Source organism: Sander lucioperca, chromosome 1, assembly GCF_008315115.2.
Source record: "Sander lucioperca isolate FBNREF2018 chromosome 1, SLUC_FBN_1.2, whole genome shotgun sequence".
Taxonomy (NCBI): domain Eukaryota; kingdom Metazoa; phylum Chordata; class Actinopteri; order Perciformes; family Percidae; genus Sander; species Sander lucioperca.
Genome location: NC_050173.1, coordinates 12312341 through 12456519, shown reverse-complemented (window position 1 = coordinate 12456519; position 144179 = coordinate 12312341). Strand labels below are relative to the sequence as shown.

Below are 144179 nucleotides of genomic sequence, written 5' to 3'. Positions count from 1 at the left end.
TACAAATACTTTGTTACTGTACTCAAGTAGATTTTTCAGATATTTTTACTTCACTATTTATTTTTGTGCCAACTTTTTACTTTTACTCCTTACATTTTACAAAATTGGCTCGTTACTTTAGTTTAAAATAATTTCAGTGGAGTTACCATTATCATTTTTCCCGTCATCAATACCGAATTCAGTCTAATTGGAGGTGAATATACGTTGCATTTGACGCACCACTACAAGACGACTCGACAGATTCGACGGCATTCATTCGCGGCAAATCATTGCGGCTTGATGGCGGAAACGTTAGGACATAGTAGTATGGACGGCGACATGATTGAAAATGAAGAAAACGGAGATCCCAGAGATTCGGCAGACAAGCTGCAAGACATTCCCAATTATCATTGGCCTTATCTGAGAGATGTTTGAGATAGTAGGCATCAAGAATGACTCCTGGCGAATGTGCTGTGTAACTCTAAAAGTATGGGCAACTTCTTAATTAATGTCTGTTTAGTAATTCATATTTTATCCTTTATTTTCTTTCCAGAAGCCATATTTGAGCACACATACATACATGTAGATTCCTTTAAATGTCAAGGGGAAGATTAAAAAAGAGACACTGGATCTCTGAATTCTCACAGAATCACAATTGAATTCATATCTTGCTACTCAGTCAGAATCTTATTAACCTGGAGTCCCAGTCTCTGTCACAATAATCATATATGTGATGTTTTAGGCCTATTGGCAGACATCCATGTGGATGGCAATGGCATATAAAAAGCCTTTTTTCCATGTCCACTGAAGTTTCTCAGCTTGCACTCTATTAACGTTTGTGTGGTCCAGGTAGCTTTGCATAAAAAATGGTTGTCATTCGCAAGGCTACTTTTCCTTTTATACTTTAAGTAAATTTCCAAGCCTGTACTTTATTACTTTTACTTGAGTAAATAAGTTAAATCAGTACTTCTACTTTTACCAGAGTATTTTTTAACACAAGTATCTGTAATTCTACTTGAGTACGGGAAGGGAGTACTTTTGCCATTTCTGCTATTTTTGGACATACTATACTATGACTTTTTTTATCTCTTTTTTCGACATACTATATACAATTACTTTTTTATCACTTTTTTTGACATACTATACTATCACTTTTTATCACCTGAGTCGACATACTATACTATGACTTTTTTATCAGCTTTTTTCAAAAAAGTATACTATGAACTTTTTATCACTTTTGTCAACATACTATACTATGACTTTTTATCACTTTTTTTTCGAATTACCATATGACTTTTTTTTATCACTTTTTTCTTACATACTATACTATAACTTTTTCATCACTTTTTTCGACATATTATACTATGACTTTTTTCGACATGTTATACTTTGACGTTTCTCGACATTATATACAATGACTTTTTTTTATCCCTTTTTTCAAGATGCTATACTATTACTTTTTTTATCACTTTTTACGACATACTATACTATGACTTTTTAATCACTTTTTTCAACATGCTATACCATGAAATTTTTATCACTTTATTCGACATATTATACTAGGACTTTTACATCACTTTTTTCAACATACTATACTATGAGTGTTTTGACTTACTATACTATGACTTTTTTATCACTTTTTTCAACAGTTCAGTTCAGTTCAGTTCAATTTTATTTATACAGCACGTTTAAAAACCATAGTTGACCAAAGTGCTTAACAACGTAAGCTGTTCTTACATGAATAGGTTGACTATTCCAGAGGTTTGGAGCAGCCACTGAAAAGGCTCGGTCACCTTTATTTTTTAACCTGGATCTGGGCACATCGAGGAGCATCTGATTGGAAGACCTCAGTGCTTTGACAGGTGTGTGGACATGTAAGAGCTCCGATAAATAAGAAGGCGACAACCCATTTAAGATCTTGAAGACAATTAATTCAATTTTAAATTCAATCCTGAAACAAACAGGAAGCCAGTGGAGCGTGGCTAAAACCGGTGTAATGTGATTGCGCTTTTTGGTCCCGGTTAAAAGTCGAGCTGTTGCGTTCTGAACCAACTGTAACCGACGAAGGGATGACTGATCCAATCCAACATACAAAGAGTTATAGTAGTCTAATCGAGACGTAATAAATGCATGTATGACTCTTTTGAAGTCTTTGCGTAGCAGGTATGGCTTGACCTTAGCCAAGAGTCTCAGCTGGAAGAAGCTGGTTTTAACAACAGAACTAATCTGTTTGTCAAATTTAAAAGCACTGTCAAAAATCACACCCAGTTTCTTGGTAAAAGGACGAATATGGGAACCTAAAGTACCAAGAGCATCTACACAGGTACTAAAATGTACAGCACGACCAAACACAACAATTTCAGTCTTATTATCATTGAGACAGAAAATTCTGATACAACTAAATTTTGAGATCACTCCATTTTTTGACATACTATACTATGGAGTTAGAATCATGCCAAAACCTCACACACAAACAAAACGTGTTTTACTCACGCCCAACGATTCACAAACAAACTCAGTGTGGTTTGCAAATACAAAACATCATTCACAAACTAATGCATTTTGTTCTGCAAATAAGAAACCTACCTATCAAACAAATACAGTATGTTTTACACATACAAAGAAACGTATTTCTTCAATGACAAAAAAATCCTCCAAGTACAAACTAAAATCTTTCAAGTACAAAAAAAAATCCTTCAAGTACAAACTAAAATCTTTCAAGTACAAAAAAAAATCCTTCAAGTACAAAAAAAATTCCTACAAGTACAAAAAAAAAATCCTTCAAGTACAAAAAAAAATTCTACAAGTACGAAAAACTGTCACGTGACTTTTGGCATTAATTTTCCGCCTTGCTGATCCACACACAAATGCACAAATGCCAGTAAACTTTCTAACAAATGTCCTATAATTCGCACTCCACAACAGCAGGTGGCACTGTTAAGTCAATTTGAGCCTGCCAGGACCATAGATATGTACACGCAGATTTTTTAAAACGTTATTACGGTGCATAACTTACTGGAACAAAGCTGAGCAACGTGTTGTTGGTGGTGACAAAACCACTGATTATATATATGTACTTTAAGCGATACTGGCGTTAAAGACCCGCTGATCGTTGTTTGATTCTCTGAAATGAATGCTGGCATTGCATTGTGGGAAATCGGCTTTGCATGCACCCAGCTCTGATCATATCGTGTTCTGTCTTACAGCATACTGTAATATTTCACCGGTAATAAGACCAAAATAATATTATTAAAATAAATAAATGCATACTATGATAATATCTACATATATGTAGCATTATAGTTTAAAAAATATCAATAAACAACAAAGCAATCCAGCTTCCCTGGCCGAAATAGACCGAAATAATAACATTAAAAGAAATACAATTAAACCATGATAAGATCTGGTGAATAAATGTTGATTAAAACAGCGGTTATTGGGCTAAAAATACCAATAATAGCAAAGCTGTATACAGCTTCTCTGTACAGAAAGAAACGTGCTGTGATCAGGGAATATGTGCATAGACCACGGATGATTCCTGTCATTGACCTACAATGGCAGCCTGTACTACGAAGCAAGATCAACATGGCCTGGATTTCTTTCAGTTACCTGGCTTCACCTAACCTAACAACTCCGGTCCCGCATAACCTGTGTCACGACGAAAGAAGAAAGAAATCCAGGACATGTTGATCTTGCTTCGTAGTGAGCTTTCAGTCTCACAGAATTCCGTGAAATGAACACGGCCCCTTAACTCAAAATATGTGGCAGTTTCACAGATTCGCCGAAAATTCCGTGACGGCCCACGGATGCGATGCCTTACAACTTCTCTACTCTATGAACTTTCCAAAAAGCAGAGAAATTGGAGTGGAGGGTAGGTAGTGTCACATAAGGCGAAAACTGGTTTTAAGGACACAACGTTAGTGGCATCAAACCACACAAGGTGCCATGAATTTTAAGGTCTAACAGTGAACATGAAGATGTCAAATACGCCAGGAGAACCGCCCTACGGGTAGAGAAGTTGTGGTGGAGGGTAGTTACTGGCACGTAAGGCAAAAGCAGGTTTTAAGAACAAAACGGTCATGGGTTCAAACCTCATAAGCCATGATAGATTTTAAGGTCTAACAGTGAACATGAAGATGTCAAATATGCCATGAGAACACTCCTGAGAGCGCAATAGTTGGGTTGGAGGGTAGTTAGTGGCACATAAGGGAAAGGCTGGTTTTAAGAACGAAAGGTTGTGGGTTCAAACCTCACAACGTGTGTAATGTCAAATAAACCAGGAGAACTGACTTAAGAAGAGATCAGTTGGGGTAGAGGATAGTTCATGGCACATAATGCTATAGCTGGTTCAGGATTCAGTACCATGGTAGTTAGACGATAGGAGAAATAGAGGGGAGAGGTTACACTTTTCGACATGCTATACTATGACTTTTTTTATCACGTTTTTTCGACATGCTATACTATGACTTTTTTATCACTTTTTTTGACATACTATACTATGACTTTTTCGACATGCTATACTATGACTTTTATCGACATGCTATACTATGACTTTTTTAATCACTTTTTTCGACATACTATACTATGACTTTTTTGACATACTATACTATGACTTTTTTATCACTTTTTTCAACATACTATACTATGACTTGTTTGACATACTATACTATGACTTTTATATTACTTTTTACGGACATACTATACTATGATTTTTTCGACATGCTATACTATCACTTTTTTATCACTTTTTTTGGACATAATATACTATGACTTTTTTGGACACGCTATACTATGACTTTTTTATCACTTTTTTTGGACATACTATACTATGACTTCTTCGACATGCTACACTATGACTTTTTTATAACATTTATTCGACATACTATACTGTGACCTTTTTTATCACTGTTTTCGACATACATACTGACTTTTATATTACTTTTTACGGACATACTATACTATGACTTCTTCGACATGCTACACTATGACTTTTTTATAACATTTATTCGACATACTATACTGTGACCTTTTTTATCACTGTTTTCGACATACTATACTATAACTTTTTAATCACTTATCAACATACTATATTATGACTTTTCTGACATACTATACTATGACTTTTTTATCACTTTTTTTGGACATACTATACTATGACTTTTTGGACATGCTATACTATGACTTTTTTAGACATGCAGTACTATGACTTTTTTATCACTTTTTTTGGACATAATATACTATGACTTTTTTGGACACGCTATACTATGACTTTTTTATCACTTTTTTTGGACATACTATACTATGACTTCTTCAACATGCTACACTTTGACTTTTTTTGACATGCTATACTATCACTTTTTTATCACTTTTTTCAACATACTATATTATAACTTTTTCAACATGCTATACTATCACTTTTTTCAACATACTATATTATAACTTTTTCAACATGCTATACTATGGCTTTTTTATAACATTTATTCGACATACTATACTGTGACCTTTTTTATCACTGTTTTCGACATACTATACTGTGACCTTTTTTATCACTGTTTTCGACATACTATACTATAACTTTTTTGACATTGTATGCAATACTTTTTTCGACATGCTATATATACTATGGCTTTTTTCGACATACTATACTATTACTTTTTTTGACATGCTATACCATCACTTTTTTATCACTTTTTTTCGACATACTATACTATGACTTCTTCGACATGCTACACTATGACTTTTTTATAACATTTATTCGACATACTATACTGTGACCTTTTTTATCACTGTTTTCGACATACTATACTATAACTTTTTAATCACTTATCAACATACTATATTATGACTTTTCTGACATACTATACTATGACTTTTTTATCACTTTTTTTGGACATACTATACTATGACTTTTTGGACATGCTATACTATGACTTTTTTAGACATGCAGTACTATGACTTTTTTATCACTTTTTTTGGACATAATATACTATGACTTTTTTGGACACGCTATACTATGACTTTTTTATCACTTTTTTTGGACATACTATACTATGACTTCTTCAACATGCTACACTTTGACTTTTTTTGACATGCTATACTATCACTTTTTTATCACTTTTTTCAACATACTATATTATAACTTTTTCAACATGCTATACTATCACTTTTTTCAACATACTATATTATAACTTTTTCAACATGCTATACTATGGCTTTTTTATAACATTTATTCGACATACTATACTGTGACCTTTTTTATCACTGTTTTCGACATACTATACTGTGACCTTTTTTATCACTGTTTTCGACATACTATACTATAACTTTTTTGACATTGTATGCAATACTTTTTTCGACATGCTATATATACTATGGCTTTTTTCGACATACTATACTATTACTTTTTTTGACATGCTATACCATCACTTTTTTATCACTTTTTTTCGACATACTATACTATGACTTTTTCGACATGCTATACTATGACTTTTTTTAGACATACTATACTACTACATACTACTACTGGAACAAAAGGCGGAAGCTAGTTTTAAGAGCACAATGGTAGTGTGTTCAAACCTCACCAGGCCCCATGAATTTTAAGGTCTAACAGTGAACATGAAGATGTCAAATATGCCAGGAGAACATCCCTAAGACTAGAGAAGTTGCGGTGGATCATAGTAGGTGGCACATAAGGCAAAAGCCGGTTTTAAGAACACAAAGGTCGTGGGTTCAAACCTCAGAAGGTGTGATGAATTTTAAGGTCTAGCAGTTAACATGAAGACGTCAAATACACCAGGAGAACTGACTTAAGAGTAGAGCAGTTGGGGTAGTTCATAGTACACAATGCAATAGTTGGTTCAGGGTTCAATACCACGCTAGATGGACGATAGGGGGGAGAGATTAAAAATTCTTTTTTTGAAGTGCTATACTATGACTTTTTTATTACTTTTTTCGACATACTATACTATGACTTTCGACATGCTATACTATGACTTTTTTCACGTTTTTTCAACATGCTATACTATGATTTTTTTATCACTGTTTTCGACATACTATACTATGGCTTTCGACATGCTATACTATGACTTTTTTCGACATGCTATACTATGACTTTTTTATCACTTTTTTTAACATGCTATAATATGACTTTTTGGACATACTATATTATGACTTTTTGGACATAATATACTTTGACATTTTTATCACTTTTTTTACATGCTATACTATGACTTTTTCGACATACTATATTATGACTTTTTCGACATAATGTACTTTGACTTTTTTATCAGTTTTTTCGACATACTATACTGTGACTTTTTTATCACTTTTTTCAACATACTATACTGTGACTTTTTCGACATGCTACACTATCACTTTTTCATCACTTTTTTCTACATACTATACTATACTCAGACTTTTTCTACATACTATACTCAGACTTTTTTGACAAGCTATACTGTAACTTTTGTATCACTTTTTTTCGACATACTATACTATGACTTTTTCGACATGCTATAGTATGACTTTTTCGACATACTATAGTAAGACTTTTTCAACATGCTATACTATGACTTTTTATCACTTTTTTCGACATACTATACTATGACTTTCGACATGCTATACTATGACTTTTTTATCACTTTTTTCGGCATACTATACTATGACTTTTTAATCACTTGTTGTCAACATGCTATATTATGACTTTTCTGACATACTATACTATGACTTTTTTATCACTTTTTTTGGACATACTATACTATGACTTTTTGGACATGCTATACTATGACTTTTTTAGACATGCAGTACTATGACTTTTTTATCACTTTTTTTGGACATACTATACTATGACTTCTTCGACATGCTATACTTTGACTTTTGTTGGCATGCTATACTATCACTTTTTTATCACTTTTTTTGACATACTACAGTATAAGTCTTTCGACATACTATACTATGACTTCTTCGACATGCTATACTTTGACTTTTGTTGGCATGCTATACTATCACTTTTTTATCACTTTTTTTGACATACTATACTATAACTCTTTCGACATACTACACTATGACTTTTTTATGACATTTTAACGACATGCTATACTATGACTTTTTCGACATACTATACTGTGACCTTTTTATCACTTTTTTTAACATACTATACTCAGACTTTTTCGACATACTATACTCAGACTTTTTCGACAAGCTGTACTATGACTTTTTTATCACTTTTTTTAAACATGCTATACTATGACTTTCTCGACAAGCTATACTATAACTTTTTTATCACTGTTTTTGACATACTATACTATGACTTTTTTATCACTTTTTTCAACATAGTATACTGTGACTTTTTCGACATGCTACACTATCACTTTTTCATCACTTTTTTCTACATACTATACTATACTCAGACTTTTTCTACATACTATACTCAGACTTTTTTGACAAGCTATACTGTAACTTTTGTATCACTTTTTTTCGACATACTATACTATGACTTTTTCGACATGCTATAGTATGACTTTTTCTACATACTATACTCAGAATTTTTCGACAAGCTATACTATGACTTTTTATCACTTTTTTTCGACATACTATACTATGACTTTCGACATGCTATAATATGACTTTTTTATAACTTTTTTCGGCATACTATACTATGACTTTTATCACTTTTTCCAATATACTATATTATGACTTTTCTGACATACTATACTATGACTTTTTTATCACTTTTTTTGGACATACTATACTATGACTTTTTGGACATGCTATACTATGACTTTTTTTGGACATGCTGTATTAGGACTTTTTTATCACTTTTTTTGGACATACTATACTATGACTTCTTCGACATGCTATACTTTGACTTTTGTTGACATGCTATACTATCACTTTTTTATCACTTTTTTCGACATACTACAGTATAAGTCTTTCGACATACTATACTATGACTTCTTCGACATGCTATACTTTGACTTTTGTTGGCATGCTATACTATCACTTTTTTATCACTTTTTTTGACATACTATACTATAACTCTTTCGACATACTACACTATGACTTTTTTATGACATTTTAACGACATGCTATACTATGACTTTTTCGACATACTATACTGTGACCTTTTTATCACTTTTTTTAACATACTATACTCAGACTTTTTCGACATACTATACTCAGACTTTTTCGACAAGCTGTACTATGACTTTTTTATCACTTTTTTTAAACATGCTATACTATGACTTTCTCGACAAGCTATACTATAACTTTTTTATCACTGTTTTTGACATACTATACTATGACTTTTTTATCACTTTTTTCAACATAGTATACTGTGACTTTTTCGACATGCTACACTATCACTTGTTCATCACTTTTTTCTACATACTATACTCAGACTTTTTCTACATACTATACTCAGAATTTTTCGACAAGCTATACTATGACTTTTTATCACTTTTTTTCGAAAAGCTATACTATGACTTTTTATCACTTTTTTTTCGACATGCTATACTATGACTTTTTTATCACTTTCTTCAACACACTATATCATGACTTTTTTGACATACTATACTATTACTTTTTTATCACTTTTTTTGGACATACTATACTATGACTTCTTCGACATGCTATACTTTGACTTTTGTTGGCATGCTATACTATCACTTTTTTATCACTTTTTTTGACATACTACAGTATAAGTCTTTCGACATACTATACTATGACTTCTTCGACATGCTATACTTTGACTTTTGTTGGCATGCTATACTATCACTTTTTTATCACTTTTTTTGACATACTATACTATAACTCTTTCGACATACTACACTATGACTTTTTTATGACATTTTAACAACATGCTATACTATGACTTTTTCGACATACTATACTGTGACCTTTTTATCACTTTTTTTTAACATACTATACTCAGACTTTTCGACATACTATACTCAGACTTTTTCGACAAGCTGTACTATGACTTTTTTATCACTTTTTTTAAACATGCTATACTATGACTTTCTCGACGAGCTATACTATAACTTTTTTATCACTGTTTTTGACATACTATACTATGACTTTTTTATCACTTTTTTCAACATAGTATACTGTGACTTTTTCGACATGCTACACTATCACTTGTTCATCACTTTTTTCTAGATACTATACTCAGACTTTTTCTACATACTATACTCAGAATTTTTCGACAAGCTATACTATGACTTTTTATCACTTTTTTCGACATACTATACTATGACTTTCAACATGCTATACTATGACTTTTTTCGACATGCTATACTATGACTTTTTTATCACTTTTTTTGGACATACTATACTGTGACTTTTTGGACATGCAGTACTATGACTTTTTTATCACTTTTTTTGGACATACTATACTATGACTTCATCGACATGCTATACTTTGACTTTTGTTGACATGCTATACTATCACTTTTTTATCACTTTTTTCGACATACTATACTATAACTCTTTCGACATGCTATACTATGACTTTTTATATGACATTTCTTCGACATACTATACTATGACCTTTTTATCACTTTTTTTGACATACTATACTCAGACCTTTTCGACATACTATAATATGACTTTTTTTATCACTTTTTTTGACATACTATACTATGGCTTTCGACATGCTATACTATGACTTTTTCATCAATTTTTTCGACATACTATACTCAGACTTTTTTGACATGCTATACTCAGACTTTTTCGACGAGCTATACTATGACTTTTTATCACTTTTTTTACACATACTATACTATGACTTTTTCGACAAGCTATACTATAACTTTTTTATCACTTTTTTTACACATGCTATTCTATGACTTTTTTGACAAGCTATACTATAACTTTTTATCACTTTTTTTAAACATACTATACTATGACTTTTTCGACAAGCTATAATATAACTTTTTTATCACTTTTTTTACACATACTATACTATGACTTTGTCGACATACTATACTAAAATTTTTCGACATGCTATACTATGACTTTCTTATCACTATATTCGACATTCTATACTATGACTTTTGACATGCTCTACTATGACTTTTTTCGACATGCTATACTATCACTTTTTTATCACTTTTTTCGACATGCTATACTGTGACTTTTTCGAAATGCTACACTATCACTTGTTCATCAATTTTTTCGACATACTATACTCAGACTTTTTCGACATACTATACTCAGACTTTTTCGACAAGCTATACTATGACTTTGTATCACTTTTTTTAAACATACTATACTATGACTTTTTCGACATACCATACTAAGACTTTTTCGACATGCTATACTATAACTTTTTCATCACTTTTTTCGACATTCTATACTATGGCTATCGACATGCTATACTATGACTGTTTTTGACAGGCTATACTATGACTTTTTTATCACTTTTTTCGACATTCTATACTATGACTTTCAACATGCTATACTATGACATTTTTAATCACTTTTTTCAACAAACTATATCATGACTTTTTTGAGATACTATACTATGACTTTTTTATCACTTTTTTTGGACATACTATACTATGACTTTTTCGACATACTATACTATGACTTTTTTGACGATTTATACTATAACTTTTTTATCACTGTTTTCGACATGCTACACTATCACTTGTTCATCAATTTTTTCGACATACTATAATCAGACTTTGTTGACATGCTATAGTATGACTTTTTTATGACATTATTTCGACATGCTACACTATGACTTTTTCGACATACTATACTATGACCTTTTTATCACTTTTTTTGACATACTATACTATGGCTTTCGACATGCTATACTATGAATTTTTTCGCCAGGCTATACTATGACTTTTTTATCACTTTTTTCGACATACTATACTATGACTTTTTTAATCCTTTTTTTCAACATAATATATATCATGACTTTTTTGACATACTATACTATGACTTTTTATCACTTTTTTTGGACATACTATACTATGACTTTTTGGACATACTATACTATGATTTTTTCGACGAGCTTTAATATAACTTTTTTTATCACTGTTTTCGACATACTATTCTATGACTTTTTATTCACTTTTTTCGACATGCTATACTGTGACTTTTTCGACATGCTACACTATCACTTGTTCATCAATTTTTTCAACATACTATACTATGACTTTTTTGTCAAGCTATACTATAACTTTTTTATCACTTTTTTCGACATACTATACTATGACTTTTTATCACATTTTTTGGACATACTATACTATGACTTTTTCGAAATGCTATACTATGACTTTTTTTGACATACTATACTATGACTTTTTTGACGATTTATACTATAACTTTTTTATCACTGTTTTCGACATGCTACACTATCACTTGTTCATCAATTTTTTCGACATACTATAATCAGACTTTGTTGACATGCTATAGTATGACTTTTTTATGACATTATTTCGACATGCTACACTATGACTTTTTCGACATACTATACTATGACCTTTTTATCACTTTTTTTGACATACTATACTATGGCTTTCGACATGCTATACTATGAATTTTTTCGCCAGGCTATACTATGACTTTTTTATCACTTTTTTCGACATACTATACTATGACTTTTTTAATCCTTTTTTTCAACATAATATATATCATGACTTTTTTGACATACTATACTATGACTTTTTATCACTTTTTTTGGACATACTATACTATGACTTTTTGGACATACTATACTATGATTTTTTCGACGAGCTATAATATAACTTTTTTTATCACTGTTTTCGACATACTATTCTATGACTTTTTATTCACTTTTTTCGACATGCTATACTGTGACTTTTTCGACATGCTACACTATCACTTGTTCATCAATTTTTTCAACATACTATACTATGACTTTTTTGTCAAGCTATACTATAACTTTTTTATCACTTTTTTCGACATACTATACTATGACTTTTTATCACATTTTTTGGACATACTATACTATGACTTTTTCGAAATGCTATACTATGACTTTTTTTGACATGCTATACTATCACTTTTTTATCACTTTTTTCAACATACTATACTATCACTTATTCATCAATTTTTTCGACATACTAAACTCAGACTTTTTCGACAAGCTATACTTTGACTTTTTTATCACTTTTTTTAAACATGCTATACTATGACTTTTTTGACAAACTATACTATGACTTTTTTATCACTTTTTTCGACATACTGTACTGTGACTTTTTCGACATACTATACTATGACTCTTTCGACATACTATACTATGACCTTTTTAATCCTTTTTTTCAACATAATATATATCATGCCTTTTTTGACATACTATACTATGACTTTTTTTATCACTTTTTTTGGACATACTATACTATGACTTTTTCGACATACTATACTATGACTTTTTCGACAAGCTATACTATGACTTTTTTATCACTTTTTTCGACTTGCTATACTGTGACTTTTTCAACATGCTACACTATCACTTGTTCATCAATTTTTTTGACATACTATACTCAGACTTTTTCGACAAGCTATACTCAGACTTTTTATCACTTTTTTTAAACATATTATACTATGACTTTTTTGACATGCTATAGTATGACTTTTTTATGAAATTATTTCGACATGCTACACTATGACTTTTTCGACATACTATACTATGACCTTTTTATCACTTTTTTTGACATACTATACTATGACTTTCTCGACGAGCTATACTATAACTTTTTTATCACTGTTTTCGACATAATATTCTATGACTTTTTTATCACTTTTTTCGACATGCTATACTGTGACTTTTTCGACATGCTACACTATCATGTTCATCAATTTTTTCGACATACTATACTCAGACTTTTTTGACATACTATACTCAGAGTTTTTCAACGAGCTATACTATGACTTTTTATCACTTTTTTTAAACATACTATACTATGACCTTTTTTGACAAGCTATACTATAACTTTTTTATCACTTTTTTTCGACATTCTATACTATGACTTTCGGCATGCTATTCTATGACTTTTTTATCACTTTTTTCGACATACTATACTATGACTTTCAACATGCTATACTATGACTTTTTTCGACATGCTATACTATCACTTTTTTTATCGCTTTTTTCGACATACTATACTATAACTCTTTCGACATACTATACTATGACTTTTTTAATCCTTTTTTTCAACATAATATATATCATGACTTTTTTGTCATACTATACTATGTCTGTTTTATCACTTTTTTTGGACATACTATGCTATGACTTTTTGGACATACTATACTATGACTTTTTCGACAAGCTATACTATGACTTTTTTATCACTTTTTTCGACATGCTATACTGTGACTTTTTCGACATGCTACACTATCACTTGTTCATCAAATTTTTCGACATACTATACTCAGACTTTTTTGACATACTATACTCAGACTTTTTCGACAAGCTATACTATGACTTTGTATCACTTTTTTAAAACATACTATACTATGACTTTTTCGACATACCATACTAAGACTTTTTCGACATGCTATACTATAACTTTTTTATCACGTTTTTAAACATTCTATACTATGACTTTCGACATACTATACTATGACATTTTTAATCACTTTTTTCAACAAACTATATCATGACTTTTTTGACATACTATACTATGACTTTTTTATCACTTTTTTTGGACATACTATACTATGACTTTTTCGACATACTATACTATGACTTTTTTGACGAGTTATACTATAACTTTTTTATCACTGTTTTCGACATGCTATACTATGACTTTTTTATCACTTTTTTCGACATGCTATACTGTGACTTTTTCGACATGCTACACTATCACTTGTTCATCAATTTTTTCGACATACGATACTCAGACTTTTTTGACATGCTATAGTATGACTTTTTTATGACATTATTTCGACATGCTACACTATGGCTTTTTTGACATACTATACTATGACCTTTTTATCACCTTTTTTGACATACTATACTATGGCTTTCGACATGCTATACTATGAATTTTTTCGCCAGGCTATACTATGACTTTTTATCACTTTTTTCGACATACTATACTATGACTTTTTTAATCCTTTTTTTCAACATAATATATATCATGACTTTTTTGACATACTATACTATGACTTTTTTATCACTTTTTTTGGACATACTATACTATGACTTTTTCGACAAACTATACTATGATTTTTTCGACGAGCTATACTATAACTTTTTTATCACTGTTTTCGACATACTATTCTATGACTTTTTATTCACTTTTTTTGACATGCTATACTGTGACTTTTTCGACATGCTACACTATCACTTGTTCATCAATTTTTTCGACTTACTATACTCAGACTTTTTTGACATACTATACTCACTTTTTCGACAAGCTATACTATGACTTTTTATCACTTTTTTTAAACATACTATACTATGACTTTTTTGACAAGCTATACTATAACTTTTTTATCACTTTTTTCGACATACTATACTATGACTTTTTTATCACTTTTTTTGGACATACTATACTATGACTTTTTCGAAATGCTATACTATGACTTTTTTTGACATGCTATACTATCACTTTTTTATCACTTTTTTCAACATACTATACTATCACTTATTTATTAATTTTTTCGACATACTATACTCAGACTTTTTCGACAAGCTATACTTTGACTTTTTTATCACTTTTTTTAAACATGCTATACTATGACTTTTTTATCACTTTTTTCGACATACTGTACTATGACTTTCAACATGCTATACTATGACTTTTTTGGACATGCTATACTATAACTTTTTTATCACTTTTTTTTGACATTCTATACTATGACTTTCGGCATGCTATTCTATGACTTTTTTATCACTTTTTTCGACATACTATACTATGACTTTCGACATGCTATACTATGACTTTTTTGACCTACTATACTATGACTTTTTTATCACTTTTGTTGGACATACTATAATATGACTTTTTCGAAATGCAATACTATGACTTTTTCGACAAGCTATAGTTTGACTTTTTTATCACTTTTTTTAAACATGCTATACTATGACTTTTTTGACGAGCTATACTATAACTTTTTGATCACTGTTTTTGACATACTATACTGTGACTTTTTTCACTTTTTTTGACATACTATACTGTGACTTTTTCGACATAACCCTAACCCTAACCCTAACCCTACCCCCCCTAACCCTAACCCTTAAACAAGGAATCCCTGTAAGTACAAGAGATGAAGCAGGGCATAAAACTGTCATTAACCTTTGTGAGTCCTTCCAGTAAAAAACAAGGAATCCCTGTAAGTACAAGAGTTGAAGCAGGGCATAAAACTGTCATTAACCTTTGTGAGTCCTTCCAGTTGACAGCAGCACAGACCTCATTATTGAATAAAGGGTTAACTTTCATTCCTTCCCTTCACAGGACTGGTCATAAGTGTCTTATAGATCAAACCAGATTAGATTTACAGAACTACGACAGGAAATTGAAACTGTCTGTCTACTATGCTAACAAGCCTGATTCCATTCACTTACCTTTCATCCCTAAGTCCACCTGGGTTCCCTCTGCTGCACAGCTTCCACCTGAGGTTATAAGATTAACACAATTAGATACTGAATATTTCCAGAAACATTATAAAACAGGTTGGAATAAACCTAACCTTAACAAATTTGAGACTGAGGCACTCCGGCAATTGAGTGAAAATAATGAAATTGTCATCAAACCGGCAGATAAAGGGAGCTCAGTTGTCCTTATGGACAGAAAGGACTATTTATGGGAGGGGTATAGACAGTTGAATGATAAGAAATATTATACTAAATTAAATAAACCTATATATAAAGATACCATACCCCTAGTAGAGAAAATTCTTGTATCATTATATAATAAAAAATTCATAAATCAAAAAAAAAGACTTACCTCCAGGGGAATAAAGAACCCAGAATGAGACATTTTTACTTACTGCCAAAAATCCACGAAAAAAGAGAATCATGGAGCCTCCCTTACTGCATCCCCCCGGGACGTCCCATTGTCTCTGATTGCGAAAGTGAAACATATTACACGGCAGAGTTTATAGATTATTATTTAAATCCCCTTTCAACATTACATCCGAGTTACATAAAAGATACATATGATTTTGTGGAAAAAGTTAAAAATATTGAAGTGCCACCATCAGCCTTCCTCTTCTCCCTGGACGTGGATTCTCTTTACACCAACATTCAGGCGACGGAGGGTCTTTTAGCGGTCAAAAACGCATTCCAGAAATATCCAGACAGCAAAAGACCGGATAAAGAAATCCTCCAGTTACTCGAAATCAATTTGACCAAAAATGATTTTGAATTTGATGGCCAATATTTCCTACAAATTTCCAGAACAGCCATGGGGAAACGATTCGCCCCCTCATACGCAAAAGTCCACATGGCAGCCTGGGAGGAGAGCGCTCTAGCATCCTGCCACAAAAAAACGCTACATTACTTTCGTTATCTGGACGATATTTGGGGCATTTGGCAACACTCCAAAGAGGATTTTGAACAATTTATACTTTTTAGAGCAGCCGGAAAAAGAGTCCCAACATGGCTTGAATTCCCAGCCCAAATACAGCCAAAGCATAGCTTTTTAATTGGACGTTTAAGCCTTGAACTTTTAAAATCCTGGATCGGAAGGGTCCGATATTGTCCAGTGACAAACCGGGATGTGTATGGAATCACCCTGAGGTGAAATGAGTCTGACTTACCAGGACGTTTGGTTTTTAGAGCAGCCGGAAAAAGAGTCTCAACATGGCTTGAATTCACAGCCCAAATACAGCAAAAGCATAGCTTTTTAATCGGACGTTTAAGCCTTGAATTTTTAAAATCCTGGATCGGAAGGGTCTGATATTGTCCTGTGACAAACCCGGATGTGTATGGAATCACCCTGAGGTGAAATGAGTATGACTTAACAGGACGTTTGGTTTTTAGAGCAGCCGGAAAAAGAGTCCCAACATGGCTTGAATGCCCAGCCCAAATACAGCCAAACCATAGCTTTTTAATCGGACGTTTAAGCCTTGAACTTTTAAAATCCTGGATCGGAAGTGTCCGATATTGTCCAGTGACAAACCGGCATGTGTATGGAATCACCCTGAGGTGAAATGAGTATGACTTAACAGGACGTTTGGTTTTTAGAGCAGCCGGAAAAAGAGTCCCAACATGGCTTGAATTCCCAGCCCAAATATAGCCAAAGCATAGCTTTTTAATCGACGTTTAAGCCTTGAATTTTTAAAATCCTGGATCGGAAGGGTCCGATATTGTACAGTGACAAACCGGGATGTGTATGGAATCAACCTGAGGTGAAATGAGTCTGACTTAACAGGACGTTTGGTTTTTAGAGCAGCCGGAAAAAGAGTCCCAACATGGCTTGAATTCCCAGCCCAAATATAGCCAAAACATAGCTTTTTAATCGGACGTTTAAGCCTTGAATTTTTAAAATCCTGGATCGGAAGGGTCCAATATTGGCCAGTGACAGACCGGGATGTGTATGGTATCACCCTGAGGTAAAATGAGTCTAACTTAACAGGACGTTTGGTTTTTAGAGCAGCCGGAAAAAGAGTCCCAACATGGCTTGAATTCCCAGCCCAAATATAGCCAAAGCATAGCTTTTTAATCGGACGTTTAAGCCTTGAATTTTTAAAATCCTGGATCGGAAGGGTCCGATATTGTACAGTGACAAACCGGGATGTGTATGGAATCAACCTGAGGTGAAATGAGTATGACTTAACAGGACGTTTGGTTTTTAGAGCAGCCGGAAAAAGAGACCCAACATGGCTTGAATTCCCAGCCCAAATACAGCCAAAGCATAGCCTTGAATTTTTAAAATCCTGGATCGTAAGGGTCCGATATTGTCCAGTGACAAACCAGAATGTGTATGTAATCACCCTGAGGTGAAATGAGTCTGACTTAACAGGACGTTTGGTTTTTAGAGCAGCCGGAAAAAGAGTCCCAAAATGGCTTGAATTTCCAGCCAAAATACAGCCAAAGCATAGCCTTGAATTTTTAAAATCCTGGATCAGAAGGGTCCGATATTGGCTAGTGACAGACCGGGATGTGTATGGTATCACCCTGAGGTAAAATGAGTCTAACTTAACAGGACGTTTGGTTTTTAGAGCAGCCGGAAAAAGAGTCCCAACATGGCTTGAATTCCCAGCCCAAATACAGCCAAAGCATAGCTTTTTAATCGATGTTTAAGCCTTGAATTTTTAAAATCCTGGATCGGAAGGGTCCGATATTGTCCAGTGACAAACCGGAATGTGTATGGAATCACCCTGAGGTGAAATGAGTCTGACTTAACAGGACGTTTGGTTTTTAGAGCAGCCGGAAAAAGAGTCCCAACATGGCTTGAATTCCCAGCCCAAATACAGCCAAAGCATAGCCTTGAATTTTGAAAATCCTGGATCGGAAGGGTCCAATATTGGCCAGTGACAGACCGGGATGTGTATGGTATCACCCTGAGGTAAAATGAGTCTAACTTAACAGGACGTTTGGTTTTTAGAGCAGCCGGAAAAAGAGTCCCAACATGGCTTGAATTCCCAGCCCAAATACAGCCAAAGCATAGCTTTTTAATCGGACGTTTAAGCCTTGAATTTTTAAAATCCTGGATCGGAAGTGTCCGATATTGTCCAGTGACAAACCGAGATGTGTATGGAATCACCCTGAGGTGAAATTAGTCTGACTTAACAGGACGTTTGGTTTTTAGAGCAGCCGGAAAAAGAGTCCCAACATGGCTTGAATTCCCAGCCCAAATACAGCCAAAGCATAGCTTTTAATCGATTTAAGCCTGAATTTTAAAATCCTGGATCGGAAGGGTCCGATATTGTCCAGTGACAGACCGGGATGTGTATGGTATCACCCTGAGGTGAAATGAGTCTGACTTAACAGGACGTTTGGTTTTTAGAGCAGCCGGAAAAAGAGTCCCAACATGGCTTGAATTCCCAGCCCAAATACAGCCAAAGCATAGCTTTTTAATCGGACGTTTAAGCCTTGAATTTTTAAAATCCTGGATCGGAAGGGTCCGATATTGTCCAGTGACAAACCGGATGTGTATGTATCACCCTGAGGTGAAATGAGTCTGACTTAACAGGACGTTTGGTTTTTAGAGCAGCCGGAAAAAGAGTCCCAACATGGCTTGAATTCCCAGCCCAAATACAGCCAAACCATAGCTTTTTAATCGGACGTTTAAGCCTTGAATTTTTAAAATCCTGGATCGGAAGGGTCCGATATTGTCCAGTGACAAACCGGATGTGTATGGAATCACCCTGAGGTGAAATGAGTCTGACTTAACAGGACGTTTGGTTTTTAGAGCAGCCGGAAAAAGAGTCCCAACATGGCTTGAATTCCCAGCCCAAATACAGCCAAAGCATAGCTTTTTAATCGAGTTTAAGCCTTGAATTTTTAAAATCCTGGATCGGAAGGGTCCGATATTGTACAGTGACAAACCGGGATGTGTATGGAATCAACCTGAGGTGAAATGAGTCTGACTTAACAGGACGTTTGGTTTTTAGAGCAGCCGGAAAAAGAGTCCCAACATGGCTTGAATTCCCAGCCCAAATACAGCCAAAGCATAGCTTTTTAATCGGACGTTTAAGCCTTGAATTTTTAAAATCCTGGATCGGAAGGGTCCGATATTGGCCAGTGACAGACCGGGATGTGTATGGTATCACCCTGAGGTGAAATGAGTCTGACTTAACAGGACGTTTGGTTTTTAGAGCAGCCGGAAAAAGAGTCCCAACATGGCTTGAATTCCCAGCCCAAATACAGCCAAAGCATAGCTTTTTAATCGGACGTTTAAGCCTTGAACTTTTAAAATCCTGGATCGGAAGTGTCCGATATTGTCCAGTGACAACCCGGCATGTGTATGGAATCACCCTGAGGTGAAATGAGTCTGACTTAACAGGACGTTTGGTTTTTAGAGCAGCCGGAAAAAGAGTCCCAACATGGCTTGAATTCCCAGCCCAAATACAGCCAAAGCATAGCTTTTAATCGGACTTTAAGCCTTGAATTTTAAAATCCTGGATCGGAAGGGTCCGATATTGGCCAGTGACAAACCGGGATGTGTATGGAATCACCCTGAGGTGAAATGAGTCTGACTTAACAGGACGTTTGGTTTTTAGAGCAGCCGGAAAAAGAGTCCCAACATGGCTTGAATTCCCAGCCCAAATACAGCCAAAGCATAGCTTTTTAATCGGATGTTTAAGCCTTGAATTTTTAAAATCCTGGATCGGAAGGGTCCGATATTGGCCAGTGACAGACCGGATGTGTATGGTATCACCCTGAGGTGAAATGAGTCTGACTTAACAGGACGTTTGGTTTTTAGAGCAGCCGGAAAAAGAGTCCCAACATGGCTTGAATTCCCAGCCCAAATACAGCCAAAGCATAGCCTTGAATTTTTAAAATCCTGGATCGGAAGGGTCCGATATTGGCCAGTGACAGACCGGGATGTGTATGGTATCACCCTGAGGTGAAATGAGTCTGACTTAACAGGACGTTTGGTTTTTAGAGCAGCCGGAAAAAGAGTCCCAACATGGCTTGAATTCCCAGCCCAAATACAGCCAAAGCATAGCTTTTTAATCGGACGTTTAAGCCTTGAATTTTTAAAATCCTGGATCGGAAGGGTCCGATATTGTCCAGTGACAAACCGGGATGTGTATGGAATCACCCTGAGGTGAAATGAGTCTGACTTAACAGGACGTTTGGTTTTTAGAGCAGCCGGAAAAAGAGTCCCAACATGGCTTGAATTCCCAGCCCAAATACAGCCAAAGCATAGCTTTTTATCGACGTTTAGCCTGAATTTTAAAATCCTGGATCGGAAGGGTCCGATATTGGCCAGTGACAGACCGGATGTGTATGGTATCACCCTGAGGTGAAATGAGTCTAACTTAACAGGACGTTTGGTTTTTAGAGCAGCCGGAAAAAGAGTCCCAACATGGCTTGAATTCCCAGCCCAAATACAGCCAAAGCATAGCTTTTTAATCGGACGTTTAAGCCTTGAATTTTTAAAATCCTGGATCGGAAGGGTCCGATATTGGCCAGTGACAGACCGGGATGTGTATGGTATCACCCTGAGGTGAAATGAGTCTGACTTAACAGGACGTTTGGTTTTTAGAGCAGCCGGAAAAAGAGTCCCAACATGGCTTGAATTCCCAGCCCAAATACAGCCAAAGCATAGCTTTTTAATCGGACGTTTAAGCCTTGAATTTTAAAATCCTGGATCGGAAGGGTCCGATATTGTCCAGTGACAAACCGGGATGTGTATGGAATCACCCTGAGGTGAAATGAGTCTGACTTAACAGGACGTTTGGTTTTTAGAGCAGCCGGAAAAAGAGTCCCAACATGGCTTGAATTCACAGCCCAAATACAGCCAAAGCATAGCCTTGAATTTTTAAAATCCTGGATCGGAAGGGTCCGATATTGGCTAGTGACAGACCGGGATGTGTATGGTATCACCCTGAGGTAAAATGAGTCTAACTTAACAGGACGTTTGGTTTTTAGAGCAGCCGGAAAAAGAGTCCCAACATGGCTTGAATTCCCAGCCCAAATACAGCCAAAGCATAGCTTTTTAATCGGACGTTTAAGCCTAGAATTTTTAAAATCCTGGATCGGAAGGGTCCGATATTGTCCAGTGACAAACCGGGATGTGTATGGAATCACCCTGAGGTGAAATGAGTCTGACTTAACAGGACGTTTGGTTTTTAGAGCAGCCGGAAAAAGAGTCCCAACATGGCTTGAATTCCCAGCCCAAATACAGCCAAAGCATAGCTTTTTAATCGGACGTTTAAGCCTTGAATTTTTAAAATCCTGGATCGGAAGGGTCCGATATTGTCCAGTGACAAACCGGGATGTGTATGGAATCACCCTGAGGTGAAATGAGTCTGACTTAACAGGACGTTTGGTTTTTAGAGCAGCCGGAAAAAGAGTACCAACATGGCTTGAATTCCCAGCCCAAATACTGCCAAAACATAGCGTTGAATTTTTAAAATCCTGGATCGGAAGGGTCCGATATTGGCCAGTGACAGACCGGGATGTGTATGGTATCACCCTGAGGTGAAATGAGTCTGACTTAACAGGATGTTTGGTTTTTAGAGCAGCCGGAAAAAGAGTCCCAACATGGCTTGAATTCCCAGCCCAAATACAGCCAAAGCATAGCTTTTTAATCGGACGTTTAAGCCTAGAATTTTTAAAATCCTGGATCGGAAGGGTCCGATATTGGCCAGTGACAGACCGGGATGTGTCTGGTATCACCCTGAGGTAAAATGAGTCTAACTTAACAGGACGTTTGGTTTTTAGAGCAGCCGGAAAAAGAGTCCCAACATGGCTTGAATTCCCAGCCCAAATACAGCCAAACCATAGCTTTTTAATCGGATGTTTAAGCCTTGAATTTTTAAAATCCTGGATCGTAAGGGTCCGATATTGTCCAGTGACAAACCAGAATGTGTATGTAATCACCCTGAGATGAAATGAGTCTGACTTAACAGGACGTTTGGTTTTAAGAGCAGCCGGAAAAAGAGTCCCAACATGGCTTGAATTCACAGCCCAAATACAGCCAAAGCATAGCCTTGAATTTTTAAAATCCTGGATCGGAAGGGTCCGATATTGGCTAGTGACAGACCGGGATGTGTATGGTATCACCCTGAGGTAAAATGAGTCTAACTTAACAGGACGTTTGGTTTTTAGAGCAGCCGGAAAAAGAGTCCCAACATGGCTTGAATTCCCAGCCCAAATATAGCCAAAGCATAGCTTTTGAATCGAATGTTTAAGCCTTGAATTTTTAAAATCCTGGATCGGAAGGGTCCGATATTGTACAGTGACAATCCGGGATGTGTATGGAATCAACCTGAGGTGAAATGAGTCTGACTTAACAGGACGTTTGGTTTTTAGAGCAGCCGGAAAAAGAGTCCCAACATGGCTTGAATTCCCAGCCCAAATACAGCCAAAGCATAGCTTTTTAATCGGACGTTTAAGCCTAGAATTTTTAAAATCCTGGATCGGAAGGGTCCGATATTCTCCACTGTCAAACCGGGATGTGTATGGAATCACCCTGAGGTGAAATGAGTCTGACTTAACAGGACGTTTGGTTTTTAGAGCAGCCGGAAAAAGAGTCCCAACATGGCTTGAATTCCCAGCCCAAATACAGCCAAAGCATAGCTTTTTAATCGGACGTTTAAGCCTTGAACTTTTAAAATCCTGGATCGGAAGGGTCCGATATTGTCCAGTGACAAACCGGGATGTGTATGGAATCACCCTGAGGTGAATTGAGTCTGACTTAACAGGACGTTTGGTTTTTAGAGCAGCCGGAAAAAGAGTACCAACATGGCTTGAATTCCCAGCCCAAATACTGCCAAAGCATAGCGTTGAATTTTTAAAATCCTGGATCGGAAGGGTCCGATATTGGCCAGTGACAGACCGGGATGTGTATGGTATCACCCTGAGGTGAAATGAGTCTGACTTAACAGGACGTTTGGTTTTTAGAGCAGCCGGAAAAAGAGTCCCAACATGGCTTGAATTCCCAGCCCAAATACAGCCAAAGCATAGCTTTTAATCGGACGTTTAAGCCTAGAATTTTTAAAATCCTGGATCGGAAGGGTCCGATATTGGCCAGTGACAGACCGGGATGTGTATGGTATCACCCTGAGGTGAAATGAGTCTGACTTAACAGGATGTTTGGTTTTTAGAGCAGCCGGAAAAAGAGTCCCAACATGGCTTGAATTCCCAGCCCAAATACAGCCAAAGCATAGCTTTTAATCGGATTTTAAGCCTTGAATTTTTAAAATCCTGGATCGGAAGGGTCCGATATTGTCCAGTGACAAACCGGGATGTGTATGTATCACCCTGAGGTGAAATGAGTCTGACTTAACAGGACGTTTGGTTTTTAGAGCAGCCGGAAAAAGAGTCCCAACATGGCTTGAATTCCCAGCCCAAATACAGCCAAAGCATAGCCTTGAATTTTTAAAATCCTGGATCGGAAGGGTCCAATATTGGCCAGTGACAGACCGGGATGTGTATGGTATCACCCTGAGGTGAAATGAGTCTGACTTAACAGGACGTTTGGTTTTTAGAGCAGCCGGAAAAAGAGTCCCAACATGGCTTGAATTCCCAGCCCAAATACAGCCAAAGCATAGCTTTAATCGGATGTTTAAGCCTTGAATTTTTAAAATCCTGGATCGGAAGGGTCCGATATTGTCCAGTGACAGACCGGGATGTGTATGGAATCACCCTGAGGTGAAATGAGTCTGACTTAACAGGACGTTTGGTTTTTAGAGCAGCCAGAAAAAGAGTCCCAACATGGCTTGAATTCCCAGCCCAAATACAGCCAAAGCATAGCCTTGAATTTTTAAAATCCTGGATTGGAAGGGTCCGATATTGGCCAGTGACAGAACGGGATGTGTATGGTATCACCCTGAGGTGAAATGAGTCTGACTTAACAGGACGTTTGGTTTTTAGAGCAGCCGGAAAAAGAATCCCAACATGGCTTGAATTCCCAGCCCAAATACAGCCAAAGCATAGCTTTAATTGGACGTTTAAGCCTTGAATTTTTAAAATCCTGGATCGGAAGGGTCGGATATTGTCCAGTTACAAACCGGGATGTGTATGGTATCACCCTGAGGTGAAATGAGTCTGACTTAACAGGACGTTTGGTTTTTAGAGCAGCCGGAAAAAGAGTCTCAACATGGCTTGAATTCACAGCCCAAATACAGCCAAAGCATAAATTTTATCGGACATTTAAGCCTTGAATTTTAAAATCCTGGATCGGAAGTGTCCGATATTGGCCAGTGACAGAACCGGGATGTGTATGGTATCACCCTGAGGTGAAATGAGTCTGACTTAACAGGACGTTTGGTTTTTAGAGCAGCCGGAAAAAGAGTCCCAACATGGCTTGAATTCCCAGCCCAAATACAGCCAAAGCATAGCCTTGAATTTTTAAATCCTGGATCGGAAGGGTCCGATATTGGCCAGTGACAGACCGGGATGTGTATGGTATCACCCTGAGGTGAAATGAGTCTGACATAACAGGTCGTTTGGTTTTTAGAGCAGCCGGAAAAAGAGTCCCAACATGGCTTGAATTCCCAGCCCAAATACAGCCAAAGCATAGCTTTTAATCGGATGTTTAAGCCTTGAATTTTTAAAATCCTGGATCGGAAGGGTCCGATATTGTCCAGTTTCAAACCGGGATGTGTATGGTATCACCCTGAGGTGAAATGAGTCTGACATAACAGGACGTTTGGTTTTTAGAGCAGCAGGAAAAAGTGTCCCAACATGGTTTGAATTCCCAGCCCAAATACAGCCAAAGCATAGCCTTGAATTTTTAATATCCTGGATCGGAAGGGTCCGATATTGGCCAGTGACAGACTGGGATGTGTATGGTATCACCCTGACGTGAAATGAGTCTGACTTAACAGGACGTTTGGTTTTTAGAGCAGCCGGAAAAAGAGTCCCAACATGGCTTGAATTCCCAGCCCAAATACAGCCAAAGCATAGCTTTTAATCGGACGTTTAAGCCTTGAATTTTTAAATCCTGGATCGGAAGGGTCCGATATTGGCCAGTGACAAACCGGGATGTGTATGGTATCACCCTGAGGTGAAATGAGTCTGACATAACAGGACGTTTGGTTTTTAGAGCAGCAGGAAAAAGTGTCCCAACATGGTTTGAATTCCCAGCCCAAATACAGCCAAAGCATAGCCTTGAATTTTTAAAATCCTGGATCGGAAGGGCCCGATATTGTCAATTTACAAACCGGGATGTGTATGGTATCACCCTGAGGTGAAATGAGTCTGACTTAACAGGACGTTTGGTTTTTAGAGCAGCCGGAAAAAGAGTCCCAACATGGCTTGAATTCCCAGCCCAAATACAGCCAAAGCATAGCTTTAAATCGAGTTTAAGCCTTGAATTTTTAAAATCCTGGATCGGAAGGGTCCGATATTGGCCAGTGACAGACCGGGATGTGTATGGTATCACCCTGAGGTGAAATGAGTCTGACTTAACAGGACGTTTGGTTTTTAGAGCAGCCGGAAAAAGAATCCCAACATGGCATGAAATTCCAGCCCAAAAACAGCCAAAGCATAGCTTTAATCGAAAGTTTAAGCCTTGAATTTTTAAAATCCTGGATCGGAAGGGTCCGATATTGTAAATTTACAAACCGGGATGTGTATGGTATCACCCTGAGGTGAAATGAGTCTGACTTAACAGGACGTTTGGTTTTTAGAGCAGCCGGAAAAAGAGTCCCAACATGGCTTGAATTCCCAGCCCAAATACAGCCAAAGCATAGCTTTAATCGGACGTTTAAGCCTTGAATTTTTAAAATCCTGGATCGGAAGGGTCCGATATTGGCCAGTGACAGACCGGGATGTGTATGGTATCACCCTGAGGTGAAATGAGTCTGACTTAACAGGACGTTTGGTTTTTAGAGCAGCCGGAAAAAGAGTCCCAACATGGCTTGAATTCCCAGCCCAAATACAGCCAAAGCATAGCCTTGAATTTTTAATATCCTGGATCGGAAGGGTCCGATATTGGCCAGTGACAGACCGGGATGTGTATGGTATCACCCTGAGGTGAAATGAGTCTGACTTAACAGGACGTTTTATTTTTAGAGCAGCCGGAAAAAGAGTCCCAACATGGCTTAAATTCCCAGCCCAAATATAGCCAAAGCATAGCTTTAATCGGACGTTTAATTTTTAAAATCCTGGATCGGAATGCTCCGATATTGGCCAGTGACAGACCGGGATGTGTATGGTATCACCCTGAGGTGAAATGAGTCTGACTTAACAGGACGTTTCGTTTTTAGAGCAGCCGGAAAAAGAGTCCCAAAATGGCTTGAATTCCCAGCCCAAATACAGCCAAAGCATAGCTTTAATCGGATGTTTAAGCCTTGAATTTTTAAAATCCTGGATCGGAAGGGTCCGATATTGGCCAGTGACAGACCGGGATGTGTATGGTATCACCCTGAGGTGAAATGAGTCTGACTTAACAGGACGTTTGGTTTTTAGAGCAGCCGGAAAAAGAGTCCCAACATGGCTTGAATTCCCAGCCCAAATACAGCCAAAGCATAGCCTTGAATTTTTAATATCCTGGATCGGAAGGGTCCGATATTGGCCAGTGACAGACCGGGATGTGTATGGTATCACCCTGAGGTGAAATGAGTCTGACTTAACAGGACGTTTGGTTTTTAGAGCAGCCGGAAAAAGAGTCCCAACATGGCTTGAATTCCCAGCCCAAATACAGCCAAAGCATAGCTTTAATCGATGTTTAAGCCTTGAATTTTTAAAATCCTGGATCGGAAGGGTCCGATATTGGCCAGTGACAGACCGGGATGTGTATGGTATCACCCTGAGGTGAAATGAGTCTGACTTAACAGGACGTTTGGTTTTTAGAGCAGCCGGAAAAAGTGTCCCAACATGGCTTGAATTCCCAGCCCAAATACAGCCAAAGCATAGCCTTGAATTTTTAATATCCTGGATCGGAAGGGTCCGATATTGGCCAGTGACAGACCGGGATGTGTATGGTATCACCCTGAGGTGAAATGAGTCTGACTTAACAGGACGTTTGGTTTTTAGAGCAGCCGGAAAAAGAGTCCCAACATGGCTTGAATTCCCAGCCCAAATACAGCCAAAGCATAGCTTTAATGGACGTTTAAGCCTTGAATTTTTAAAATCCTGGATCGGAAGGGTCCGATATTGGCCAGTGACAAACCGGGATGTGTATGGTATCACCCTGAGGTGAAATGAGTCTGACTTAACAGGACGTTTGGTTTTTAGAGCAGCCGGAAAAAGAGTCTCAACATGGCTTGAATTCACAGCCCAAATACAGCCAAAGCATAAATTTTATCGGACATTTAAGCCTTGAATTTTAAAATCCTGGATCGGAAGTGTCCGATATTGGCCAGTGACAGACCAGGATGTGTATGGTATCACCCTGAGGTGAAATGAGTCTGACTTAACAGGACGTTTGGTTTTTAGAGCAGCCGGAAAAAGAGTCCCAACATGGCTTGAATTCCCAGCCCAAATACAGCCAAAGCATAGCCTTGAATTTTTAATATCCTGGATCGGAAGGGTCCGATATTGGCCAGTGACAGAACGGGATGTGTATGGTATCACCCTGAGGTGAAATGAGTCTGACTTAACAGGACGTTTGGTTTTTAGAGCAGCCGGAAAAAGAGTCCCAACATGGCTTGAATTCCCAGCCCAAATACAGCCAAAGCATAGCTTTTAATCGAGTTTAAGCCTTGAATTTTTAAAATCCTGGATCGGAAGGGTCCGATATTGTCCAGTTACAAACCGGGATGTGTATGGTATCACCCTGACGTGAAATGAGTCTGACTTAACAGGACGTTTGGTTTTTAGAGCAGCCGGAAAAAGAGTCCCAACATGGCTTGAATTCCCAGCCCAAATACAGCCAAAGCATAGCCTTGAATTTTTAATATCCTCGATCGGAAGGGTCCGATATTGGCCAGTGACAGAACGGGATGTGTATGGTATCACCCTGAGGTGAAATGAGTCTGACATAACAGGACGTTTGGTTTTTAGAGCAGCAGGAAAAAGAGTCCCAACATGGCTTGAATTCCCAGCCCAAATACAGCCAAAGCATAGCCTTGAATTTTTAATATCCTGGATCGGAAGGGTCCGATATTGGCCAGTGACAGACCGGGATGTGTATGGTATCACCCTGAGGTGAAATGAGTCTGACTTAACAGGACGTTTGGTTTTTAGAGCAGCCGGAAAAAGAGTCCCAACATGGCTTGAATTCCCAGCCCAAATACAGCCAAAGCATAGCTTTAATCGGATGTAAGCCTGATTTTTTAAATCCTGGATCGGAAGGGTCCGATAATGGCCAGTGACAGACCGGGATGTGTATGGTATCACCCTGAGGTGAAATGAGTCTGACTTAACAGGACGTTTGGTTTTTAGAGCAGCCGGAAAAAGAGTCCCAACATGGCTTGAATTCCCAGCCCAAATACAGCCAAAGCATAGCTTTAATCGGACGTTTAAGCCTTGAATTTTTAAAATCCTGGATCGGAAGGGTCCGATATTGGCCAGTGACAGACCGGGATGTGTATGGTATCACCCTGAGGTGAAATGAGTCTGACTTAACAGGACGTTTGGTTTTTAGAGCAGCCGGAAAAAGAGTCCCAACATGGCTTGAATTCCCAGCCCAAATACAGCCAAAGCATAGCCTTGAATTTTTTATATCCTGGATCGGAAGGGTCCGATATTGGCCAGTGACAGACCGGGATGTGTATGGTATCACCCTGAGGTGAAATGAGTCTGACTTAACAGGACGTTTGGTTTTTAGAGCAGCTGGAAAAAGTGTCCCAACATGGTTTGAATTCCCAGCCCAAATACAGCCAAAGCATAGCTTTAATCGAGTTTAGCCTTGAATTTTTAAAATCCTGGATCGGAAGGGTCCGATATTGGCCAGTGACAGAACGGGATGTGTATGGTATCACCCTGAGGTGAAATGAGTCTGACTTAACAGGACGTTTGGTTTTTAGAGCAGCCGGAAAAAGAGTCCCAACATGGCTTGAATTCCCAGCCCAAATACAGCCAAAGCATAGCCTTGAATTTTTAATATCCTGGATCGGAAGGGTCCGATATTGGCCAGTGACAGACCGGGATGTGTATGGTATCACCCTGAGGTGAAATGAGTCTGACTTAACAGGACGTTTGGTTTTTAGAGCAGCCGGAAAAAGAGTCCCAACATGGCTTGAATTCCCAGCCCAAATACAGCCAAAGCATAGCTTTAATCGGATGTTTAAGCCTTGAATTTTTAAAATCCTGGATCGGAAGGGTCCGATAATGGCCAGTGACAGACCGGGATGTGTATGGAATCACCCTGAGGTGAAATGAGTCTGACTTAACAGGACGTTTGGTTTTTAGAGCAGCCAGAAAAAGAGTCCCAACATGGCTTGAATTCCCAGCCCAAATACAGCCAAAGCATAACTTTAATCGGACGTTTAAGCCTTGAATTTTTAAAATCCTGGATCGGAAGGGTCCGATATTGGCCAGTGACAAACCGGGATGTGTATGGTATCACCCTGAGGTGAAATGAGTCTGACTTAACAGGACGTTTGGTTTTTAGAGCAGCCGGAAAAAGAGTCCAAACATGGCTTGAATTCCCAGCCCAAATACAGCCAAAGCATAGCCTTGAATTTTTAATATCCTGGATCGGAAGGGTCCGATATTGGCCAGTGACAGACTGGGATGTGTATGGTATCACCCTGAGGTGAAATGAGTCTGACTTAACAGGACGTTTGGTTTTTAGAGCAGCCGGAAAAAGAGTCCCAACATGGCTTGAATTCCCAGCCCAAATACAGCCAAAGCATAGCTTTTAATCGAGTTTAAGCTGAATTTTTAAAATCCTGGATCGGAAGGGTCCGATATTGGCCAGTGACAGACCGGGATGTGTATGGTATCACCCTGAGGTGAAATGAGTCTGACTTAACAGGACGTTTGGTTTTTAGAGCAGCCGGAAAAAGAGTCCCAACATGGCTTGAATTCCCAGCCCAAATACAGCCAAAGCATAGCTTTAATCGGACGTTTAAGCCTTGAATTTTTAAAATCCTGGATCGGAAGGGTCCGATATTGGCCAGTGACAGACCGGGATGTGTATGGTATCACCCTGAGGTGAAATGAGTCTGACATAACAGGACGTTTGGTTTTTAGAGCAGCCGGAAAAAGAGTCCCAACATGGCTTGAATTCCCAGCCCAAATACAGCCAAAGCATAGCCTTGAATTTTTAAAATCCTGGATCGGAAGGGTCCGATATTGGCCAGTGACAGACCGGGATGTGTATGGTATCACCCTGAGGTGAAATGAGTCTGACTTAACAGGACGTTTGGTTTTTAGAGCAGCCGGAAAAAGAGTCCCAACATGGCTTGAATTCCCAGCCCAAATACAGCCAAAGCATAGCCTTGAATTTTTAAAATCCTGGATCGGAAGGGCCCGATATTGGCCAGTGACAGACCGGGATGTGTATGGTATCACCCTGAGGTGAAATGAGTCTGACTTAACAGGACGTTTGGTTTTTAGAGCAGCCGGAAAAAGAGTCCCAACATGGCTTGAATTCCCAGCCCAAATACAGCCAAAGCATAGCTTTAATCGGAGTTTAGCCTGAATTTTTAAAATCCTGGATCGGAAGGGTCCGATATTGGCCAGTGACAGACCGGGATGTGTATGGTATCACCCTGAGGTGAAATGAGTCTGACTTAACAGGACGTTTGGTTTTTAGAGCAGCCGGAAAAAGAGTCCCAACATGGCTTGAATTCCCAGCCCAAATACAGCCAAAGCATAGCTTTAATCGGAGTTTAAGCCTTGAATTTTTAAAATCCTGGATCGGAAGGGTCCGATATTGGCCAGTGACAGACCGGGATGTGTATGGTATCACCCTGAGGTGAAATGAGTCTGACTAACAGGACGTTTGGTTTTTAGAGCAGCCGGAAAAAGAGTCCCAACATGGCTTGAATTCCCAGCCCAAATACAGCCAAAGCATAGCCTTGAATTTTTAAAATCCTGGATCGGAAGGGTCCGATATTGTCCAGTTACAAACCGGGATGTGTATGGTATCACCCTGAGGTGAAATGAGTCTGACTTAACAGGACGTTTGGTTTTTAGAGCAGCCGGAAAAAGAGTCCCAACATGGCTTGAATTCCCAGCCCAAATACAGCCAAAGCATAGCTTTAATCGGAGTTTAAGCCTTGAATTTTTAAAATCCTGGATCGGAAGGGTCCGATATTGGCCAGTGACAGAACCGGGATGTGTATGGTATCACCCTGAGGTGAAATGAGTCTGACTTAACAGGACGTTTGGTTTTTAGAGCAGCCGGAAAAAGAGTCCCAACATGGCTTGAATTCCCAGCCCAAATACAGCCAAAGCATAGCTTTAATCGGACGTTTAAGCCTTAATTTTTAAAATCCTGGATCGGAAGGGTCCGATATTGGCCAGTGACAAACCGGGATGTGTATGGTATCACCCTGAGGTGAAATGAGTCTGACTTAACAGGACGTTTGGTTTTTAGAGCAGCCGGAAAAAGAGTCCCAACATGGCTTGAATTCCCAGCCCAAATACAGCCAAAGCATAGCCTTGAATTTTTAATATCCTGGATCGGAAGGGTCAGATATTGGCCAGTGACAGACCGGGATGTGTATGGTATCACCCTGAGGTGAAATGAGTCTGACTTAACAGGACGTTTGGTTTTTAGAGCAGCCGGAAAAAGAGTCCCAACATGGCTTGAATTCCCAGCCCAAATACAGCCAAAGCATAGCTTTAATCGGACGTTTAAGCCTGAATTTTTAAAATCCTGGATCGGAAGGGTCCGATATTGGCCAGTGACAGACCGGGATGTGTATGGTATCACCCTGAGGTGAAATGAGTCTGACTTAACAGGACGTTTGGTTTTTAGAGCAGCCGGAAAAAGAGTCCCAACATGGCTTGAATTCCCAGCCCAAATACAGCCAAAGCATAGCTTTAATCGGAGTTTAAGCCTTGAATTTTTAAAATCCTGGATCGGAAGGGTCCAATATTGGCCAGTGACAGACCGGGATGTGTATGGTATCACCCTGAGGTGAAATGAGTCTGACTTAACAGGACGTTTGGTTTTTAGAGCAGCCGGAAAAAGAGTCCCAACATGGCTTGAATTCCCAGCCCAAATACAGCCAAAGCATAGCCTTGAATTTTTAAAATCCTGGATCGGAAGGGTCCGATATTGGCCAGTGACAGACCGGGATGTGTATGGTATCACCCTGAGGTGAAATGAGTCTGACTTAACAGGACGTTTGGTTTTTAGAGCAGCCGGAAAAAGAGTCCCAACATGGCTTGAATTCCCAGCCCAAATACAGCCAAAGCATAGCTTTAATCGGAGTTTAAGCCTTGAATTTTTAAAATCCTGGATCGGAAGGGTCGGATATTGTCCAGTGACAAACCGGGATGTGTTTGGTATCACCCTGAGGTGAAATGAGTCTGACTTAACAGGACGTTTGGTTTTTAGAGCAGCCGGAAAAAGAGTCCAAACATGGCTTGAATTCCCAGCCCAAATACAGCCAAAGCATAGCTTGAATTTTTAAAATCCTGGATCGGAAGGGTCCGAAATTGGCCAGTGACAGACCGGGATGTGTATGGTATCACCCTGAGGTGAAATGAGTCTGACTTAACAGGACGTTTGGTTTTTAGAGCAGCCAGAAAAAGAGTCCCAACATGGCTTGAATTCCCAGCCCAAATACAGCCAAAGCATAGCTTTAAATGGACGTTTAAGCCTTGAATTTTTAAAATCCTGGATCGGAAGGGTCCGATATTGTCCAGTGACAAACCGGGATGTGTATGGTATCACCCTGAGGTGAAATGAGTCTGACTTAACAGGACGTTTGGTTTTTAGAGCAGCCGGAAAAAGAGTCCCAACATGGCTTGAATTCCCAGCCCAAATACAGCCAAAGCATAGCTTTAATCGGACGTTTAAGCCTTGAATTTTTAATGTCCTGGATCGGAAGGGTCCGATATTGGCCAGTGACAGACCGGGATGTGTATGGATCACCCTAAGGTGAAATGAGTCTGACTTAACAGGACGTTTGGTTTTTAGAGCAGCCGGAAAAAGAGTCCCAACATGGCTTGAATTCCCAGCCCAAATACAGCCAAAGCATAGCCTTGAATTTTTAATATCCTGGATCGGAAGGGTCCGATATTGGCCAGTGACAGACAGGCATGTGTATGGTATCACCCTGAGGTGAAATGAGTCTGACTTAACAGGACGTTTGGTTTTTAGAGCAGCCGGAAAAAGAGTCCCAACATGGCTTGAATTCCCAGCCCAAATACAGCCAAAGCATAGCTTTAATCAGACGTTTAAGCCTTGAATTTTTAAAATCCTGGATCGGAAGGGTCGGATATTGTCCAGTGACAAACCGGGATGTGTATGATATCACCCTGAGGTGAAATGAGTCTGACATAACAGTACGTTTGGTTTTTAGAGCAGCCGGAAAAAGAGTCCCAACATGGCTTGAATTCCCAGCCCAAATACAGCCAAAGCATAGCCTTGAATTTTTAAAATCCTGGATCGGAAGGGTCCGATATTGGCCAGTGACAGACCGGGATGTGTATGGTATCACCCTGAGGTGAAATGAGTCTGACTTAACAGGACGTTTGGTTTTTAGAGCAGCCGGAAAAAGAGTCCCAACATGGCTTGAATTCCCAGCCCAAATACAGCCAAAGCATAGCTTTAATCGGAGTTTAAGCCTTGAATTTTTAAAATCCTGGATCGGAAGGGTCCGATATTGTCCAGTTTCAAACCGGGATGTGTATGGTATCACCCTGACGTGAAATGAGTCTGACATAACAGGTCGTTAGGTTTTTAGAGCAGCCGGAAAAAGAGTCCCAACATGGCTTGAATTCCCAGCCCAAATACAGCCAAAGCATAGCTTTAATCGGAGTTTAAGCCTTGAATTTTAAAATCCTGGATCGGAAGGGTCCGATATTGTCCAGTTACAAACCGGGATGTGTATGGTATCACCCTGAGGTGAAATGAGTCTGACATAACAGGACGTTTGGTTTTTAGAGCAGCCGGAAAAAGAGTCCCAACATGGCTTGAATTCCCAGCCCAAATACAGCCAAAGCATAGCCTTGAATCTTTAATATCCTGGATCGGAAGGGTAAGATATTGGCCAGTGACAGACCGGGATGTGTATGGTATCACCCTGAGGTGAAATGAGTCTGACTTAACAGGACGTTTGGTTTTTAGAGCAGCCGGAAAAAGAGTCCCAACATGGCTTGAATTCCCAGCCCAAATACAGCCAAAGCATAGCTTTAATCGGATGTTTAAGCCTTGAATTTTTAAAATCCTGGATCGGAAGGGTCCGATATTGTCCAGTTTCAAACCGGGATGTGTATGGTATCACCCTGAGGTGAAATGAGTCTGACTTAACAGGACGTTTGGTTTTTAGAGCAGCCGGAAAAAGAGTCCCAACATGGCTTGAATTCCCAGCCCAAATACAGCCAAAGCATAGCCTTGAATTTTTAAAATCCTGGATTGGAAGGGTCCGATATTGGCCAGTGACAGACCTTGATGTGTATGGTATCACCCTGAGGTGAAATGAGTCTGACTTAACAGGACGTTTGGTTTTTAGAGCAGCCGGAAAAAGAGTCCCAACATGGCTTGAATTCCCAGCCCAAATACAGCCAAAGCATAGCTTTTAATCGACGTTTAAGCCTGAATTTTTAAAATCCTGGATCGGAAGGGTCCGATATTGTCCAGTGACAAACCGGGATGTGTATGGTATCACCCTGAGGTGAAATGAGTCTGACTTAACAGGACGTTTGGTTTTTAGAGCAGCCGGAAAAAGAGTCCCAACATGGCTTGAATTCCCAGCCCAAATACAGCCAAAGCATAGCTTTTAATCGGAGTTTAAGCCTGAATTTTTAAAATCCTGGATCGGAAGGGTCCGATATTGTCCAGTGACAAACCGGGATGTGTATGGAATCACCCTGAGGTGAAATGAGTCTGACTTAACAGGACGTTTGGTTTTTAGAGCAGCCGGAAAAAGAGTCCCAACATGGCTTGAATTCCCAGCCCAAATACAGCCAAAGCATAGCCTGAATTTTTAAAATCCTGGATCGGAAGGGTCCGATATTGGCCAGTGACAGACCGGGATGTGTATGGTATCACCCTGAGGTGAAATGAGTCTGACTTAACAGGACGTTTGGTTTTTAGAGCAGCCGGAAAAAGAGTCCCAACATGGCTTGAATTCCCAGCCCAAATACAGCCAAAGCATAGCTTTTAATCGGACGTTTAAGCCTGAATTTTTAAAATCCTGGATCGGAAGGGTCCGATATTGGCCAGTGACAGACCGGGATGTGTATGGTATCACCCTGAGGTGAAATGAGTCTAACTTAGCAGGACGTTTGGTTTTTAGAGCAGCCGGAAAAAGAGTCCCAACATGGCTTGAATTCCCAGCCCAAATACAGCCAAAGCATAGCTTTTAATCGGAGTTTAAGCCTTGAATTTTTAAAATCCTGGATCGGAAGGGTCCGATATTGGCCAGTGACAGACCAGGGATGTGTATGGTATCACCCTGAGGTGAAATGAGTCTGACTTAACAGGACGTTTGGTTTTTAGAGCAGCCGGAAAAAGAGTCCCAACATGGCTTGAATTCACAGCCCAAATACAGCCAAAGCATAGCCTTGAATTTTTAAAATCCTGGATCGGAAGGGTCCGATATTGGCCAGTGACAGACCGGGATGTGTATGGTATCACCCTGAGGTGAAATGAGTCTGACTAACAGGACGTTTGGTTTTTAGAGCAGCCGGAAAAAGAGTCCCAACATGGCTTGAATTCCCAGCCCAAATACAGCCAAAGCATAGCTTTTAATCGATGTTTAAGCCTTGAATTTTTAAAATCCTGGATCGGAAGGGTCCGATATTGTCCAGTGACAAACCGGGATGTGTATGGAATCAACCTGAGGTGAAATGAGTCTGACTTAACAGGACGTTTGGTTTTTAGAGCAGCCGGAAAAAGAGTCCCAACATGGCTTGAATTCCCAGCCCAAATACAGCCAAAGCATAGCCTTGAATTTTTAAAATCCTGGATCGGAAGGGTCCGATATTGGCCAGTGACAGACCGGGATGTGTATGGTATCACCCTGAGGTGAAAATGAGTCTAACTTAACAGGACGTTTGGTTTTTAGAGCAGCCGGAAAAAGAGTCCCAACATGGCTTGAATTCCCAGCCCAAATACAGCCAAAGCATAGCTTTTAATGGACGTTTAAGCCTTGAATTTTTAAAATCCTGGATCGGAAGGGTCCGATATTGTCCAGTGACAAACCGGGATGTGTATGGAATCACCCTGAGGTGAAATTAGTCTGACTTAACAGGACGTTTGGTTTTTAGAGCAGCCGGAAAAAGAGTCCCAACATGGCTTGAATTCCCAGCCCAAATACAGCCAAAGCATAGCTTTTAATCGGACGTTTAAGCCTTGAATTTTAAAATCCTGGATCGGAAGTGTCCGATATTGTCCAGTGACAAACCGGCATGTGTATGGAATCACCCTGAGGTGAAATGAGTATGACTTAACAGGACGTTTGGTTTTTAGAGCAGCCGGAAAAAGAGTCCCAACATGGCTTGAATTCACAGCCCAAATACAGCCAAAGCATAGCCTTGAATTTTTAAAATCCTGGATCGGAAGGGTCCGATATTGGCCAGTGACAGACAGGGATGTGTATGGTATCACCCTGAGGTGAAATGAGTCTAACTTAACAGGACGTTTGGTTTTTAGAGCAGCCGGAAAAAGAGTCCCAACTGGCTTGAATTCCCAGCCCAAATACAGCCAAAGCATAGCTTTTAATCGAATGTTTAAGCCTTGAATTTTTAAAATCCTGGATCGGAAGGGTCCGATATTGTCCAGTGACAAACCGGGATGTGTATGGAATCAACCCTGAGGTGAAATGAGTCTGACTTAACAGGACGTTTGGTTTTTAGAGCAGCCGGAAAAAGAGTCCCAACATGGCTTGAATTCCCTGCCCAAATACAGCCAAAGCATAGCCTTGAATTTTTAAAATCCTGGATCGGAAGGGTCCAATATTGGCCAGTGACAGACCGGGATGTGTATGGTATCACCCTGAGGTAAAATGAGTCTAACTTAACAGGACGTTTGGTTTTTAGAGCAGCCGGAAAAAGAGTCCCAACATGGCTTGAATTCCCAGCCCAAATACAGCCAAAGCATAGCTTTTTAATCGGACGTTTAAGCCTAGAATTTTTTAAATCCTGGATCGGAAGGGTCCGATATTCTCCACTGTCAAACCGGGATGTGTATGGAATCACCCTGAGGTGAAATGAGTCTGACTTAACAGGACGTTTGGTTTTTAGAGCAGCCGGAAAAAGAGTCCCAACATGGCTTGAATTCCCAGCCCAAATACAGCCAAAGCATAGCTTTTTAATCGGACGTTTAAGCCTTGAACTTTTAAAATCCTGGATCGGAAGTGTCCGATATTGTCCAGTGACAAACCGGGATGTGTATGGAATCACCCTGAGGTGAATTGAGTCTGACTTAACAGGACGTTTGGTTTTTAGAGCAGCCGGAAAAAGAGTACCAACATGGCTTGAATTCCCAGCCCAAATACAGCCAAAACATAGCGTTGAATTTTTAAAATCCTGGATCGGAAGGGTCCGATATTGGCCAGTGACAGACCGGGATGTGTATGGTATCACCCTGAGGTGAAATGAGTCTGACTTAACAGGACGTTTGGTTTTTAGAGCAGCCGGAAAAAGAGTCCCAACATGGCTTGAATTCCCAGCCCAAATACAGCCAAAGCATAGCTTTTAATCGGAGTTTAAGCCTTGAATTTTTAAAATCCTGGATCGGAAGGGTCCGATATTGTCCAGTGACAAACCGGATGTGTATGTATCACCCTGAGGTGAAATGAGTCTGACTTAACAGGACGTTTGGTTTTTAGAGCAGCCGGAAAAAGAGTCCCAACATGGCTTGAATTCACAGCCCAAATACAGCCAAAGCATAGCCTTGAATTTTTAAAATCCTGGATCGGAATGTCCGATATTGGCTAGTGACAGACCGGGATGTGTATGGTATCACCCTGAGGTAAAATGAGTCTAACTTAACAGGACGTTTGGTTTTTAGAGCAGCCGGAAAAAGAGTCCCAACATGGCTTGAATTCCCAGCCCAAATACAGCCAAAGCATAGCTTTTAATCGATGTTTAAGCCTTGAATTTTTAAAATCCTGGATCGGAAGGGTCCGATATTGTACAGTGACAAACCGGGATGTGTATGGAATCAACCTGAGGTGAAATGAGTCTGACTTAACAGGACGTTTGGTTTTTAGAGCAGCCGGAAAAAGAGTCCCAACATGGCTTGAATTCCCAGCCCAAATACAGCCAAAGCATAGCTTTTTAATCGGACGTTTAAGCCTAGAATTTTTAAAATCCTGGATCGGAAGGGTCCGATATTCTCCACTGTCAAACCGGGATGTGTATGGAATCACCCTGAGGTGAAATGAGTCTGACTTAACAGGACGTTTGGTTTTTAGAGCAGCCGGAAAAAGAGTCCCAACATGGCTTGAATTCCCAGCCCAAATACAGCCAAAGCATAGCCTGAATTTTTAAAATCCTGGATCGGAAGGGTCCAATATTGGCCAGTGACAGACCGGGATGTGTATGGTATCACCCTGAGGTGAAATGAGTCTAACTTAACAGGACGTTTGGTTTTTAGAGCAGCCGGAAAAAGAGTCCCAACATGGCTTGAATTCCCAGCCCAAATACAGCCAAAGCATAGCTTTTTAATCGGACGTTTAAGCCTTGAACTTTTAAAATCCTGGATCGGAAGTGTCCGATATTGTCCAGTGACAAACCAGAATGTGTATGTAATCACCCTGAGGTGAAATGAGTCTGACTTAACAGGACATTTGGTTTTAAGAGCAGCCGGAAAAAGAGTCCCAACATGGCTTGAATTCACAGCCCAAATACAGCCAAAGCATAGCCTTGAATTTTTAAAATCCTGGATCGGAAGGGTCCGATATTGGCTAGTGACAGACCGGGATGTGTATGGTATCACCCTGAGGTAAAATGAGTCTAACTTAACAGGACGTTTGGTTTTTAGAGCAGCCGGAAAAAGAGTCCCAACATGGCTTGAATTCCCAGCCCAAATATAGCCAAAGCATAGCTTTTTAATCGAATGTTTAAGCCTTGAATTTTTTAAATCCTGGATCGGAAGGGTCCGATATTGTACAGTGACAAACCGGGATGTGTATGGAATCAACCTGAGGTGAAATGAGTCTGACTTAACAGGACGTTTGGTTTTTAGAGCAGCCGGAAAAAGAGTCCCAACATGGCTTGAATTCCCTGCCCAAATACAGCCAAAGCATAGCCTGAATTTTTAAAATCCTGGATCGGAAGGGTCCAATATTGGCCAGTGACAGACCGGGATGTGTATGGTATCACCCTGAGGTAAAATGAGTCTAACTTAACAGGACGTTTGGTTTTTAGAGCAGCCGGAAAAAGAGTCCCAACATGGCTTGAATTCCCAGCCCAAATATAGCCAAAGCATAGCTTTTTAATCGGACGTTTAAGCCTTGAATTTTTAAAATCCTGGATCGGAAGGGTCCGATATTGTCCAGTGACAAACCGGCATGTTTATGGCATCAAACTGACGTAAAATGAGTATGACTTATCAGGACGTTTGGTTTTTAGAGCAGCCGGAAAAAGAGTCCCAACATGGCTTGAATTCCCAGCCCAAATACAGCCAAAGCATAGCTTTTTAATCGGACGTTTAAGCCTTGAACTTTTAAAATCCTGGATCGGAAGTGTCCGATATTGTCCAGTGACAAACCGGCATGTGTATGGCATCAAACTGACGTAAAATAAGTATGACTTATCAGGACGTTTGGTTTTTAGAGCAGCCGGAAAAAGAGTCCGAACATGGCTTGAATTCCCAGCCCAAATACAGCCAAACCATAGCTTTTTAATCGGATGTTTAAGCCTTGAATTTTTAAAATCCTGGATCGTAAGGGTCCGATATTGTCCAGTGACAAACCAGAATGTGTATGTAATCACCCTGAGGTGAAATGAGTCTGACTTAACAGGACGTTTGGTTTTTAGAGCAGCCGGAAAAAGAGTCCCAACATGGCTTGAATTCCCAGCCCAAATACAGCCAAAGCATAGCTTTTTAATCGGACGTTTAAGCCTTGAACTTTTAAAATCCTGGATCGGAAGTGTCCGATATTGTCCAGTGACAAACCGGGATGTGTATGGAATCACCCTGAGGTGAATTGAGTCTGACTTAACAGGACGTTTGGTTTTTAGAGCAGCCGGAAAAAGAGTCCCAACATGGCTTGAATTCCCAGCCCAAATACTGCCAAAACATAGCGTTGAATTTTTAAAATCCTGGATCGGAAGGGTCCGATATTGGCCAGTGACAGACCGGGATGTGTATGGTATCACCCTGAGGTGAAATGAGTCTGACTTAACAGGATGTTTGGTTTTTAGAGCAGCCGGAAAAAGAGTCCCAACATGGCTTGAATTCCCAGCCCAAATACAGCCAAAGCATAGCTTTTTAATCGGACGTTTAAGCCTTGAATTTTTAAAATCCTGGATCGGAAGGGTCCGATATTGGCCAGTGACAGACCGGGATGTGTATGGTATCACCCTGAGGTAAAATGAGTCTAACTTAACAGGACGTTTGGTTTTTAGAGCAGCCGGAAAAAGAGTCCCAACATGGCTTGAATTCCCAGCCCAAATACAGCCAAACCATAGCTTTTTAATCGGATGTTTAAGCCTTGAATTTTTAAAATCCTGGATCGTAAGGGTCCGATATTGTCCAGTGACAAACCAGAATGTGTATGTAATCACCCTGAGGTGAAATGAGTCTGACTTAACAGGACATTTGGTTTTAAGAGCAGCCGGAAAAAGAGTCCCAACATGGCTTGAATTCACAGCCCGAATACAGCCAAAGCATAGCCTTGAATTTTTAAAATCCTGGATCGGAAGGGTCCGATATTGGCTAGTGACGGACCGGGATGTGTATGGTATCACCCTGAGGTAAAATGAGTCTAACTTAACAGGACGTTTGGTTTTTAGAGCAGCCGGAAAAAGAGTCCCAACATGGCTTGAATTCCCAGCCCAAATATAGCCAAAGCATAGCTTTTTAATCGAATGTTTAAGCCTTGAATTTTTAAAATCCTGGATCGGAAGGGTCCGATATTGTACAGTGACAAACCGGGATGTGTATGGAATCAACCTGAGGTGAAATGAGTCTGACTTAACAGGACGTTTGGTTTTTAGAGCAGCCGGAAAAAGAGTCCCAACATGGCATGAATTCCCTGCCCAAATACAGCCAAAGCATAGCCTGAATTTTTAAAATCCTGGATCGGAAGGGTCCAATATTGGCCAGTGACAGACCGGGATGTGTATGGTATCACCCTGAGGTAAAATGAGTCTAAATTAATAGGACGTTTGGTTTTTAGAGCAGCCGGAAAAAGAGTCCCAACATGGCTTGAATTCCCAGCCCAAATATAGCCAAAGCATAGCTTTTTAATCGGACGTTTAAGCCTTGAATTTTTAAAATCCTGGATCGGAAGGGTCCGATATTGTCCAGTGACAAACCGAGATGTGTATGGAATCACCCTGAGGTGAAATTAGTCTGACTTAACAGGACGTTTGGTTTTTAGAGCAGCCGGAAAAAGAGTCCCAACATGGCTTGAATTCCCAGCCCAAATACAGCCAAAGCATAGCTTTTTAATCGGACGTTTAAGCCTTGAACTTTTAAGATCCTGGATCGGAAGTGTCCGATATTGTCCAGTGACAAACCGGCATGTGTATGGCATCAAACTGACGTAAAATGAGTATGACTTATCAGGACGTTTGGTTTTTAGAGCAGCCGGAAAAAGAGTCCCAACATGGCTTGAATTCCCAGCCCAAATACAGCCAAAGCATAGCTTTTTAATCGGACGTTTAAGCCTTGAACTTTTAAAATCCTGGATCGGAAGTGTCCGATATTGTCCAGTGACAAACCGGCATGTGTATGGCATCAAACTGACGTAAAATGAGTATGACTTATCAGGACGTTTGGTTTTTAGAGCAGCCGGAAAAAGAGTCCGAACATGGCTTGAATTCCCAGCCCAAATACAGCCAAACCATAGCTTTTTAATCGGATGTTTAAGCCTTGAATTTTTAAAATCCTGCATCGTAAGGTTCCGATATTGTCCAGTGACAAACCAGAATGTGTATGTAATCACCCTGAGGTGAAATGAGTCTGACTTAACAGGACGTTTGGTTTTTAGAGCAGCCGGAAAAAGAGTCCCAACATGGCTTGAATTCCCAGCCCAAATACAGCCAAAGCATAGCTTTTTAATCGGACGTTTAAGCCTTGAACTTTTAAAATCCTGGATCGGAAGTGTCCGATATTGTCCAGTGACAAACCGGGATGTGTATGGAATCACCCTGAGGTGAATTGAGTCTGACTTAACAGGACGTTTGGTTTTTAGAGCAGCCGGAAAAAGAGTCCCAACATGGCTTGAATTCCCAGCCCAAATACTGCCAAAACATAGCGTTGAATTTTTAAAATCCTGGATCGGAAGGGTCCGATATTGGCCAGTGACAGACCGGGATGTGTATGGTATCACCCTGAGGTGAAATGAGTCTGACTTAACAGGATGTTTGGTTTTTAGAGCAGCCGGAAAAAGAGTCCCAACATGGCTTGAATTCCCAGCCCAAATACAGCCAAAGCATAGCTTTTTAATCGGACGTTTAAGCCTTGAATTTTTAAAATCCTGGATCGGAAGGGTCCGATATTGGCCAGTGACAGACCGGGATGTGTATGGTATCACCCTGAGGTAAAATGAGTCTAACTTAACAGGACGTTTGGTTTTTAGAGCAGCCGGAAAAAGAGTCCCAACATGGCTTGAATTCCCAGCCCAAATATAGCCAAAGCATAGCTTTTTAATCGGACGTTTAAGCCTTGAATTTTTAAAATCCTGGATCGGAAGGGTCCGATATTGTCCAGTGACAAACCGGGATGTGTATGGAATCACCCTGAGGTGAAATGAGTCTAACTTAACAGGACGTTTGGTTTTTAGAGCAGCCGGAAAAAGAGTCCCAACATGGCTTGAATTCCCAGCCCAAATACAGCCAAAGCATAGCTTTTTAATCGGATGTTTAAGCCTAGAACTTTTAAAATCCTGGATCGGAAGTGTCCGATATTGTCCAGTGACAAACCGGGATGTGTATGGAATCACCCTGAGGTGAATTGAGTCTGACTTAACAGGACGTTTGGTTTTTAGAGCAGCCGGAAAAAGAGTCCCAACATGGCTTGAATTCCCAGCCCAAATACTGCCAAAACATAGCGTTGAATTTTTAAAATCCTGGATCGGAAGGGTCCGATATTGGCCAGTGACAGACCGGGATGTGTATGGTATCACCCTGAGGTGAAATGAGTCTGACTTAACAGGATGTTTGGTTTTTAGAGCAGCCGGAAAAAGAGTCCCAACATGGCTTGAATTCCCAGCCCAAATACAGCCAAAGCATAGCTTTTTAATCGGACGTTTAAGCCTTGAATTTTTAAAATCCTGGATCGGAAGGGTCCGATATTGGCCAGTGACAGACCGGGATGTGTATGGTATCACCCTGAGGTAAAATGAGTCTAACTTAACAGGACGTTTGGTTTTTAGAGCAGCCGGAAAAAGAGTCCCAACATGGCTTGAATTCCCAGCCCAAATATAGCCAAAGCATAGCTTTTTAATCGGACGTTTAAGCCTTGAATTTTTAAAATCCTGGATCGGAAGGGTCCGATATTGTCCAGTGACAAACCGGGATGTGTATGGAATCACCCTGAGGTGAAATGAGTCTAACTTAACAGGACGTTTGGTTTTTAGAGCAGCCGGAAAAAGAGTCCCAACATGGCTTGAATTCCCAGCCCAAATACAGCCAAAGCATAGCTTTTTAATCGGATGTTTAAGCCTAGAACTTTTAAAATCCTGGATCGGAAGTGTCCGATATTGTCCAGTGACAAACCGAGATGTGTATGCAATCACTCTGAGGTGAAATTAGTCTGACTTAACAGGACGTTTGGTTTTTAGAGCAGCCGGAAAAAGAGTCCCAACATGGCTTGAATTCCCAGCCCAAATACAGCCAAAGCATAGCTTTTTAATCGGACGTTTAAGCCTTGAACTTTTAAAATCCTGGATCGGAAGTGTCCGATATTGTCCAGTGACAAACCGGCATGTGTATGGAATCACCCTGCGGTGAAATGAGTATGACTTAACAGGACGTTTGGTTTTAAGACCAGCCGGAAAAAGAGTCCCAACATGGCTTGAATTCACAGCCCAAATACAGCCCAAGCATAGCCTTGAATTTTTAAAATCCTGGATCTGAAGGGTCCGATATTGGCCAGTGACAGACCGGGATGTGTATGGTATCACCCTGAGGTAAAATGAGTCTAACTTAACAGGACGTTTGGTTTTTAGAGCAGCCGGAAAAAGAGTCCCAACATGGCTTGAATTCCCAGCCCAAATACACCCAAAGCATAGCTTTTTAATCGGATGTTTAAGCCTTGAATTTTTAAAATCCTGGATCGGAAGGGTCCGATATTCTCCAGTGACAAACCGGGATGTGTATGGAATCACCCTGAGGTGAATTGAGTCTGACTTAACAGGACGTTTGGTTTTTAGAGCAGCCGGAAAAAGAGTCCCAACATGGCTTGAATTCCCAGCCCAAATACTGCCAAAACATAGCGTTGAATTTTTAAAATCCTGGATCTGAAGGGTCCGATATTTGCCAGTGACAGACCGGGATGTGTATGGTATCACCCTGAGGTAAAATGAGTCTAACTTAACAGGACGTTTGGTTTTTCGAGCAGCCGGAAAAAGAGTCCCAACATGGCTTGAATTCCCAGCCCAAATATAGCCAAAGCATAGCTTTTTAATCGGATGTTTAAGCCTTTAATTTTTAAAATCCTGGATCGGAAAGGTCCGATATTGTCCATTGACAAACCGGGATGTGTATGGAATCACCCTGAGGTGAAATGATTCTGACTTAACAGGATGTTTTGTTTTTAGAGCAGCCGGAAAAAGAGTCCCAACATGGCTTGAATTCCCAGCCCAAATACAGCCTAAGCATAGCTTTTTAATCGGACGTTTAAGCCTAGAATTTTTAAAATCCTGGATCGGAAGGGTCCAATATTTGCCAGTGACAGACCGGGATGTGTATGGTATCACCCTGAGGTAAAATGAGTCTAACTTAACCGGACGTTTGGTTTTTAGAGCAGCCGGAAAAAGAGTCCCAACATGGCTTGAATTCCCAGCCCAAATAAAGCCAAAGCATAGCTTTTTAATCGGACGTTTAAGCCTTGAATTTTTAAAATCCTGGATCGGAAGGGTCCGATATTGTCCAGTGACAAACCGGGATGTGTATGGAATCACCCTGAGGTGAAATGAGTCTGACTTAACAGGACGTTTGGTTTTTAGAGCAGCCGGAAAAAGAGTCCCAACATGGCTTGAATTCCCAGCCCAAATACAGCCTAAGCATAGCTTTTTAATCGGATGTTTAAGCCTAGAACTTTTAAAATCCTGGATCGGAAGTGTCCGATATTGTCCAGTGACAAACCGAGATGTGTATGGAATCACCCTGAGGTGAAATGAGTCTGACTTAACAGGACGTTTGGTTTTTAGAGCAGCCGGAAAAAGAGTCCCAACATGGCTTGAATTCCCAGCCCAAATACAGCCAAAGCATAGCTTTTTAATCGGACGTTTAAGCCTTGAACTGTTAAAATCCTGGATGGGAAGTGTCCGATATTGTCCATTGACAAACCGGCATGTGTATGGAATCACCCTGAGGTGAAATGAGTATGACTTAACAGGACGTTTGGTTTTAAGACCAGCCGGAAAAAGAGTCCCAACATGGCTTGAATTCACAGCCCAAATACAGCCAAAGCATAGCCTTGAATTTTTAAAATCCTGGATCGGAAGGGTCCGATATTGGCTAGTGACAGACCGGGATGTGTATGGTATCACCCTGAGGTAAAATGAGTCTAACTTAACAGGACGTTTGGTTTTTAGAGCAGCCGGAAAAAGAGTCCCAACATGGCTTGAATTCCCAGCCCAAATATAGCCAAAGCATAGCTTTTTAATCGGACGTTTAAGCCTTGAATTTTTAAAATCCTGGATCGGAAGGGTCCGATATTGTACAGTGACAAACTGGGATGTGTATGGAATCACCCTGAGGTGAAATGAGTCTGACTTAACAGGACGTTTGGTTTTTAGAGCAGCCGGAAAAAGAGTCCCAACATGGCTTGAATTCCCAGCCCAAATACAGCCTAAGCATAGCTTTTTAATCGGATGTTTAAGCCTAGAACTTTTAAAATCCTGGATCGGAAGGGTCCGATATTCTCCAGTGACAGACCGGGATGTGTATGGTATCACCCTGAGGTAAAATGAGTCTAACTTAACCGGACGTTTGGTTTTTAGAGCAGCCGGAAAAAGAGTCCCAACATGGCTTGAATTCCCAGCCCAAATAAAGCCAAAGCATAGCTTTTTAATCGGACGTTCAAGCCTTGAATTTTTAAAATCCTGGATCGGAAGGGTCCGATATTGTCCAGTGACAAACCGGGATGTGTATGGAATCACCCTGAGGTGAAATGAGTCTGACTTAACAGGACGTTTGGTTTTTAGAGCAGCCGGAAAAAGAGTCCCAACATGGCTTGAATTCCCAGCCCAAATACAGCCTAAGCATAGCTTTTTAATCGGATGTTTAAGCCTAGAACTTTTAAAATCCTGGATCGGAAGTGTCCGATATTGTCCAGTGACAAACCGAGATGTGTATGGAATCACCCTGAGGTGAAATGAGTCTGACTTAACAGGACGTTTGGTTTTTAGAGCAGCCGGAAAAAGAGTCCCAACATGGCTTGAATTCCCAGCCCAAATACAGCCAAAGCATAGCTTTTTAATCGGACGTTTAAGCCTTGAACTGTTAAAATCCTGGATGGGAAGTGTCCGATATTGTCCATTGACAAACCGGCATGTGTATGGAATCACCCTGAGGTGAAATGAGTATGACTTAACAGGACGTTTGGTTTTAAGACCAGCCGGAAAAAGAGTCCCAACATGGCTTGAATTCACAGCCCAAATACAGCCAAAGCATAGCCTTGAATTTTTAAAATCCTGGATCGGAAGGGTCCGATATTGGCTAGTGACAGACCGGGATGTGTATGGTATCACCCTGAGGTAAAATGAGTCTAACTTAACAGGACGTTTGGTTTTTAGAGCAGCCGGAAAAAGAGTCCCAACATGGCTTGAATTCCCAGCCCAAATATAGCCAAAGCATAGCTTTTTAATCGGACGTTTAAGCCTTGAATTTTTAAAATCCTGGATCGGAAGGGTCCGATATTGTACAGTGACAAACTGGGATGTGTATGGAATCACCCTGAGGTGAAATGAGTCTGACTTAACAGGACGTTTGGTTTTTAGAGCAGCCGGAAAAAGAGTCCCAACATGGCTTGAATTCCCAGCCCAAATACAGCCTAAGCATAGCTTTTTAATCGGATGTTTAAGCCTAGAACTTTTAAAATCCTGGATCGGAAGGGTCCGATATTCTCCAGTGACAAACCGGGATGTGTATGGAATCACCCTGAGGTGAATTGAGTCTGACTTAACAGGACGTTTGGTTTTTAGAGCAGCCAGAAAAAGAGTCCCAACATGGCTTGAATTCCCAGCCCAAATACTGCCAAAACATAGCGTTGAATTTTTAAAATCCTGGATCTGAAGGGTCCGATATTGGCCAGTGACAGACCGGGATGTGTATGGTATCACCCTGAGGTAAAATGAGTCTAACTTAACAGGACGTTTGGTTTTTAGAGCAGCCGGAAAAAGAGTCCCAACATGGCTTGAATTCCCAGCCCAAATATAGCCAAAGCATAGCTTTTTAATCGGATGTTTAAGCCTTGAATTTTTAAAATCCTGGATCGGAAAGGTCCGATATTGTCCAGTGACAAACCGGGATGTGTATGGAATCACCCTGAGGTGAAATGAGTCTGACTTAACAGGATGTTTTGTTTTTAGAGCAGCCGGAAAAAGAGTCCCAACATGGCTTGAATTCCCAGCCCAAATACAGCCAAAGCATAGCTTTTTAATCGGACGTTTAAGCCTTGAATTTTTAAAATCCTGGATCGGAAGGGTCCAATATTGGCCAGTGACAGACCGGGATGTGTATGGTATCACCCTGAGGTAAAATGAGTCTAACTTAACAGGACGTTTGGTTTTTAGAGCAGCCGGAAAAAGAGTCCCAACATGGCTTGAATTCCCAGCCCAAATATAGCCAAAGCATAGCTTTTTAATCGGACGTTTAAGCCTTGAATTTTTAAAATCCTGGATCGGAAGGGTCCGATATTGTCCAGTGACAAACCGGGATGTGTATGGAAACACCCTGAGGTGAAATGAGTCTGACTTAACAGGACGTTTGGTTTTTAGAGCAGCCGGAAAAAGAGTCCCAACATGGCTTGAATTCCCAGCCCAAATACAGCCTAAGCATAGCTTTTTAATCGGATGTTTAAGCCTAGAACTTTTAAAATCCTGGATCGGAAGTGTCCGATATTGTCCAGTGACAAACCGAGATGTGTATGGAATCACCCTGAGGTGAAATGAGTCTGACTTAACAGGACGTTTGGTTTTTAGAGCAGCCGGAAAAAGAGTCCCAACATGGCTTGAATTCCCAGCCCAAATACAGCCAAAGCATAGCTTTTTAATCGGACGTTTAAGCCTTGAACTTTTAAAATCCTGGATCGGAAGTGTCCGATATTGTCCAGTGACAAACCGGCATGGGTATGGAATCACCCTGAGGTGAAATGAGTATGACTTAACAGGACGTTTTGGTTTTTAGAGCAGCCGGAAAAAGAGTCCCAACATGGCTTGAATTCCCAGCCCAAATACAGCCAAACCATAGCTTTTTAATCGGATGTTTAAGCCTTGAATTTTTAAAATCCTGGATCGTAAGGGTCCGATATTGTCCAGTGACAAACCAGAATGTGTCTGTAATCACCCTGAGGTGAAATGAGTCTGACTTAACAGGACGTTTGGTTTTAAGAGCAGCCGGAAAAAGAGTCCCAACATGGCTTGAATTCACAGCCCAAATACAGCCAAAGCATAGCCTTGAATTTTTAAAATCCTGGATCGGAAGGGTCCGATATTGGCTAGTGACAGACCGGGATGTGTATGGTATCACCCTGAGGTAAAATGAGTCTAACTTAACAGGACGTTTGGTTTTTAGAGCAGCCGGAAAAAGAGTCCCAACATGGCTTGAATTCCCAGCCCAAATATAGCCAAAGCATAGCTTTTTAATCGGACGTTTAAGCCTTGAATTTTTAAAATCCTGGATCGGAAGGGTCCGATATTGTACAGTGACAAACCGGGATGTGTATGGAATCAACCTGAGGTGAAATGAGTCTGACTTAACAGGACGTTTGGTTTTTAGAGCAGCCGGAAAAAGAGTCCCAACATGGCTTGAATTCCCAGCCCAAATACAGCCAAAGCATAGCTTTTTAATCGGACGTTTAAGCCTTGAATTTTTAAAATCCTGGATCGGAAGGGACCGATATTGTACAGTGACAAACCGGGATGTGTATGGAATCAACCTGAGGTGAAATGAGTCTGACTTAACAGGACGTTTGGTTTTTAGAGCAGCCGGAAAAAGAGTCCCAACATGGCTTGAATTCCCAGCCCAAATACAGCCAAAGCATAGCTTTTTAATCGGACGTTTAAGCCTTGAATTTTTACATGCTATACTATGACTTTTTTTATCACTTTTTTCGACATACTATACTATGACTTTCGACATGCTATAGTATGACTTTTTTCGACATGCTATACTATGACTTTTTTATCACTTTTTTTGGAAATACTATACAATGACTTTTTCAACATACTATAGTATGACTTTTTCGACATGCTATACTATGACTTTTTTATCACTTTTTTCGACATACTATACTATGACTTTTTTATCACTTTTTATTTACATTTTACATTTACATTTTAAAAAATCATAGAATAGTATGTCATAAAAATCTCCCTAAAATGTCCTAGTATAGTATGTCATACAAAATGCCATGAAACGAATAGTATAGTATGTCATAACAAAGTAATAGTATAGTATGTCATTCAAAATGTCATGTAAATAGTCATAGTACATATAGTATGTTGCACAAAATGCCATTAAAAAATTCATAGTATAGCGTCGTACAACATGCCATAAAAAGTCATAGTATGAAATGTCATAACAATTTCACATAAAAAGTCATAGTACAATAAGTCATTCAAATTGCCATAAAAAAGTCATAGTATGTCATTCAAAATGCCATAAAAAATCATATAGTATGTCATTCAAAAAGTCATAAAAACTCATTGCATGTCATACAAAATGCCATAAAAAGTCATAGTATGTCATTCAAAATGCCATAAAAAGTCATAGTATATTGTAGTATTTCATACATTTCATTAAAACAAGCCATAGTGTAATATGTCATACAAAATGCTATGAAAAAGTCATCATTTAATATGTGGTTCAAAATGTCATATAAAAAGTCTTGATATAATGTCATTCAAAATTCCATAAAAAGGCATAGTATAGTATGTAATACAACATTTCATTAAAAAAGTCATAGTATAATATGTCATACAAAATCCTATTAAAAAGTCAAAGTTTAGTATGTCGATCAAAATGTCATAAAGAAAGTCATAGTATAGTATGTCATGCAAAATGTTATATAAAAAGTCATAGTATGGTATGTTTTAAAAATGTCCTAAAAATGCATAGTATAGTATATCATACAAACTGCCATAAAAAAGTCACGTGTTTATTTAGAACTGGTAACACTTGCACACACATTATTCAAAAAGCCAATTTTCATGTGGTCAACAATCCTGTCCTGAGCTTTGGCTGTGGTTGAGCATCTTTTAAATCTTTTACCCAGAAGCATGCATTAGCTCCACAGCTGTTATATTTGTCATATAACAAAATACATTACAAGCTGAGAGCTGAGACCTGCCTGATGGGCTGAATCATGAGGATATCACTTGTTACCTAACTCAGGATGTGGAGGCAGCAAAAGCTTCATCTGCTGAGATGGGTGATGGAGAATTGTCTTAAATACAGTACCTCAGCTCACAGGCAGAGGGGGAGCATTGCACACAGTTTTATTGCAGAGTGATTTACATAAAACTCAGCCGTATGTCAGCTGTAATCAGTCCCTTTCTGAGGTACTTGACATATCTTTATATTTGGTATAATTTGCAGTACTGACTTTACAGATTTAACTATAATATTGATGATGCAAAAATCCCCCAATCTCTTACTGCCATTATTAATTTTTTATGTATTATATTTTCATTTTCTTATCTGTACTGAGGCTTACTACATATAGTATCTTTTTGTCTAAGCCCAGCAGAAAATAATTCCTATTACATGTTAAGGTATTAATTTGGTCTCTTTCGTTATATTTCTGTATGATGGGATTTTACACTTATCTGTGAAACATATAATTCAATATTTGTGACATTTTATGATTTTATGATAAATATATGTTTATAATGTTAATATAAACAAAGCAATAGTTGACAATAAATTGATATAGACTGCAGTATTGGAAAATGCAAGTTTTCAGATTTGAATCGTAATGAATTAAAACAATTCTGCTGTGCTTCTTCAAAGCAAAGCAGGTTTAAAGCAAATGTATGCAACTTCTGCTGAACAGGGATAACTGTAATTGAAGAGGCATAAATCCAGTAAATGGATTCAGTCAGTCAACAATATCTATAAATTCAACTGTTCATATGGAAGAGGAAGAAGTAAGTATATTGCACCCATACTGCAATACATTGGTGAAAAATGCCAAAAGTATAAGGGGAAAAGATGTAATCTAAAGCAGAGCAATACATCTAAAAATAACTGCATCCTAAAATATGAGTGACTGAGCACTGCACAGTAAGAGACACAGGTATCTGGTTGGAGGAAAGTGGAAAACTCCATTATGACCTTTTAGCTCCAGCTCTCTCCCTCCCAGTGACTGTGTTGACCCTGAGCACACATTCCTGAAGCTGGATCTGAGAACCTCTGAGGGGGGTAACTTTTAGTTGAGTTAGAGTATATTGAGGGTGAAAATGGATGTCAACCAAACCCACTCAGAACCTGTATGGGTCCAGTGTGTGTGTGTGTGTGTGTGTGTGTGTGTGTGTGTGTGTGTGTGTGTGTGTGCGTGCGTGTTTGCGCGTGTGTGTGTGTGTGTGCGTGTGTGTTATGACTCCAAGTTTGAGCTCCCAGTGTGGGCTTCCTTCTATCAATAACAAAATGTTCCTGTGAATGGGATTCATTGACCCGGGCTTTAACTGAGTGACACCCTGTGGTGTAGTGCCAGCTCACAAATGGCTCATTTGTTTATAAGCTGACAATCACAGGCAGACCAACACGGAGAGGCACTGATATAAACAATGTTTTGCTCTAAATTTCGTACTGAAAAGAAAATGTGGAACTCTAAGTGTACAAGGATTACATAGTTGTTTTGATAATTCATTCATAATGTATTGAGTGGGGAGAAGAGGCCTTATTATCTTTGATTTGGGGGAAATTCGTGATATACAATTTATTATCTTTTGTGGTAACATTAAAAAGGTAAAGAGGAACACAGGAGACTCAATGGTACATGATGTATTTTAGACTGTCACTGAATTAAAGAATTTTGATTAGTTTCTTATAAAAGCAAGCTTTACTTTTGCATGGTACAGACATTACCACACGTTTTCTACTGGCATCAGAATAGAAAAAATGCTAATAATTCATAAATAATATAAATAAGGCAGGGTCCATGGAACCCTTACTTCCTTGTAGAAATAAAACTTGTTTACAGTAGATATTTTGACTAGTCATTGCAGGAAAAGCACAGGTGTTTACTATTAACATTAACGATGGCTCTGCTCTATGCAGGTGCCCCAATAAGCCATCACTGTGGGACTGTGTGGCAGCATGTACAATAGGAGACTGTAACTGAAGCTGCAAAATGGAATCATCGATTTTATTATTTACACCTGTGCTTTGTGTACTGCGATATGTCAGAATGTCTGCTGTGAAAAAGACCTGGTAATTACACGAGGCCTCCTTTTATGTAAGTGTTTAGCGTACAAAAACAACTCAGATACAAAGACAGAATGGCCATTTCATTGGAGCTCTGCACTCTGTTCATTCTCACAATAAAAAGGCATACCTGAGCACAAGCAGGTGGCAGTGTTTCATTTCGTTCAGGTTGCTTTTTGAATAATATCAATGCGTTGCCAGCAACCAGCAACATTTTAGGTATGTCGATTACGTATGTATCCATCTGTTCTTCAGAATGAAGAATTGGTATGTAAATGGACCCTCGAAAGTAAGCCTTTAGTTTTCTGAAATCCTCGTCCTGGCCCTTCGAATGGGTTGTTGTAAATACCTTCTAAATATCATAATAACTAATAATAATTCAGAATAAAAGATTCATGGAAACGTACAGAGCACAGAGGGAGATGGAGGAGGAGAAACAGATGCACAGACCTCTGTAATCAACATAAATAAATCCCTGAATATTTCCAGTATAGTGTATGCATCTTCCATTGTCCTTACAACTGCTTTGAATTCATTGAGACTAATAGGTTCCTTAAGTTTTGAGTATTGCTGTGGGCAGTTTCACACTGAGGAAGCAAGCATTATGAAAACCTGAAACCCAGCAGATGTAGTATTCACATTTAAAGGTAATGGGGTCTAAAACTCCAGTCCTCATGGGAACTGTCACCTGTGAAATAATACCTACACTGAATGCTGAGGCAGAAAACTAAGGATTTCTAATTGGGGCTGAAAAAGCCATGTGTGGAAATATATACTATTAAGTATTTCCATAAAGCTACCTCCTTATTGAAATTAAATCAGTTTATATTCATGTTTATAAGTACCTATATTTTATTTGGAGTATTCATTGACTGTACTCTCAATTTGTAGTATGCAATCATATAGGCCTATGCACATTGAGATGTAGGCAATACAAAGACTGAGAAATAAGAACACATTTTTAATAATCAATGAATTGTTGAAGCCATTCATCCAGCAATAATGCCAAGCCTTTGCTGGATCCAGGTCTGCAATTGTGACGATTTGCTTCTTTCTTCTGTTTTATATTACTGTAAGTAATAGTATTGGTTGAAGGTCTAACCTGCACTGATAACATATTATAATATATATAACCCCAAGGAGATTAACTATATAAATATATAGAGGACTCAACAGAGCACTTATTACCATGGATCTCAGTTAACACACTGCTATGACTCGTAGACTAATGCAGTAATAATAGCCACACTGAGACTTACTCTACACACATAGGCTTATTTGTGCAAGACTGTGAGGGATCGACCAGGGCTTCATCAGATAAACATTAACATGCTGGGCTTGTTTTAACAATGAGGAAGTGATTTGACCTTGTGGCTCAAAATGTACAGAGGGACTGGCTGGACAAAAGCATAATTGGGTAGATGAATGTTTTAATGGATTGGTAATAATGGGTGAAATTAGCAGCCGTGTCCTAAATAATAAAAGCAATAAAAAGGTGAGAATTACTGATTAATCTGGATCAAAGGCAAGAAGATATCCAAATCATGTAGTGAACAGATCATAGAAAGTCTATAATTGTCTCTTTTTAGAATTGGAAATCATCAAAGATTACAAAATCAGTCATTATACAGTCCACAAGTTCTGTTTTTCATTACATGCAGCTCGCAAGGTGTGATTTTTCAATTTTTCACAAGGGACCATGATATTTTTAATGAGGCCTTTAGCTAGTGCCAATAAATAGCATACAATTCCATTTTTTCCAGGACATAAATTACCCAAGATTTTCAATGCCTTGTCTTTATTTTTACCTAATTTTGTGCTACACAGGAAACAGACGTCTGCATGGACATCTGCTTTCAATTCCTACAGGTTTACTTTGTCAAATCTGGCAACCCCTCCTCCAGTCCAGTGTGGGGTGTTTTCATAAGACCCGTTTTCTTATTTGATTGTGTTTTAAGGAGTAGATGTCAGTCAGGAGCATATTTATTTCATATGACTCTGATGAATGAGGGGATAATGAGAGAAAAAAATCCACAAGCTAATGTAGTAACATATCCTAAAAAGGGTTATATGTTATGTGATGGAACAGATTTGAATGTCTTAACTAAGATTCCCCTATTTATATAGATAATACTAAATTGTATTTTTTGTGAGAGCATGTTTTCATGATGTGATCCAAGTGATTCTGGTTGAAATACTATCCTCCAGCTAATTCATGTCCATCATGTTTGCAGGCAATGGACTCCTGGGTTTGAATATGGAATTAGAATTACCTGTTATCAATATACAGGCTTTACAGGCTTAAATTACACATGGAACGCAGTTAGGACAAAAGATAAAAGACCACAAAAAAGGTTTGACTTATGGAATTCACACTAATCTTTGCAATGTTTCTGATGGTAAATGAGCTGTAACATCTGTCAGTCAAAGCACTCAACAGGAGGCAATTAGGGGAGCGACCTGCACCTTTGTTTGTTTATTCTTTTATAGAATGACTGAGTGACTTACATGCTCTGTTGTTTTGAAAGTTTTGTGTTACATGGGGCATAGGAAAGATCTCGTTTAGAGTCACATACTGTTTTTAATTATGATGTTTTTGTGCAGTTTGCGTTGGCTATACGGTTATGACTTTACTTATGAAATATGGTTCTTCTCTGCACATTTCCTTTCTAGCACACGATCACACAATGAAAGTTACAGATGTGCCACATGCTCGCTCAGTTGTGCATTACATATAGGATCAACAGAAAAAAAGTCAGAGGTATAATTTGTTAGCGAGACAGATTACAAATTCTACCTCATTATCAAAGTGTCAGAGGTAAAGGCCTTAATAATTCATAGACGGAAAATCCAGAGGTTGTTAATGTTAAATAAGATCAGTGTGTTATGGCCTTTGCATTCCAGATGTTACCTTCGTGTCAGGTCAACATTCATCATCAAACTCAAATTAGTGATTTCACTTTATTGCACCAAAAGAATTGCCTGTACTCTGCATGCAGCCATTAGCTGAAACTGCTCCTCTCTTGGTGGAGGGGGAAAAAATACTGTAGACAAAGAAGAAATGGAAAAAATACTTAAGGTACCCAGGATTCTGAGTGTGTTGTTTAGCATTTTTCATTTCATTTTTTCAATGTTTTAATGCAAGAAATCAAACAAAGCAGACAGAGGAAAAGCTAAGTTACAAATATTAAGTACTTTGATTGAATCACTTACCTCTCATACCTCACACCTCATTTATACCCGTAAATTGTGTTTCCTGTCTTAACATTGCTCGTGCACATCAGTCATACACAGAGCTCTATGACCTCCTCTAGCACACAGTCACTCCTAAATCAAAGCATAAACTAACAAGTCAATTAGCTTTCTTTTCCTGTTGATATAACAAATCAATTAACTCTCATTTCCTGTACATCTAAAGAGTCTGTTAGCTCTGGTTTCCTGTTTGTTTCCTGCAGGATCCACATGCGCTGGCAGAGCAGCTGCCTTGTTTGTGGCGGACCACATGCACACATCAAACATGTTCTAATAGCACCCTTATCACAGCACATTAACCTCACATAAACATGCCATGAACCCTAGGTCACGGCATGTGTGTATGTGTGTGTGTGTGTGTGTGTGTGTGTGTGTGTGTGCGCGTGCGTGTGTGTGGTGTGTACACCCACCCACACATTTGTTATATTGTTATATATTCAAAAACTCATCAAAAATGTACGTATTTTAAGGGTTTCGGGAATAGGCGCACAAAAATGGCTTGCTAGCGCCCCCTACAAAGTTAAAAAAATTGAGCCCCTGCAGTGCGTTTAACGTAGACTCACGAACGTTGGTACACCTATGTAACATCTCAAGATGTACAAAACACGTCATTGGAGCCATACCCTAAACCCAACAGGAAGTCCGCCATTTTGATTTCAAAGTTCGAAATTAGTGCGATTTTGGCCATTTCCACGTCGTACTTTAACGAACTCCTCCTAGAGATTTCATCCGATATCTTCAAATTCGGTCTATGCCATCTTAAGACATTAAAGATGAAAAGTTAAAAGAAAAACTTTTCATCATAGGGCGTGGCCGTGGCGGGGCGGCCATTTTGTGCGTTTCGCCATCAAAACAGGAAGAGGGTGTAACTTGAGTGTACATTGTCCAGTTGGCTCGAAACTTTTCAGGATTCATAAGAGTTCAACCCTGAGGACAAATAAAGGCCGATATTTACTTAAAGTCATAGCGCCCCCTAGTGGCAATAGGAAGTAGGCCTAAAAGTCAAGGTGCTATACTTTAACGAACTCCTCCTAGAGATTTCATCCGGCGGACTTCAAATTTGGTCTGTACCATCTCAACACCTTAAAGATGAAAAGTTATTAAAAGAAAAACTTTTCGTCAGACGGTGTGGGCGTGGCGTGGTGGCCATTTTGAGTGTTTAGCGATTAACAGAGAAGTTGTTGTAACTTGAGTGTACGTTGTCGTATCTGCCCGAAAGTTCTCACGATTGACAAGTCAATTTTGTAAATTTACTTTTGGTCATAGCGCCCCCCGCTGGCAACAGGAAATGCGCCTTATATGACAACAACATCATCTGATTTACATGAAACTTATAATGTGTGGTCGACATGTGATACTGAGCCGTCCCCTATACTTTAACCACTCCCACTTACTCAGGCCACGCCCCCTTTCATAACATTTGAACTGTTTAAGGTAGAGTCTTTTGTGAGGTATCATTGAACTCAGCAGAGACTTCCTTCTTCATTGGTGATGGTTTGGCCCGCCCCTATGTTTAAGCCACGCCCCTTTCATAAATGCTGACCCATCTAAGGTAGAGTCTTGTGTGAGGTATCATTGAAATCAGAACAGAGTTCCTTTTTAATTGGTGATGGTTTGATCTGCCCTATAATTTAGCCACGCCCCTTTTCACAGCTAATGAACTGTATGACATAGAGTCTTGTGTGAGGTATCGTTGAACTCAGCAGGGAGTTCCCTTTTCATTGGTGACGATTTGCAGTGTCTGAGTGCTGCGCAAATGTATGGTCGCAAGGAGCGGCGTCCGCCAGTAACCCCAACACGCGCAGAGGTGCGAGGGCCCGTCCATCGCTGCTTGCAGCTTTAATTATTTGTTTGGCTTTTTTATTCATTTTTTTATTATTAGATTTACATAGGAATACACCTGATTCCTGAGTATAGAGTAGTGAGTTTCCTTTTCTTTTCATACAAGTGCAAAGTCCATACACTTTGCATCTACATCTACTATGTTCAGTCCCACAATGATGTATACATGATGTTTTTATTATGAATTTGCTGGATGAGGAACATGTTCTTTATTTTTTATAGATCTGTTTTTGATCTCCACCAACTACTGAGAAAAAATATCTGGCTAAATATATGTCTCTGCTAAATGCTCCATTATCTTCACAAACCAAAACCATACAGCTGTTATGGTGTACCAAAACCATAACAGAATATGCTTAAATGCTATGTATAGCTCAGGGAAACTGCAGTCAGGTGCTAATTCTCTGCGGGGTTGTTATTACAAGTGACCACTTTCATATTGCATATAATCATTTGATGCATTGTTAATATGAAAATATTGCTTATAGCAGCTTTAAAGTGCCCATATTATGAAAAAATCACTTTTTCTGGGATTTGGGGTGTTATGTTGTGTCTCTGGTGCTTCCACACACATACAAACTTTGAAAAATATCCATCCATGCTGTTTAGAGTGAGATACAGTTTCTGCATGTGTCCTGACTTCAGTCTCTGGGTGAGCTGTTCAAAATCGTCACGGCTTGTGACGTCACAAGCCGAAACGAGCAGGCTAACCGCAACCATTAGCTCGTTAGCATGCTAATGCTAACGCTAGCATGCTACCTCGTTCTCAATAGCAAAGCACTGCTACAACACACACAAGTTCACCATAATCTACAAAAGAACTACTTACATGTGCGCCCTCATTTAGAAGTCTCCCAGCTAATCCTGCCTTGTAACTGACCGAAGTTGTAGAAACAGCCTTTCTTTTACTGTCTATGGAGCTAGCTAGCTGACATGATCTACATCTGAGCTACTGCACATGTGCAGTGCAATCAAAGATAGTACAGAAGAAGAAGAAGAAAAGAGGTCTCACTCTGTAGCTAAAACAGAGACCAGCTGAAAAGAGGAGCTGCAGCAGTGAGAGAGAGCGGTGCAGTACAACAAAAATATGGTGTTTTTTGAAAATTAAACCATGTAAATCTATTCTGGTACAACCTTAAAATACAATTATGAACCTGAAAATGAGCATAATATGGCTGCTTTAAAGCCTCGAAATTCAAGGGATCACATATCACACAAAAATCCATCTTGGCAGGCTTCATGTAATGCATTTGTGTCTGAACAGCAGCAGACTGAACCAATCAGCGTCCACTGCGAGCTATGGGCGGGGTTTAGGTGTGTATGACAGCTATGACTGTTCTTTCAAAACAACGGCGGACGTGATAGACAGAGTGTTCATGCAATCACCCGGCAGGTATTTTTTTTAAAGTGCCTGCCCTTTCCCAAACAGTTTCCAATGACGGCGCCTTAGATGGTTCTGTGTTAAAAAAAAAAACATCTGGCGCGTCAGGTTAGGTCATCACTAGGCTTGCATTGCCAGACCTATCTCCCCAGCAATTGCGGAGTAAGGTCTGGCCCCTCCACATATACTGGATAGGAGAAAAAACGCTCTGGGTTGTTTGCATTTCTTTCAACCAATCAACCAACCGACTTGGGCGTTCCAAGTTTTCTTCAAAACTTGCCATTTTCAGCGACTAGCTTGATAGCTCTAATTTTGTTGTCGTTCCCAAAATGAGTTTTGCAAGGCGAGGGACATCCAGCAGAATATCCATCGAGACTAGGTCATCACTGACTTCCCACCGATTTGCATATGGGCCAAGCATGAGCAATAAAATGTGATTTTAATCTAGATAAATATTTTATTGTTGTCATGATAATACTATTACAATCATCTCATACCATAAGTGATATCTGTGTATACAGCCTTATGTATTTAAAACTGAATTATTATTATTATTATGACCATCATATGCATTTGAAATCATACTTGAACACATTTGAAATAACACATTTGGAAATCATGGTGACTGCAAAAAATGTGGATGTTTCATATGGCCTACAGCAAAACTATAAAAGTTAAATAAATTAAACAAATGATCTCTATGTGAAAAAACACATACATACGTAAGGAGAATCCTTTCAGCAGACACATACAACAAAGCAAGTGATAACACTGATACACATAAAGTACAATACAATCATATGTCCCTTCCAAAAATGTCATTTCAGTGAGACACATGACACGGGCTATGGTGGTTAGTTCCTGATTTTCTTTTCAAAAATATACTGCATATCTATTTATATATTTATATAAACAACAACACTTTTGATAATTTTAAATTTTTTATAATTCTAAAATACATCTATAATATTTAGAAACAATATGTACAATCCCCCCCCCCCCCCCCACATTTATGCAACATTAAACAAATTCTTCTAAAATGGAAGAATAATATACAGTCTGAAGAGAAAACCTCTGTTTGTAAGGCCAAGGGGGTTTAAGAGCTGATAGACTTTGTTTGTCTCTGTCTCGCGCGCGCGCGCACGCACGCACGCACGCACGCACGCACGCACACACACACACACACACACACACACACACACACACACACACACACACACACACACACACACACACACACACACACACACACACACACACACACACACACACACACACACACACGCATACACACAAAGGACATATGGTTCTAGTTGTACTTATTGAAGGTATTTGATATTCAGCAATAGTTTCAGCCATGTTCTCGTGTTCATTCACTGAACAGTCGCTTCAGTAAGATCTCATATCCTCATAGGTTTGAATGTTGAGTGTCTATTGTAACACTAAGGGAACTGACATGTTGTGTAATGTCAGAGAGATGTCCGATAACACATCCTGTTTGTGAGCTTTCGCTTTGTCTTTCGGCTGCGTTCTGTGTACCCGTTCCTGCTGTGTGTGTGTGTGTGTGTGTGTGTGTGTGTGTGTAAAATAACTGAAACCTTATGAAACCTTTATGTTCCAAGAAACCTAACGTTATATAAACTTACATGCTCATCAAGGCCTCAATTTGTAAGAGACATGCTCTATTGACATTATTTACCATTCAACACAAACTTTATCTAACTTAACATCCATGGAGTGTACTGTTACCCGACAGCTAGAGCTGATTTCACATCCTTTCTCCATGCTTTTTTTCGTGAACAGTCTCTGAGAGTCACCACACTTTTGAGGCCTCCTCTAGGTCTTATGATACATGATCAGACCTCGCTTTACATGAGCTGATACATGAAACCACCACATGTGAGAGTTTATACTCATGAAGGCTGACTGTTTTTATAGAGTCCCAACGAATGCTCCACTAGAGGAATGCAGTCCAGGTCTGTGGGATCACTGTAAGCAATGTGCAGAGGAAGACATGAATAGATGGTAAGGACAGGGAGGTGGTCGACGCCGAAGATGTGGGTTGGTAGTTGTAGTGGCTGTGAACTCTGTCAGGTGGCTGCACTGTGATGTAACCATTGATGATGCGAACCAGCGGGGGAGGTGGAGACTGGACCATAGTGCTGTGAAGACAAAAGAGTAGAAAAGACAAATTAGATTAAAAAATCTCTTTATTAATATTTTAAAGGCCCCCCAAAAATATTTTCAACATCAGCTTCTTGTTATGAGCGATGGGGTCCTACATGAACACAATCTTCTGCCAAAGTTAGAAGTTTCCTCATGTTGCCAGGCCGCCGTCAATCAAATGTGATGACTTTTCACTCCATTCAGTGGGTGTTATCAGCGTTTATCAGTGTTATAGATATGGGTTAGAAAGGGCCTGCTACACCCACTAAAAGGTTCAGAAGGCAGTTATCATCTATTCATATGGCAGATAGGGTGTTTTTGTCCTAGCTTTAAATTTGATTGTTGCTTATTTAAACATGGCTATTTAATATATACACAAATTTCAAATTTGAAACCAAGTTTTCAGGGGTCACTAATGTAGGTTGGGAGAATAACAATTCATTAATTGTGATTTGTATTGCAAAGCCGGGTGTCCAGTTTGAATTAACATATTTCAAAAAAAGGTTGAGACAGTCTAAACAAGCTGTGACTAATCTTTTTTTTTTTTTGGGCTCAACTCAAAAATCTCCCCATATTCTGGAGTTACAGTGGACTGGGTAAGACCTTATTATTTCCAGACTAATTTCCTTTTTCTTTTTTCTTTTTTAACATGCAGCATTCTGTTCTTTCTCTGCACTGCTAGGCTACTTTACTGTTCGTTGGCATTGAAAGGAAAATCATGGTGTATTCTACAGAAGAACAGGACTCTACATCCCCATAACATCCACAATTGCAGAGAAAATATGCAGACTGCAGGAAAAAACAATGGAAATATTAATGATGGTGTTGGCTACAAAAGAACATTTCTTGACAAAGGAATCCTTTGATACAGCACTGACCAATCAGCAGAGCTTTTACATATACAAAACTCCTGGGCGGCAACTCATTGATCAGCTCATGGCTATAAACCAACAGCCAATCAGCCTAGTCTGCTTCTAGTCTCTTTTTCTCACAATATTATATATCCTGTCTGTCTCTCTTTATCTGTCCTTTTCTAAACAAGTCTGGCAATTAAATCATTTCGGCTCTTCTGTTTGATGCAGAGACTGCATTGCTTGTGCTTGTGTGGCTTTTACTGGGACGAGGCCAGGCAAAACAAACACACAAGTTCCTGAAATTTAGGATCTCCTCATACCAGTGGGCTGCAACAGCATGACAGCATCCAATATTAAAGAAAAGAGATTGCAAGATAGTATTTTTATTTTACTGGATTTATGTTTTATTGGGAAAGATATTTTGACAAGCCTCAACATAAAGAAAAATAAGTCTATCATCATTTTTTTTTAAACAAACAAGGAATTCATTTATTTCCCAGCCCTAAATATATGTCATCAGTCCTCATCCTGACTCTCTGCAGACAAATGAGAGTATGCTTAACGGGATTGTTGTAGACAAATGAGCTTCAGTTTGGATAGCCAACTGCTCTTTGGCTGAAGTAGTGACACAGTTGGAAAAGTTTGGAGGGTTAAGCGCCAGACAAAATAAGATGGCCAAAATAAGCTGTGTTAGAGTCAGTGATGGATGAGAGAACAACCACACAAATAGGCAACAGCACATAGATTCCAGTGAATAACAGTCCTCTCCAGAATCAAACAGGAGCTTGTTAACAGATTAAACTCTCTGGTAATGGCCAGTTTGAAATGTTGAGCTGAAATATTAAAATATTTCCCTCAAAAATGAACGTCGACTGATAGTGTTTCCACTACCTACAGATACTTGGAGTAAATCATATTTGCTTTGCATTGATTGATGTTAGCTCAAGGCTGTACTGCCTGCAGCTTCAGACTTTAGTTATTAAATACATTTGAATATGAAAGATTATGTCAGACCAAGCAGAACACTTAACTACATTTTCAGCAAGACTTATTTATTTAAAGTTTCTGTAAATTATTAAAGCAAATATTTAAAAGTCCAAAATATGAGGCTTTTTTCAACGTGACATCATGACTTCGCGTAAACATACACGGCACTTTCCTAACCAAGTGGCATGTTATCTGTACGCATTTTGAGCTATCCGCGTGTATGTCTACGCCGTATACAGCGGACGGGTTGGGTTTAGGAAAAGAAGAACGGGACGGTTGGGTTTAGTAAAAGAAGAAAGCGACAGTTGGGTTTAGGAAACATGACACGCGGGACACGATCCCCGGTCTCCTGGGTGAAAGTCCTGTGTTGTTTGACCCATCCACCACCCCAACCAACCTCCCTATGCGGATTTTCGGGCTTTCATACTACTCGCTACGGCGTAAATTGACATGGAATCGCAAGGTTATGTAAGTCAATGGAGGGCAAACGACGTTGATAAACATGCTAAAAAGCGATTATGCGTCTTGATAACACGCCAAAATGGCATACGAATTGGCGTGTCATACATACGCCACTTACTGAGATCAGTCTGCTTTTTTAAAGAAGTTACGAAGCAGGTTTATTTTAGGTTTGAGGGCAAGAAGAGGCATAAGGAAACCCGGTGGGGCACATCACTCTCTGGCCAAGCATCAAATACAAAAGAGAACTGTGGCGCTGTAGTTGCTTCTGTTTCTTGGACTCCCTCTCTCTCAGCCACCTTTTCAGACATTCAAATATACAAAGACGTGCACCGTGTCCACTTCGTAACATGTGTACACAAACAGTCTGTTTCCTTTCCATTCAAAATACAGGGTCTCTCAGAAAGAGAGAAAACATTTCTGCAGACGTAAAGTACACAAACGTTCACAAACCCCCTCTGTTCCCGTGAAGAACAGACGCTACAAGGTTGGACATTTTTTTCCATCACTAATTTGGAATAGTGTATACTGTACATAATACATAGTACAAAATACATATTCATATGGAGGTAAAAATCACTAGATGCTTATGAGCAGAGTCCTGCACAGGTCCAATTTTGCAAACCCTTAACCGCAGGTTAGCTGTAATTATTGACTGAGAAATCACTGGCATAATTGTAGACTAACGAGGCAAAATTGAATATAAGAAGCCTGCAACACCAAACTTTATTTTCTCTTTTTCCTAATTTCTTTCATGTGTGGTCCGCCCCCGTCCAGGACTCACAGTACACTGCACTGTTCGTAGGCAACTTGTCATCTGCTAATATAGTGAATAAAGCGACTCAGATCTGCTTACACTCTAAACCTATAGCAGAACTGGTGAGCCTATCCCAGCATCCAGTCTCTCAGAATGAAACATACAGAGAAACATGCTTGTTTTATATTATCCCATTCACCTGACCTGCATGCTTTTGGACTGTGGGAGTAAACTGTAGAGGAAGAGGAAGAATCAAGAAAAGTAACATCGCTTTGTGCAGACATATTAGAAATGTGAACCACAGATTTCAAATATTTTGCTCAAATGACATGTGTGATGGTAGCCTATGACTATGACAGGACCAGAGTTTACGTTCCTGTGTAAACATCCCAAGTCTCCATCTGTAAAATGTTAATACTAGCCATAGAAAACAAGCTCTACTGTACGTTCCACACAAACTAAGAGTCCAAGATGGTTGACTCCAGCATGCAAATGCATGCTCATTCAGGAGTCAAATAAAAGAAAAGAAAAATAATACACAAATAAAAAGATTTGATTTGATTGAAGACCTTGACCTTTAGGCTGATGGTTGTGCAGTTAATGAAATTTCCTTAATGGGCCAATGAGACAATAAGATATGAATGTAATTGAAATGAAGTTGTTTTGACACATAGCTGTAAAATATATATAAAAACAATTAGTCAGTGAGGGGTTGGCCAGGTGCCTCAGTGGTTTGCTCTGTCTCCTCACAGAAAAAAGGTCCTAGGGCCTTTTTGTGTGACGTTCTCTTTGTGCTTGAGTGGGTTTCCTTCAGGTGATCTGGATTCCTCCCACAGTCAGAAGATGTGCAAGTCAGGTGAACTGGAAACTCTAAATTGCCCGTAGGTGTCAACGAATGTCTGACTATATGTGTTGGCCTTGTAATAGATTATAGGCTCTCGCCAACACATGCTGGTATAGCCTCCAGCTCTGAGCAGGATAAGTGGGAGTAGAAAATGAAGGTAGTGACAGATTAACCTTTCTGCTTCCTGCACAAATGCACAATCATATCCATGACAACATAACGTTTTGCCCTCACACCAAACTAAAGTATGTTTCTACACGGCACACCATATGTTGTGCAGAGGTCTCCTTTTTGTCTGAAAGGTGAGCTTGTTTTGTTGTCCGGTTAGTCCCTGCCTGGAGCTACTGTGAGACCAAAACCGGATACTTAGTAGGAATTCCCAGGCAGCTATTTTCGCATCCGAGACACTTATACCAGCTATGAACTAGTCTGGACTCATACCACACTGCAGGGAGTGTGTGTGTGTGTGTGTGTGTGTGTGTATATGTGGTGAAATGTGTGCAGACTGCATGAAGAGTAAGGTGATGTGATATGCTGGCTGTTTGAGCCTGCGGCATCACACCAGGAAGTGTCAGTTCTATTCTATAGACAGGTGGAAAGACTGCGTTTCACACTTCCAATTTCCCCTCTCTCCTCTCACATCCTCTGTCTTTCTTTTCCCATTAAACCCTTTTCTGTTCTCTCACCTTTTCTACATTTATCCTCATCCCCTCTTCACAGCAAAAGAGACGGACAAGTCATTGATGACAGAAGTATTTAAGAAACAAGACACCATGTACGCTTATCCCCCCCCCGTCCTCTTACCTCTCCTCCATGCGAACCCACAGGTCATTAAAATGCCGGTGCCGCTGTTTCTTCGGCTTGTTCCTCCTCTTTTTCTTCAGCATTTTCCTCTCTGCTTTCTCCAGCAGTTCCGGTGGCAGAAGCATGTGGGGTAACAGATCGTCCTCCAGGGGACGCCCCTGATCGTCCTCTTTGTAGGGGAGCTCGTGGAGGAAAGGCTCCAAAAGAGGGGACTCATCATGGTCTCCTGACCCTGGCGAGTCAGGTCTGGATGATGATCTCCTAGAGGGTGCACATCACAGGAACATAAGATACATTGTTACAGCATGTGCTGTTCACGCCTGTTCACAGTTAAATGTGACCTTTGATGTCACCATGTGGGACTTGACCTATCTCGCCCACAAAAAAATATTAATAATTCTGGAATAAAATGTCTTCTATAGAACTAGGACCTGCAGCAGATTTATAAGTTCAGCAAAGACTGTAACTTTAAGATTTGTGTTGTCTGCATGCAAATTACAGCAGACAAATGTAACTCTCAGCAATAATTGGTTTTCTCTTATGTTTTTGTAATGTATGTCCCTGTCAGTGGGGTGCATGGTAAATGAAAGTGAAAGTTTGCAACATTCCAATATGGGCTAAATTCATGCCAATTCATAATTGAATTTGGAGAGACCAGCTAAGCCACCTCAGGTGGAATCCTCCACCATAAACGTTTTAGATATCAACTGCCTGTGAGTATTAGATCCTGAACAAATGGATTCATGGCGGAGAAATTGATAATGCTGCAGGAGTGGTTTCTGTGGACATTATGATGCATTTTGGCTTTCTCTTGCTCTCTTGCTGTGACTTTGCCTTTGGAATCCACTGTAACTGTTGTAAATCCAGCATGACTACAGCTGCCGTTTTCCATGAAGGGGCAAGCTACAACATTTTCAGAGCTACAGATGCTCAAATTCTAGATTTCCTTTGAGGAGAGGAGAGGAGAGGAGAGGAGAGGAGAGGAGAGGAGAGGAGAGTATCAGGGCAAACCCTAAACTCCTCTTTTTAAATAAAAAGCATTCTTGCTTCTGATGAGCTGCTGGTCACCTCTAATGAGGTCAGTAACAATCTTCTTCAATCATCATACATCTCAGGCTCATAAACCTGCATCAAACACAGAGTTGGTGTGTGAAAGTAGATTCACTCATTCATTCATTGATACACACAAGAACACAGATCTGCACTGAGATAGCCACCCGCACAGTGTGCTATGGTAGGCTGCACTACATGCTTCACAGCAGGAGCTATGAGCTCTGCTTATGTTGGCCTTTTCAACAACACTTCATTGGTGGCCGGTGGGGATTTTGTCAGATTTATCTGCACTACAATCTACATAGTGGGGAAAAAATAGAAAGCCCCAGTGAATAAGGGACATCACTGAGCATGTTTTTTTTCCCTAAAAAAATCCAAATATGAGATGCCTACAGCTATTCCACCACCAAACCACACTCCTCAACTCCACATACTCAATTACACATACAGGACTGCAGCTCCGTCAATCCGACTTCCTTTTACAAATAGCTTGGTTCATGATAAATGTTTGAGCTCCGCACAAACACAAAAAAATACTTTTTTTTTATTTTTAAGTACATTACTGCTTGCAGTATTTTAATGTAATAGATCATGTATTTGCTTTACACCTCATATTCAGTATAGTACTCTATGCCTTTGAGTGGATTCGATTTTATACTGCCTATATATGTAGCCTCTTTGGCTGCAGACACATTTTGAATCTTCTCCCTTAATCGTTGCCTTTTTCCACACAGCGGCAGGGTGCGGTAAAGTTACTTACCTTGCTGAGAAGTTGGAGGTGTGCGTCTTTTTTTGACAAATAATCACAGTCAGCGCTTTTTGCTGTTTCCTGTGACTGCTTCACAGAAATAGCCAGTCTACATTTCACAAGTTGAACACTTTTCATGTGAAGCAGCAGCATTATCAAAAGTTTGGTCTGCATTAGCAGTAACTTAAAATATCTGATACAGCATTGGGACAGTAAACAGTGCACGTTAAATTGAGTGTGGGAATGGCGGACGACGCCACTTACAAGGAAAACTAATATATGGAAAGGTAAATAACTTGAATGGCTATTACTGAAATTTGATTTCATGAAAATCTTAAGGATTCTAACTTTAAAGCTCATCCCTAATGGATACATTTAACAGCTTCCCTGTTTCAGACTTACAATAATACAATAGTTCAAACGAATGGTAACAAGAAATTGCAAATTACTGTAATGTTAAGCTGACTGCTGGTAAATAAATAAAATGATGATGAGGCGATGAAACAAATACTCATGTTTAGGGACACTTGGAGAGAAAGTAAGAGAGTACTCTGAAAAAGGAGAATCCCTAAACGGATAACTACTGAGCGCAGATTTTTATTATTTGCAGACAACACATTTCTCGCAAAGGCCGAAGCAGATCTTGAACATCTGTTTTGGGTCTGTAAATGAACACAGACTAAACTATGAAGTTGTGCTTACTTGGAAAATGATTTGCCATTTGAAATCCAGTCAGTGAAAAAGTTGAAAGAAATCTATATTCCTGTCAGGGCCATGAGGCAGCGGTTGCCCTGTATAATGTGGCTGCGACATGAAACCTTACACTCATTTAAGTGATAAAATATGGGCCTTGGAGTTTTATAGACTCATGTTTTCAGAAGAAATCATAATGTGCAACAACTATGGCGAAACATTATATTGTCTGCCTAGTTCTTTATCTGTCATCTCTGTATTTGCTATTTTCTTGGTCAGTCTCTTCTGTCTTCTCTTGTTTCTCAGACACTTCATCTGCTTTTCATGGGAAATTATTATTCAAATGTATCCCTAAATTACTTTACCTAACCCAATATGCCTTTCATTATCAATCATTTTAAAGTTGATTTTAAGATTTTGAATGGTTGTGTGTAAAATGTAAAGTTTGCCTCATCTCCGAAATTGTACCTAAAGCAGGCTCACCAGCAATTTATCATTTACTGTCATTAGTGACACTAAAGCTTTTTTCCTTTTAGTGGCAAATATAGCAAACACTACTTTGCAATTTGAAGGATTTACAGTAAAGAATTGTTGGCAGTTTGTTGCATAAAAGTAAAATTATAAGAAAACCATCATTTTGATTTCAGGAGGATGACTTGCAACTGTGTGTGTGTGTGTGTGTGTGTGTGTAAAGTCACCTGTTTACCGGCTGCCCAGCAGGGGTGTGCTCCACCTCGTATCCCTGGCGACGAAGGACATCAATGACTGTACTGTTGCCGAGAAAGTGACCTGCGACCCAAAAAGAAAAATGTGATGACATCCACTTCTGAATTTCTAATGATGAGGTACTGCAAGCAAATTGAAACAAGACATGTACTACCCTTCTAACTGCACTGTTTCAGAAGATCATAGCAAGCGTGTAATCAAATCCTGTTCCATGATTTTAATACAGAAATGAAAGTAAAAGTGATGTCACTTTGGAGCTGGGAGGCAGTTAGTCTGGCTTAGCATAAGCATAGCAATGTGTTAATTTGTAAGTTTAAGAGTTGTCAATAATTTTAATGTTGGACTTTGGAGAGAGCCAGGCTAGGTGTTTCCCCTGCTTTCAGTCTTAATGCTTAGCTATGCTAATCCCCTTACGGCTTAAGCTCTATATTTAACACACAGGGAAGTGAATTTGTTTTCCGAAATATTTAACTACTTCTTTCTCCTCACGCGCTTTCATACTCCTGCTGCCTCCCAAACACTTTATGCTCGACTTTTCTTTACATCCCATTTCCTACTTTTACACCTTCTATTTTACACCCTTTCCATTCATCATCACCTCTCCTCACCTTTTTTCTCAGCTCCTTTCTTTTCATGGTCTATCCTTTGTTTCATTTCTCTTCACCTCATTATCTCTCTTCCTGTATCCTTTATCATTCTTCATCCACCCCCCCACCCCCTCCCCCTCATATCTACCATCTTTTCTTCTCCCTCCATTTTCATCTCTCCATTCTCCTCCTTCCTTATCTCTAACTTCCCCTCTTCTCCCTCTTCCTGGCGTTCTCGCTCTGACCCTCTCAGCTACGCAAAGTGGGGGCATTGAGGCTTCAGGTTGCCATGTCAAGAGGTCTCCATTCTTCCTCTCACTCTGACAAGGGGGAGCAGGGGCCCATTGTTTGGGCCATCTCAGCCGTGGCACCACAGAGCTGTGTAAACAATGAGCCCCGCCACTTTAATCTGGCCAAGAGCCATCGTTAGAGAGAGGTTGGCCTCGATGCACTATGGGTGCCATGGTGCTGCCCCATCTCTCTATCTAACGAATATGTGTTGGCTAAAACTATGTCCCACTATGTAATGGCAATTGAAGAGGACTGAGAGGGTGCTACTGAAAAAATGCAATGTGCAAACATTTGATCTGGTAGGGACACAGAATTTAATAAACTTTTTTTTGGTAAATGCTAGTGAATTTCGTCTGCTTAGCAACTCTGAGAGGAACAATGTGCCACAAGAATAAAGTTTGGTGGACCTTTTAAAAACGGACAAGCTTTGTACATGCTTTTACCTTGTATTTGGTCTGTTTCTAAAGTTACTGAAGCTACTGTTTTTTTAGGAGTGAGGGTGCCTTTATCTGAATTGGGCACCTCTCTAAATCCTCTAAGAGCTCCTGGGGGAGGATAACCAACAGCTCCCATGCAAAAGAGACATGCATTTATTTTATACTTTGAGCTGAAATCATTATCAATACAGGTGGTCAGTTAAATGAATACCCAGCAGCTCTTAAACGCTCCATGGGAGTTGGAAAGCAGGTAGAGAGACAGAGTTTCCCAGCCTGCCCACATTTAGATACAACTGTGTGATTTATGTGAGTTTATGTCAGAGGATTAAGGTGGGACAAATGGAGCTGTTTGGCACAATGTAGGGCCACAGAAGGGTGGGCGGACATCAAAACTTCAAAGGGAAACACAAGCATACAAATACGTACACACACACAAATTCTAATGGGAGGTAAACCATTAATTCTGACATTTTCCGGGACTGAATTTGAAGAGTTGAAAAAAGCAGTGCTATTATATGGTTGAGAATAGAGAAGATATTACCATAACCATGTGGCGCAACTCAAAAAAACCTCACGAAAAGGTTAAAACTTGTTTGAGAATGTGACATAACAAGTCCAAACCCCAAAACTAAAAATAGCTTTTTTATGGGATCAAGCTATCATATAAACACAAATTCTTCCATATAGGGGATTTTCTTGAAATATGCTTTTCTTTTTCGGAGCAGCCAGTGTGTCCTTTAGCAATATCATAGAAAATCATAGAACCTACTACATTACTGGAACATGATTTTATTGAAATTTGACGTATAAAAAAAAAGTATGGCTTTGAAGCAACCACCATGCTGCATCATTTCACATGACGACTATTTTTATGAACAGCAGTCCACCTTAACAAGAACGTGTTTCATACTTGAAAAAAAGGCCAAACCTGCAGCCTGCCGGAGCGCCGAAGTCATGGAATTACAAACAAAAACGAAATTCAGACACCTTTGATTAAAAATGATTGATGCCCCGGAAAGAGGCAGAAAGTAGTAACAGAAAATTACGTTTTAGAAGGTCTGCATTTTCCTGAAATGAGGCCTCATGCATGATGTAGCCTTTGGCAACTGACATGAACTTTGGGGCCTAAATACACCAGGTGATTTGTGACAACTGCCTCTCTCTGTTTCTCTCTAATACTGCTACTAATTGGTACCAAGCAATACATTAGTCTGTGTTTCTGTCCAAAATAAGGAAAGAACTCTGACAAACCATACTTATTTGTATGGTATATCCCCAATGTCATAACCAATGTCTGAATTTCATAATTAACATGTAGAAGTGCATGCTTTTTGTTTCCACGCTTTTTCTCTTAGTTTTAATTGACACTCTTTGTGCATTCCTGGATGAATATTCTTCCTCGGCCCATGTGAATTAATAATTAATTTTCTCTGCAGAATACTATAGAAAACTATTGAAATAGTAATCTTGGTTTTATGACGGGCGTCAACGTCTGGGTAAAAGAGGACATTTTGGAGCTCATATTTACTTTTCTCCTTTAATACTTCCACATTTGTTTCAAAAGAAAAGAACATATGATAATTGTAAAAATGCTGATATTTTGGCTTACTCATAAAACATTTGCCACGCTGTTTTCACAGATGTTTCCGTTGCATGTCTTTGTTAAGCATGTTGACTCACAGAATCACCATCGGTTTTTCTGGTTATTGGTTGTCTCACAACAACTATAAATAAAACATTTCTTCGTACCCCAGCTCTAAATAGTTTGTTTCAATGTTCTTTGATCATTTGACTGAGTATACTTTTACTCTCCTTACTATTTAACTTCAATAATCCAATTCTAATTGTTTTGATCTGGAGATTATTATAGGTTTCTACCTTAAGGCCCAAAATGTGTCACTTCAGTTTTGCTCTATATTCCCTCCATAAGAAATAGTAGCAGTCATATCCATTCATGTTCCTACTAACAACAGGCCAGTAGACCATGTTTAGGCCCAACCCACAGTTTAAGAAGCACACTTCTGGAGTGACATCTGTGATATCTGACATATATTTCCACAGATTATTTGTTTGGGCAAATTTCATACATTTTAAATCTATGAAATGGGCCAAAAATATGTACATCAATGCACAATGTGTAGACTGTATGTCTTTCCAGCAGCACTTAGAGAGGGGAGATGGTAGAGATAAAGACCAGGGACAGACCTGAAAGCTCTCATTCACAGCTAACTCCCTACATGCTGCGACATTCATACATGTGACTTAGAGGGTCACAGATTAGCTCATGTCACGGTTATAGAAACTTTCAGAGTTTTTATATGTTTACTGAATGTTTCCATGAAGTGACAGCTTCTATAACAGTCTATAAGTGTCTACCATTTGGAGGAAACACAATTGCTGCCTGGATCCAGGAAGTGAGACGTTCTTATACTGCTGCACACAAGTTGTAGGAGGAGGTGGTACTGTATGGACTGTATGGCTGGGTGTACAAAGCACACAACTTTTACATCAGCGATCAGAGTTCACTTCCTGTATCCTACATGTTGTTAGATTATGACACTTAGAACATTTTGAGCTGCTGTAGCACAGGAATTTCCCCAGTGTGGGATTAATAAAGTCTATCTTATCTTATCTTATCTTATCTTATTTGGTTACAAGGGAAAGATTGTGGCTTTTGTTGAAAATGAAAAAAGTCAAAATCTTGTGCTTCAAGTCAAGGGTGACTTTTGCAGTATGTAAGACCATGAACATTTTTGCAGTTAACTATACTGTACATTTAATATAAATGTTCCTTATTATGCTGTTAAAGCACCCATATTATGCTCATTTTCATGTTCATAATTGTATTTTAAGGTTGTACCAGAATAGGTTTACGTGGTTTAATTTTCAAAAAACACCATATTTTTGTTGCACCGCTCTCTCTCACTGCTGCAGATCCTCTTTTCAGCTGGTCTCTGTTTTAGCTACAGAGTGAGACCTCTTTTCTTCCTCTTCTTCTGTACTATCTTTGATTGCACTCGCACATGCGCAGTAGCTCAGATGTAGATCATGTCAGCTAGCTAGCTCCATAGACAGTAAAAGAAAGGCTGTTTCTACAACTTTGGTCAGTTACAAGGCAGGATTAGCTGGGAGACTTCTAAATGAGGGCGCACATGTAAGTAGTTCTTTTGTAGATTATGGTGAACTTGTGTGTGTTGTAGCAGTGCTTTGCTATTGACAACGAGGTAGCATGCTAGCGTTAGCATGCTAACGCTAATGCTAAAGCTAACGCTACGAGCTAACGGTTGTGGTTAGCCAGCTCGTTTCGGCTTGTGACGTCACAAGCCGTGCCGATTTTGAACAGCTCACCCAGAGACTGAAGGCAGGACACATTCAGAAAACCGTATCTCACTCAAAAGAGCATGGATGGATTTTTGTGTGTATGTGTGTGGAAGCACCAGATACACAAAATAACACCCCAAATCCCATAATTCATAATATGGGCACTTGATCTCACAGAATACATGAAATGACCACAACCTCTTACTGTAATACCGCATTACATGGTGGTGCCGTGCACATAATGTGTTAAAATAACTTGCCAGCACCACAAAAACAATTTAGAATTAGGCTTTCACATGGGACACTAACAGCGGTCTTCTGGATGTATGTCCAGTGTTTGATTGACCTATCCATCGATCTGCTCCCAACAAGTACTTTATCGCTCTACCTCACCTGACTTTGAGCCAGGGCTGTGTTGAACCAGGGAATATGTGTGACCACCATGAGAAAAGGATCCTAAATTACTTTAAATTGGCATTGTTTCTAAGGTGCCAGCACCCATTTCGTGCCACCACCACGCAATGCTGTGTTGAGAGGTCGTGGTCATGTCACGTATTTCTGTGATATCAGGCTGTAAGACACAATCGAGATTCATTACGTTTCCCAGAAAACATATTTGCTAAAGCAAAGTATATAAGTAAGTATGTAAGTATAAAGTATATAAATGTCATTATTGAACACATGGTTGAATAATTCAAATTAGGCAACTGTTCTTAATCATCCTCTTTGGAGCCCAAAGATGCTACGTCTGATGATTGCTTCGTTAGTTTTTATAAATGTCTTTTATTACAGTGAGATCCTTTTACTTAGCTACATGGCTGTCACTAATTACTATTGTATTACAGTCTTGCCTTTAATCAGAATGAGGAACACGATTGTATCCACTTGACAACATAAGTACTAAATGTAAAAGAGCGATTGTAAGAACTGCAGTTGTAAGTCAGAAAAGAGATTTGTATTTAACTTGAATAAAACCTTTCTGCACACCTGTACTCAGGCAGAGGAACCCCATATGAGAACCTTGGCGGTATCCGTCCTTAGAAAGACATCAAGTCTCTACAATCAGCAGCTCAAATTATTAGAACATATGGTAAGCCTTAAATAGCATTCCTTTTCCATACACATCAATATTTACATTACAACTTGTAACCAGCCCAAGCAGCACTTCTCATAACATTACAGCATGTTGGATAAACAAACGCTACAGGCAGCACTGAGGCCATTCTGCCCCTTATAGATACTGCTAGCTTTTTATGTACACATGTTCCCTGCTAGTCAGCTGGCCCCAGCAGCCCAGCATCACCACTACTAATGCCTGAATGAAGCCTTTAATTGAAGAAAATGACAGCGATGTGTCTGCTACATTCTTTAGTCTTCAGTATGCAGCGTTTTAGTTTGTTACTTCCTGGAAGTAACTTTTATTGCAGATGATAAAAAGCCACAAACGTTGGCTTGAATAAACCTCGCGACTGGCCAATTTTTCAGGCTCTCTCTTCTTGTGTAGATATTTGACACCTACAGCGGTTTTAGGAACATCAATTGTGCATAAATTACACAGGCAGAAAGAGAGATGTTAAAAACAGAGGGTTAAGCTAGTCAAACTATTGTCAAAACTAGATAATAGACGGTAGAAGTTTAGGATTTGACATTTCAGGGACAGCGTACTAAGCAGCCAAAGATTTTACTGGAAAAATCAATGTTTTGGCTCACCGAGATGCTAACAGTCGAGTAAAACCTTGTCTTCAACAGTCAAGGAGACGCAGTCATCCATAAAAATGACATGCATGTCAAAGACAAACAACAGGAAAAGTGCTGGTTATCCACTGGCATAAAGCTCACACAGTCATCCTGGTGTTTTGCAAACAATGCCAGCTCTATATTAACACACATATCAAGTGTCTGGAAAAAATAGGCTGTGCTTACATAGCACTTCTTCTTATCCCTGGGTAAATCATACTGTTTTATGTCTTTGATGGACAGTCAATTACTCCATGTATTCAATCTAAACCTCATCTATTATCAGTCAAGTACAATTTGCTTAAAAGAACAAGAGACAATATGATTAAATACTGTCGAGCTGGTTGAGAGTGATTACATGTGGTAGCATTTTTATGGAGTCCATCAGTCTTTACTTCATCATTCTTTAATCATTTGTGGTAAGATACGTTCACATTTTCATAGCATTCAGCACTGCATTCACATACTGTATTTCTGGACATTTTGTTTATGGTATGTTTTATTCATTTTAAGAAACCTCATGGCAGCGCTAGAAGAAAAGTCACGGGATCACCAAAGTTAGTTGAATTTATCCGCCATGAACGTACAAAATTTCAATCCATCAAATTGTTGTTTAGATATTTCAGTATGGACCAAAGTGGTGAACCCACCAACCAACCGACACTGGCATCCCCAAAGCCACATTGCTAAAAATGTTAGAAGGCGACAGGAAGACAGGAATTTCAGTGGAGAAGCACTCTAAGTGTTTTATGTTAAGAGTTCTTCTTACCCACAATTCAATTACTGGATAGCAGCAGTTAATGTTGTGTTTTTAAGTCAAACTTTGATAATGTATGTAACATAGCCAACTTGTGGTGTTGAGACCTAAGAGTCTCTTAATGTTAATATAATATTCATCCTAGCAGGCACCAAGATTCTTTACCACTGGATGGGCCATGGAAAAATAGTTTCAAAAATGGATGTTTTTGCCTGGAATCAATTTAGTATGTTACTTGCAACTATATGTTGTGATTTTGATCCAAACTCCTTGCAGGATAAGGATGCTCTTAATATAATAGCAGAGGGGGAAAAAGTCGGTAGCCAAAACCAAGATATGTTTGGTTAAATGTGTCTGCATACAAGTACACAAATTCAGCTTGGGTCACTAGAAAAAAATGATCTTGCACTGTCATTGGTTGAAACTAGTCCAAAACCTATGGCATATTAAATTGAAGCTCCAATCTGTTGCATCTCTCAATCCTCCCTCCTCTGTACTCTCATAAAATAAATGATACACATTAAAAACTAAAACAAATATGATTTAGACCACTTGTGTGTATAAGGAATTAAAAAAAAAACATAGATTGAAAACCAGAGAAGCCAGCTTAAGTTTGAAACTATTGACTGAGCCAAACTAAACCTCCACATGTTGTTTTAGTGCTTCTGCTGCTCAGTCATTAATGACCTACTATATGGGCCTTGTTTCTGAAAATGATGTCATCATTTCCCCGTCAATGAAAATTAAAAACCTTTATTTTTGAGCAAACCCTTAGACAATACACTAGGTCGTGGATAAATAAATAAAACATTGCAAGGGGAGCTATGTTGCTGGCATGGCTAAACAAATCATCTGTATATTTGTTTTAACCTTCAGTTCAGGTTGATTTTTGTTCATCTTTGGTGAATTTCTGTGCATTCATTTTTTGTTTAGCAGCTTTTAAACTGTCTTTACCTGGCATGCATGGTACCCTTTTCTTCAGCAAAAACTCAACTGTAAGTCTGACTTAATTTTGATAAAGTATAAAGCAGCCAGGAACCCAAATGTCAAGAAAAATGACAGATGCCTATAAAAATGTACACATTATTCGTGATTCACTCAAAATATCAGTATAGAACAGTTCAAGGATGTAAAAACTATTGTTTGACTTTTTATACACATATAAAACTATGATAAAGTATACATGTAAAGTTATTTCATCCCATCTCCTTTCTGTGCCTTTTTATTTAAAGTTTATGTATGACTGTAAATCACTGAAAAAAATAATGATTCATTCATGGTGATTTTTATGGTTTACAGACAGATAAATAAGATACTGTGTGAAAGCCCCACATTTGCACTTTTAACTGGTTTTCTCAGCTTGTCTCTACATGATATATGGTATAATTAAAGTTTTTTACTATAAATAAAACATGCTCAGTGTATTCCCAGATGAATCCTGAGGGTTAAATTATATTTATGTGCAATTTATTCAAATTTGATCAAACATATCAATCTTTATTTGAGATACTGGAAGTTTTATTGATATGTTATGAGTATAAGTGATGGTTTTATTTTGTCTGTCTTCTAAACATTTGGGAGATATATGTAAATCCAACATAGAAGCAGTGACATGATTTCAAACAATAAAATGCATTTCACCATCTGTTATGACTTCCTCAAAGGTCAAAAAAGTTTAAAAATCACTGTTATAATTACCTCTTGAAACGTAACTTATCCTGAGAATCGGACAGCTTTTCTATTTGAATTCCTCCACGATATGGTTCTGAATGCAAGATACCAGTGATATGAGAACGCTGTGATAAAAGACAGCTGTGATATGGTTGTGTGAATTTGAAAGACATAAAACACAAAGCCAAAGGCACAAATACACCTCTGCTCCATGAAATAAGCCTTTCTTAAACCAAGCCAAAAAAATGCTAACATCTCAATCACCCCCAAAACATTTCTCTTTCGATTTCCCTCAGCCATAGTGAGACGCACACTTCACAAACAGCCTGAATTCAACAGGTCATTCCTTTATTGTAAAAGTGATACCGATCACTATAGACAGACATAGGCTGTTGAAGGAGACACGGAGGGAAGAAGAGAGACAAGCAGATGCAACAACAGATGGGACGCAGACATAAAAAACACAAGACAATTCAAGACAGACAGAAGCAGAGACGAGAGAGCAGAATAAGCGCTGATGTCAATTGCAGAATTTAACATGGAAAGAAAAACAGAAGAAGAGACAAAGGGAAAGGGCATGCAAAACAACACCGGAATGTTAAGTCGTCAGATGCCAGACTGTGATAGTCAGGGATAAGAGTATCCTTTAGGGCCTTTGGTTTAAACACTTCTCTATTGACTATGTAGACTGTATCTTGACATGGTGCCCATGTAAAGTCTGCTATACAAAACAGGAGTGGAGCCGGGGCTGCTTGAAGTGGTATCTCAGTTTGGCATGCAGCTTTTCCAACCATTTCCAAAGCTAAACCATATAGACTGGGTGAAAACAATGCAAATCTTTGAAGAGATGTAAGTTAAAGAACTTCTCACCTCTAAAAATCCTATATCAGAAAACTTTAAACATACAGTAGTTGTGACTGTAGTAGAGGAAATGTGAGTCGTGGCTTTCTTGACTTCCACCTCATCTGTAATTTTCATATATGACCTCGGGCTAATTTATTATCTCAAAGTGACTAATGTCACTGCCGCAGACAAATGTTTAGGACTGATGTTCTGTTAAAAAGAATCTAAGTGAAATGTATTATGGATAGTATATGGGGGAATGTGACAGGAATGTTGGGAGAGGTTTTTTTGTTTAGCTTACAAAGAAAACTTGATGAGTAAAATTGCATGCAAAATGTATAATTTGCTGCACCTTCATGTTCACTTGTGAAAATTAAAAAGATGGATCATTCAACATGCCCACAGTTTTGTTACTTAGTCTTTTCTTTTTAAATGAATTATGTTTCGCAGTTTTTATCATTAGAGTAAAAACGGCTAAATGCTCTGCACAAGTTCTCTTAAGATCGTGCTGAGAAACTTCAGCTTTGAATTTATGCTGAGAATAAATGAGAAACAGAGCACATAAGAGGCCTGTGGTGTGAGGTTGTTTTTAAAAAAAAAACCTCACTCAAAATTTGTGGTGGCACACAGCACTTTGGAGCAGTGTTAGGGATTAAATCTGTCAGGCTGCAATAGTTTCTACACTCTCTCTCTCTCTCTCAGTTTTGCTCTTTCTGCCAAGAAATGATGCCGCTTAAGCACACACCAGCTCATTCACTGTGGTCGTATGAAACAGTGATCAAAGTTCAAAAATTCTGTAAAAGTGAGCAGTTTTGACAAAGTAAACCGGAGCACTGCCAGCTCTGAATGTCCCTGCCACTGAATGCCTCGTTTTACTTAGCAATACTGTCTCGGAGAATATTCTCACGATAAAAGCGAGTGAAAGGAGAATTTATAAGCAGTTTTGGAGGGGTGGGAGGATACCTGCCCACCTGACCTCAGGTTGGCTGAGATTTTCATGTCGACAGTAAAAGTACCATGTAAAAGCATTGAATTTAACTGTAGCTGTCAAATAAATGTAGTGAGGTGAAACGTACAATATTACACTGAAGATGTGTGGAGTAGAAGTATAAAGTAGTATAAATGTAAAGCTCCTTAAAAATGTACAGTACAGTACTTGAGTAAATGTACTTAGTTACTTTGCACCACTAATCAGATCCAATTAGAGAGCAATTAGTTTTGAATTAGTCTATTTTTTCTGCTTGTGCCAGTAAAGCATGCTAGATACTTTTTTGTTGATGTAAAAGTTCTATTAATATAATATCTATGCAATATGCTTTTTCTAATCTATACATTTGCTTGTGAATTACTGGATAGTTTTACATCTTTAGGCCCAAATAAACTGATCTTAGTCTGTGGTTATAATGCCCACCACACATGTAATGAAATTTGCCACAAGGCAAAGCTTTGTTTTTGGTTACAAGTCAAAAGACTATAATGACTGAATTAGGCTACACACACTACAGAATTTAAGGATACGTTGTGGGTTCAAAAGGACAAGATTGTCAACAGTAAAACCATTACTCTAAAATGACACCAAACTGTTTGGAATTGTTTAAAGACAAATAAATCTAAAGTGAACTTAAGAAAGAAATTGATACTGGTTTCTACCAAACAATAAAGCCAGCCATGTTATACTTAAATCAACTGCAGACTGTCATGCACTGCAGGTTTGATCAGAATCAGTCAGCTCATTCAACCAGCAGGGGCTCTAAAGCCATAACAGTGTTTCTGTTCTACAAATGTGTGCTTTTGCCTGTCTGAACCCTCCAAAATGTATTCCTGCAGTTTGCATACTGCGGCCTCCAGTCTGCTTCCTCTGAAAACAAACGTTTCCCTGCAAGCCTCGCATCCTGCTGCGTGTCTCTGCTCAGCCTTTCAACTGTCTCAGTCCAGAAAAGGGATACCAAGGGGGAGTCGGACGACTGCTCCCTTTTTAAAAAGCATTCCACATCGTAGTTTGTCTCAGATGTTTTCTCACAGAGCTTCCATCTAAAACATGTGGCTTAGAGGGCAATTTTGTGCCTATTTGGTTTGCATAATCTGCAAGAGATCTTGCCGATGTCAAATGAGGCCTGCAGATCATCTGTGATTTAGGTCTAGATTATAACTAAGAGCAGATCCACAGGATAGAGGCCTGTATATTCACACACACTCTGGCTGTCGTATCTCACCCTATCTCTCTACGTCATGTTTTTCCCTTTTTATCTCCCTTTTCTGCCAGATTTTGTTACTATGACATAATTTGTCTCTCTTTGTCAATTACCAAACATCTGTTGATCCCATTTCATGCCTAATCATTCTCTTCTCTATCTCTCACTAAGTAGTTAACCTGGATAGAAACTGTGGATTTAGTTTACCAGAAAGCCCCCTGCCTCCCTACAAATCACAATCAAACATGGCCAACTTCCACATCTGCACCGACTAAAGCATCTGAAGCAGTCTCAACAATAACACAGAAAATCATGTTTTTATGATTACAATAACGCAGTGCTCCAGAGACGAAGTTACAAAACCTACTACAGTCATTTCAACATGACTTAATTAAAGTCAAGCTGTTTGTGTGGAAAGCAGAAGATTTTTTTTATTATTGCCACTGTGGAGAATGGCATCACACAATTTTACAAAGGTTTCTTTTTCTTTTTTTCCTTCATTTGCTTAATATATATTACGATATATGGCTGATTTCAAACTCTTTAAAAACTACACTGTGAAAGATATATATATATATATATATATATATATATATATACACACACAATGTGGCCAAAAAAAAGGTTTGTAGAAAACACTGTGTGTACATGGTGTTTTTCTAAACTGAGAAAGGAAGTTGCTGTTTCAAAAATATCCATATCTGTGCAGACACAGGCCCAGAAAACTAGGGCTGCACGATATGAGGAAAATATGCAATAAAGTTGTTGAATATCGTGATAACAATATCACTTGCGATAAATAAACTGTACTAAATGTACTCAGTTCTGCATTTCTGCTGCTTTCCGTATTCTGCAAAAAATACAATTGCTTGTTGAATTTAAAACAAATGAAAGTAAATCGTTTCCAACGTTGATTTAATTGGAGAAATTGAACATTGAATTGAATATAAAAGGCACCACTAAAAAAAGAACAAAATTTTAAAATGCAGTTTTCTACTGATAAAAAATCTCTGAATGCCTTTCGCAATATGTGTATTGCGCTAGTTAATATTGCGATGACAATAACAAAACAATATATTGTGCAGCCCTAGAGAAAACCATAACTCTTAAGAAATTACTCTTGAGCTGCTGCTCTCACCAAGATGATGCCAAATTTAAGGTTTGGATACTAAAGCTAATTTGAGCCTAAAAACTCAAACTGGTGCTCTGTGGCATACCAGAATCATGCATGTACTCACACAGCTTGTATGACGAAGCACATGCGCCGTGCACGGCCAACAACACAGGCTCATTCATACAGCGAACCAGAAAACTTCCCACTCCAGCGAAACAAAAAAGTATTCAATGACTCCACAGTGAGAGAGAGAGAGAGAGAGAGAGAGAGAGAGAGAGAGAGAGAGAGAGAGAGAGAGAGATGGAGAGGGAGAGGGAGAGGGAGAGAGTGGATGCCACAAATCACACAAGTCATGTTTTCCCCTGTCTCTTCATATCTTCATCCCCTCCGGGCAATGTGTTGTTCTCCTTTACTGTTTAGCCCCAAAATGAAAAGGGACAGCTCCTTCATAACAATTCCCACTCATAATCATCAATAGATTCACTGCTGCTTGCAAGCTACATATATAATTTTCTTTTCCCTTTTCCTTTCATATAGAAGTGAGGTATTTCTGGTCCAAATGAAAGTTAAGCCCCTGGGCAGGCATGTTAAGAGCCCGTTCCAGGAGCATACAGAAATACTGCTGGGTTTGAATGGGGTCAGGGGTGAGGAGTTCAACTCTTTCAATATATCAAAACAAGCTGTTGAGACAAGTGTTTACCGCGATCACTGGTAGAGAAGTGTGGGCTGTATGAAATATGTCTTTTAAGTGCAGAGACTGAGGCCTTTGACCCAATGAGTGCAACAAAATGTATATGTTTAGGTGCCTTTCACTCAGCAGCCAGTTACTTCTTCATAGTGGCTGACAGGTTTATCCTCCCATTTAAGAAGAGACAGAGATGTACCAGATGATACATCACAGATGCTCCTGACATGTTAACATCCCACTGGTTAAATGCTTTTTCATGGTTGAATTTAGGATTGTAAATATGTAAACTAATGTTATACTTCTGAAGAGGAAGAAGATCAAGAGGAAGCTCCACACAGACTGACTGGAAAACAGTGTGTGTGTGTGTGTGTGTGTGTGTGTGTGTGTGTGTGTGTGTGTGTGTGTGTGTGTGTGTGTGTGTGTGTGTGTGTGTGTGTGTGTGTGTGCATGCGTGTGTCACATCCCATAAAGGTAAGGCCAATGTTGTCATCATGACTTTCCATTGATTGTAAATAGATGTGTTAAAGCAGTAAAGGAAATATGAATAATTATATTGTGATAAGATACTGATGGTTAATATGGCTACAGTTATTATCAAGATATTTATATTTTTGGAATATATATATATGGTATTTCTTTTTTCAGCAATAGCCATACAATAGCTTTCTATATAGCACTTTTCTGATTGATTTACATGTAGGGAGGAATTCATAGGAAACGATGCATGCATGATTACATGCATGTAATCCAGCGTGACTGTTGTAATTCTATCCCGCTCTCCCAAAGCCATATCAAGTTAAGTTACTGGTAATGCAAACCAAACATTTTCTACTAGTTTACACTAAAAGCATTCAACTGGCAAAACACAGGGCTTTTATTGGGAAGCAGTCACACACAGTGTATTTGATCGATTAATGACTGACTTCTTTATAAAAAAAAAATGCAGGTTTGTTGGGCTGCGCTGTAAACAGGAACACCAATTGTTTGTTCTATTTCTGACAAAGTAGTTTCTGCCCCCAGAATTCTCAAGCGTGTAGTTTTAAACCATGCTTGCTGTTACCACCAGGAACCATGGGTGTCGCCAAATCAACCAGGATTGAAATCTTAAGGATTGTAACTTTAAATCCAAGACCAATCTGATAAAAAAGTGTTTAGTGGAATGGCAAAGAGTGGTTAAAAAACAAACTAACAAATGGGCTGTATGCTGTTTATCATTGCTTTACAAAATCACCATATGAGCATGTTCTGTCTATGGGTATTTGTCAGTGCCTTTAAAAAAAAAAAAAAACGTTACAAATGAACATAAATGTGTCCTCTGCTACTTAGCTACTAAGCTTTAGGCACAAAAAATACATGGTTAATGTTAGGAAAATACTGTGGTCATGGTTAAAAGGAAACAAAGTTTACTGTTAACAGGAAGACAGGATGTGACCAGCGGTCTTCCATGTCAAACAATGCCTTGTTGAACCATCCACCCACCCTGACCTCCTCCCCAAAATATATAGCTCCTGCTACTTCCACATTTGGTCTTCACAGACAAGAGTCATAATTAACATGGCCACTAGAGGGTCCTTGCCAGGAAAACGTAAACATATGTGATACAACGCAAAATGTACACAATCAATACCACACAATCACACAATAAAGTCACAGTGAATTTAAACTTGTGTGGAATTAGTAGGAAAAAAGAACAGCGACACATTCTCTATCCCAGTAAAAAAAAAAAGTTGCTGAATAAAGGTGTAATTCAAACTTCAATCTCGGGACTTTGGCAGACGTTTCGCCCCTGCCTGCCCTCTTCCCTACCAAGCGTGTGGTAGGTCTGGTCTGGATTTTAATGATGCTGTATGACATGTGTGTACTCATGTCAGCGACTGCCCCAAACAGCTGTAAACTGGCTGTTTATGAGTGTGAGGTGCTGTGAAAAAAGCACCACATTTTTTACTTTCACACCATCTGGGGAAGAAAAAAGCAAAAGAGGGCAGCGACCGCAGCGATGTAGTGTTCAGTGTGAAAACACACTTTAGGGATTCGTGCCAGGTATGTGTAAGGTTTGGCCTGGGGATTTGAATAGAAATGTCAATCAGCTATAACTCTCAGCCTAAAATATTACACACACAGGGGTAGTTAAAGAACGGTTTACATACAAAATGCATTACAAAGAAATATACGTGCTTAAGACTGCTTTCTCAATAAGTTAAAATAATCTTATTTCACACTGTCTGACATAACTCATATACTGTATGTGTTCTTCCAACTCTTTATTGAAACTCCTAGAATTCTCTTCACTAGAATTAAAAATAAAGATCTGTGGGTTAGAACAAAGTTTGGCTGCACTGCATGAGTTTGTAATGATGATATACAGCATTTTGCAGTTGTTTTACTATTTGCACAGTTTAAAACCTTTTAATAAAGTTTTTATTTATTTTATTGTTAATTTATCTGGGGCAGTGAACAATACATGAACTGCATACGGCTCAAAACTCCTGTCGTTCCTGGGCACCAGTAATGACAGTATGGCCTAGTAAATTAAAACATGAAAGACTGCTGCTTTAGGCCCCGATCAGACAGAGCGGATATGCAGGTTGCAAAACACTGCCTTTTTTGTTGAAGACCCCACGATCAGAAAGACTCATGCCAGTTTGCTTGCAACCACGGAATCAGCCGTCCTCAGACAATTATTTTTGCTCCTATTTCGCAATAAGCGCAAAACGCTTAACTCTCAATGAAAACAATTACAAAAAGCCGCCTCAGGCTGCTAAAATGTGCTCTGTCTGATTTTTTGAAAGGTGACTGTGCACCAGAAAGCACTCACAAAATACCACCTTTAACACTCATTATGTCATATGTCTTCTTTACTACTATAAATATAAATTTGGCTCAGTCAGTACACAGGGCTGACTTTTAAACTGCAGTGTTGTACAGTGTATTAAGTGACTATTTCCATGCTCCAGTACCGACAGCTACCCACACACTGACAAGTCAAGGTGCTCTGTGTGAGTTATGAGTTCATGTCAACCTCTGTCATGAGCCACAGCTCATAGGCTAAGCCATCCATTTATTACAGCCTACCCACCGCACTAAACAGCTCAGTGACCGAGGGGTATTCACTTCTGCGTGGCCCTACCAACCTAAATAGCAAAAGATCCAACGGTAAACCTTAATTGTCTGTGAAAAGAGTCAAACATTTCAAAGTACAGTAACCGTCAGAGCCTGTCAACCACGCTGGCAATTATACCACCGCAAATATTTAAATTTGTGGTTTTGGAGCGCAGTTTGAGGGGAATCATGATGTGCTAAGCAGCTTGGGGTTGAGACTGAAACATGAATGCATTCAAGATCAGCCTGGAGAAGAAAAAAGAGACAAGAATTAGTAAGAGCCGGCAGAAACGGAGCCGTTGGCCTTCAGCGATATGTAAACACATCATTTTATTAACGTCAAAAGTGCCAGGGTATGGCAGAGATTATAAAGGGAACACGGGTTCAGATTGTATTCGTGGATTGGGTTACTGTACCTATGCAGAGCAGCAATAACTGCTTCCATATGCCTGTCTGAACATATGGCCCTTTTTAAACATAATCATTTACGTTGAGTGATGGCCGTGGTATTTCAGACAAACAGATGGGGGGAAAAGACAAATTTCCAGGAGGTATTTACTTACAGTACAGTAAGGTATAGCGATGCAGGACAATACCCTAAACTCAAACCAGGGTAGGATAGAGCAACACTTAAGTTATACATCAGAAAACTGGAAAAACTTTCTAATTTCTATCCTCATGGATAGACTAGAGCGTGTTATGTTAAGTTCCGTCTAAGTTACTCTAAAACGCTGCAGGCCTGCTGAGATTCAAATGCTTGTGAATGAGTGTATGAACTGGCTTATCTTATCTGTCAAAAACACTACTCAAACCAGTAAGCAAGTTTTGGAGTAATGCTGCTTAACAAAAATAAGCAGATCACTGTAAGATTGCCAGATTCCAAAACCTCTGTCAGAGCCTTTTTATTCACAAATTGTTGGACGTGGATGTCAGTAAAGGTTGAGGCAACAGTTCTGTTACCCTTCTGACCCTTTTTTGTTTAATTTAGCACAGAGAGGATGAAAGCTATTCACAAAAATCAGGGAAAAAATGATATGATAAGGAACTTTGTGTTTCATGCTAAGTTTCTTTTATCATAAATCATCTCACAACTCCCCCATAATATTAAACAAACTACTGGGTGGTCATCATGAGTGTGCGCTACATAAGCGCAACATTGTTGTAAAGAGCTCTTATCATCTCCCAGTCTCTCTCTTTCTCTCTGTTCTGTGTAATGAAGCTAAAATGGCAGTCTGCAAAAGTTGGTGAGATGAAGACGGAGCTTAGACAGACATCAGTGTAAGGTGGGGGCGAAGAAAGAGCAAGTGTGCAGAGAGTGAGCGAGAGAAGGAGAGAGGCAGAGAAAGATGTGTGTGTTCCTCTGGGCTGACCAGTGACCACTTATGTTTGTTTGACTGTTGCCTTTCTGACCACCACTCTGACCAGACCGCTGCAATAACAACATTTCACCAAAAGCATGCTGGGATTCAATATTGGTCACAGGCCTGATTCTGGCCTTAGTCTGAATACAACCAAAGAATCAATATCTTAGAGTTGGTATGAAGTAGCTTTGTATAGGAGGACTCTTATGACAACTAGTTATACGATTTTGCTGACTAATTAAATACTTGATTTACATATGGGAAATCTCTAAAATGGTTTCTCACAAACAAACTGCATCTCGTAATGTGCTGTTCCTCTTCCAGTGCGTTTACTGATTTGGCGCCACGGTGTAAATGACTCTTGACAGATGGCACGTGGTTCCAGAGACAAAAAAAAGTCCTACAGAGGGCGTTCTGTCTAAGCCCTAACTATCTTGGTAACAAATACCGTAGGAACCCTGACAGGTGTCTGTATACTATGATAAAAAAATGATAGATGTAAAAACACAGATTTTTATCTTTGTATTTTCTTATCTAATGATGGCTCGAGACTTGGTCCACAAAGTGCAAACAAGACAGAGAGAGAATGAGTGTGTGTGTGTGTGTGTGTGTGTGTGTGTGTGTGTGTGTGTGTGTGTGTGTGTGATGCTGTAGGCAAATGAGAAATCATTTAGGGTTAGAAAACGTTAGCTCTGGTTTGGCAGTGTGTGACTGTCAGCCAGTAATGCTTTCTCCATAAACAATTTCCCAAAACCTCAAAATATAACTTAATGTTACTTCCCCACAGATAAGAATGAAAAAACAGCACATTTATCCCCTTTTAATACTACATGATATTACTGTTGTGGAGTTCAGCTTCTTCCAATTATGATTTTATAACATTTCTGCTTCATATGACACAAAGTTATTCAAGTACAGATCAAGATTGGTGATCTCAGAGCATTGTCTTTTACTGCAGCAATAACGAATAGCAAAACATATTCCATTTAAAAAATGATTAACAGTGCAGGTTCATAGTCATGTTTGTATGATGGCCTTTTTGGCAAAGAAATTGACAGCGCTTTCCTTATTAGATTAAAAGTTGACACGTTTTCCTTTTTTAGACGCTTACTGTCATCAGTCCTGACAATAAACATTAGGCTTCCATTAACTTATTATATCACTAGGATACCCAAACACGTTTACTCTCAACTCTAATGATATCTTAAGTTTCCTTTGACAAAGCACAATCTGCATCCAACCAGGCAATTTGACAGGGACTAAATTATTATGTACTTACTGTATAAACTGTTTTGTTAACTTGTTGTGGCAATAAAGCTTATCATGGGGGAAAAATGAAAACCCTCAACAATTTTCCACATAGGTCAGTCGGGAATCTGTTGGCCAATCCCTGCAGGGTAATGGGATTATTACTCGGGAAGAGAAATATGCTAAATATGTGGCTAATTCCTCTGAATCCGATTTAGTTTGAAGTCTGGATGAATTTCAAGTAATCATAATTTACCTAAAGCATTACAATTTAGGTTCTTTCCAAGTTCCTGGTCACTGCAACACGTCACACTGACAGTTCAGTAAATTATTAGCTAAAAAACAAATACAAAATGCACAAAAGACAATAATCACATCCTGAACCTGTCGAGACATCCTTTTGCACAGATTCAGAGCGACATGAGATGGTCACCGATAAGACTGCTCTCACACCTGATTGTAAAAGGGAAGTTGAGTATGCCGACATAATGGGCTCCATTGTAGTGTGTGTGTGTGTGTGTGTGTGTGTGTGTGTGTGTGTGTGTGTGTGTGTGTGTGTGTGTGTGTCTATGTGTGTGTGTGTGTGTGTCTGTCCTCTGACCCCTCCAGGGATAATTAAGGACACATTTTACCCAGGTCTGATGCATGTGTGTGCGTACATTGCGTGTGTGTGTGTGTGTGTGTGTGTGTGTGTGTGTGTGTGTGTGTGTGTGTGTGTGTGTGTGTGTGTGTGTGCGTGTGTATGCATATGCACATGTGCGTGCACCCTAATGTGCCCCATCCCGTTCCTTGTACTCGTCGACCCAACCTGCCCTCCGTATGTCTAAGACTAGTGCTTCTGGGCTGATTGCCCGTATCGCTTTCACTCACCGGTTCACACACACACACACACACACACACACACACACACACACACACTCACTCACTCACCGTTTCTCACACACACACACACACCTTTTTAGACCAAGCCCTTGTAAAGGCACCTCCTCAGGGACGCTCTGTGAAATGTACTCCTTGTTAGGGCTTGAGTGTGCATGTGTGTGTGTGTGTGTGTGTGTGTGTGTGTGTGTCTGCTTTCCCTCAGCTGTTTCCTGCCAGCTCGGAGAGCAACAGACTGTGAAGGCCTCTCTCTCTCTCTCTCTCTCTCTCTCTCTCTGCTCAAACTGTGCTGCTTCTAAATGACCAAAGAAACTTTGGATGAGGACGTCATCACAAGGAAAATCTGACTGTGAAATTGATGGCACTAAAATTTGATCCTCTCTCCTCCATACATATCCTATAATGAGCTAAATCAAATTTTGGGCAAACAGATTTTTTCCAAAGTGTATGTGCCATTGACTGTAAGAATATCATACATTGTCTTACAGTAAGACTTTTATGGTTTTACATTATGAACATCAACTTCAAAGTCCATATTGTGCCATTTATGTGTACATGTTATGAACTACACATTTATGACGTAGAGCGTTTCAGATGTAAAGTTTAAAATTGATTTATGAACACTTTTCATACAAAAACACAAACAATTTGCAGTTTTCAGCTTAAAATATTTAGTATTTCATGCTTCTCTGTGTCATATTTGATAGAAAATGAAATATATTTGGGTTTTGGACTGTTGGTCAGTTAGAACAGGCAATTTGAAAACATCACCCTGGGCTGCGGAAAAAAATATAAAGGGCATTTTTCACTATTTTTTTTTCATTTTATAGACAAAATCATTAATCGAGAAAAGATTACTCAATAATGAAAATAATTGTTAGGTGCAGCCCTATAAATGATGTTCCTCCATTAAATAATTAAAATGTCTTACTGAATGCCTACTGTATGTATTTACTGCTACAGGTACCCTGCTAGAAACAAAATAAAATAAACTTTGTAGACATCGGGCGAGAATAACTAAAACTACTTATTCATGGAAATGGTAATTAACCTGCGGATGTAATTTACATTTAAAGATTACCTGTAGGATTGTAGCATTTGCATTCTTTCTTCTGCTATTTAGTGCATCATTTATTTGAAATGGTTCACATAAACATATTACTTTAAAGTATGTACATATAGTGTTATGGTTAATGTTTTCTTGTATAAAGACATACAAATTAAAAAACTATCTAGACTGGAAACCCACATGAGCAAAATAAAACAGCCTTGTCTTCTTTATTAGGTGTGAGCAATGCTTTGATTAAACAACCACAGGACAAAGAATGTCTGCCTTAGATGTACATTGTCCAACCAAGAAACATGAATGCACTCACTCACACACACACACACACACACACACACACACACACACACACACACACACACACACACTGAGCCATCCACGCTTAAGTGGACAACTTTGTGGAATCTTCTTTGCTTTTATCTGGTCTCTTTATTCTCCCTGTTTTAAGTCAAGTCGCTTATCAGGTGGGTGCTACTTATGAGGATGCAGCATAGTTATAGAGGAATTCAAAGAATTGAACTGACATTTGTAAATCTATGTGAAAGGACTCAAACAGGCCACATGTCTGTTTCTGGTCAGTCCTGAACTGATGAAAGGATGTTTTATTGAGCCTCTGCTTTGGAGAAACATCCAACACAACTCTGGTTTATTTGGACCCTGAGCTGATAAAGCTGTAGATCAATGGTTTAGTCCTGTCTAGTCTAGTCTAGTTTAGTTTAGTGAGTTAAGCCACTGAAAAATTTAAAAAAAAATAAAAAACAATGAGAGGGGAAACTTGGGGAATTTGTCATAAAAGGTAAGTAAAAGAAGTGTCCTGGGAAACTAGGTAGAAAAAATACAGAACATTGTATTTCTCACATCCATTAAAGAAAAGAAGGATTGTCGATTGTTTTATGTGTACATTTATATTATATACTATATTTCTTTATCTGAAAGGAGCTGTATTACCTTGCAGATTAGAAAGAGAAAGTTAATCAGCTGGGATTTCTGTCTCCACTTTCTGTTCTGTTGTCTTTGTTTTCTCTTTCTCTACATGAGTTGGCTAAGCTGCTCAGTTTGTTAAGCTCTCCTTTGCAGAGGTGCTCTTCTAACAAAAAGAGGAATAAAAGTAATCTTATGAAGTGCTTTGCTGAATGGTGACTAATAAAGACCTTCGTGTTAAATATTTATTTGACATTTTAAGCCAAAACACTGGCATCTGTGGAGATGATGCATTAAAACCGCTGAAATATTATTCTGTGTTTCTTTATCCCATTGTATTCCGTTGTGTAGAGAGTGTGTATTTAACACCAACCTGCTCCGAAGGCGAAGAAGAAGCTCTTGTCAGGGTGTTCCTCTAGTAGTGCCTTGACCCTCTTCCCCATCCTCTCGTTCCTCTTGTAGATGAGTTCCTGTCGAAAGTAGCTGTCTATTTCCTGGGCGGTCTCCTGCTCGCTGGGTGGCAGTGTCACATTATTGAAGTTAGGGACCTGCAGGGGTGATGGTTCAGTCAGGCCACAGAGGTGAAAAGGAGAAGGGATTTCTTTTGTTTTGTCTTTCCCAGCACTTTCAATCAATTTTCACAAAAGAAAAAGTTTTAAGAAAGCATTACTCTAAAATGTGTATTTGAACTGACCAAGGTGCACAGGGATTGTTAGTTGGAAGAACAGCAAATAATAGAGAGAAAGACACAGCAAGGATGGTGGAAAGAAGAACAGAAGAACTAAATTGGCGATAGTATGGATAATCTGGTAGAAGGTAGAGTGTATAGAGGAGGTGTGGGGGATGAAAGGTTGGTCAGAGGGTTAGGGGTTGAGGTGAAAGGTCAAGGGTCGTGTCACTGGGGACACTCCAAAAGGTTAAGGGGTCAAAATAACTCTTAGTTTATTAACTAAAGGGAAAGTAGGTAAAGTCCATTGCTACATAAGATAAGACCGACCTGTGAGGTGTCATGATTGAAAATGATGGAGTTGAGATCTCCACAGTTGTAGTGTCTGATGAGGTCTTCGGTAGTGTACGGGATCTGTAAGCTTCCTGCCCTTAAAGACTCCTGCTGTAATAGCGTCTGGTTCAGGGCAAAGATCACCTAGAAGGAGACAACAACAATTTATTATTGATCAGCGGATTTTTTTACCTTGATAGAAGACCCAAGTTCTCTCTGGCCTCGCAAACGTCAAAGTTGTATTGATTCAGCAAGAGCAAGCAAACATAGAATAATTTGACTTGATAGTATGGGTGCAACTAACGTGTCGCACAATAAATTAATGGACAAATCTGGCGCAAAATGAACCTAGGGGTTAATTACATATGTGTACCGAGTCGACCGTTCTCTGGGATATGTTTTCATGCTAATCGAATGTGACCAGTGTCATTGCAAACCGCTAATTAGCTTATAGCGCTAGTCATCGGGGCAGAGGGTAAAGTAAAACGAAATCGCTATTTCTATACCACTAACAAGGCGCAAAATACAGTAGCACCACACTTCCACGGTAGCATAATGAAGGTCCCTACATGTAAACCGAAGCATTGAGAACTTTGTAAGCGTACAGATTATTAAAAAGAAAGTTTAGAAAGAGTACCTTCATGTACCAGTACCATTCACGTATACGGGCGGGCGCCGTCTTGGGAAAGCAGTCACGACCAGTCGAACAACGAACGCTGTGCTTGAGCTATGTTACTGGTTGCACAGCGTGGAAGTGTGGTGCTATTTTGAGCCTTGTTAGTGGTATAGAAATAGAGATTTCTTTTTACTTTACCCTCTGCCCTCTGACATGCATCGGGGCATGCATTATAAGCTAATTAGCGGTTTGCGATGAAACTGGTCACATTCGATTAGCATGAAAACATATCCCAGAGAACGGTCGACTCGGTACACATATGTAATTAACCCCTAGGTTCATTTTGCGCCAGATTTGTCCTTTATGTTACAGGATTAATAAAGTAAGGTTAAGTAACCTTGCTCATGATCACCTGTTTCAAAATTATAAAATGTTGACTCAAGTTAAAGAACGTCCTTGAGTTAAATGCTCATTTATGCTCATGCTCACGTTTCCGGCTCTGAAGGGGGATTATAGATGGAAGCTGTGAAGTTAAAATAAGTTTCAAGTAGAAAATTTGTTTCATCTGTTACAGCCAATCACAGGTGCAAACATATCCAAACAGTCTGCAATCATGGTAGCAGCTCTGTGAGACCGTATTTAAGCACAGTGGTACTTTGAGCTTGATGCATATCTTAAGATGAATTCACAGCGCCGCATGTCCATAAAAAACAAAGCGTTTCGAAAAGCGGCTCCTGCCACCCGGTGGTTACTGCCAGTTCAGCACGGTGAACTCTGGGCGGCAGAGGAAGATCTGGGCAACCTCTTCATACCCTTACCCCCGTGATCAAAACCGCTTCTCCCTTTGCCTCATTGAAATGACTGGAGGCGCCGAGTTAGCGTGCGCTAGTGTGAAAGCCCCTTTAGTTTAGTTTGTTAGCAACATTTGCTAATTAGCATTAAACGCACACTACATTTGAAGCTGATGGAAATATCACTAGTTTTGCAGGTATCTGGTCATAAAGTATTGGAAAAATTATATTTTTTAACAAAGTTATTAGGACTTGTCCTGATGGAAACATGAACGTCTGTATCCAACCAATATTTGTGTGGAACCATATGTGAACCATATGGTGGCGCTAGAGGAAAGGTCAGAGGATCCAAAATCAGAGGGAGTATGGGATGAATGTCTAAACAAAATGTCATCTCAATCCGTCCAATAGTTTTGGAAATATTTCAGTCTGGACTAGGGTTGGGCATCGTTTGGATTTTAACAATTCTGATTCCAATTCCGATTCTTCCTTTCAATTCCGGTTCTTATCGATTCTCAATTCCGATTCTTTGAGGGGTGGAGTTGAAACGGGTCACATGCCTATTTTCATAAATAAGAGGAACAGTTTGCAGTTTCACTGGGCTTTTTCAATGTAAAATAAAGCCAGACTAGAGCGTTGCTTACTGTGCTCCAAGGCTGTAACACAACAAGCGCCTGGCCGCTTCGGAAACCAAAACTTGCGCATATTAAATTGGGAAGCGGTGATCGGATTTGAAATACAATTCCAAACGATTCCAGTAAATGAATGATTCTACTGGAATCGTAATTTTTGAAACGATTCCGAGTAGGAATCGGTTCTCGATGCCCAATCCTAGTCTGGACCCAAGTGGTGGGACAACCAACTGACCAGCAAAAACAAACATTGCCACCACTCCAGCTATGCTGCTAGCATGGCTAAAATTCATAAATACTCACACATATCATTTTATTACACCATCTTGAGTGGCAAAAGACCAGATGTGATCTAAAACCCAACAGGTAGTAACAAGCATTTAGATTTTCTGAACTATTATAGCAAAGGAGACCATTTGGGTTTTTCCTGCCCTAACCCTTTGTGCTCTGCTGCAGAGATTCAGCTATTGTGCGAGCGTGAAATCAGCCAGTGTTTGGTGAGAGGACCCTGGTGAGCCTGCCGCCTATGAACAGTGCCGCAGGGACACACATATGCATACATGCACACCAATACACATTAAACACACACTCTGAAGGTTCTATGGTCTCTACACACATACGCAACACTGAGACACACAGAAACCACCGCCACTCACCTCAGCACATGCTCTCCCTCTGATCTCTCTACCACACACACACACACACACATGCACATGCACACCTTTCACCCTGCAGCTATTGATCTTGAGTCCAATAAAAGAGGAAAGTTTGTATGGCTTATTTGTTTCTCAATGGGAGCAATCAGTCAAAGTAAAGATGTGTTTTGTCAGCTGTGGAACTATGTAAATGTCTCTACAGTATGTCTGCATGTTTTTACAATTCAGTATGCATCTGTGTATGTATTTGTCTGTCTGTGTGTGTTTTTGTAGATGAGTGTGTGTGTGTGCGTGCGTGCGTGCGTGCGTGCGTGCGTGCGTGCGTGCGTGCGTGCGTGCGTGCATGCGTGCATGCGTGCGTGAGCGTGTGTGTGTGTGTGTGTGTGTGTGTATGTGTGTGTACTCTCAGATCTTTGTCAAATGAATTCTGTATTGATATGCATACCCGTACGCCAACCAGGCCAACCCATGCGGCTGTTTTCTTTTTTTCATGTTCTGTTTTCTAAGGTGCTCTGATGACACTTTTCTCTCTCGGCTGGCCCATTGTGGGAGCCTCGGTATAGCAGAGGAGAGGAGGAGAGGAGGGCAGCCTGGAGCAGATGCCTTCTTGTCAGGGGACAAAGAACCCCTCCGTCAGCCTCTCTTCTCCTCTCCCCTGCGCTCCATCCAGCTTTCATCGGCCGCGCATCAAAGTAGCGCTCTGCATATGAAAAGGGCCCCGTCTTTATGCCACGCAAATTAGCCTATCGCCGCCCCTCCCCGACTCATTTCACAAAAACACCCTCACATCTGTGCCACGTCCGTGAAGGAAGGCCCTCATCTGCAGGGTCTCCCCTTTTTCTGAGCTCTCTCTTCTCCTCTTTCTCCGCTCGCCGTGCCTTTCAGCCCCTTAAATTATGGCTGTGAAGGGAGGAGGCGGAGGGGGGAGAGAGGGGGAGTATCAGCCATAGCCAGATAAAAAGGAGAGTTAAAAAAGAAGTGGGAGGTTAAGGGATGGAAAGAGATAGAAAGAAAACACAAGCAAGAAAGTGAGGAAGGATACAGAAAACAGGAGCAGCGAGCTGGAGTGAAAGAAAGAAAACCTTAATGAATGATTTCTTTCTTTCCGCTGTGATCCTCCTCTTCTGTTAGTGCACTGTGGGTCAGCGGGTGCATTTTCCCACTCAGCTCCTTTCATCAGGTCCCCCTGTTTCTTCTTCTTCTCCTCCACTGCTGCCCCCTATCCCGCCCCCATCAGCACGCACACACAGACACACAGACACACCCCTTGCTGATATCAAAGCAAGCACAGCCAATGAAAGTCAATAATTGTCCTTTGTCATGGAAATGTCCCCTCTTGTTGAGATGGAGTGGGGTGGGTGTGTGAATCCAGAGCAAACATCATCTCAGTCAGATTCCCACATGTGGAGATTTGGAGTGTTCGGTGGCTCGGCTGAAAAAACTCTTGCTGCTCTCGCTCTGAAGTGTGTTGGCTCAGCTTAGGATTTGCAAGAAAAGTAGCAAGCATGCTTAGTGGAGTGTCTCTGAGAAGAGGTTACATTAATTGCATTTATGAAATGTTGGCTCACTTTCAGACAATCTTTATTCTGTTGAGAATATCCACTTAGCAACTGTACACACTAGGGCCAATTATCAATTTGCCAGCAGCGGCATCATTAGAAGTGAGACATGTCAACCTGTTTTCACAGTTCCACAAAAGCAGACACACTTAAAGGTCCAGTGTGTAACGTGTTTAGGTGTTCATTATCAAAATCTGTGTTGCCTGTTCACAAACCTGTCCTTTTTCATGAATATTTACCTAGGGCTGGGCGATATGGACAAAATCAAATATCACAATATTTTTGACCAAATACCTCGATGTCGATACCGCAACGATATTGTTGTGTTGACTATTGGTGCTTTAACAAAATATTAACACAATGAGATTTTTGATAAATAATCATCAGTAATGTGGATATAATGACTAAGTGGGTAAAGGTAAATAATAGAACAGTTACAACAGTCTGGTAAGTTCAGAAAACGACATCACTTTACTGTAATGCAGCCTTTAAAACCCAGAAAAGACAACACTTATGCCATATCATGATATTACGATATCCAAAATCTAAGACGAGATCTAGTCTCATATCACGATATCGATATAATATCGATATATTGCCCAGCTCTATATTTACCACCACCATCAATTCCAAGTATTCCTTTTGGCTTGAAATTTTACATTTGCATTCGCATGAACTGGGGTAGACGCTCCATATTCATGCGCCATCTTGAAATACGTTAGCCGGTAAGGGACATACAGGACATACTGCTCCGCCTTTCGCTTTTTTGCTGTCACATGATAAACTCACAGGTGCTGCTAATGCTGCTAATGGGTATCGTAGCTTCCCAGCCCCGGCAAGTTTGAAGAAGGAAACATGGAGGACCACACGTATTCAAAATCCAAATTTCAGGAACAGGAGTCTTCTTCTTCGCCCAGAAAAAGGATATTGAAAAGAGCAAGAGACCGTCTTTTTGAAGCGTTAAGGCTACCGTAGCTGTAATACGTACTTTGAACTGCGTGGTGCGAGAGAGTTGATTGCGATTTATGATCTCAACGCTAGATGAGAGAAATTCCTACACATTGGACCTTTAACACAAGCACCTCCACCATACAAGTTCTGCAGTTATAGTGAGTAGTAGCGCTGTCACTTTTTCTTTGAAAATCATTTGAACGTATAAAAAAAAGTGAATCTATTTAAATTCAAATGTCATACAGTAGTCTATAAAGACAACAGACAATTTTAATTCATTTTTCTACCCCAATGAGGTCTCACACATGTTCACGTCATTGGACCATTATTAAGCTGATATCATGTAGTGTGAACCTTTTTTTATTGTGATGACAACAAATTTGATGCTTGTGAGGAAGAGGGGGTGCCATAAATGTACAGAACGTCAATTTGGCAACGTAGTTCAGACTTAGGGGATGAAATCTATGGGATGAAATTTGAACTATTTACTATATGTTTTACTTGTAATTCATTACTCAGCCATACTGAGGAGAAAGCCCACTTTTAACAGCAGGACAGCATGACGGCATGACAGCCTGCAACGCTCAAACCGCTGTTCAACATCAGACTGCTTTCATGCCATGTCAGTTTCATCCCCAGTAGGCTATAATATTTCAAACTCAACACTGCCGTCTAATAGATAAGATAACTTGAGGTATTTAATCTCCATGTGTCAGCAACACATGTTGTCTGTATATAAATGTATAGTGTATGTAAACTGTATTTGAGGTCCTGTCACAGTATGAATCTGATGCAATGTGAGCAGCTCCTAAACACCAAGATAAACTCCTTGTATGGTAAAGCCTCAGGCTAATTGATGTTATTCTGATTGTGTGTGTTGACGCTGGAGTTGGAGAATGTTTCAGTAACATTTCCAATTTAATTTCGTAGGAAACTTAAAGAGGAGCATGTGTTTGCCTGCATGCAACTATCTTTCTCTTGGTGAGTGTGTTTTTTCTGACTGATTGTGTGTGCATGAGCAGAAAAACATGTCTCTGTGTAACCTGTCCACACTTTGTTGACAAACCATGTGCTCAGACAGCCACACACACACACACACACACACACACACACACACACACACACACACACACACACACACACACACACACACACACACACACACACTTGCAGCCAATTCAATAAGCCTTGGCCATCTCCCAAGTACAAATGAAGACTTCCAACAGCTCCTCTGTTTCCTCCTGACTCCCTGATAATATCAGAGTAATACAACTCTCTCTAAAAGAATCACATTTTCTTTTGTATTGTCCGTATTATGATGAGTGAAGAACACTGACCTTACGTGAAACGTCTGTCCAAAATCCTGAAATGTTCTGGTGCACGGATGATGACCAATTGGAGTGGTTGTTTAAATTTAATATATATAAGTTGGCGACTTTATTTCTAAAGCTTGGCAAAAAATACTAGAAGGTTTAATTGTTAAAGGTATGTTGTTACACTGGCATCTGGTCCTTTGTCCTAATTAATGGTGTCTTGTAAGCCTGTGTGGGGGCATATTTTGTTGCATGCATGACACAATAATAAAATGATTCATTCATTCATTCATTCATTCATCATATAGAGTTAGATGTGAGAGAGAGAGAGAGAGAGAGAGAGAGAGAGAGAGAGAGAGAGTGGGGAGAGCAGTCTATCATTTCTAACAGAAAGCAGCAGAGAAAGAAACACAACAGCTGAACCAATACGAGAGAGAGGGAAAGACCGACAGAAAGAGAGAGATAATGAGAGAAATGGACTCTAAGTACTGATGTTATCAGTGAAATGTCAGAGGAGGAGAGCATGAAGGCAGACAGAAATAGACAGAGATAGGGATTCTGAGTTACTGTATGAGTGATGTTATCAGTGAAATGTTAGTCGGAACAGTCGGCCTTAAAACAAGACCTAGGAGAACAGCAGCACTGCCAGGGTTTTACAGAGACTCTATCCTCAGGTAGTCCCATATTTATTTACATGCCAACACCTACTTATACACTTACATTGTTTAATTTGAACTGCATGAAGTAACTTGTCCTCTGTTTCATCTTCCAGGTGATGTGGGGGTTAAGGGATTGATTTTAGCAGCAGATTTCAGGGCTGATTGTAACAAATCACATAGGACCCAATACATGATGAGGTCATAGGTCACAGTTGTCCACGCTGAAGGTTTTCTAGTTGTTTAATATTTGCACCCATAACCCTAACATCGATAATGTTGCCTAAACACCGTCCACTTTTAGTTGATTATTCGACTAATCTGTCGTTTTGGTCTTAGTCATTTTTTTAATGCTTCTTCATGCTGAATGACTTATTTCCGAGAAACATATGAGCACATCTCTGGTAAAAACAAGATTAAAAGTGATGCTTTTGCATTACGCTTTGTGGAGAAACTCAGTTTTACAGAGTTGTTGATTAAATCAACCAATAGATTAGTTGACAAAATCAGATGAGTGTTCTAAGAATTTCTTTAGTCGAGGACAGCCCTACTAAACACAAATCATTTTGACTAAATAAAAAGGTCTAAAACTGCCAACATTCTGATTTAAAACGGCGATTATCCGATGAAAGAATAAAATAACAATCTGGCATACGATGCCAACATTCGGTACTAAACAGTTTTCATTACTCTGTGCTACAGACACATTTTGATCACTACAGTATTGAGGTTCAATAGCCAGCCCTAATCACTTCTTCCTCTTTGTTTAGTTTTATGGCAACTGGCAAACAATGAAATAAGGTATTAGTGCCACTGTTTTGGGATGGATGGCCACTTTTGACAAATTTTGTGGCTCTTGACTTTGTCAGAAAACTGTAAAATAAAATAATATTAAATATTACACCTCCTAGCAAGGCTAATGGCAGTTCCTAGTTTGAAGATACCGACAAACAGGGGATAAGTTGATTTGCTGCACAAGTGGTTTGAGAAGTTTCTATTGACAAGTAATCCAAGTAATGATGATTTGGAATACCAAAGACATTTTAGAGTATTCCCCTAGCATAATTGAAATTCATTTTTTGAAGTTTCTTTTTTTCAAAATTCTTCAACAAATGTGTTTTGGGTGGTGGAAAATGCAAATGCTGCTTATTACGGATAGGGGAAATGTAAAATATATATATATATATATATATATATATATATATATATATATATATATATATATATATATATATTTTCAAATGTTTCCACATTTATAAAGTAATTATTGTCAAAAGTAGCTAATGGGTACTGCAGCTGCAACACATGGTCACAACTTCATTCAGCAGGTATTCACTGGTATTCTCACACACACACACACACACACACACACACACACACACACACACACACACACACACACACACACATCTCTCACCACTGCACAAGTGAGCTTTTACTTTCTGGCTGAAACCCCATCATTTAAACACACACACACACACACACACACACACACACACACACACACACACAAAACCACACCCACAGACCCACAACAAACCCACACCCACACACCCACCCCCACACACACACACACACACACACACACACCTGTCAGTTATCTATATTGTTTTTACACTTTGTTACTATATCCTTCCCCATCTACCTCTTTTTCCTCCCGTCTCCCCCTTTTCTCTCCTCCAATCCCTATTTCCAACTCCCTCCTGAGTTTTCTCCCCCGTTGCCTACACCTTAGCTCTCGCTCCTCCATTCATCCTTCCATCATTTCACTCCCTTCCTCTCCCCTTTGATCCTGTACATTCCCTCCCTCTCTCTCCTGTGCCTCCTTCCATCCATCCCTCCCTTTCTCTCTCCTTTGATCCTATACATCCCTTCTATCAGCCAGGTCTTTAAAGATTTGACCCCTGCATTCCTCAGGCCACTCATGATGTGTGTGTGTGTGTGTGTGTGTGTGTGTGTGTGTGTGTGTGTGTGTGTGTGTGTGTGTGTGTGTGTATACCTGTACAAGATTAGGGCTTTTCTCTACGTATTTGTATGTGCATGTATGTGTCTGTCCATGTACACATGAACGTGTGTGTGTGTGTGTGTGTGTGTGTGTGTGTGTGTGTGTGTGTGTGTGTGTGTGTGTGTGTGTGTGTGTGTGGTATGTGTGTGTGTGTGTGTGTGTGTGTGTGTGTGTGTGTGTGTGTGTGTGTGTGTGTGTGTGTGTGTGTGTTTAAATGCTTCATCATCATGGATTACCGCAGCCTCTGCTGAGCTCAAAGCAGTCCTTTGAAGATAGCTTTATTAATTTTCAAATATGAGACAAAAGAAAGGAAATAAGGGGCCTAGATTTAGTAGGAAAATATGAAACAAAAAAGACAAAAAGAAAGATGATGATTTCGCCAAGCCACACAGAGAAAAATCCCCAGGCTTACATCTTTGACAATAATGATGACCAAAAATTGTTTTTCCTCCTCTTTTTGAAAGGAAAATCCATCCTCTGGCATAATTGATATATCCTATTCCTTTTGATCTTGTCAAGTTCAATCAATGAATGTTGACATGAACAGCTCTCTCATAGAGCCAGACAGCTGAGGTCTGTGCACAAACAAAGTTTCTTTCTCTTCAAAATGTGAAAAAAATGGGTTTTCACTAGACAGGATATATTTAAACAGGGGTTATTATTTTGATTGATTACTCAGTCAGTTAATTTTCTGAGAATTCAATCAATCTTTGAATCTATAAAATGTGTAAAAAGCCCACAATGACATCTTCATATTGCTTGTTTCAGCTGATCAACAGCCCGAAACCCAAAGATAATCAATTTTGAACTTGAAAAATTACGTTACAAAAGGACAGCTTTTTTAAAATGATTTTAAATCCCATGACATCAAACTGTCATAAGGATTTGTATTGTTTTATGTATCCAATGTTCAAGTCTGTGTGCACACTATCTTTCACCATGTCTTCAAGACACATTGTTGATTATTTTCTTTCAGTCCACCAAGTAGTTGTAAGCATCTATAGAGACATTTTAAGTAATGTACAATATTTGTCAACACTTAAAACATAAAGACAACTTTATATTACTTTGTATTACAACTGCATTTTACTATATTGTCATTCATTATCTGTATTATAAACAAGTCTAAAATGACAAATACATTAATAAATATGATCTGCTGATAGTGTATACTGCCTATGAATGCTAAACTGGGGGTCTTTTACAATGAACATTTGATCCGTGTAGATCACATTGATGGCCCTCTCTCTCTCTCTCTCGCTCACTCTTTCCCTCTCTCTCTCTCTCACCCTGTAAAAACATTCTTGTGGGGTGCATTTACCCTGGTGCCCGGACGCAGCCAAATATTTAGGCTGTCACAGGGAATCAGCCTCAAACCAAATGGCTGGAGGTCTGTGTGTGTGTGTGTGTGTGTGTGTGTGTGTGTGTGTGTGTGTGTGTGTGTGTGTGTGTGTGTGTGTGTGTGTGTACTGGGGATTGTGGTGATTGAAATGTCAACTTCTCAAACCCCCCACTCTCATGCTGCACTACACGGTGAACAAGCTGCACATGAGTCCCAACCAACACACCCTGAGACACAGACATGCCAACATGTGTACACATCTATCATGATAAAACACTGAATGACAAATGAATGAAAATTAAAAGAAATAAAGGGTCACTCACAGTCAGTGATTAGCTGATCGACAGTAAATTAATTGCCAACAATTATGATATTTGATATAATTGTTAAAAACAAATGCCAAATATTTGGTGGGTTCAGCTTCTCAAATGATTTACATCACTGTGAACTGAAAGTCTTTAGACAAAACTAGCCATGCCAAGATGTCATCTTGAGCTCTTTGAACTGTTTTCTGACATGTTATAGACTGAATAATTAATGAATGAAAAGTTACTGACAGATTAATCGGTAATCAATATAATAAAACCAATATAAATATTTTAGACACTAATCTCAATTGATAGAATCTTCTGGTTATATAGAAGCCTGACAACATACAAAGGTTAATTCCCTCATAATTATATTAGTATGCAAATAATTGTAGAAACACACGCAAAGTCACACTATGGTGGCACCTGTCATCACACAATCTGTGACCAAACCTTCGAGAGAAGAGTTTGTGAGAGTTGGCCACCACAGATATCTACCGTACATGGACTTTCCTCCCCTCTCCCTCTCCCTCTCCCTTTCCTTCTCACTCTCTCTCAGCAGCCGGCCAGCTACTCAGCCCATCAGTCCACTAAGAAACAACACAAGGGTCTTAAAAACACAGCGAGCCACAAGGAAAACAGCCATCAATCTACACGGCTTGTCTGTCGACTGAAGGAACGCTGTTAATCTTCAGGACGGCACGAGTCAAGAAAAACACTGTTTCATGCCGAGATTCAAACCGATACAGCTGCGAGCACTTAGTGCGGATACACACTGACCATCCGAGTATTCACATTGTGTGTGTGTTGTCACGCAAACAGAGAAAGAGGAGCAAATAAGATCAAGATTATCCACATTCACGCATGAAAATGTAGCCAAGTTGCAACCACTGACAGCCCCAAAGATTCATCATCACCTGCTAACTGACGTTTATCAGTGTTTTTTGCACCCAACGGCTCCTTCCAGGCAGCGCTGCACTAGGCACTAGGATTAGGCACTGGCTATGGTTATGGTTAGGGTTAGGGTTAAGGTTAGGGTTAGGTGTCTTGAAGGCAGCGGTCGCAGCGCTGCCTGGAAGGAGCAGTTGGGGGCAAAAAACACCATCGAGCCTAACTGACACTATATTACTTTTGGGAATACTTTTAGGATGGTTCATATTTAATTCATTATTATTCTTTATTAATTATGTCATGCATGTGAATGCGAAGGGCACAAGGTAAGTATAATATTGTGAATCTTTCTTTGTGATAATGTATCAATTAGCAACCAACATCGTTGGTTTAACTCAGTGCAGTAAGAGTAACATAAAACGCATAGTATTTTTCATTTTATTACATTATTATTTTCTATGACAGACTATTATTATAGAATATTAGAGCCACTGTTTCAGGAATAAAGTCATAATATTTTGAGGGAATAAAGTAATATTTTTTTTGGGGGGGGGGGGACGAGGGGTGTAATAATATTTCGACAAAAAAAGGTAATAATTCAATAAAGTATCTTTTGACACCTAAAAGCTGCCAGACTGATCTCACCTGTTTACTACGTAAACCCATCTATTATCTGTCACTCTAAAATAAAGGGAAAAAAGTGTCACGTTTAGTCCCTTTGTCAAGTTTCTTTGTTTAGTTGGTTTCATATTTTCTGTTGGTTTTCCCATTTCCTGTTTTATTTTGTAGTCTGTCTTTTCTCCCTAGTCTTGTCTGATTTACTTCCTGTCTTTTGGTTTTCCCACCCTTGTGATTGTCTTATGTGTTTCACCTGTTTCCCCAGCCCTAGTGTCACCTGTCCCTTGTTTCCTCATTACCCTGTGTATTTAGTCTCTGTGTTTCCTTTGTGTCTTGTGGGATCATTACGTTCTGTCTGTGTTGCATGTGTGAGTTTCCGTTTTTCTGTGCTGTTTGGTCTTGCCTGCTCGTTCCTGTCTTCCTGGCCTGCCTGTTTTTTGGAACCACTTGTAAGGTTTTTTTTGCTAATAAACTTTGTTTTCTGAACTGAACTGCATTTGGGTCCAAGCCTCGCTACTTACCTCCTTGACAAAAAGCCCCCAAAAATCTTTAAAAAAAAATCCCCATTGGATTATTTGAAAAATGCATTGGTAAAAGACTGAAAACAGTGCTGTTTTTCTTAGTTCATAAAAGTTGATGTTTTGGAAATACATGGTTCACAGAATATCAACAGTTTAGAAGTTGTAAAGGTGTTGTATGTATAAATGAATACATATAGATTAATTTGCATCTGTTACTTATTGTTACATATTCATTGGATTTACATTCCATGCCATATGTTGCTTGGTTTTCGATATTTTAAATGGTTTAACTGCAATTCAGGAGTCACAACATTATAATATGTAATATAATATATAATGTTCAGATAACAGGATTACAACTTATCTGAATTGATACAGCTCCTTTACGAAACACTGCCTTTGGGCTTAAAGACATCAAATCTCCTACTGCAAAGGATGATGGGTAAATGTTAAGACAACATGTTCTCAATCAGCTCTGACAGCAGTGCCAGAAATCAATCTCCAACTTCTTGACTGTGCAGAAGTCAGAGACAGCAGGAATCAAAAACCCACACGGCGTTATTTACGAGTATCTGCAATTCCCTTTAAACCACTGGCCCAGACTCAGAACCAAAGCACCGCTGGCAAACCCAACTGAACGGGTTTGCACACACACACTAGTACTCAGCCATGCATGTAAACACTTTCCGTCGGCTTGCATCTGTTCCCTTGCTCTAAACAACACTGACTCAAAGCACAAGACACTCGACCTTTAACCACCAGTACAAATCCTAAACTTCACACATACTAAATGAGTCTATGTAACGGAAAATAGGACCGAACATCCAAACTATCTGAGGAATGCATCTGTTTATTGTGGTGAAAGACTAATCAATAAAGGAGACAAAGGGGTTGAGAGGGATAAACAGAAGGAAAAAAAAATTCTCTGTCTCTGTATGACAGACAGTGGGAGGAAGGAGAGGGAAAAAAAGAGAAAGTGATCAAGAGGTATAGGTGGAAAGATAGAGAGAGAGCGAGACAGAAGGAAGAGCGAGATAGTTGTTGTTGTGCAGACGTCTGCCACGACCCACATCCTCACAACCACAGACTTATAAACAGCCAACAAAATATGAAAAGCATCCAAACATTTTAAATGTGTTGGGAGTTCAGTTTTCAGAAAAGTGTCCCTTTGCATTCACTGAGGATGGTACTCGCATAAACATGCTGCTATCATGTGAGGTTAGGACCAAAATAACAACTGTCAAAGCTACACTAACGACACAAGATACAGTAAAAAAAAAAGAAAAAAGATTTCCACTAATTTTAGATCAGTGTAAGAAATGCTGTGGGAAGAGAAAGACACACAGAGATACGGGGACAGAGAGTGGTTTGCATCTGATTTTAGATTACGATTGTGGGACTCAGCTGCAAAGTTTTCTTAAAGGAGACCTATTATGCATTTCTGTATTTTCTGTCATATCAATAATGTTGCAAATTAATTTGTATTTATGGAAAATGTAAGTTTTAGTATGTCCCAAGTGGCACTGGACTTGTTTAAAACTTGTTTAAGATTAAGGGTGTCACGATTTCGATTTTAAATCGAAATTGACCGAAATTAAGTCACAATCTCAAACTTCGAATTAAAAAATGGAATCGTTGATGCTGCCATGCCCCCATGTCATGTCCAGTCGGCTTGCTTGCCAAGCGGAAAAAAACACAGCAGCAGCAGATGCAGGAGACACATCGACAGAACTTGAACGCCCTCCTATTTTACTAAAGTCACTGTTGTGGAAGTATTTTGGATTCCCAGTGAGTTATGTTGACAACGTTCACATTGTTGACAAAAAAGCCACAGTTTGCAAGCTCTGCTATGTGCGTGTACCATATTCTTCCACTGGCAGCACGACTAACATGGCAGTTATCCGTGTGGTATATGTTCAACTGTTCGGAAATAGTTTAAGACACTTAATTGTTCAGAGAAGACTTTTGAGTTTTGTTGTGAACTTAAATGTCATCTTCTGTGAAGAAGACTGCAGTTACAAAAGAGAAACTAGATGGCAGGTTATAGATATGTTATTGTTACATTATGTTGTGAATAAATGTTTTAAATTTGACAATGTAGTGTGGTACATTGCGAACAAAGGTCAGATATTATATTGCATAAAAGTCTAGTCTAAAAATGGCATAGCAACCTGTGCTTTGAAAAAAAAAATGTAAAAATCGAGAATTGAATCGAACCGTGACCTTAGAATCGAAAATGTCATTGAATCGAGGATTTGGAGAATCGTGACACCCCTATTTAAGATCACTCATGTCCCATGCATTTTATGGTACAACTGAGTGAAGTAAAGTGTGATCTTCTATCTGTTAAATAACAAGATTAAGAGTCTACTCAAGTCTCACGCTAGCAGCTCTTTGATGCTGTACTGAAGTATAGCAGTGGCTATGAGCTATAAATCACATAATTACATAAGCCATTAGTTTTCATCCCCAGTTTTTCAAAAGTAATCCAGTGGGATTTCAGATCACGGATTGGATCAAATCTTGGAAATGGGTTTTTCAAAAGCAAAAGAGGGATTCCGAACTAAGATCAGATCATGTAATCCGATCTTACATTTGATCTGGATCAAACCTGCCCTTTGGGTTTTTCAAAACTTTGAACTCGGTGATCTATTTGATCCAAAAAAAAAACAGGATTATCCTGATCCAATCAGAAGGGTGGATTCAGTTTTTCGAAACAAAAATCAGACTTTTTTTTTTTTTTTTAATCGAATAATCACAAAATCAATGTTTACTGATGATATATACATATATGAAGCATGCCACATCTAATGAGATATGGTAAACAAAATGGTAAATGGTATTTAACATTATAACAAAATAAGGAATGTAAAATGTTTCTGTTTATTACAGTGTTTCTGTTTCTTAAAATTAAAACAAACAATGGCTATTTGTGGCCACCAGTATTTTGCCTACCTGTTGTTCTTTGCTAAGCCAGTAGGCTACACTGTTGGTTCCATTTAAGGCTCTGGTAAACAGGTTTTGGTAATCCTGAAATTTGGTATTTGGATCACAGTGATCCAATCCAATGTTCCTTTAAAAAACTGGCATAAATGTAAGATGGATCAGGTGATCCTGGATAGCAAAACATGGGATTTCCAAATCCGGATCAATTTGATCCAGATTACATTTTTTGAAAAACTGGAATGTTTGTACCAAATTCAATGGCAATCCATCCCATAGCTGTCTGGACATTTCACTGAAAACAAAAAGAAAAGTCAGGGGATCACCAAAGTCAGTGTGTTTCTACCTCTGGGGACCATGAATGTCTGTATCAAATTTCATGGCAATCTATCTAAACGTTGAGATATTTCTTTCTGTAACAAAGTGGTGGACAGACCAACCAACAGACAGACCAACATTGCCATCCCTAAAGCCATGCTGTTTGAAAAGTTTACAGTGAAAAGTGTTCATATCTGGAATGGTGTCCAAAGCTATGAAAATAACACCAAGGTTGTAAAAACCTTTGTAAAGGGACCAAACGTGAAGACAGACACACAGAGCGTGAAACAGAGTGGTGAAATGAGCTGGGAGGCCAAACAGTGGCATTGCTGTTAAGCTCTCTCAGGTTTTATGATGAGCAGCTCAGACAAACCCCCAAAACACAAACAGTCTTTGGGTAGAAACAACCCTGAAAACCTTCATCCACAGCGTGGAACTGACTCTGGGTGGTGGGAGGAATCTGATACACATGTTTATGTAGGTATGTGTTGGTCTGACGTGTGTGGACACTTGCATGAATGCTTAAAGTGTGTGTGTGTGTGTGTGTGTGTGTGTGTGTGTGTGTGCGTGTGCGCGTGTGTGTGTGTCAGGTGTATATACTATAAGTAATGTGGAGGAAGAAAGTGTATGACAAAAAAAAAACAGAAATAGCAGTGTCTCCAATAGAAGTCAGAAACATTATCTGCTATTTGTTTCATAGGAAACTTTAGAGATAAAAATACAACCACACACCGCAGGTTTATACGATATCTCTTCCTTTCTCTCCTTTACGTGGGCAAAAAAAAGTGAAAGCAGCAGACCATCACATTTCCAGTTGTGTTCAGACCAATATCTGTCAGTCATCCATGAAGCAACAACTATTAATCAAGATGAAATGTGTTCCACTGAAAATATCTTATCTAGAAGCTACAACTACAGGCTGTTAGAGCAGGCAACACTGTTAACAACCGTTTTTAACATGCTGGACGGAAACCGTGTGTCCTAGTATACTCTGTTGCAAGTGGATTTATTGCTAACTGTCAGTTAGCAAACTCATTAGCTTTTGTGGAACAGTTTTAGTCCAACAAGGAGGTTAAATAAAAGTGAATGGTACAACAATGCTAATAAGCTATGATAGCTTCTTCTATCTCTAGAATGCAATGCCAATGCAGTGCATTACATTTAACTTTTTAGCAAACTGGTAGAAACTGCTATACAGTCAAATATCTTGCAAGCACCTAATGATGACTCAAGCAGCCTGTAATTATTAAGACAGAAATGCTAACTTGGCAAGTTGCAGACATCTCATAAATCTCAGAGAGCAACTTTGCAGTGTTGGTTGAAACATTGACCCAAGTGAAAGAAACTCCTTCATTTTACTCCAGGTTCGTGTAAACACACATGACAGTGTCAAGATATTTGCTTGTCTGACTTTAAGTCTGGTCAAAACATCTGTGGAGAACAACAAAGTTTCACAAAACCCTCCTATGTCGTGCTCACCTGTGAAATTCCACTTGAGCCACCAAAAATGTGGACGGGAGCCAGAAAGACACAAGTGGATTTATGGGCAGGTTAGCTCAGAAACCATGTGGTTCAACTTTTTATAGGCTTAAAAATGTTTCAGCATCTGTATATTAATGTGAAATCACCCTTATTTTTACTGTGCACGCCATTTTATTACTCAATTTAACATTAATATGATTTTCATCATTCATATCACTTAGTTTTAGCTTTAGTTAGTAAAAGCATTCTTGAGTAAACTCTATGTATATTTCTATTAACTAACCAGCTAAAGAGTCTCAGGTTTCAATATTTCTATGCAAAAGTAAAGTTACCTCAAAGCAAATAGACGAAAAAAAAAAAAAAAGAAAGAATCCTCTTTCCTTTTACAGTCAAATAACAAACCAATTAAGTCACAAAGTGACTGCTGCACAAAACCTTTCCACAAGATCCAGGTAACACTCTGCGAGGAAGCACAAACTATTAATCCTCTATGTGGGAGCTTGTGGACAACTTTGGCCTCGTATTGCTCGGCTGAAGTCCAGCCAGGTTTGGCTCTCTTCTACAGTCTTGATTTAATGCAGACCAGCCACAAACCTGGCCAGTACGGAGAAAGCATATACCAGTAGCAATTTATAAGACTTCATGTCAAACTGTGAAAGGTTAATGCTCATTTGAAAACTAACCCCCTATCTTAAAAAAACATATTTATATTTTTATTTATTTGCATTTTAATTGAAATAACTGTAGTTGTGCTCATTACTGTGAAACTGTATGACCCCAATTCTCATAACTCAAAATCCAATACATTTAAAAAAACAGTGCAGATATAGGTGTCCTTTTCAATTTTTACTTCAGTTTGACACAATTTAGAATATATATAAAAAAAACTGTTAGTTCAGGTGTGCAATTTTCTATTTATGGAACTAAGAGTTGCCTATATGCAAGTACGTGAGTGTAGGTGTACTAAAGAATGTTTGCTCATTGGTCACTGTACCTCAGCTGAGAAGATAGTGTGTTGGCGTCTGATTTTTTTTAACATTAGGCTTTGAACAGAGGCATAAAGATTTTCACGACTGATGTATAGGCATGTAAAGAAGATCACTATTCCCTCCGTATCTGATAGCTATCATTTCCGGGGACCACCTTTTTTTCCGTTAGCATGTAGCCACCGACTTTCTTTTCACACATATGCAACACCTTAACATTGTTTTAATGCAATGTAACCAATCCTGAAGTGCAAACATTACAGCCAAATCAATTGTTACAGGAAAATAGAAGTGTTATGTTGAAGTTGTGGATACCTTTAACACTTAGGCTACATCCTATCACTACATTTCCATATTTAAAGTGTGGCTGTAGCCTTAATTCACACAATATGGCAGCATGGAAACTGGTGTTGAATTGACAAATTACTGCAACTGATACAATATCTCCTTAATAGAGGATTAAACAAGTCCCAAAAGTAAGTGTCAATAGTAAATGCTGCATGTGTGAAAGCAACTGACAGCTATTAGTCAAGTAAATGCTTATCTTATTTAACAAGTTTAATTAACAAGTGACAATGAAAAGCCCAAGAGTGATGAATTAAGGTTTCAGCCTGCAAAAAATGGATCAGTTTTGTATCATTATGGAAAAAAAGAAAATATTGTCATTGTAAGTTGTGCCCTCTGGGACATGTTAAAACAATGGAAACCTCACACAAGGTGTTTTATATGTGTTTTGAATAAAGGATTAACTGAAATCTGCAGTGGTTTGATGTAACGGGAGATATATGCTAACCTCAACATTTACTCTTGTTTTTCACAACTGTATTTTGATACTGTAGCTTACAGTGTTACAGCAGTTCTGCAAATTTACATTTTTTTTCAATACACATGAATTCATATAATTACTTTTTTCCCCAAAAAAGAGCATGTATGGCATTCCTACATTTTGGTCAGTCACATGCTAATTCAGTGCTTGTTGGTCATAGCTTAGTAATAACAATGACCCCAGGGTCCTGGCCCCATTCAGGCCTGCAAAACTCTTAATTTAACACAACAACAGAAGGAATGATAGGCACCACACAAATTGAAATTAGCATCGTATTGACTCTAATTGCTCTTACGTATAACTTACATTAGCTTTAAATATGGGAAGGCCGCTGTTAGTGAGTGTTAAGTACAATTGTAGATGCTGAGCTTTTATTACTTAAATTAAGGTGGAGGCACACTGCGAAATAGCAGAATCACAAATGTGTTTCTCTATTGCCCCCCTTCTGCGAGGTTTCACAATCAGATGTTGGAACAGTGAGTGGAAAACTGCCTGCTAAAACAAAGCAGTGGCAGAGATATCTGTTATTTCATTTGCAATTACATGCAGAGTTATCTTTACTTGTTTCATTTGAGTTATTATACATTAATCTTTGGAGTAGATCAAGTCATTGATTCATTAATGACTTGACAAAAAAAAGCCCATTCTGAGCCAGGACAAACTCTGTACTATTCTTACAGTATATCTGTAATAATTAACTTGATCATTTCCTTGGACCCATTTGGCCAACTAAAGCATTACCAGCAAGGTACATCATTTACCGGTCTCAACATGCAGGTTTCTATGACGTTTCAAAAGTGCAGATAAATCGTGATAATAAGCATCAAGTGACAGGCACAAGATTATTTTACTGTATTGAACATTAGCATGGGTGCAGAGCAATGATCGTGCTACGAGGCTCCTCAGCCTGCACAAGATTTCATGACCCGGTGTTAAGTCAGAGAGACAAGCTATTAAATCCTCATTTGAGCTGCAGAAGCCTGCGTTACACAACCAGTAAAAGCCTGCAGCAGTCCCCAGAAGTCAGACTCCCCTCCACTGGAGTGTGTTACTGTATATACTCTCAAGGATCTAAGCTCTTTTTCTTGGCACGCAGTTGGCACCATCCAGCTGCATCCGATCCGCTTTCAATCAAATACACTTGAAAAACAAAACGTTGCAAATGGGTGGACTTGCACAGGAATGGAAAATCAAATTGGTGAAATTATTTAATCTTGATATGACAGCAGCAAAGAGGGGGGATTTGCTAATGATCATACGAAACGTGTTTAAAGGAAATGGACATACCCCTAAAAAATAGAAGTAAGGCTGGTTCAAATCCTCTTATAATCAAAACAAACTCACTGGCATTAATGTCTATCAATAATCCATACAGCAAGCAAATCACACCGATGACCTCGGGGGCTTCTTTGTTCAGTCACTTCTCTTCATGATAACTTGTTGACCGACCTTACTCTTCAATTTCTCTCTATAAACCTTTTATATATTTATATATAAAAATTAAAAACACGTTTTTTGGAAGTAAAAGGAGCTCAGCATCTTTGTCTCTGGTGTCGTGTATCCAGACAGATGGCCAGATAATGTCAAGAAAATGTCAGACATCTAATATGTGACTGTTTGGTCAACAGTGGGGAAGAAATCAAGCACCTCAGTGCCACATGAAACCAGGGACTTGAAGGAAGCTGTGAGGACATGTTGGAAAATTCAACCATAGAACTTTATAAACACATACATACAAATGCTCATTCACACACGAACATGAACTCTTGAAACATGCACAGAAGTGTACATGTGCACACAAACATTCATGCACACACAGACGCAAACAATAATAAACGGATACAGGCAATTATATGAACAACTACACTGGACAAACACACAGCACACTGCAACTGAACATGGAACGTTTACTCCCTTTGATCAAAGTAGAGTGAAGTCAAATTAAAGGTTGCAAACTATTTGAGGACAAAGAAAAAATAAGCAACTTGTGAAACAAATCGCTTCCTACAATATAAGGAGGAATACATGTGCAAAAAGTGAGTATCTTATCATGTGTATTTATCTTAGAGGAAGACTGTTTTAGTGTATGTTAACACATTTGATTTTAATCTAACTCACTGCTCAAACATCTACTTTTTCTGGTTTTGAGAAACTGCATGTTTCCTGTTAATATCTCATATGATGACGTATACTTAGAATATCTTTCATCGGTTTACTAAAACACGTGCGCGTGATTAATCATTTGTATCAATAACAAATGAATATCCTTTAAGCCAAGACAATCATCTGGCACAGCATGAAAGTCCCACTTGAATTACCTTAACGAGCTTAAAACGTTCAAGCACAGGTTAAGATTTATTGTTGTTCTTGTCATTTTTTGGCTGTGTCTACCCATATGAGCACATGTATACATTTCATCACTGCAGGCCATTCTGCTCTGGTGATCACTTAATGAATTGTTTTTTTCTAGTGGGACAAATGAGATTTAATCTGATTTGCTGCCAGGATATTGCTGTGTAATACTGTCATCATGCCAGCATATGTTCTTTCTCTCCCTTACGCACACAAACACACACATTTGCTTTCATCCAAAAATTAGATAAGAAGATTGTTACTACAGGGGTTTTCCTGAATATAGAGGAATTTTTGGAGCCCCCCCCCCCAAAGAGGTTTTAGCCAGCCCCAAAGGAAAATCACCAGCACCAAAATGACAAGAATTGAGAATAGAAATAGCAATTCAAATCCTCTCTAAATGTGTTTAGGAGCAAATTTCCAAACAACCGCTAAACAAGCAGAACATAAACTTGAATATGAGAATCAGACTACATTTTTTTGCAACCATTTTTTTGTTAATTTGGGTTTCATTTACTCAAGTACAGTATACATTTTGGTTTTTCAAATTGTCAGAAATAACAGTAAAATGCATAGATTTCTTTTAAATAAGGTAACACAGACTCATTGCCTTTCCTGTACGCGGACCTATCATGCTTACTGCCCCAACAAAAAAAAAGCCCATTCTGAGCCAGGACAAACTCTATACTATTCTTACAGTATATCTGTATGGTAACTATAAATCTACAGCTAGGAGACAGTGAGCTTATCTTATAGCAAAAAGCCTCGAAACGGGGAAATGGCTAGCAAAGTCCACCTGGCAACGCTAATTAACATGTTATATCTTGTTTTGTTAATCTGTACAAAAACCAAAATGTAAAAACAATATGTGGCTTTACAGGGGGTTATGTGCGGGACTACATTTTGTCCAGGTGTAGTGACTATGGGAAGTCAATCAGTCAGGACATAGTGCCGAACATGCATACACACATGCACACACAGAAGTGGGGGTAATACAATGTATATATGAATTATGATTCTTACCCTCTGTGATTCTCAAATCGATTCACAAATGCCAAAAATACTTTTTTGTATGTTGTTAATAAAGTTATGTTGACTAGAAGAAAAAAAAAATTGGAACTCAAACACAACAACACAGTGCAGCACCTGGACAATGTACAGCATGCACACGCTGGAGTTATCTACAGTTATCATGTAGTTTTGTTCAAAAAGGGCAATTTAATTAATTGAATTAGCTTTGCATGACCCAAGTGAAATATTTTCTGAATACATTTCTGTGGAGTATGAGGCTAAAGAAATAGCGCGCCCCTTACTATTTATCCAAACGAGAATCAGGTTTTAAATCGTGAATCCATTCTGAATCTAAAGGCCCAGACACACAGAGCTGACAGCCAAACGTCGGCAGAAAAGACAGTTGGACTGATCAGTCTCCCCGAGTTGGTCAAAAAAGTGCCTCGGAACACACCAAAGCGGCGAGACGTAATACGTATCCATAACAGCAGGCGGCGCTTATCTGTATTGTTGCCCAAAAATGAAAACCGGCAGCTGATTGGACGAAGGCGTCACGTGGGTCTGGTTTCTCCAGAAATTCAAAGACAGACTGTCATGGCGGCTTGTTCAGAATACGATCTCATATTGTACTAAAATAGTTCAACAAAACGTGTTTCTGAAAACATTTGAAGCGAGAAATAGGCCATGCAGTTGCTGAATCTGTCTTCATTTCAGATCAGTTTAAAAGATTTTCGTCAGATTTTGAGAGACTAGTCACGCTCATTCCGCTCCCCGTTTCCGGGTTAGCACTCTACCAATCAGATGGGTCATTTGAGTCCGACTGCCGGCAGTGCCCGCCCAGCGTTTTATACATGTCAAATCGGCCAAAATGAAGGACCGATTATCGGCTCTGTGTGTCTGGGCCATAACTGTGACACCAAGATTCTGAATCAAATTGAACTGCAGGATTCCCAAAGTTTCCCACCCTTACTCATCATCATTATTATCATCATTCTCATTTTGCCGTCTAATCTCATTAACGGGGGGGGATTGAGACATATTTTCCTCTGTGGGCTAACTCTGGAAATCAGTGGCAGCTTGCCCAACGAGCTGCCCATGCAGGGCTGGAAAATAAGGACAGCCATTGTCCTGTCCAGGATGTCGAGCTTCACTTTTCATAGCATCTACATATCCAACACACGTAGCAGTCGTTACGAGCGGGACAGTGCAGGGTGTGGGAGTTTTAGGATGCTCACACTTTGTGACAGCGTCTGTCCTGTCCAATGAGTTTTGGTCTGTTCAAACGTGACCTCTCTGATCTGATTTATGGTACTAGACATTTTCCCACAAATCTGCTGATTCAAGAACAAACTGTACTTTGATTTATTCAATGTTAAAGTTTAAAACCGCTAGTCAAGAGAGCTCTGCCATGTTGCTGTAATTGAGAACAGACTTCACTCCCTGTGTTCAGAGATATTTCTTGGCCAAGGGGTCAAGATGATCCGTTAAAAACTCTAACCCCAAATATTGAAAGATGTTATGTAAAGACATGTGAACTGAAGCAGGAAGAAAGGCAATTGTTACAGCCACATTTAAGGAGGAGCATTCTTTCTGAAATTGGGTATGGAAATGTCTAAATTACAGACAGCCAGGACAATATGATAATTGGGTGAAATGTTATGGGGGTTTTATGGGTTTTGTTTGGATTACATCAGACCTTGCCTAGTGAAGCCCAGCAGATCCAGAGCCCTTTAGCCCGTCAGTTCAAGTGAAAAGAAAACACCACATCTAAAGTTGCAAGGTTGTCAAACAGAGGTAGCGTCACGATACCTTTAATGGAGACGGAGTCACGCCTTCCTTCCTTAATGGCTCCTCTACTGATCTCAGTCTGCATCTCAACTCTCCCTGTTCCAGTCCCTCCTCGTCATGAATGAACCAAATGGGCTTCAAACATTCCCCTTCCCTGTTCTCATAGACGTACACTGAGACCTGCATTCATCACCTCTCCATGCACCATTACTCCCAGTGATGGGAGGAAAGAAACAACACTTTCATTAGCAGGTCTGCTCCACTGAGGTGTGGAATGTCCCGTGGGTTTCCAACAACAGTGTCAGAGAATGTCGGCCTTCATACGGCCATTGTTGTCCTCAACAAGCTCACTTAGTGTAATGGGCAAGGCTGAGCCTGCTCTTCAAAAGACGAGGGGCACCATGCAAGAATAAGAGCAGTCATGCTTAGCCAGATTAGGGATCCCAGTATAGAAAGTATAATCCATTGTGGTTTGAAAATAATGAGCTTAATGGGCTTGATTTATAGTGGCAGGCAAAAATGGACACATCACTTGTAATGTGAGATTAAAAAAAAGAACCCTTTTTTTTTAAATGCATTAGGCTGCATCTTATAGCCTATAAGTATAACAAATGTTAAGCACGTTGACACAGCTGCACAAAGCCAGGACTTAAGTACCAACATATTTCTTTACACTTTCTTTAACTGCATTTGAAGAATCACTGTGAAGGTGAACACACTAAACATTTTTAAAAGATGAACTCCTCCAACGAGGAAATATTACATATTTATGAAACATAATAGGCTAATTCTTTCGCTTTAGAGAAAATATGAGTTATATCCATACATCTTACGCCAAAGGTCACATATTAAATGTAACTGTCAAACCGCCACATTGATAAGATGTGATGCGTCAGGATCTGTCTGTTTCAGCTCAGCAGGTGACTGATCATCACAGTGTGTGTGTTTGCTTTGCAGTTGTAATCAGAGCAGCGTGTTACAATGTTAAGAAAACAGAAAACGAGGTCGGATGAGAGCCTGTATCTCATTGAAGTAAGCTAAAGATTGTATTGACAAGCTAAAGGCTCCACTCTGCTGACCAATTTCTCTAGTTCCTCAGTGAAATTAAAAATGTCCTGTGGGATTCACCACATCATTAAAACTCCCAAACCTCACCAACAACTATTCAAACTGTGCTGTAGAGGTAATATGAAGCCTATGCTCACCCCAAACTTCTTCAGAACTACATTTCTATATGACTCCAGAACAGCCATCACGACGATTCTCCACTGTGGAAATCAGAAACAAAGACCAGTGACAGTCCGACGAGCGATGCATTCATCCAATCAGCTGTGCACAGGTTTTAACAAAGGCAGGAGGAGAGGAATTTTCTCTTCCTCAATACATGAATATTTTATTTTCAATTTGCCTTTCCCTTTCCGCTAAAGTATGTTTAGTGCCAGATGTCAATGGCCAGTGAAAACAATGCAGAGACTATTACAGACCGTAAATATGGTTCACTAGCTGTAGCCTCATTAAACAGTACTTTCAGTCAAGAATGGCATCTGAGGCGGCAGTATTGTTTTGCCAAGTGTGTATCTCACTCATCACACTATATCTGGACATCTTACACTTGAGTTGAGCTAAAAGGCTTTAAATTGAACTGCCCTTTTCAACTACACTGCGAAAACTGTGAAAGAAAATGTTTAGTGAAATATCAAGCGGGCTGTTACAAGCCAGCCCTGTTAAGCCGTTCATGAAGCTGTTGTTGATCAGATTGAAACCGAGTGTGGAAATTATGGAGTGCCAAGCAGTGTGCTGTGCTGGTGCAGCGTCAGGGTAGGGGTTGTTTCTGGGACACTAGAATTTATTGTCGAGCCCTCTGGAGGCTTTGTGGACCTAATTAATGAAAGCTGTGATGATGGACGGTTTTCTCTCTTAATAGCCCTGTTGACAAACCCAATTTCAGCCACCCACTTTATTTCTGTGATATCCGTAACAGCAAGTCCCCATGTTTAAACAGCTAAATAGTTTGCCAATGTCTACCAAGTTTCGATAGAGCCAATATGACCATTATGAAATTGATTTATGATGGTCTGCCACCTCCTTTAGGTTAGTGGTCACACACTCTACAGCTGATGTACGCGTCCTCAAAAATGTTTCTGATTCTGTGGCTGGGTTAGCTCAGTTGGTAGAGCAGGCGCACATATATGGAGGTTTACTCCTCGATGCAGCGGCCGCTGGTTCAACTGTGACCTGCAGCCCTTTGCTGCTTGTCATTCCTCCTCTTTCTCCCCTTTCATGTCTTCATCTGTCCTGTGGAAATAAAGGCCTAAAAATGCCTGATCCAATCTGACGCTGAACTACAAATTGAAACCTATGCCATAGGTACCTATGTCTGGATTCCTGTTAACCTTTGTGTCAACATAGACAGTTAAAGAAATGCACCAACAGATCCCGTTGCTCTGGACGGAGACCAGTGAAGGCCGTTAGAAGCACTTTTCCGGTGATGGCTGAGCGTTACTGCGCAGCCTCCAACTGAGAGAGACAACGTAAATCGTCTACGAGCAACCTGTCTGAAAGTTGGAAGTCTTCTGGTAGCTGTGCCAAGAGAAATCTCAATCATTCCCAATCTTGCAGAGACGGAGAGCGTAGGTATATGTAAGGAGATAACATAGGCACAGGCTAATTATTGCTAACTAAAATGCTAGTTAACATTAGTAATTAAACTTAAACAGCTAATGTAAGTCAAAACTGCCTGTGAGCTTTTCCTGTACTATACGGTAATTTGTCTACTATGCGACAGTAAGTCGCGTGGTTATGATACAATCGTTAGCCTATTTTTACAAAAATGTCTGCTACGGAGCCATAACGTGAGGTACAAGGTAATGGAGCCTTTTATACATTGTTGTGTTTCTTTAGAAATAAACCATGGACAGTCTTTAAACGTTTTTAATCATTATTTGCACAACCACAGAAAAATGTCAACCAAACCAACCGCTGTAGTATTTCTGGTGACGACTTCTACTAATTTAACATAACACAAAAAGGAGTGTAATAGGAATAAATAATGACTACAATGTTCATCGTGTGAAAATGCTTCCCTAACAGAAGTGTTAAGCTAAATTTAATCATCTCACCTCAGTCAGAGAATAAAATCTTCCCTCCTTATACTCAATGTGTTTATCAAGACGTAAACATGAATCATCTACGACTCAAGAGAATGCTAATAAAAGTGCTGCTGGGTGGTTTGGGCAGAGACTTATAGTCTGAAGGGCCGACAGGACCTAGCTGCTTTAAAATAACAACACTTTAAGCTTCTGGGTGTTAGGGTAAATGGTCAAGTGTAATCCCCTTAGCTCCTGACCAGCATTAGCAGAAATTCCTCAATAATACACAACATGATTTCATAGTGACTGCTGCTTTTGAGATATGTTTGTAATACTGAAAGGGTCACCGAGGGGCACAGACAGACAGGCAGACAAGGGGACTTAAGTGTGCTTTGGGAACAAGGTTTCTTTTTTTCTGGCAATTTCAGACTTGAGTCATTAGGATCCATTTTTCTTTAATAACAAAGAACGTGGCGGAGCACGGCTGAATGTTTGTACAGCTGATTATTAACTCCACCCGACTAAACTACGGGAAAGAGAGGAAAAGACAAAACTAAAGGCCTCTGTTATTTAAAAAAAAATTGACTTTGAATCTATACATCTGGTCTTTTCATCTGTCATTTGTATTACACATCTTAGTGCTGGTGTATTTAAGGAAATGTGAAGCCTAGAGTAGATTTGACATTAAGTTTATTGAAACAACCTAAAAAGTGTGAAGGGTAAACTCACCAGCTGCGTCACAAAGCAACCACCATTTGACACCCGTTACACACACGAGATATACCGTAGGGTTGCACAAATCTAACTTTTTCTCCCCCTTCACCCATTCTGTTTACCAAACTGGTCCAATACCAAATACCAGTGCTCTTTTTTGTAAAATCTGTTAACCTCTCCGTGTGGAAGTGATTAAGATATCTGTATGTGTAGGCTAACGTAAAGCTGCAGGTACACATACATTCCTAACTGTTGAGACGTTACAGCAAAATCCTTTTTTGGGACTGCCAAAAGACCTCTCTGGAAAAGCACAGTGAGTATTCTTCTATGGCAGTTTTTCTGACTGCAAAGAAATATCTTGCGGCGTTCCACAAGGGAGTTGCTTGGGTCCATTTTTGGGAGAATACAGCACACTTTTTTGTGAAAAACAAGTATATGCTGGTTTTTGTCATGGGTATTATACACTGGTCATGTGGTGGTTGCATGTCCATGAACAAATGTCATGATGAGAAGTGTTCTTTACAGAGCTTCTTCTGTCTGTATTATGCTCCCCACCAACATCAAAAGTTGGAGGCCAAGGTCGATTTTTTTTTAGTTAGTCACTAAAACAAAAATACAGAAATATCACATAGATTGGAACGGACATCAAACAGTGTTTACCCTGCCAGCTCCCTGGCATATGATAATCTCCCGCAGAATGTGTGAAAATTCACAGCAAGTGAGTGGGAAGGTTTATGAAGTTTAATGCCGCTCACACATAACCGGAAGAATGCAAACATCCATGGGTGAAGAAGAAGGGTGATTTACATGAAGACGGCAACAAAAATGTCAAACTGGAAAGACGCCGAGATTCTGAAACTTCTGTCGGTAATCGAAACGAATCGAAAACGTCAGACATATTCAAGGAACGGCAAGTCTCTGTTGTTTATGACCAAATTATGAAGAGCTCCGTGACTCAGTATAATCCGTGTCATGTCATGTATGCTGCACGCTCTACTAGGGTTGGGCATCGTTTGGATTTTAACAATTCTGATTCCAATTCCGATTCTTCCTTTCGATTCCGGTTCTTATCGATTCTCGATTCCGATTCTTTGAGGGGTGGAGTTGAAACGGGTCACATGCCTATTTTCACAAATAAGAGGAACAGTTTGCAGTTTCACCGGGTTTTTTCAATGTAAAATAAAGCCAGACTAGAGCGTTGCTTACTGTGCTCCAAGGCTGAAACACAACAAGCGCCTGGCCCCTTCGGAAACCAAAACTTGTGCATATTAAATTGGGAAGCGGTGATCGGATTTGAAATATGATTCCAAACGATTCCAATAAAGAAACGATTCTATTGGAATCGTAATTTTTTATATTAAAAATCAGCCATAAGTATTAGACAGGCTGACATGCATTTCTGTTTTTTATGTCAATACAACACCGTTATCTTGTTTGCTCACACAGAAACACAGAGACAATTCCAAACACTGCTGACAGGGTCCAATTGTAAAACAGGCCGGAACTCACCTGGGAGAAGTTGAGCCCGTTGAGTGGATGGCACTGCTCCTCCACCTTCTCGACAGCCCCCGTCCTCTTCCTCATCCTCTCGGCCTCCTGGGCCAGGTACAAGTCCAGCACCGGCACCCCTCGTGTCTTAATATCTGCCTCGGTTAACGAATTCACCATCAGCATCACCCAAACGGGTCGCTTCCTCTCCCAGTTCCCAGCAATGGCGTTGAAGAGGTAGTCCGCATAGAGTCCCTTCCCTCTCTGATCTGGGGTCATCCATGAAGGCATCATGAGTTTTACATACTCAAGGTGTCTTTTAAGTCTCCGATAGATGTCTCTGGGCAGGACATCCTGCAGGTTCTCGCCCTGAGGGAGCAGCTGGCAGCTGGTCAGGGCTGAGATGGTGTAAGGGTCCGTCAGGTCCAGCTCAAAGTAGACGATGTTGCTCTCCTGGAAGGCCTGCTTGGAGTTTTCGGGGATGAAGTCCCAAACGCGCGTGTAGGGAACGTGGATTGTACCATAGAAATATGAGGGAGGGTCCCGTTTGATCGTCCACAGGAAGGAGTTTAAGTCAGTTTGCTGGGGGGTGGGGGATAAAAAGAAGCAAAAAAGCATTACTTTCCGTATTGATTAATCTGTTGACTATTTTCTGATTGATCTATTAATGGCCTTATCGATGTCAAAAAATAGTTTAAAATGCCCAAGGAGTTGTCTTCAAATTGCTTGTTGTTTTGTGACCCAAAGTCATTCCATTTACAGTGATAGAAAACACTGAAATCACATTTGATAAGCTGGAACCAGTAAATGTTTGCCATGTTGTTAAATATGAGTAAGTCAGAACATGATGATATCCCCATATAGGGGAGAGAGAAATCAGGAAACAGACAGAAAAACGGTGCTAAATTCACAAAACCAGCGGGACAACGCATTTTTGACTTAAAAGTTGCTTTATGCCATTTACTTTACATGAACCAACGCTGGGCCTGTCTGACACCAAGCCACCACTTTGTCTGTGAGAGGCTGTTTATTAGACAGACTGCTAACAGACTGATAATGACTTATTAACAGGCCACTTAGGACCAAGGTGCCAAACAAACAATACACATGTCAGTGACTGTCAGACTGTGAGCCCAGAATGTTAAGCTAAGCTAAGAAAGTTCCCACTTCCTGTTTCCTGAAGTGCTGGGTGAGTTTAAAGAGCGTGATTGACTGCATGAAAGCTAATCAATAAAAGGGACAAAAGGACAGAGCAAGTCTTGAATGAATGCCATTTCCCCCAAATACACACATCTAGAGTGTGTAAAGACCTAAAAGCCAATACGCACAACTAGTACTGGAACTATGACTCAATTTATCTATTTGTCGACTGACAGGAGATAAATCATTAATAATTTTGATAAGTGATTAATGTTATTTATCAAGCAAAAAAAGAATTGGCTACCAGCTCTTTATAACATTATTAATGATCATTATATGATTATTAGGACTTTGGACTGTTGGTCCAAATAAAAAACTATTTGAAGACAACACATTGGGCTATTGGGACTTGTGATGGGCATTTTAAAATCGTTTTCCTCATTTTAGAGGTAATAGATTCATTGAAAAAAATATGATATAAATAATATATATAAACAAGTATACCACAGAGAGGTTCAACTGAACATTAAGAAGTTGGACCAAATATTGTGTCCTTGATATAGAAAAAGTGAAGAGTAGCCTATGTCAAACAGCAAAAAGAGGGGGGAATGGCACTTTAGGGCTCCTTTACTGACACTTTATAGCTACTGCAATATAAAATACAATATGGCAGTTCTGAGAGATAATAACTTACAGTGGATATAACCATACTGCAGCACTTCAGCAGTGTAATAACCTATTTGTTTTCGCTTCATAGTGACTTACTTTCTTGTTCAGCTCGCAGTTGGCGGAGTCCTTCAGCCTCCACTGGTCTGCTCGGACCAGCAGTAGCGCACAGGACTGAATGAATGCGCCCAAAGTGCCCCGCATCGTAGCTCTTTCCAAAAGTGTGCACGGTAGCTTGTTTTCACTTCCCGACGTGTTGCAGCAGCTATTCTCCAGAAAGCATGGATGAAGTAGCCTACTTCCACATCTCCGGCTCCATGCGGTCGCGTAAAATGAGCTGACAAGTATCCGACAGACCGCCGGACATAGTCATGCTGGCTCGAGCCCTGGACACGGACACGCTGCTGCTGTTTCACGTGTTTTTGAGAGAGAGCGAGAGAGAGAGCTGGTCATTGGAGTTTACGCAGGGTCACATCACCCTCTCACCGAGGCTGCTCTCTCCACACCTTCTTCTCTACATTGCCTTTCTTCGCGGCGTTTTGCAAAAGTTTGCGCGAGTTTATCCAAAGAATTGAGAGTTTCGAGCCAGAATGAACCAACAGGTCGATGTACGCGTCAGCGCACCTAGAGCCAAAAAAGAGTCAAAATCTGGATTATTTTCCTAGTTGTTTAGGATAGTTAGTGATGATGAGACTGGTGTGAATGAACAAACTGCACTGCTGACTTGCACTTTAAAACCCAAACTTCTTTGCACTCTACTCTGTCTGTCTGCCCAGTCCTCTCACTGTCTGTATCTGCAACTGCAACTCTCTCTCTCTCTCTCTCTCTCTCTCTCTCTCTCTCTCTCTCTCTCTCTCTCTCTCTCTCTCTCTCTCTCTCTCTCTCTCTCTCTCTCTGACGTGTGTGAGCATCTGTCGGGCAATTCTATTCTACCTACCCCCTGGGTTGCCTGCATACCCCTCTCTCTTTCACACACACTGCACACACACGTTTAAGATTCACAATAACTTAAAGCCATAACTAATGGCAATAGCCTATTTTATCAGGATTTTTACTACATTTAATACATTACCTTTTATATCTTCAGTTTCAGACTGATGGGGTCTCTTGTTGTCACCTTATAGGAGGCCTTCGGGCAATCAAGGGTGCCAGTGGAGATCCCGTGGATAGATTGCATGCCCTGGTAATGCCTGACAAACTGGATGCATTAACATGAGAAAAAGCCCGCAATAACAGCGCTGTCTGCGATGTATCACAGCACAGACATGGAGACCCCAGAAAAGATCAGCAGACTTTACGCGGCAGCGGGACAGGGACGCTCACCATATGTTACCCAACCTATCCCATAACCTGATCATGTTATCATTGTATCCCCATACATTTATTGGGAAGCACAGGCTAGCCTACCTCCATAGTTTGATGACCCTCATGGAGCCTATCACACTACCATACAATAGTTGCTGCTCTATCACACTTAGGCTCCATTAAAAAAATGTTTGTAGCTATAATAGCCTACTGATGTTTTAGTGGCAAATAGCTATTACATTTGATAATTTTGCACATTAATTAAGTAAAAGATTGCGTTGAAAACAACTTGGTTTTGACTGTGTGTTTTTGTGTGAATTTAATTGTTCTAAAAGGGGGAAAAGAACGCTATAGCCTATATAGGTGCTTTGTGTTAAAGCTGGACACTGCATGCCACAAGAATGAATCAATCAAAATACACTCTTAAGTACAAATATAGATATTTGTGAAACTCGGATAAGGAAGGTTCAAAATAGCCTATATGACTACACCTACCAGCTCATCACTCACTGATGTTTTTTTCTTTGTCAGAAAGCTTTCTAAACATAATCTTCCCCGTCAACATTCGTTGTGTGGACTATAGAGTCAATAATCTCACGTAGAAGCGCAGGTTCCAGATCCTACTCACAAACGTCGAGAGTGGAATCTTTTGCCAAATTTGACGCTGGAGGCCGATCTATGCGCTCTGATTCTATACTCCATAGAGTCAAACTGCTGGTTCACACGCTGGCAGCGAACACATGTTGGTGTTGTCAGACGTCTGAGTAAATATTAAGCGGGTTGTTTACGCGGAGAACGACTTCAGGGCTTCATTACGCAGACAAAGAACAGGCTAAAAAAAAACGTGATCAGGCCGGGATTCCTGGCAAGACAGAAATCAGCAGTCAAAGGCGAGCTCACGGCTGTGAAAAGTCAGTGATTGGGGAAATCATATCAATTAATAGACAGTTGTATCAGTCTTTACTGATAAGGGGAGGACACACTTACCCAGTTTAAAATTGAAATGAAAATAGGAAAGGGGGATTTGATAGGAATAGTTATAGCCTATACATTTAAACTGTATGTAGGCTTATTTAATATATATATATATATATATATATATATATATATATATATATATATATATATATATATATATATATATATATATATATGATATATGCATGCTTTATGGACCCATTCTACAGTGCTTCTGTCTATAATCTGCAATTGGTACCCTTGATTTTATTGGGGCCCTGTTACAGCTCCCCCTAGTGGACAAAAGTATCTTTGCCAGCTGTATTCTCTACTCTGTTTTACAGCTGTAAATAGTCTGTGCTTTGTCAACACTGCACCAGGTCTGGTCTGGTCATTCAGAGACATGGAGGAATTTAAAACACTGAAAAAGAAAGAGGAGGCAGAAAGATGAAAGTGAGGATGGAAGACGCAAGGATAAAACACAGACAAGAAGAGAAAAGACAGAAAAGAGGCATCAGACACAGATACAGACTTTGTCAGTGATGTCTCTCCAGCATCCACAGATCTAAAGACTGAAGACAGGATGTGGCTGGGTCAGCCTCACTGGTCCAAAAAAATGTCTCATTCAATTTCAACTTCTGGACCCTCTTCTCTGTTCAAAATCTATTGTATTCCCAGACTGGAAATACCTTTTGACAGGGAACACAACAAATGAATATTCCAACAGTGAAATGCCATAGGCGAAAACTTTTAAGAAAGACAGCAGTATATAGTATCAGGCTCTCTTCTCAGAAGATCTCACAACAAGTTCTAAGTCTGAATCTTGCCGTGCAGATATAAAATCAAAGCATGATATAGTAAATGCATAGCCCGTTCCTTACTTTAAATGTATTCAGATTCCACTTATTTAGATGGATAGTTCAAAGGATATGTGTGAAAATCTGAAAAGTGATAGCCCTTGAAAAAATGAATTTGTCCAGTCATGTTGTCTGAGTAATGAAGAAAATGCCAATAATTTATTTACAGCCTACTTGAAATTACTTCTGTCTCAAGGTAATCTATACAACCTGTTGTAAAATCACAATGGAAGAGGTAGTGTAATGAAAATAGTGTGTGTGTGTGTGTGTGTGTGTGTGTGTGTGTGTGTGTGTGTGTGTGTGTGTGTGTGTGTTCATCAAGGTAAAAAGAACACCTGCAGCTGCTTCCTCTTTAATGTCCAAAAAGGGTGAGAGGCCTGAGACTTGTAGAGAGAGCTGCTGCCCCCCCCCCACACACACACACACACACACCTGTTCTTTATTTCCATTATCTCCCCACTTAGACCACAGAGGTTTTTCTATATAAATACTCATCCACCATACATCACCCTCTCTTGCTCTGTGTAGCATTACTTATGTCTGAGGTAAGACCTGTTAACTGCTGTGAACTGAATCCACATATTTTAGCTCTTCACTGAAACTAAATGTGGGATCAGGACGAAGTCTGGGGGTCACGACTCCTCGGATAGTCAGGAATCCACTAGACAGCACATCACAATGTCACACACACAATGTTTCCATAACTCAAACCATATATGACACACCAGCATGTGAGGTTTATTAGTAAAATAATGATGGCCTTATCATAGGAGTTGACAAGTGTTTTTGTCAGGTAACTAGAAACCTGTGTGATACCTTTTAGTTTACTTTTTTCTTTTATAGTGAAGGTTCTGTTAATGTTTTGGTGACACACACACACAGTTAAGATTATTTTGAATGATGGTTATTTCATTTTAAAGGGAAGGCTGATTTTAAAGTTTTATAAGTGCAAAACAGCCCGTCATAAAAAGTCCAATCCTTGCTTTTGATGTTTTATTAGTAATTTCCTTATTTGTTTGTTAATTTGTTTTTTTGACTGATTCCTAATTCGCATGACCCTTTACATGTTGTCTAATGACCAGTAAAATTCATTCAAGACATAATCTTTAAAAGAAAGAGACAATTGAAATCAAGAGTGATCCGTAACCTTTTTCCCTCCAACATTTAATGTATTTTAAAGTATTCATTTTATTATTCTATGAAAGGGGACTCTGTTTTGAAGCCTGTTTCAGTGACCCCTGTCAATACTGATAGTACAGCACATCTGTACATTTCCACTATAAAGTGGCTCTGTTTGTGAAGATCAAACAGCGCTGGGGTCTACTGAGGGTTCACATCTGATTCTACCTCTTTAGAGAAATCTTCAAAAGGATTTGAATATATGGAAATGACCACATATGTTTTATTTTATAAAGACTGGGCGGTGGATGTATTTGATCCTGTCAGGTGACAACTCTGTCTGTCTCTTTGGCATAGTAAAATGACAAAATAGTGACAAATATCAAAATTATTTTTTTCATATGTTTTTAACTAAGTCTTAACGTGTGAACCCAGTTGACACATTCCTGATGTTTTCATAATCCTGAAAATGGACCACAGAAAACATGCCTGTCAGTAAGTAGACTGCTGGACCGAGTTATCCATTCTGTTATGCATAAGAAGAGAAAAGAAGCACACGGACAACTGTGTAAGCCTTCCAGTAATAATTTGAGCTCATATGACTCAGTCCATTTACAGATGGTCAGTCATATTGACCATGGTCTACTGCCTCCACACCCCATTAAACTCTGATTGAAAAGACCTGGCACTAGTATCTGCAATTCTATGTGTGTGTGTGTGTGTGTGTGTGTGTGTGTGTGTGTGTGTGTGTGTGTGTGTGTGTGTGTGCGTGTGCGTGTGCATGTGTGTGTGTGGAGGGTTCAAGACACAGCAGACTAGCGTCATTGTTTCCCTTTGCTCCAAGTCTTTATGCTAACTAAGCTAACGGTGTGCTGCCTGTAGATTCATATTTAACATACAAATATGGGTATATAAGTACCCATATATGAGTGGTATTGATGTTTTCATCTAACTCTCTGCAAAAAGTGTCATTTGGGAACGTCAACAACATTCTATCTTCATCTATTATTTATACCAGTGATTCTCAAAGTGGGGGTCTGCCAGAGGTCCGTGAAAGGTTTTCAGATTTATTCATTTAAGTTATCATATACATACTTTTTTTTTTTTTTTTTTTACAAAAGGCTTCCTAGTTCACCGAATAATATTTAAATTTTCACATTTAAAAATGCCTAATCTATCATGTTTTAATCTAACAAATCTATAACTCTTAGAATATGTATATGTCTAATATCAACATTTGTGTTTCAGGCTAAATGAATGTATTAATGGTTCCCTGGTCTGTATCATATAAGGTGCAGTCGCACTTAAATACCCTCAATAAACACACTGCAGGATTGTGTCTATAGGTTCAAAGCAAGCTAAGAATCTTACAGGTCTTCAGGACACACCAGACAGACATGGACATACCTTACTGAACTGTCCATGGATGCAGGTTCACACGGCCTCTCCCTCAATGGTTCAGCAGAACGCCCCACCACCTGCAAGGCACTCACAACTCTGTCTGTGTATTCAATCAGTCAAGACTGTTGACTTCAGCATCTTATTGTCTACTTCACTGGTACAGATCTATTTACCTGTTGGACTTGTGGACTTTCCTTGTCTATTCATTTTAAACAGGACTTTTCAAACAGCTCACTTACAATGTACATTATGAAAAAGATGGCCAGGACACAAACCTCAGTGTCTAATGTCTCATGATGAAGGCTTTTAGGTAGCTTCCTGCTGAAGGCAATTTTGTTAATCTCTCACAACCAAAACAGCGACTCAGACATGTAATTGTTTTTGTTAGATCATTTTTTGGGCATTTTAGGCCTTTATTTTTATAGGACAGATGAAGACATGAAAGGGGAGAGAGAGAGAAAGAGGGGGAATGACATGCAGCAAAGGGCCGCAGGTCAGAGTCGAACCTGCGACCGCTGTGTCGAGGAGTAAACCTCTCTATATGGGCGCCTGCTCTAAAGGTGAGCTAGCCAGGCGCCCAGACATATTATTGTTTATGTAAAGTATAGGAGCTACCTTCTATGGCATGTGTTATACAGACAAATCTTGATCTACAGTATGTGATCTCAGTAAACAGACTTCCTGAAATTCTCCGTTTCTGAGTGAAGCGTGGAGTCAGAGACATTGTGGTGGTTACAAAGTGCTGATCTGGATTTCTGTAGTTATTTCGACAGCATCAATACCAGAGTCATTTCTAACAAAACGGAGATGTGACCTTTGAAATGATAATCTGACTTGACTTACACTTACAATCTAAAATGGATTTCTTTGTGCCGTTTACAGGAATCCCATCTATTCTAATCTGTGATTTCCCAACACAAGCAAACAAACCTTCCAAATAACTCAACGTCAGTAAGAGTTATACACTGGCCTTCCAGTTTTAGCAGGGATACAAACCACATGATTGCTGTTTTTGATATTCACAACACATTCAATTATCCGGTTCTTGTAAACATCTACAGTTTCATATTTCAAAAACAAACACGACATTAACTCCAAATGACACACAGAGCAGAAGAGGCATGGCTGAATGGTTAGTTGTGATGGATGTGGTTTGTGAGTGAGCCTTTAGTCACAGCTTCAAAGCAAAAATGGTGTTCATAGTAAAAAGCAGTTACTGGAATCCAGAGTGTCGTGGCGGCTCTGTGGGCAGACAACTATACCACATATAGATCCAAAGGTCTGCCCCAAGCTCATGTACTTAATTACCAACCCCCACCATCACTCTCCTGTTTCCCCTTTCTTTATTAGGAAACATCTTTCTCAGGTTGTCTCCAAGGGCATTCCACATAATACTAACAATAAAAGGGCTTTTTAGGGGTAGTGCTCATCACCTTTCAAACCTCTAATAAGAAAACCAAGCTAATTTAAACTTCAACTGCTGTAGGTGTTAATCTTGAGGAATGTCTTTAAAATCTTGGCAGTTTAAGTCAATAGTGTGGTATATTTGTGTGAAGTTTTTTTTGCCTTTTTGTTAGTCCATAATTCATTTAGCGTCTACAGTAATTGTTGTGTGTAATAATCTGACTTACTGCCTGGTTGACTGAGTTGGCGTCTACCCAGGCATGTAAGAGGTTTATTGATTGACCTTATTTAGAGGAAAATCTAGTATTCATTCGGACTTATATTTTCAACATGCAAAAAAGTAACATAAGTCATTTTTTCCACCTAGATTCACTTCTACTGTGGAGCGGATGGACTAAATCAGTGGACAGTGAAAGTTGTAACAACTGGCAACCAATTTATAATGATTACAGCCCAATAAATTGTCAGGGCCAATATTTTGGTCAACAATAGCTTATGGCAGATCAGTATCAGCACTGGTATTAACACTGGCCCATACGTTTCAAGAAATGTCAGTAGACAAACGTCATTTCTGGTGTGTCAGTGTCTTCCTTACAAAAAGTTGTAAGCATCAATACAACTGTGTCTTCTCAGTTACTTTGTGTTCACACTACATAGTTTAAGACTACACATGCCCTTATATACGACATCCGAGTTTCAGATACTTGATGCCAGTGTGCAAAAAGTTACCTGTGGTGATTCTGTTCAGATGCGGGTTCGAGTTCCTTGTTTATTGGTATGCTGGGCATCAAATCACAAACAAACCAAGACAGTCACATGAAACATGTTCTGTTTTGCTCATTTGATTTACTGAAAACAAAATCCAGTTGAAATTTATCCTGTTGCTTTTCCTAAAATTGTCTCGAGTTGAGGTCAAAAGTTGATTTAGATTTGTTTTTTGCTTCCAGCCAGTGTTAGGTAAAGAAAAATAATAATTTATCTTTCCTACTATTATCATTCCAACTCCACCCTAGAAGTCCAGCCATTCCAAAAAGTCTGTGTCTCTCTCTCTCTCTCTCTGATGTGCAGCATGCGTGTGTACTCAGATCATTAGGTTTCATGATATGCTTAAATTGATGTCTCAGTTCTCTGTCACTGCCAGAGGCTTCAACACGCTCAAAAACAACAGTTCTTTCCACTTAAAAAAAAAAAAAAAAAAAAAAAAGTAGAAGTCAACCTTTACGGCTACATGTGTTTTTACAAGCCTGTCTCACTTTCATTTTATTGATAATCTGTTAAACCATCCAAACACCAATATAAAGGCAACCTTATTTATATAGCACATTTCAGCAACAAGGCAATTCAAAGTGCTTCACATAAAACATATCAATACCAATCAATGCTTTTTAATTGTTATTATTTTTAACTAAGTCCACTGTACCGAGACAATGGTTACAGAAGTAAACCAAATCAAGGGTGGTAGTTGAAGGACCTCATCATGCATTTATCATCTGTTGAGTATTCCCTTAAGTTGTTGACCATTATGTCGCTATGCTAAGACGCACTATATTTTAAATATTAAGCAATATAGATTCAACCTGATTGCTAGCAGTTCAGTGAGCAGCCATCACTTCCTACTGTCTGCTGACTCTTGTCTAAACAAATCCAGAGAACCAACAAAACTTTGGAAACGTTCAAAAGAAATGTTTCAGTGCCGGGTTTGTCCATACAATTGCAATTACCTTGCCTGTCATTGAAAACGAATGGCCCAACAGTATGTGACTCTGGAGGAGGCCAGCTGTATATGTGTGAAAAGAAATGGAAGCTACATAAGGACTCACTCGGGGCTGTCATGGGTCCATAAATCAGCTGCAGTTGCTGCTGTGAAGCCTCAGAGAGTTTCTCCGTTTCATCTTTACAGTCGACCGCTAATAGACACCTGTCCACAGTCAAAGGATGACTTACCTCGCTTTTGCACTCTTTTTCCATTAAGCTTGATTTCCATCACACCAGAACATTACTAGGGAGGGGGAGTGAGAAAACCAAAGTTAGTATCACTGCACAGCAAGAGAGAGAGAGGATGAAGGGGTGTGAAGGAATGCAGCTGTTCAAACAGCTCTTTGATTTAGTGGTCAGGGCGCCCAGCGTGACTCACTCTGGCTCAAACACCGTGGATATCACTCAGACGTTCATCCCTCTGGTCCAGTGGTTTTCTGCCCTGTCGGCCTCTGTGTGTGTGTGTGTGTGTGTGTGTGTGTGTGTGCGCGTGCGCGTGTGTGCATGTGTGAAATTATAAATGTAAATTAAACATGCCCTGTGGACTTTTCTGTGGACAAACAAAGTTTCTGTTTAAATTGAGTATTTCTCACCAAGACCCATTGTGTGTACCATGCCTAACACACAGGTTGAATACATTTACGTTCATTAGGGTGCTTTCACACCTGAGCATTTTGGTCCGCTTTAACTGAACCCTGGAGCGTTTTTTCGAATAGTCTGGTTTGTTTGGGGTGGTGTGAACGTTCATTCGAACTCTGGTGCGGACCAAAAGATCCACTTGAAAACGGGGGTCTTGGGTTCACTTCCAAGTGCACCAGAGTTTGGTTCACTTTAGGTGAAAATGCGATCCCACCAAAATATTGGAAATGAACCAAAAAACATTTACTAGCCTCCAATTTAAATGAATACAACCTTGCACACAATTAACAAACTTCTATGTGATTTAACGGATGATAACTTCAAATCCATAACTTGTGATATACATCGGTTGTCATCTGTGGGACAACACATCATAATCTCTCTCTCATTAGGGCCCGTTCTCTCCTTCACTCGCTGTCTTGCCAGCTGCTCATATTGTTCACCTTCTTCTAAAATATTAGAAACACTAAAGCAAAACCAGAAAGCCCATAAGTTTAGTTTTGCTCCTTCATTTCTGAGACCAGGAAGTAATGGCGAGTATCACACAACCATTTCGCCCGTGTGACATTTGTTTGACAAAGTGCCGCTAACCGAACCAAATAAAAAAAGTAATAATGTTACAACTTCACCCCCGAATCGCACCGAGTCTCCAGAGCTATAGGTGTGCAAGTCCCTAATACAATATTAGCAAAGTTGATGCATTTAAAACGTGCATTTGTTTACCTTCACGTTTTCCTTCGCTGCCTTTGCGTGAGCATCGCAAGCACATTACCACCACCTGTAGCTCAGTGGAGTATAGTGAAACCATTGGCAGAACGTTTACTGTGTCACCCGGCCGCATGCTTGTGCACGAAAATAAAGAAAATGTTTCAAATCAAAAAAACATTGCTCCATAGCACATTCTAGTGGTCAAAAACTCCACAGGGTAACTTTAAATGAATAAATGATAGTCGTGAAGTGAAGTAACCTGGATTTATTTGAGTCCACTGTGTGTGAAAGACATTAACACTAAAGCCCATTAAAGTACCTGTTATAGGACTGTTGAATTTACCACTTAAGTTATATTTCCTCACAGTGTGTACATAAATCTTATTGCTGTTTTTTTAAATGTCGAGTCTGCTCATGAGCAAAAAAAAATCAAGTGTATAATTAACAAATGGCCTTGCTTTGTCTAGAAGAAGTAGGGTCAAGCCTGAGAATCTGGCTGAAAATGTCAGCCTTTGTATAGGAAATTAGACCAGTTTTTCTAGTGACCTCGGTAACCTATCGCTCAACGACAAGCCTGGGAGGAGACCAAAAACTGCCAGGGATAAATAATTCCATGAGCCAAATGAAAGAGATTTGTGTCTCAAAAAAATATCCTTTCCCTACTTGGCCTGCATGTTAGCCTTTTACAAAGATGTACACAGCTGCTGTCAGTCAAACTGCTCCCCTCGAACTCTGCTTGGTTCTCCTAGCTCGCAGGGGTCAATACAATCCAAAGAGCCACTCTGCCTTCCTTTTACTCTCTGACTGTGTCAACAGGCAGAGCATGAGGTTTCAGTTTCACCAGTGCACTTCTCACCTGCATCTCATTGAAGTCGTGCCAAAAATGATCGTGTAAAAGTGGGGAGGTTGCCTGAGTGTTGGCTGACGGTGAAAGTGCTCTGTGTGTATGCGTCGTAAGGTGTGTGTCCGTGCTTTTTGTGTGCGTGTGTGTTAAGCTGGGCTCTGAACCAAAGCGCTGAAACTCCACCTGATCTGTATGTGTCTGATTGTGTGTGCACGCTGGAGTGTGTGCATCAATGAGAGCCTTGTGTTATCAGGCCTCCCCCCCACCAGGCTGATTGAAATGGAAATTGAAAGTGTCATAAAGCCCATATTGTCAGCCAGACGTTAAGTTATGAAGAACTAATAACAGGCTCTTTCATTAGGGAAATGACAGCTCTCGTTTGCTCTGATTTTCCTCCCAGTGTAATGTTTCCGTAATTACTTCAATATTGACAGTCAAAAAAACATTTTCTTTGGATATAAAAAACAATGTTCTTACTCTGGTAGCATTTGTTGGTAAGAGCAACAATGTTCTGTAAAATGAGTGTAGTGTACAATCTTTGCACCTTCAGCATTGCCTTTCAGCTGACAGTGTCTAAGCATTAAATGTGTCAAACTTTTCTTTCAATGAAAATACATTTAAGCCATATAAAGTGAAATTCTCATAAATATGAATGCTGCACAACCCAGTGCATCTCAAACTACATGTATATAGTTGTATCTATACAGAGTTTGGCTGTTTAAGATGAATTCATCTCTGTTATATTTGAGGGAATGTCTAACCATAAGGGAATGATGATAAATCAGACACCTTGTGATCATGTTTCAAATAACAGCAGAATTGGGGGCTTTTGTCTGGACCACACAAGTGGAACCGTGTCAGTGCCGCTGGTTGTCCACCCTATTCATAAAGTTCATGACTCACTGTCTGCCTGTGGTGTTGTTTCATTTTCTCATTGATTTTCCCTGACTTCATTTTTTTCTCCTCTTTGAAAACCCTGATGACAAAATGGAGAACACTGGAACTATGACATACAGTAAGGCATAGCTGTTGAAGTGTGAAGTGGGAGATTGTAATTTCAAGCTTTCATGTTGGCACCATAGGAAATCTGTAGGATTCATCCTCTGGGAACGTCTGTACAAAATGTCATGGCAATCCATCCAATAATTTTTGAAATAATTCAGTCTAACCAAAGTGGTGGACAGGCCAACAGCCACTAGCATGGAATCTGTAATAATGTGGACACTTTTTTTACTCAAACTTAAAAATAAATAAATAATATACCATAAATAAACACATAATTATTTTTGCAAGGACACTGCTGTACTGTATCTTTACATTACCTTCCATCATCTACACATCTCTTCAGAATTGCCGTGGTGTATCTCTCAAAGTCCTGCAGCACAAAAAACAGCTTTGCTATTAATACATGTCATCTGGACAAGGGTCTTGTTTAAAATATTACATTGATGTGCAAACAACATCCTAAATAGTCAAAGTTATAGTATAGCCAGTGGTGGAAGAAGTACTCAGATCCTTTACTGAAGTAAAAGTACTAATACCACACTGTAAAAATACTCAGAACAAGAAAAACTCCTGCATTGAAAATGTTACTTATGTAAAAGTATGTAAGTATCATCAGGAAAATGTACTGTCTAAGCAAAAGTACTCAATGCAGAAAAATCCTCACATTTAAGAAACTGGAAACGATCAAAACAGTTCTGTCAATCAACTAAGTGTTTAAGAGTCTAATCCTTTCAGCTGTTCTTGTAGGTTGGGTAGTTTAATTCATAATAAAACACCATATTTTATAAAATACATGTGTTTTGTGTGTAAAAAAATCTTTATTTATAAAGTAACTTGTAACTAAACCTTACAGATAAATGTAGTGGAGTAAAAAGTACAATATTTCTCTCTGAATTGTAGTGAAGTAGAAGTAGAAAGTGGCATGAAAAGAAAAGACTCAAGTAAAGTACAAGTACCTCGCATTTGTACTTAAGTACAGTACTTGGGTAAATTCAATTCAACAACTTTATTAATCCCACAAGTGGCAGATAGTTAAGAGCAGTTACAGACAACACACACATACTGTACATAAATAACAGCACACAAGCCTACATATAGGCCTACACCCTAGAGTGTAGATACATAATAATAAAAAAAATAGATTTTATCCATTTACAAGTCGAATTGCAGAAGGGATAAAAGAATTAGAGTGGCGATTAGTTTTAAAAGCAGGTAAAATATAAAGACGTCTCAATGGCAACAGAGAAAATTCACTCTGAAGAACATGATCTAAATAAGAGAAATGCTTGTTGCTTTACCCAAGATTTGTTGATTACAAAGAGAAATGTACTCAGTTACACTTCACCACTGTATATACAGTAACAATATGAAAAATATTAGTGACAACTTACTGTTACTGTCTGAACCTCCAGTAATGTGTTTTTGGGACCTAACCGGGATGGAATTTAAGCATCAGAACACATGACTTGACCCAGGTATGGAAAGTGATATCAACACACTGGACTGTAACCATCCACTGCCCTCCTTTCAGTCACACCCATCATGATGGATTGAGTGAGAAACCAGAGAAGTGTATTTTTATTGACTCTTGACCTCTGCCTGTGAAATGTCAGGAGGAAGCACCCAGAGGCTGAGGTTGGGGAGAGAAAAAGAAGCTCTCAGGAATGGAGAATGGGACACTGATACAGGGAAGTTCTTGTGTCCGCAGCCTCGAGGGGCATCCAGGCTTCATTTCCCAGGCAGCAACGCGTTTGCGTGCACGCAATGTTGTAGTCAATACCAGTGTTGGGAGTAACGCGTTACAAAAGTAACGCAATTACAGTAATGTATTCCTTTTTGCTGTAACGCAGTAATATAACGCATTACTAATTCAATTTCGGTAATATTATACTCGTTACAGTCTCAGTAACGCGAGTTACAACGCATTTTAACGCAACATTTAGTGGTGCGTTTTTTTTAAGAATTCACCAACACCGCGACACATTTCTTCACAGGAAAAAAAAAAGCCGTATTATTTTCCTGTCGCTGTATTCGATGGTTGAGATGACTGCAGAGACAGATACATTTGCGAGATGGATATTATTTTCAGGAGTTATTACACTGCGTTGAAGTGAGCTGTCCTGTTTCTGTTCCCGTGGTCAGAACCAGAACCAGAGACGGTACGGACAGCATGTATGTCCCAACAGGTGACGGTACGTCAGCGGCTGACAGATATAAACATGTCGGGAATTAATGCTGAAGCTTGCTACACGTAAATATCATTGCATTTTATAGCCGTGGAGAGTAACTATGCCTGTAGTGGAATGGCTTCGAATGACGACCAAAAGCGCTTGTCTTTTACTGTGACCATTTACTGTTCAATATGTTGCAGTTTTACAAACAAGAAAGTGAACAACTGGAGCCTGACGGACATGTTGCATCTCAGTAAGCTAGCAAGAGTAGGCTACACAACAGACAACTTCCGTGTAGCTTACTTCAAAATAAAAAGCACTTCCTGTGACGGTTCGCAGTAAAACTAAATTACTGTTAAATAAGGTTGTGTAGGCTACCTTTTCACAAATCAGCTGTAAATCAAGTACTGTAAATAATGTAAATAGTGAGTTTTAATCACACTATAATTGAACATTTCCTTTAGAGTGTTTTAAACTAAACAACATGAATTTCTTATTCAAGTGCTATAAACAAACATTTTACAACAATGCCGTACTTTTAATTGAGTATTTTCATTTTCTCCTAATTGCCTATTATACGTTTTACTTATCTATTTTTTATAGCTGTAGTTACTTTGCATATTTATATTAATTATACAAAATATGAATAATCTATGATGTATTAAAGTGGATTCACAAGCTAGCTGCCAAATCAAACTTCCCCTGTTATTTTGGTAAAAGTAACTCAAAAGTAATGCAAAAGTAGTGTAACGCATTACAATTCAGAGACAGTAATATTGTAATATAACTAATTACTCTCAAATGACTGTAACTAGTAATCTATAATGTATTACATTTTGGAAGTAACTTGCCCAACACTGGTCAATACCACCTAAACTAAGACCAAGTCATTACCAAGACCAGGGTGTATTGAGACTGAGACAAGAGCAAGACTTTGAGGGGTTGAGGGCAAGACAAGACCAAGACCAGACCAAGCAACTGGAACATACACAACTAGCTAATATTAGCTAATCTTCTCTAAATCACTTTGGGTGAGGGGTGGAGAGATTTCTGAGGAGTTTTGGTACAGAGGCAGATTGATAACTTTAGCTAGCTAGCTTCGCTAGCATCACCTACACTTAGCGTACCTTCCTTTATGCTTCCTTACTTAGTGCAGATAAAAAAATGTAGGTGCTCCCAGCTGTGCTGTTTAGCATTACATTGCAGAATTTAAACACTGCTGTGTGTTTTATTTTAGATGTTGTTTTGCAAATAAACTCTTTAAAAAAATATAATAAATAAAATGTGATTACCGATGATTTGGCTGACATTTCCCAGACAGCAAGAGCTTCTTCTCCTGTCACCTACAATTACTTTGGGAGTGCGTGTTAAGGGGGCAGGGAGAGGGGGTTCACAGTAACACATTTCAAATTAGAAATTAGTCGAGTTATTGGTTGCATTTACATCCAATCTCATGAGTAACGTTAACACATAAATCAGACAATACACAGGCAATTTAGTGATATCCCTGAAGTTGTGGTCTTGACCGGTCTTGAAATAATATCCTGAGTCCTCTATATCCGAGACCAAGACAAGACCGAGAACTTCAAAAAGTGGTCTTGAGACCAGTCTCGACTAAAACACTGCATGCACGGATTCAGTTCATGAGAGAATGATACTGAAAATCAGAATTCACCATAATCCATACATATCTCAAGCAGACTGAATAGTACTGCATTAATGAGAGTGGTTATAACACAAAGACCAAAGTCAGGCAAGCTATTATTATGGTAAAACTATTTCTTTTTTATTAAAGGTCAAGCCTTATTCTGCATTATAAATAAGAGAATCATACGTATCGTATCTTGGTTTTTTGGGTATTATAAGGATACATAAAAAGTCTGAATCACTTCTGCCTTCCATGCCTGACTTGGATACTGTCTCATCTGTCTAATCAAGGTAAATATGCACTGCTGGAAGGGGTTTAAGGAAGCAGCTGCAGGAAGTATTCAAATTCACTGCATGCCTAAACTGTTTTTGTTTTTTGTGTTATTTGCAACTTAAGGATTGTGTGTGTGAGTGTGACATATATATATTATTCAGTGCATCTGTGCTTATACATCCTATAAACCTAAATTTAAATTTAGGTCTAAACTGCTCAGTTGGGTACAAGTCAAGTGATCCCTTCCTGGATGCGAGAATGGATCTCCACCACTGGACCATTGGAGCTGAATTTGGGTCAGTGATGCCTTATACCTGCCCTAAATGATTTTTTGGGTTAGGGTTAGCATAGTCTACATCCTTCGCGTTCCACTTCTGGGATTGCTCCGGTGCTGCAGGAAATTCTGCCGAATGCATGTATTTTCCGTTTCCTTCCACTTTCTTTGTGTTAGAATTTTAAATTCGCTGGACTATTGTTGACTGCTCCTCAGATCTCTGCAGGGTAAATTGAGACAGCTAACTAGACTATCTGTCCAATCTGAGTTTTCTCTCGCACGACTATTTTGCAGCGGATCTGTGCGGAGTTTAGCACCGCCCATGACGATTCTGATTGGATTAAAGAAATGCTATTAAACCAGAGCATGTTTTCCTCCCACCGCCGAATGCTATGCAGAGGAGCCAGACTCTCCTTCAGCGTGCTTTGGAGGAGGGTCTGGCAAAGCAAGGCTAGGGTTAGCACCAAATCAGGCCTCAGGGTGGTGGTAGCAAGCAATCTGAGTTGTCGGCCAATGTCAACCAGCATATTCCAGTCGCAGGCTAAGCGCAGCTAGCCTCGATCAAGTGGTGTGGAGCTGCTGCTGGTTACCTTATGCCCCTCACAGACAAGGGTAGTTGTTTGTAGGTGGTTTGATGCTGGTGGTTGCAGGGAATTGGTGGCAGCTCAATTGTTTTCCAGGGTGGAGGCAAGGCTCTTTAGGACTTGGTTGTGACGCCACGTGCTAGGGCTGTGCGATTAATCCGATTTTTAATCGTGATTGCGATTCCGGCTCCTAACGATCACAGAAACAGAGGAATTGAGAAAAGCAATTATTTTGCACGTTACGTTTTGCAAGTAACTCTTATTTTGTCTTGTGTTCTGAATGGCAAAAAAAATTTAAAATGGGAAAAGTATTAAGGAAACATTTTCACAGTTCAAGGTGTTTTCCAAAAGTCAAATTGTTAAATAATCATGATTTCAATATTAACCAAAATAATCGGATATGTTTTTTTTCCATAATCGAGCAGCAGAGAGGCTGGCAAGACTACACGCTGGATCTTCACTCAGCCATTGATGAATATTAACTGATGTTGGAAGGACGTTGTATGTAGCGCTGATGATAAAGCTCAGTCACCTTGCTTCTGTGGCCCACACATCCTTCCATCTGATCTTCCTCCTCTCCACACTGTCCCGTTTTGTCCACTGTCCCTGTTTGCCACGGGAGACCGCCTTGGCCCACCTTGCAGCTTCCTCCTAAAGGCATACTTCCTCCACCACCATCTTTCTCCATTCTGTTGTTGTGGCATTATTCCAAGCTTAGTTGTTAGTACAAGGCCTCCTCTTCCTTGGTGAAGATGTGATGTACAACTGCTGCTGTTGCCTCCTTCACTGCTTTGGCTGGTCTCCATTTGCGTCCAGATGCCGAGGTTGGTGTGTTGTCGCTCACCACTAAATCTCAGGATTCATTCAGTGTCTTCTGGAGTCTTGCTTTTGCACACTTGAACACCTCCATGAGACTGGCGAGGGGCAGCTTTGAGAGGCCTATGGTAGTAATGGAACAAGCCGTTTCTTGATCTAGTTTCTACTGCTAGAGAAACAGTTGCTTGTTTACACATTCAGCTGTTATGGGGCAACACTATAATTCATTTGGAGTTGTGTCCCACCCAGCCCAAGATTCACTCTCTTTTAGCTTTTAGGGGAAATATTTGTGTCTTTATTTGCAAAACGCTTCACTGTGTTCACTAGCTAGTTGCTAACTGTATGCAGTATGGTGTTGAGCAGGTAGCGTACAGTGTG

General features: G+C 39.5%; 1 protein-coding gene and 1 long non-coding RNA gene across 2 annotated transcripts; both read right to left on the bottom strand.

Annotated features, from left to right (window-relative positions):
• Window positions 1-61588: 61588 nt before the first annotated feature.
• On the bottom strand, window positions 61589-126839 carry trabd2a (TraB domain containing 2A). Its single transcript, XM_031278109.2, has 7 exons — window positions 126141-126839; window positions 124257-124817; window positions 94377-94523; window positions 93753-93927; window positions 71140-71230; window positions 67948-68208; window positions 61589-63238 (listed from the first exon to the last, which is right to left on the bottom strand). Exons 1-7 carry the CDS (start codon window positions 126243-126245, stop codon window positions 63034-63036), a joined length of 1545 nt encoding a protein of 514 aa, XP_031133969.1. The 5' UTR covers window positions 126246-126839; the 3' UTR covers window positions 61589-63033.
• On the bottom strand, window positions 95035-113864 carry LOC116035145. The gene is made up of 3 exons (XR_004101275.2): window positions 113854-113864; window positions 107829-107830; window positions 95035-95100 (listed from the first exon to the last, which is right to left on the bottom strand). It is a non-coding gene; the product is annotated as an uncharacterized LOC116035145 (long non-coding RNA).
• Window positions 126840-144179: the final 17340 nt, after the last annotated feature.

Excerpts from the sequence above, each read along its gene's own strand:
- trabd2a (XM_031278109.2), bottom strand. The coding sequence starts at position 126,245 with ATGCGGGGCACTTTGGGCGCATTCATTCAGTCCTGTGCGCTACTGCTG. Across the intron at positions 94,524-124,256 it reads ACGGGCTCAACTTCTCCCAG|GTGATCTTTGCCCTGAACCA; the intron begins GTGAGTTCCGGC and ends GTCTCCTTCTAG. Across the intron at positions 71,231-93,752 it reads CTTCTTCGCCTTCGGAGCAG|GTCACTTTCTCGGCAACAGT; the intron begins GTTGGTGTTAAA and ends TTTGGGTCGCAG.